This window comes from Poecile atricapillus, chromosome 5 (assembly GCF_030490865.1).
Source record: "Poecile atricapillus isolate bPoeAtr1 chromosome 5, bPoeAtr1.hap1, whole genome shotgun sequence".
NCBI classification, from domain to species: Eukaryota; Metazoa; Chordata; class Aves; order Passeriformes; family Paridae; genus Poecile; species Poecile atricapillus.
In genome coordinates, this window is record NC_081253.1 from 35,368,885 (window position 1) to 35,470,796 (window position 101,912).

General features: G+C 45.4%; 1 protein-coding gene across 1 annotated transcript; it reads right to left on the reverse strand.

The window, feature by feature from the left end:
* Positions 1 to 241: 241 nt before the first annotated feature.
* ABCA12 (ATP binding cassette subfamily A member 12) lies at positions 242 to 79,700 on the reverse strand. The gene is made up of 54 exons (XM_058840562.1): positions 79,632 to 79,700; positions 75,792 to 75,885; positions 63,787 to 63,934; positions 61,473 to 61,561; positions 60,335 to 60,444; positions 59,426 to 59,611; positions 58,427 to 58,605; positions 55,402 to 55,514; positions 54,222 to 54,318; positions 49,960 to 54,093; positions 49,223 to 49,338; positions 48,482 to 48,588; positions 46,772 to 47,025; positions 46,549 to 46,661; positions 45,971 to 46,095; positions 44,990 to 45,163; positions 43,917 to 44,081; positions 42,669 to 42,870; positions 41,944 to 42,083; positions 41,256 to 41,375; positions 40,098 to 40,188; positions 38,588 to 38,767; positions 37,347 to 37,653; positions 35,197 to 35,311; positions 33,547 to 33,876; positions 32,576 to 32,645; positions 32,340 to 32,474; positions 31,521 to 31,676; positions 30,623 to 30,800; positions 28,934 to 29,152; positions 28,101 to 28,297; positions 27,333 to 27,493; positions 26,332 to 26,556; positions 25,413 to 25,551; positions 23,864 to 24,116; positions 22,584 to 22,670; positions 21,697 to 21,790; positions 20,081 to 20,208; positions 19,123 to 19,210; positions 18,566 to 18,671; positions 15,116 to 15,170; positions 14,239 to 14,416; positions 11,984 to 12,099; positions 11,089 to 11,248; positions 9,545 to 9,813; positions 8,731 to 8,941; positions 7,122 to 7,231; positions 6,441 to 6,585; positions 6,177 to 6,311; positions 5,379 to 5,482; positions 5,027 to 5,119; positions 4,474 to 4,579; positions 3,700 to 3,837; positions 242 to 2,486 (listed from the first exon to the last, which is right to left on the reverse strand). Exons 1-54 carry the CDS (start codon positions 79,698 to 79,700, stop codon positions 2,367 to 2,369), a joined length of 11,934 nt encoding a protein of 3,977 aa, XP_058696545.1. The 3' UTR covers positions 242 to 2,366.
* Between the last annotated feature and the right edge of the window lie 22,212 nt (positions 79,701 to 101,912).

The window sequence follows — 101,912 nt, forward strand, 5'->3', positions numbered from 1 at the left end:
TTACCTGAGAGTGAGAAGGGGGAGCGTAGATCATGGCCGTGACACATTTCACATGGAGCAGATGTTTCTATTAATGCCAAAATTGGGTGGAAATTCAAAGGACGCTTTTTGCTTTTTTTTTTTCCCCCCTCAAAACTCTATTTTGCACAATTAAATTGCAACTTGCTGAAGTATTCCAATGAATCACTTCCTCTTTTTTTTTTCTTTTTTTCCTGTTTGATTAGTAGGCTCTAAAGGGACAAAAGAATAGTTTTGTATCAGTCTCCCTCAATTACATGTAAAGTACATCTGGACAGAGTCTGAAGATCCATCTTTCACTGGCAGTTGCAAAGCCATCGACATAATAAAATAATGCTCTGATTGGTATTACAAGGCTGCATTTAAATCATTGGCATTCATGCTCTGAGTCCTTTGCAGGGAGCACAAGCCCTCCATTAGAGAAAAGCTTAATTTTATACTGTGGTCTGTGTAAGATGTGCAATGAAAATGAGAAAAAAGAGCTTCTGCAGTGCTGGAGACATAATAATAGAAGCAGCTACAATGGATGTCTGGGCAGCTTTTTCAGTTACTTACAAACTGCAGGTGTCAAATGCATTCTGGAAAGAAGCTGAATCCCAGTTTTAATTACTGTCAGCAGGTTGAGGCATAATTCAAAGCTCAATAATACTTTCAATCCATTATAAAACTCCTGCTATCAGTAAGAAGTTTACACCAAGACCAAGGAGAGGACGTGGCCTCCTTGCAGCAGCTCAACCTTGAACCTCAGTATCCCACTGAATATCAAGGATGTTTGGGATTTTACAAAGTACCTACTCCTTGCACGATTATCACAGCGAACCTTGGCATCACATAGGAGCTGAACTAGTCATAGTTATGGTCAGGGTAACAAAGATGTGTCATTGCAGCTTTCATCAAAGGCTCCTTTGACTCAAATTAGCTTGGGGGAAGGCAAAAAAACCCCAAAAAACAACAAAAGACCCAAAGGAAGAAGAAACCACCTGGCTGGAACTGTGTGGGTGAACCCAGGTAAGTTGTTTGGGCCACCCCAGGTCTCAGAAGGTAAGGCTTTATCTGCAATCTGTTTTACCAGCAACAGCAAGTTTATTGAGCTCAGAGTTTAAGTTCATTTTGTGCTTGAAGGTACATCAATGCCCAAGTCTTTGGGGCCTTATGCTGATACATATAATAAAGAATCATATTAAACTATTCCATCTATTAATCATTCTGGGGGAAGAGAGCGGGATGTGTGTGGTGCTGTGCTGAACTCAGCTGCTGGGGGCTGCTCTCAGAAGTGGGCAGAGCACTCCCTTAAAGCCAGCAGGCAGAGTCTTTGAAGCAGGAGCTAATGATACCTTATTATGTGGGAAAACACAGCTCTGGGGTCATGGGGGCAACCAGCACGTGGGGCTGAGGAAGAAGGTCACTGAAGAGGACACAGAGAAGAAAAGCTGCTGGAGATGGAGGGTTTATGAGCAAGGGGGATGCTCCTTGCTTCCACTGTGCCCAGGGAAATAGAGTCTTATGAAGAAAAGAGCTTCCTCCTGCCAGAGCATTCAGCCAACAGAGCTGCCCTGTACCACTCAGCTATACCAGAGCAGCCCTGACCTCCAGCCAGAATGAGAAAGGGGCTCATGGGGGAATCATCTTCCACCAGATGTCAAGAGCCAGGAACTGCCTGGGACCAGAGGACTCACCTGAGGAGTTACAGAACTGGAATAAGCTACAGGAACAAACCAAAACCACTGGAAGCACTAACATATAAAAGAGTTATATTTGTGCTGACATAACCAGATAAGCTCTATGTCATTACCAAAGATGGCCCCTGGCAGTGGCCACAAAACACCTGCACCCTCACAACCCCCTGTGAGGAGGGGCAAGGCCATGAGCCCCATATCCCCAGGGGGAAGCCTGTCAAAACTGAGCCACTTTCACTCAGTCACCCAGGAAATCTGCTGCTGAGCAGGGAGTGGAGCGTGGGCTTTCCTCTGTGGCTGTGGGGCTGCTCTGTGGTCAAACACCCTGTGCTGCCCACAGCTCCTCTGCTCCATCACGGCCACGTCTGCTGTAAGCAAACGGCCAGAGCAGCAGGTGATGCTGTCTAAATCCTCACAGCCATTACAGTGAGAAAACAAGAACTGGGGGGAGGAAGGAACCTGTGGAAAGACCAATCTGATTTGTAACCAAGTGCCAGTCTCAAACAACTACCATAGTCCTAGTGACATTAATGAAGTGCATATCAAAAAACAAAGTACTTTAAGAAAATGGGACTGCTTATCCCCATCACCCTAAAATCACCCTGAAAACAGGGTTGGAGGGGCTGTCAGGTCTTTTCCCCAGCTTCTATGATCCTGTGTGGGTGGATCCCTTCAATAGATGGAGCTTATGGTGCTGGCTTGGCTACTTGTGTCAGAGCTGTCCAGCGTCACATCAGGACCTGCGTCTGCACCATCAGGATCTGCTTGATCTTTAGCAAAGTTGATGAAAACCTGGAAGTTTAAAGGAAAACACTCAGTATGTGGCAGCATAAATAATTTATGATATGAATGAATATAAAAAAGGCATGGCTGTTCATTTGACTGTGAGCCTGGAGAGCACACTCGGGGATGGATTCACACTGAATGTGAGAATTGCAAATTGTTGGGCTTCTATGGGCTCATGTAAATAAATGGATGTGCACTCCTGGACTGAGGAATCGACACCTGGGATCCAAAGGAAATTCCTGCACAGAACCTAATTGTCCTGCAGCTCAGGTTCCTGAAATGCCAGAGAGGCAATGCCCATGCCTCTGGCTCATTTTGATCACACTTTAATACAGTCCCATTATTACTTCATAAATCCATCTGTCTCTGTGTAATTGACATCTGTGCACGCACAACTGCAGAGCGTAGAGAGAGTTGTATAAAATCACACCTTACAGCCTTCCTTTCAACAGCAGCTAATGAATACAGAAAGGACTCCTACCAGAACACTCCCTGCAATCACATTTGCATATTCACAAATCCAAGCTGTCCTCCCACAGAATTTGAACTGGGGCTTCCTGTGCTTTGCCTGCCTGTTTCTCTCCCAGCCACTGCCCCTTAGTGGAGCAGCACTGAGGAATTCCCCTCCCAGAGTGCTGTGTCACAATCCATAGTGCTACAGGGCTGCAGCTCTGCTCCTCTCTCTGGGACAAACCTGATATTCCAGGTGCAGATGCTCAACAGGATGATTTCTTCTGGATAGTCCTTGTGGAAATCCCTTCACCTGATATGCTCCCTGTGAGATTTTGTTGCCATTGGGAATGCTCTTGCAAGGGAAAATGGAATGAACCCCAAATCTAAGTTTGGAGTAATGCTAAATGAACTTCCAACCCAAAAGTGAAATTAAGCAAATTTTCAGTACTGGTGGAAAGCCTAGCCCTGGACTTGGGGATGATTCATAGTCCTGCCCTTCACCCACACCCACGAGGCTCCTGAAATCAGCAGTGACTGAGGGAAGAACAAATCCTTTATGTTCCAGGCAGCTTTCTGTGTGTGTTTCCCTAGCACCAGCAGAGGTACCTGGAGGCAGCAGTGCTGATAAAGTACCCCCAGGAGGAATATAGATGGAAATCCCTTTCAAACTGTAGTCTATAGTGTGCAGCAGTCCATTATGTGTAACCATCAGTCTGCTCCCCTGTTAGCAGTTTTAAATGGATGGCCTCACATTTTAATTCCTTACCTCCTCCAACGTAGTCTGACTCACAGAGAAGTGCCTGATGTTGAAGGCTGCTTTGCTGCCTTCCAGGAGATCAAATATATTCGCTACCCCTCCTGCAGAGACCGGGACGTGGTACTCCACCATCTTGAAATGCCGATCCTGGGGGGACAAGGTCGGTGGGGGAAAGCCAAGGGTCAGCAGATCCAACAGCTGCACCATGGGAGGATGAAGGAGCAGGGGCTGTGGTGTTTTCTGAATGTTACTGTCTGGTAGTGACCAGTGTTTCCCCACTGGGAGCTCCTGTGGGGTTTGTGACTGGGGGAGCACAGCTAAAGCACCAGGGTGGAAGCTCCAGGGTGGCCATAGCATTTTCCAGCTCCAGATGTGCAGTTTGGATTCATGCACAGATTGGGTTACAGACAATGGAAGGGATTTGTGACTCAGTTACTCTGGTTTTACAATTACTCAGTTACTGGAAGCATCTCATTACCCACTGAACCTGAAGGGGGTTTCCATCCATTCCAGGCTTCGGTGGGAAGGGCATTCCCAGGGCAGGGGGTCACCTCACAGCTGCCTTGCAGGGTCACTGCAGCTGTTTGGCTGATGTCACTTCAGCCACCAGGAACTGGAGTGCTCCAGCCCTCAGACAACGTAGCTGAAAGCAGTGACAAGTGTGACTCTGAGAGCTCAGATCTATGTGCACAGAATGTCACAAGATGTCCACCTTGCAAGGATCTTCTTGGTGAGTTTGAAGGGATTTTGAAAGCCTCTCCTGAAAGCATTTTCCCTGCTTACCTTCAGGCATGTATTTGGGAAGTGTGACTTCATGAACTCTGTCAGCTTCTCAGTGCAAACTGTGCTGCTGTTTAAGTGCATCTTCACAGTGAATCCTCTTCCAAACCTAGGGGAAACAGAAAATCACAATTAACACTGTAGAAAAGAGAAAAACAGATGAAGAAAATACTTTGAGAGTGCTGCACAGCCTCTTTGGGGAAATGTAACCCAGGCACGGTGCAGCTTGAATGGGGTCAGGGCTGTTAACCTGGAGTGGAACTTGGTAAGAAGCTGAGCTATTGTTATAACTAATAAAACCAAAGCTCAGACTTAATATGCATTTCTCCTTTGTAGCAGTGAACAGATTACTTTAGGGGACACATTCTGGGAAGACAGGATGTGAGGGAGTACAAAGTGCATCAGTTAACACAGGATTTCGGTGGTGTATAAGGGACATGAACCAGAAAAAGTCCATGTTTTGATAACACAGGTCTCATGTTCTGAACACTCAGAGCTGTAGGTCAGTAACTCCAGAGGCTGTTGAGTGAAAATTAAATAGGTTCATTTTACTGACCTGCTCTTGATGTGCTGCAAAGAGCCAATGCACTGGAAACTCCCGTTCACCATGATAGCCAGCCTGGTACAGAGGGCTTCACACTCCTCCATGCTGCAAAACCAACCAAGAAGCTCTAGTAAGTCATTGAAAAGGTATAAAAACATGGTTAAGTAACTGGAGAACATCACTCACTCATCTTCCCTAAAGTGCTGTGAGTCTCTGTGGACACCACATTCAGCCACAACAAACCCCCAAACCTGTCACAGCTCGGTGCCCTGAAATAGGGCAAGGACCAGTGGGGAGTGGCAGGGATGGGTCTCTCCACACTTCTGCTGACCCCACAAAGGGAGGCAGAGCAGCCCAGCCCTACCTGTGGGACGTGAGTATCACCGAGCATTTGTTCTGCACTTCCTCACTGATGATTTTCCAAAGGTGCCGTTTGGCATTGGGGTCCATTCCAGAGCTCGGCTCATCCTGTTGGGAAAGACAGGCCTGAATGGAAATCTGCACTCAAAAAGCAAACAAACATGGGCTCAGGCAGCAGTTAGTACAGAGGGAATTCCTCCCTCCTGCTATTTTTATTGAGATTTTTTTATCTCACAAAAGCAGCAGGAACACTGGCAGGTGGTCAGAAGTAAAGGCAGCAGTCTCGACAGAATTTGGGACAAGGGATATTTATGTCCACTAGGTATCCAACTTAATATTGGGAATCCTGCTCACACAGCTCTGCACACATTCAGTATGCAGCAAGTGGGAAAACTGCACTAAAAGATATGTTTTAGCAATGGGGTAAGCACATGGAAGAGCTAGAAATTCACAGTGAAAGACATTTCTTTTCTTGCAATGCTGTGCAGGCAAGTTGATAGAAATAAAAAACAAGATAGAGCTGGGGACTAGGAGAGTTTAATTGGCAAATACACAATCTATTTTTGACTTCTGAAAGATGCTGCCAGAGAAACTGAAAGACTTGCCACTCTCTTATGCCCTCAAAGAAAATATGAGTGTTTGCTGGAACCTGAACTTTCCTGTAACAGTTTCTGTTGTCAGGCCAAGCGTGGGCACGTGGGGAGTGTCCCTTAAGCCTGAGGAGGTTTTGTGAGACTGTCCAAGCTCTCCTGCCAGCCCAAGGACCTGCTCCTGTTCCCTCAACAGGGCCCCCATTTCTCACCAGCAGCAGGATGGATGGATTGCCAATGAGAGCCAGAGCAGTTGACAATTTCCTGTTGGTGCCATAGCTGCACATAGAGGTGACTCTGTCCTTGTAGGCCATCAGGTTCAGCCGCTGGAGGAGCTGCAGTACAACCTAGGGAGCAAGAGTTCTGCTTCCACATCCACATCCAGGCCATGGATTATCACACATGTATCTACTGAAAGACTAATTTAAAGGCTCCAAATGACAAAAATGCTGCAAGTCAAACCCCTTGTTACTCACTCCCTTGATGTCCCCCTCCGGGATGCCGTGCAGCCGAGCGTAGTAATACATGTGCTCTTCCACGGTCAGCAGGTCATCCAAGGCATCTTCTTGAGGACAGTAGCCAAAGAGTGACCAGTGGGCCTCACTGATGTCATTCAAGGACCTGGGTAAGGAGGTTGGCACATAACTGTAAACACACTGAATTGCCAGAATCAAACAAGAGGGAGAAAACCCCTTTTTCATCCTCCCTACCCCCTTCCCCAGCCCTTGAAGGAAAATGCAGTGGCTCTGCAGAGCTCCAGCTTTCAGTTCAGCAGAGGTTGCATGTCCAGTATGCAGCTCTCCAGTTACTGCCAGCACCTCGGGTGGCACAGCTGCCACCAAGCCTCCACCTGTTAAATAAAGCTTGAGGAGCCCTACTGGTCTCCAGGTCTGGCTTAGAAGGGGGATCACACTGCTGAGGATCTGAGCCTGATCCCATTTGCAATGGACTGAAGTGGAACAAACACCTCTGAGCAGCAAAATGCAACCCCTTAGGAAGCAACCATGCCACCTTCTAAGGATGAATTCCCTGCCTTATTTATTTTTGCTCTGGTTTGAGTGTTTTATTTCAGACTTTTACATTTATTTCCTTTGCCACCCAGGCTTAAAAACTGCTCTCAGGTTGATTTGCTTCCCCAGAAATCATATCCTCCATACCCAGAATGATCCTGGACCTGCAGCCTTCCGCTGGATGCTCCGATGTCCCCCGTCAGCATCTTAAAGATTGTTGTCTTTCCAGCTCCGTTCACACCAAGCAAGCCAAAGCACTGGGAGAGAAAAGTCAAAGTGTAAACCTGCTGTATTTGTAATGCAGAAATATTGCTCTGAGATGGGTGCTCAGTGCCCCTTCTTTCTCCAGCCCCTTGAGCAAGATGAATTGCCAGAGGAACTCAAGAGCATCCCAGTGTTGTAATGGAGGTTGTTTGTTGTGCAGTATACTCCAGTTTATATTAGGACCATTTGTTTAATATGGTGAAGAATCAAGGATGTGTCTCCAGTAGAGTCATTCCTTTTACTGCAAGGTGCATTTCTGCAGGAGCTCAGGCCAAATCCCCATCATCTCATTTGTGCAAAGCCTCCCTTTGACAGGGACACAGCTGCTCATGGGAGTGGGGTGAGTGAGGCTTGGGCTGGCACTGGTTAAAACCTTGATCAACACAAGGTTTTTGTCACAAAGTGTCACCAAAGCACTATCTAAATAAGATGAAGAACTGTCTCCCTGTAGTGTAGTTCCAGTATCTGTCGGTAAAATCCATGTTTTATTGCTAAGGTTGGAGATAGGCAGTTGTGTGTTGCATCAGCCATCACCATTGTGCTGGTAATTACTGTTATTTAGCCATCTAATGATGGCATCAGCACAGACCAGCTGATGTGAAAGTCCTCCTGTGCTGGGGATGCACAGCAACCCATAGCTCTTCCCCACCTTGGTCAGTACAGGAACAGGATCTGTGCACAGTCTGCAGTGCAGGGCCACTGCTTCTGCTGACAGGTGGGGATGGTGCCCTAAATCCCACCAGCATCAGGCTGAATTCTGCTAGAAGCTAGAGATCTCAATGTCAGTTCTGGCTTAGAAAAAATCCTCTGTCATAAAGACCAGTATCCATGTGAGGATACTGTCCTTTCATCTCAGTGGGACCAAGGCAATTAAAATAAACCAGGTGCCAAGGATTAATTCCAAGTTTCCCCACAAGTCAGGTGCACAGCCTGAGGTAGAATCTGGTCTGCAGTTTCCTCTGGATCTCAGAGGTGCTCTGTGTATTCCTGTCTTCTCACTTCTCAGCGAGGCAACTGCACTGACACAACCAAAGAATGTTTTTTTCTTTGGAGTTAATTTTAGGTCCTAATTCATGAAAATGTGTGTTCAGCTGAAGTGATTTGTCTTCCCCTGATGGGAAAAGACAAGCAGATAAGCCTGACTCACCATCTCCCATGCAGTTCAGGTGAGTAATTTCAGCTGGACATGTTCAGCTGTCTTCATTTACCACCTGGTGATCCCCAGTGACACCCCCAAGACTGCACTGTACAAACAGAGCACGCAGACATTTTGCTCTGAATACAGCTCCATCAATTCCCATCCACTTTCCCTCTTTCTAGAGCCTTCAGACTATCACTTGATGTCCCAAATCTACCAGGAGCCTTTTGTCACTGCTGTAACCCCAAGAATCAATAAATGAGGCAAGGAAGGGAAGAGGCCAGAGCAGAAGAAACCATTAGAGAAGATGACAGTGACACAGGAAGGTGTCCACAGCCTTCTCCCCTCGCTCACCTCCCCAGCAGGGATCCCAAGGCTGATGTTTTTCACTGCTGTGATGCGTTTGTGAGGGAGGTGGTAGATCTTGGTGAGGTTCTGGAGCTGCACCACGTCAAAGTCAGCTTTGCCAGACTCCACCCGGCTCCTCTCTGCCTGGACATCCCCGTCCTCTACGGCTGCGGGCGGCAGCAGGGAGGCTTTGCCATGGACTCTGTCAAACAGGAACCTGGGGGAGGGCAGAGAGGGACTCCAGCAACAGCCAGCAGTTGGGATAGATCCCAGGGAGTCTCCCTGTGAGATCCCAGGGCATGCACACAATACTCAGAGAAACAGTTTCTATTCTTTCCTGGTATTTTCTCCACCCAGTGTTCTCTTCCTGCCTGTTTTACTGCCCTCTTTTTTACTCTCCAGCAAATATTCTGGGCTGGAGCAGGTCCTGCCTTGTGGACACGCTCCTAATGCAGGTGACAGGAATGTTCTCACTCCCCTCTGTGTGCACCTGGGGCAGAGGAGATGGGGAGAGCCAAACAGAGGAGGTTGTCAGTGGAATGACTGCCCTCAGCAGCAGCGGAGCATGCACCCACCAAAACCTGAGCCAGGGCTGCAGTGCCAGCCATCACCAGCTACCAGGGTACTCTGTAAACTACACCTCTGTTACTTAATACTCTAATCACTGGGTCTTCTGCCAGACAAAACTCACTCCACACTCACAAATTGTCCTGGAAATTCATGGGCTTCATAATTGACAGTGATGGTGTGGGAGCCTGGAATGAAACCACGGAGCTCTGGCTGGGGCTGTTTCCAGTGCGAGGCTCCAGATGTTACTTACTCCAGGACGTTGTTCCAGACTCTCTGAATCATCCTGTCGTGAACTGCGAGGCGAATGGCAAAGAACACGGTGCCCTGGATGAACATGGCCAGCAGCTTGGATGTGGTCTTGTCCAGCTCAAAGGTTTTGTCAGGGTAGTCCACTCCATAGGCTTTTAAGAAGCCCAGCAGTGCCTGGTCCTGCGATAGTTCAATCAAGCCGTAGCCAAAGCAAAATTGTGGGAACAGAAGGAACGCGTGCCTTAAATTTTCAGCAAGATCACGCAAGCCCTGGAAAAAAACAAAGAGCAGCACAGTCAGTCACTGCTTTTATCCATGGAATAAATTCATAGGTTTTACTGTGGGACTGAAGTGTAACAATTACATTGGGATTTGCCTGTGTCTCAGAGCAGAGATAAATTGAGAGCAAGCAAAGAGCTCTGCAGACAGCTCGTTTCACAGGCACAAGGTCATAAAAGTCAACAGGCAGCTCTGAGGTTGTGATCACCCATAGTAAACAGCAGCCAGTTCCCAGGATGGTCCCTGCTGCTGCTCCAGCACCCAGAACCCACCCATGAGCCAGAGCTGAGTCCTGCTGCTGCACCCCTGTAATCTGTCGAGCACAGCCTGCTCCCCTGGAGCACTGTCCTGTCTGTTTTCCTTGGAAAAACATCTCCATAGAACAAAAGATTTGGCTTTTCTAGACACAGAAGGGCTTTTCCAGCTAATTCACAGCCAAACATCCCAGTGCAGTCTCACAGTAAAGAACTCTGGTGCATTTCTAGCAGAAGAAAGGATTCGTGCATAAAGCAAACTGGAGAGGCTCTAAATTAGCATGGAAGGGAACTGACTCCCTGCCACTGGGGCACAGAGGGATGAAAGGTGATCATAACTGAATATCCCTAAAATCCAAGGGGTTGCTGAACAAGCTCTGTCCAGATAGAGAGAAAAATCCAACCCAGCTATTGTAATTGCCCTCCATAAAAAAGAAAAAGAAATCTAAGTGTAAGGTGTGCTTTTTATCCCAGCCATTCCCAGGGAGATCTCAGTTTAAGAGAGGGCTTTAGGGAGCCATCACTGTCTCTGGGTTGTTTTTCATCCTTTCAGGGAGAAGATGACTGCATTACAGGCTGAAATGACAGACAGCTGGTGCTGGGTTAACTGCAGCACATGTCACTCTGGGCAGTGACATTCAGCTGTCACTCCCCACAGCTCATGCTGCGAGAACTCAGCAATGGTTTGAAGTGTCCATCAACAGCTTTTTATTAAGCATCTCCACCCACATCCTGCCCTTCATCTTCCATCACCAGGGTGGTTATAAAGACAGTCCTCAGTTTTTTCCCCTCTCCTTTCATGTTCTCCCCTCTGTCACTATCATTTCCTTCTTTGCTGGGGAATGCAGATTTACAGACAAGCAAGATCCATACGTGACTCATGTCCCATCTGTAGGGAGTCCCATGAAATCCTGTGACTGTGCCCAGCTGCTATGGACCTGATCAAAGCCACCAAGCCCACAAGAAGTCTCCTGCTGTGCCACCACAGGGTCAGAACTGCTGGGGCTCCTACCTGGTCCGTGGCCTTTTCCTGGGAGAGCAGGAACACAACCGAGTGAGTGATAATGGTGTTGATGCCGAAGAACAAGTTGACACAGACATAAACAATGAAGGCCATCCCTGTTTCCTTGAAAAACCCAGCCAGCAGGTACATCCAGGAAAATGATGCATATCTATAAATACCAACAGAGCAGAGAAAACCATGGTAACTCAAAGGCTACTTTGAAAACAAACCACTGAAGACATCTGACAACACAGAATCATTGGATGGTTTGAGTTGGAAGAGAGCTTAAAGCCCATCCAGTTCTACCCCCTGCCATGGGCAGAGACACCTGCCACTACATCAGGTTGCTCCAAGCCTTTTCTAACCTGGCTTTGAACACTTCCAGGGTTGGAACATAACAGTTGTTTTGGCATGTAACAATTCCACATTATAGAGCTTAAAGAAAGAAAAAATGCCTTTGTGTCTGTTAGAATTTGGAGAAAAGGTTTTTTATACATACTTTGAACATGGAACCCCACCTGAAAACAAAGAGACTGGACCTGGAGGATTTACAGCCAGGGAGAGTTTGTCTAAGTTTTCCAGAATTGTGCTACTGCTGTTTGTTTTTCTCTGTGATATTGAAACACTCTTGAACTTTGCAAGAGGTCAGCAAGCACTGGCTTACAGCTTGGGCTGCTGCTGGGACTTTGAATATTTCTATATCCTCAGGAAGGGTTTGCTCTGAATAAAGCAGGCATAACAACAGTGCTTCACCTCCCTGCTCCTGGAAGGAGCAACTTAGTCACTGTTTGTGAAGGGCATGTTGAAGAGAAAAGCCCAGGTATTCCCCCCCTGGATCTCAGACTGCAAGATCCAGTTCTTTACCCTGTGCAGTGATATTTAAATAACTAAGCTCCACACTTACCCAAACAGTAAGAGCAGAAGAAATACTGCCACCAAGTTACTGTTGTTGCAGAAAGCTGGGATCTGGAAGGCTGAAATAACTCCTACAGAGAGTCCAATAGGGACCATAAAAAGTACCTGCAAAATGATATTAAAAAGATGTTACTAGGACAACAGTTCTGAAACACCTTCCTACAACAATACAGAAGAAACAATGCCAGGACTGAATCTGCACAAATGCAGCTTGGTTTCTCTAATGGAAACCAAACACAGGTGGGCTCTCAATTCTCCCCAGATAAATTGCACATGAATTCCCACAAAGCCTCTTTGAATAGGCAAAGCCTCAGCACTGAGAACTGTGGGCAGAAAGTACCTTAAAAAAAGGTTGTGAATGAAAAATACCCCTTTGGGTTTTCTGTTAGCCTTGCAGTCAGACCACTTCATTGTGCCCTGTAAATCTTTATAGTGTTGAGTCAAGCCAGAGACCTACCAAACGTCTGCCTGGAGAGCTCCCTCTCTTCCCCAGCTTTGGGATTTAGCAGAATTTACTGGCAGGGATTCACTGAGAAATATCAAGTTGCCGAGAGCGCTGGATTAGTTTCAGCCCGCTGAATACCGACTGTGCAAGGGCTCTGGGGATTTTTCCACAGGCTGATTTACAAATATGCAGTGTTGGAGTGAGGGCCTGGAGCAGGCAGGCAGGCAGGTCTGCTCCATCCTCCCTGCTGTGCTGCAGCTCAGGGCTGCACTGCCGTGCCAGGCTGGGGCCACGCTGCCTTGGGACCCCTTCCAGCCCTCCTGCAGGGCAGGGGATCCTTGTGCTGCTGCCTTGGGACCCCTTCCAGCCCTCCTGCAGGGCAGGGGATCCTTGTGCTGCTGCCTTGGGACCCCTTCCAGCCCTCCTGCAGGGCAGGGGATCCTTGTGCTGCTGCCTTGGGACCCCTTCCAGCCCTCCTGCAGGGCAGGGGATCCTTGTGCTGCTGCCTTGGGACCCCTTCCAGCCCTCCTGCAGGGCAGGGGATCCTTGTGCTGCTGCCTTGGGACCCCTTCCAGCCCTCCTGCAGGGCAGGGGATCCTTGTGCTGCTGCCTTGGGACCCCTTCCAGCCCTCCTGCAGGGCAGGGGATCCTTGTGCTGCTGCCTTGGGACCCCTTCCAACCCTCCTGCAGGGCAGGGGATCCTTGTGCTGCTGCCTTGGGACCCCTTCCAGCCCTCCTGCAGGGCAGGGGATCCTTGTGCTGATGTCTGCACTCATCAGCTCCTCCAGGCAGGCATTTCTGGCTCACATTCCCCATGGGATTTCAGCCCTTCGTCCTCCCTGCACCAGTCACCCAAATGCCCCTGAAGATTTCCTGTTTTCAGGAAGCTATGGAATCACTGGGATTTTAGGCACTTGCAGATCTGCATCAACAGGAATTTGTGGGATAGGTGGAGCTGGTCACTGCTGCAGCCCAGCTGGCAATGCCCAGGCTCAGGAGCTGAGTTTGGCTGCACTGCCCACTCCCTGTGTGAGGGTCTGACACCCTGCACCACAGGGAATGCAGAAGACACAAAGCACTTCAGCCTACAGACACTACAAACATTTTTCCTCTTGGCCCAGCAATGTTTTCCAACTGTGCCATGAACCTTCTGCACCAGGAGGAAACTTAACTCCAGGAGGAGCAAGGGCACTGCCTATGCCAGGGAATGCAGCACACTGCTGGGAGCTCAGCAAGGTACATCTGTGCAGCACTGTGAAAAGGAAATGCTCAGATCCTGTAAGGCTGCATTTGTAGCTTCCCTTGGCTTAAAAACTTTATAACACAGACTCTTACAGACAGCATTCAAGCCAGAGATGGGTTTTTGCCCAGCAGGGTTGTGTCAGCTGTGGGATGCCTGCTGCTGTCCCAGCCAGGGTTCCCAGACTGGCTGTAGCCTTGAGCCCCAAAGCCTCACCCCAGATTTGTGGAGCCTGGGTGACAGCAGACCCAGCCCTGCTGTCAGAGGAGCAGCTGGCTGCTGGAATGGAAATCAAGCTGCAGCCTGCTCCGTGCTGCTCCTGTATAAACGTGCTGGGTGTTTTACACACACTCCAGAGACCAGGAATGCTTTTGCTTAGCAGAACCCAGTGCTGCAGTTCACATTTAATCGTCCCCAATGCCTTGGAGAACAATTTCTACACAACACTCTTGGCAGCAATAAGAAGAAGTCTCGGCAACCAACTTTAAATAAAGACCTTTTTTTTCCCCCATGCTGTGTAATGCTCCTCCTGGTGCATTTAGGAATGTGAATTATTTACCAGATCATAAATGAAGTTGGTCACCCAGTAGGTTGTCATCCCAATGCCTGAAATGTGCTGCAGCTGCTTGGCTTTGGTTTGGTGCTCCTTGACCATGTAGAGCACAAAACTTGCTGTGGTGATGGAGTAGCCCACCAAAACAGACATGGACACTATGATGTCCAGTAAGCTGTTGAGCCTGGGAGAAAAGGGGAGAAAGATGCATTTAGTGAGTGAAAGTGGCAGATTTCCCTCACTGTGAGGGAGTGGTCAGAGCTCAGAAGCAATAAGGTCCTGGTTCTGGGACAGCATCTTTTATAATCCTGGAATGCTTTGGGGCTGGAAGGGACCTCAAAGCCTATCCCATTCCATCCCCTGCCATGGACAGGGACACCTTCCACTGTCCCAGGTTGCTCCAAGCCCCCATCCAGCCTGGCCTTGGACACTTCCAAGGATGGCCTCACCACCCTCACAGAGGAGAACTTCTTCCCTTCTTTGCTCCCTTTGCTGATGGCAATGATGCCCAGCAAAAGGGACTCACAGCACTGAGCTGTAATGCTGGACCCCAGTATGGAGTGGAAAGGCCAAAAGGAAAATTATGTCATTACTTATTACTATTATCATTATTATTATTATGCCCAAGCATACAAATGTGAGAGGCTGTAACTGTGACCTCCAGATCTCCATGAGATCCTGCAAAAAAACCCTCGTAGGAATCCCCAGCTCTGGTGGCAAGTAGGACACTATTCATGTATAGAGGGAATGAACATAAGCAAGAACAATTTCATCACTTAGAGTAAGATATCCAGTAATTTAGGCTGGTTTATGGTTTCCAATAAACTGGTTTGCTCCTTTTAAAGCTAAAAAATTCAGGCATCAGCCAAATGAATCTTCTTACATTACTTGTTCTTGACTCTGTCCTCCAGGATATGGGTGAGCTGATAAGAAAATACCTACGGGAGAAAAAAAAAGATAAATTGAAAATGTGTCCAAATTAAAGCTTCCTTCACCAGCTCCTGATATGACAGAAAACTGAGAGAGAAGAGAAGAAAAGCAGATCAAAAGTGTGTGTCTGCTCTGTCATCTCTGTGTGATCTTGGGCAGAATTTTGAGCATTCTTGTTTTTCCTAGGACTTCACTTGGCTGCAGAGCAGATCTGAAACTCAAACCCTAGGCCTTGTTCCTACATCTGTCTGGCTGCCAGCACCATTCCCTTCCCACACCTCAAATCAGGCACATGGGCCTGTGTATTCCAGCTTAGATTCCTCACCACTGACACCTTCAAAACTGATGAATATGTTCTGTTTCGAAGCTGCTGTCTGGTGATCCCACCTCATTCCATTTGTTCTCTCCCCACCAGGAACAAGTCTTTCCCTGCTGCCTTTCTCCACAGCTGCTACCTGCCTTGACTTTCTCCATATGGATGTCTTTATCCATATGGGATCTGTGGAGGTGAGAGCAGAAACCCAGGTAAGCTACAGACACTTTTGCCCTCAGTGTGGCAGTGAGTTAATTCTGAACTATTCTGTCTTAAGAAGATAGGAAAAAAAAATCAAACCAAAAAAAAAAGAGTCTTTTGCTCATAGTCACTAGCAAAAATCTAATTACCATACTGATAAGTCCCCTGCAATGTTTTCCAAAAAATTCATTAAAAATGGGTTTGTATGAGGCCCAAACTGCAACTGAGAAATTCTCTGCTGATGTGCAAGTATCCTCAGATGTGGTTTAAGTACTCCTTCTCCAAGGAGAACACCTAGTAGTGCTCACCACGGTGCTTTTGCCATGTCTGGAGGCAATTTGTGCCCCCAAAAGCAAATGGAAGAACATGGAGGGGCCAGTTCCAACCTCCAGTGCAGATCTCTGCCTTGGCCCCACCAGGATGACAGCCCAGCCTCTAAGACTCCAGAGCCTGAGAAAGGGCTCCCATGTTTATGTGCCTAAAGATGAGGCTCTCAATTTGTATTTTGACACCTAAGTAAATGCCTCAGGGAGTGCTGAGGCACCTCCAGCTGCTCTTGAATCCAGAGATTTTCTAGACTGTGCCACCTGTGGAATTTAAACTCCTCACAAGCAGGTGCCAGACCTTAGGAATGATGTGATGAAGAACTATCCTGGGTAATTTTCCCTAAGAATGGGCACTCTGACAGAGGGACCAGAAGGGAGGAGCTTGAGGGTTTAGCTGACCAAAGAGCATTCTGAGCAAATGAATTTGAAAGGGAGGATTTAATCAGAAATTAATTTTGGAGACAAAAATAACCCAACCAAACCTCAGTCTTGCCATCAGTGAGAAAATGGGATTAAAATTTTGGACTGCTGATAAAGCCATACAAACAGCCAGGAAATGTTTCCCTTCTCCAGAAGGGAGAGAGAGAGAAAGAAAGATACCGTCTGTCTAATCTGTTAATACTTCACTATAAAGCCATTTTCCTTTACTGGAGCTTAGGCTAGAAGTCAAAATTTCCATTTCAATGCTTCCTCCTTTTTTGTTAGCTGGGATTGAGAGAAGAGAAAGCACAATGTACATAAGTCAAAAGCTATTATGACTTGCTTAGTGACAGGGTAAAAAGCTTTTTATGTATTTTTTTTTTTTAAATATATACCCACTCTAAGTCAAACCTCTAAAGCAGGACTGGCACCTCTTTCTGAAGCGACAGCACACTTTTATCTGACCATTTCAGTGGTTCTTAAACCTTCATTTATTTGTCACAACAACAACAACAACTCGATGGAGCTGCCAGGAGCGTACCCCACGGAACGTGCCTTCAGTTGTATTTCAGACTGGATTTACTCTACCTCAGGGGAACCAGCCTCATCCATTCATTTCATTTCTCCCCTCCTCTGCCTTGGATGATTAGTGGCAAGCAGAGAATTGTCTGTCTGGTCATTTGCTACTAAGCATCCCTTTCCAAAAACACTCAAGCACCAGGACAGATGGAACAAAAACCTCTCCTGTTCTTTCCCCCTGAAAATTGCTATTTTGCTGGTATAAAACTTTCCCTGCAATAACTTTCTGGCTGTTCACAAGAGCTTCCTGCCTTTGCTCTTGCTACAGCATGTGTTGGGAATACAGAGACAGAGCAAGGAGCTTCACTGCTTAATAATTCAGCTGCTCTGGGATGTTCCTGCCACTGGAAGCACCCGGCTGGGGACTCCTCTCTTGGCAGCCGGGCTGCAGCTCTGTGATGTGTAAGCTGAGGGCACACTGCAAACCCCAGAGGGGATGGCCAGGGCCTGTTTGAGGGGGCTCTGGTGTCACTCTCTGAGCTGAGCTGAGTCTTGGTGCAGTGGTGTGAGCTGGGAAGCAACACTGGCGCTGCTTGTGATCAGCATCTGCTGCTGCTGGAATTCAGGGTGTCACACTCAAAGCTTCAGGCCAGATGCCTGATTCTATTATAGCTCAGTTCAGGTATGTCCTGTGAGCCAAGAGACACTGCCACCTGTTCCTGTGTCACCAGGGACAGCAGCTCTCTTAGGTGAGCAGGGCTAGGCCTGGCCAGGACATGGCTGGAAGGGCAGAGTTTGTCCAAGGAAGTCAATCAGGAGAGTATTTTCTGCACACAATTACTGCTCTTGGCAGAACAGAGCCCAGAAATATCTGTGTAAGATTTCTCAATATAAATCTCTCTCTTGTTTCTGCACCCTGGCCCTCTCTGGAGGCAGACACACCTCCAGACAGGTTTGTGCCCACACTGCACTTTGAAAGGGGCTAAACTGCAAAGGGAAAGGCAGGGTGCCCTGGTTTACCAGCAGGAATTTGGGTTGCCTGCAGTGTGTAACTGAGGGGAAGCTCTGAGGACCCCAAATGGCTCACCAGCACTCCTTGGATCTGTGTATGTCAGATGTCAGAGGAAAAACACAGTTGAAAATGATGTTTCTCATTTAATCTCACCCTCCCTGCCCTCACTCAAACACCAACACACAGATACCCACACGCCCTGGGCTGCTCTCAGCAGAAGGGTGACATATTAAAATTTCCTAATCTAACCCACCCCTGGAGATGACCTAGAGGAGCTTTTCTCTGCATAACTAACGGGCACCTGTCAAGAGACAGCCCTTCCAGTGCCACACGAGAGGCAATAAATCAAACAGCAACCACTGGCATTGCTCAGATGAAGTGTTTTATGTAAGAGCTGGGGTCCTCCCTGTCCAGCTCCCCTGAGCCTCTGACTAAGACAAATGAACTTTGTGATTTATTCATGCTTTTCAATTCTGTTTTGAAGGAATTGCAGAACAGTGAATAAAGAAATGGCCTCATTGAAGGCAAGGTAAGTGTTGTCATTGATTTCAGCAGAACCAGGATATCCCTGCAAAGGGGAGAAGTTACCTGCTCATATAAAGAGACACTTACCATATCTGGAAGTCTCATTTTTTGGCAAGTTGGCTCGAAGAATGAAGTTGTTCAAGCTGTTGAGATAGGCTGGGAGGCTGTGATAACCCTCAGGATTGTACCACACCTGATTGAGAAATTGAAACAATTTGGGAGCAGTTACTGACAACATGTTGGTTTGTCCTGCTTCACTTGTGCAAACTACCTCAAATTTTAGCCCTGGTGTTCTACAACATTTTCACTGAGCTGAACCAGAGAAATGGGCATATCAGAATGCACCAGCCAGCCCTCATTATGGTACATACAGCCCCTCATGAGATAAAGGTGCTACTAATTGAACTTTTCACCTCTGTATAATCAAATTATGACAGCAGAAAAATTGCCTCCTGCTAGCAAAAGAAGTGAGACCAATAAAGAAGAATGGGGAAAGAAAATAAAATGAACTGCAAGTCATCTTTGTCATGCCAAGCTGCAGATTTCAGGAGGTTTTGGTTTCTTTTTTGGAATGTCCATGAACTTGACATCACTTCTGAGTCCCACGCTTCCCATGCCAGGATGAGCAGGTGGAGGTTGCTTACCTTAGTCAGTGTTCTGTTGGGGGGCACTGGCCTGATGTCAAACCGCAGATCCGCTGTCAAAGGCAGCCCAAAGCTCCAGCCACCATACCTGAGTGAAAACCAGAAGGAAATGCATTGCTGCCCTCATCCCAATCCTCTGATTCCCTTGGATCGGCCACGCCAACATGCCACTGCCCCCCCCAGGCAATTCCAGCCTGACTGCAGAGAGCTTATCCCAGAGTGGGGCTATGCCACCTCTCCTGTGGGAGCTTTTCTTTGGGGGGGAAAAAAACAACAGCAGCTTGGCAACATTGTCACAAAACTGCTGGAAGCCTCCATTTGAGGAAGGTCCTGGAGCTCTGCAGACTCCTGATCTGTGCGCCTGCCACTCCGGAGCGAGACGCTGACCCAGGAGATGAGCAGCTCTGCTTATCAGTGGCAGATGGACACATTTCCTGCCAGCCTTAGTGCAGGTGACCTCTGGCCCAAGCCCTGCTGTGCAGCTGCCTGGCAGAGCCCAGACCCCCAGCTCCCAGAGCCCCACAGCACAAGGAAACGCTCAGGCTCTGCTCTCCCTGGAATGATACGCTCCTTCAAGCGAAGCGCGCACTGAGACTCTTCAGAGAATCAAACCTGAAGGAAAATCTCTCCCCAGGGTTTACTTCATGACAGGCTGTGTCAGATTTTCCTCTTTTTAAAGATTTCTGAGTCAGACAAAGGCCTGTCTGCAGATCCAGCCCCACGGTGCCAGGTGATTGACACGTTGTCCCCAGGCTACGATCTGCTGTGATCAAGCAGAGCACTTCCACGAGCACTTTATTTTTTATCCATCATTGCAGGATGCTTTAGCTCCTTTCCCCAGATTCTAAACCCCTTCTGCACTGCCACCTCTTCAGGCAGAGGGGATGTGACACGTGTGGGATGTCCTGCCCTGCTCCCAGCTCCACTCAGCAGAGAGGGAGGGCAGTTTGGGCTGTACCGTTTCTGCAGGAAGTCCTTGGTGGTTGCCAGGATGTAGGTCTCCACATTGTGCCCCGTCAGGTTGTAAAGTGTCCGCGTGGAGAAGGTCCTTCTGTGAGGAGGAGTGTAATTTGTCTGTGGACATGTCTGAGGGGAGACAAGCAAAGGAAAACTTTAGTTTTTGTGATTTAACTAAAAACCACCACGTTGGGACAAGATTGAGAGCCTGCCATAGCAGCATTCTGAGCCTCGTTCCTGCAGAGGCTGCTCCTTCCCAAGCCAGGCTGCACGGACACACGGCACACATCCCTGCACACTGGCCCCAACACACTCAGGGATGTGCTTAAAAACAACCTCTGCTTAAATCTACCCTTCAGTTCTACTGGCATCAGTGGGACCTTGAAATGTGCTTCATGCTATGTAGGAAGATTTTGGCTGAGTTTAGGCTGATCCTACTTAGCAGAGTGACTGCACAGACAACTGCAGAGGGCAAAACAACTCACAGAGCAGAAAACTCTGTGGTGGCCTCAAACTCTCATCTTCCATTTCACAGCAGCTACACTCTACATTTCTGCTTTACTGTCAGTCACTGGAAATGTTTTCCTGGGCTTCAGAGAAACCTTGAATTAGTCCTGAATATATAATTTAACATGCTGAGGGCCAAAGTCACATCGGTGTTTCATGAGGTTGAAGTGTCCTCCCAGACAGCATGTTGGCTGCTTCCTTCAGCTCATCCATAACAAAAGCCCTGGACTCCCCCATTGTGCATCTGCTCATCTGAATACACAAAATAGCTTCCTCCATGCTGAGGAACACCTGCCTGTGTCTGCTGGAGGTGAGAATCAGCTTTGAACATTATCCCAACTTGCTGGAGAAATTATGCCAACACTTTTAATGATGTGAAATTAAGTGTATGTCCAGAAAACTCTACAGAATAGCTGCATTTTAAAGAATGACTAGAAACATTCAACTAAGTACATCCTTTATGCTAAAAGGCATCACATCGTGCCATGAGTGTATTTGCTATGGAAAAAAAGCTGAGGACAGGTGAACAGCACTGGAGGGAGGAGAGCTCAGCCCCAAACTGAACTGTAAAATTGTAACACCCTTGGGGTAAAATCTGCTTTTTCCCCATGGGCATGCAAACCCCAGAAGTACCCATATCTGACTCTGTAGTTACCACTGTAATGCAAACAATTAGTATTATTAATCATTAATATTTAGAACAAGGAGCAGATCTAGACTTTGCATAAAGTTAAATTCTGAAGAGCAAGCAGCAAAAGTAGCTGTGATTTTATATCGTGACAGTGCTTGCATAAGATGAAATCCTGCTCTTAAACACATGCTCACCTCTGTCAACAGGACAATCATACAACACTCAAAAACACCATTAAACCTTTTCCCACCATGGGGAGCAAGGCAGGGATGTTAGGGTGTGAATCTTCTGAGGATGCTGTTTCCTTTCCTCTCCCCAAACTGGACAGTGGTTATCCAGTGTACAAGTTCAACAAGGCCAAAGAGAGACAGGAGGACTCGGAATGCTGAGGCTGCCTCAGCATCATGCCAGCCACTCCCAGCAAACAAGGCCCCCAATTATCCCCCAAGCCCCCTCACTTTTGGGTTTATCCAAGTTACCTGGATGCCATCTGTGCAGTTGCAGGCAGAATACTTAGTTCTCTGGTTTCCACTGGTAATCCACTGGCCAAGCATGTCCTCTGTTAAACACTGCCTGAAAAGGAACACATTTTCCTCTGAGGCTCTCTGTGCTCAGGTGTACAAATGAAGCTAATTGCTGTCATGTTTAATGACAGCAAGGCTGGCAGTTGAGCAGCTCCAGCAAAAAAGCAGAGCTTCTTGTCAGCTCTGGGTGGTTCAGGGAATCCCCAGCGCCCTGCTGCCTCCTGTGCCCCTTGGCAGAGAGCCCTCCCTGCTGTTCCCTGTGCCTGGATTTGCTCAGCTATCAGATGGAATCCAGGCACCACTTCATTCCTACAGTGGACGGGGCAAGGAATTGGCACTCAGAGGCCAAAAGCATCTGAAACCGAGCCAGAAATAAGGGCTGTTGCTGTGGCAATCCCTGGGCACCCCTGTGATTTACTCTGGACAGTCACTGCAAACACCCAGGGTAAATATTTGCCTGCACAAGCATTCAAGTCCACCCAGGATTTTACCACCCTGAGAATTTTTCTGCAAAGCCCAAAACAAACCAGCCCTCGTGGCACAGCTTCTAGACAGAGGTAACAAACGCTGTGCTGAGAACTTGCTGTGTGTGCTCACGTTATAATTGGAATTATTGGGGCGGCAAGGACCACTTCCCAGGGAGGAGAATTGCTCCTTTTCATCCTGGCATCCTGCCACCAACAAAGCTGCTTCCTTATCACTCCCAATAATGCAGGAGTCCAATGCATGAGAATTTTGCTGATGATCAAAGATGGTTATTAAGGTCTAATGGCTAATAGTGTCATGCCAATTCTCTTGCAGGTTTGGAGTTTAAGTGGGAAAAAAACCCAAGAACTACTTACGAATTGCTTTCATTCATGCACGTGTTATCCGTCCCAGGGAAAGCCAGCATCGAAGAAACTAAAGCAGCTGTGGTTTCATTAAAATTCCTAAGAATTAATGAAGAAAAACAGAAAACAGGAAAAGGTTCAAAGAACTTCCACTACCACTGTGCAGAGGAAAACTGTGTTTGAATGAAACAGGATTTAAGGTGTTGAATAATTGAGTATTTGTGGAAGCAGCACTGAAGGACACGCAGAATATGAGGACAATCACACAGGTTTAAAAGGAGCCCTCATCACTTCAGCTACTCCAGGGATTTGCTGCCTCTAGATCCAAGCAAGATACTTTTGGACAATCAAGATTCTCTTTTTGGGGAAAAAGAATTTTTCAGGCACTTTCCAATTTTCAGGCACTGCTTGCAGCCCTGTCTCAGTCAGGTCTCTCATCTGTGACACCTGCTTAGTTTTGACCATTCAAGAAGATTGTCCTTGGTTCTGCCCCAGCTCTCCAGCAATGATCCATCAGGAGAAGCAGGGAATCTTAGGAACAGAGGACTTGGACATGCAGCTCTGGCTCATACCCCATCTAGCAGGAGTGAAGTAGAAAGGTGTGAGGTATCCTGGGAAGAACACCTAGAGCAGATGGCTTTAGAGCTAATTTTTCTATTTCTGACTTAGAGCTGAGAATTACTAGAGAAAGAAAGAAGTTCACAACATGAAAACAGAATTATATCAGTTGTAGTTCTTTTGGTAACAGGATCTTTAAGGAGAATGAAATAATGCAGTGGTGACATCCTGATGACCCTGGAAAAGCACATGTTCTTCCAATTGTCTGTGTGCCTTGGACCAGCAGGGCCTGGCCAGGAAAGCAGCACATCTTGTGCTAACAGAGAGGAGGGCAATGCTCACAAGATGGATAGAATTTGTTCCTAGAATTGTAATGTTGGAGGCAGCTGATGTGGCTACCTCATTTCATATTGGGGAAAAGCATTATGTATATGTTAAGAAATGTATGTATTAAGGATATCCCTATGGCTGTTATGGGGCTGAAGGACTCCAATGGGAAACACCAAGAACATTCCTCAGACATTTCATAGTTAAATCCAACTGAGAGGTTGTTTTTTCTGAAGCTTTCTGGTCTGAGCCAAGCCATCTCCTCAGTGATCCCTTGGGAGCAGGGTATCTCTGTATTGTCTGCACAACATAACTACATGTCCTATGTGTAGGACACAGGCTGTGCTCAGAAATAACCCTGAAGGGCTCATTCTGACCCCAGGGGAGTCGGGGTGAGCAGCACTCACCCAAAGAAATCTGCCTGGTCAGCCGTGCCATACAGGGAGGGGGACAGCAGCAGCTCGGGGTACTCGGTCTCCTTGGTCCTCAGTGTCCCCAGGCCCATGGCAGCCATCACAAAGAGCACGGGGAGGATGACCTGGGCGATGAAGCCGCGCACGTCGCGCCGGGTGTGGTGGAACCTCTTGATGAACAGGGCTGAGGTTCTCTTCAGCAGCAGCGGCAAACCCCGCAGGCTCTTGGACCTGATCAGGAGCTGGTCTGGACACAAAGGTCAGCATTTGGTCATGGCTGAGCACTTGTGCAATGCAGGGAAGTGATGGTTAGAGCGCTCTGGGAGGGTGTTTCACTTCCTGCACACATTTACAGATGGCAGATCCAAGGATCAGGCATGGGGCAGGGCTCCAGGCATCAGCTCATGTAACACCAATTTCTTTTGTTAAATTTCAAATGTGCACATGTAGTGACTTTCATTGTGAGACCTTGCAAGAGGAACACAGGCTTCCAGATTAAATAAGTTATCTACATCCTACCTATCCAGCTGCAGCTTACAGAGAAAATGCATTTTTCTTTTAGATTTGTGAGCCGAAATTTTTCATAATTTAGAAAGCAGGTCCTCAGAAAAATAAACAACAAAATTAATCCTGAAATAAGAACACAAGCACAAGCCACTGGGCCTCTTGCATGGACAGGTTTTGTGGTATACTAAAAGCAGAGCCAAATCCTGTGCCAGCTAGTCTTCTTTGTGAAATATTAACCTATAAAATACACCGTGAAGCAAATCCTTTTCAGCCTTTTTTGAGGGTGGAACAAAACACTTTTCTACGAGTGACTGTTTACAGTAACATTTACAGTGCAGGTCAGCTTTGAAAGGTACAAAAATACCTCTGTGATGTCCCTTGGATGCCTCCCTAACTATAAATGGTATATTTGTAAGTACAAAACAATGTTTCTAAGCCAAGAAAACATTGCAGCCAGGTATGTCTCATCTTTGGGCCACCTTTAGGAGGTCTCAGACCCCCAGGGATAGTGGTGTAGTTTGGTTCTCTTCTGAATTTACCCCACTGTCTGCTCCCTTGGGCTCCTTTACCAAACTGCAGTGTCTGGGGCACAGCAAAAAGCAGCAAGGAGGATGCAGCTCAGAGCTGTGCTGCTTTTCAAACAGACTAAGAGATATCCACAAAGTTTCTTTCCAGTTCTACTAGTTATGGGGAAATAATCCTCTACATCTGTGATGGCAATTACTTTCGCAGGTACACATTTACTCTTTCACCCACATGCTGTATTTGATTAGATTAAGACCTGGATCAATTTAAAGGAAGGCAGATGCAAACAAAACTCCTTTAGTAATTTATCCTGTGATCCAGACTGCTCCAAAATAAGGGATCTAAAGGACTGATGACTGCTGTTTTTCCAGTAATTTATAGGGTTTGTGATTCCTGGCTGAGTGAAATGTGGTTTTCAACAAAGAAAGAAGACAGGGAGCTCAAATCAGTCTATCTGTCAGTGTTTGCATCTGCAGTAAATCTGGAATAAACCCTGTAGGTGATTGAGTACCGTCTCTTTCTGTGAAGGTGTCTGTGCTCAGAGACATTTCATCACCACCCATGTGACCACTGACTCCAGGCAGCTGATGGGGCAGTGCAGCATCTTCTTGCTGGTCCTTCACTAGCTCTTTTGTCAGATTGAGGAACACCTAGGGAGCAAGAAAATATGAAGGAAAATTTGTCCAAATGACTCCATTTACCAAAATAATTACCAGAATCCACTCTCCTGCTTTGTTGCTGTAGCTGGTGCAGCATTTATGTACTGGAATCCTCTTTCTATCCCCTTTGTGCTCCGTGAGAGAAATTAACCTTTTTTCCATATAAAATTGTTGTCCAGCTCCTTGTCACCTCCTGTCTCTGTTCTGCTGCAGTAGTGGAAACTCAAAACCTGTTTCCCTGGCATATTTACCCTCTAACTCCTGACAATGCCACTGCCTCTGTGCTGGGAGTGTGCAGTCATGGCACCTGAGCTGCACATGGGACATGATGTGCAACTTATTCTTGCTGCCTTAGGAAAATACCTTAAAAGAAAGCCAGAAATTCTGAGCAGGGGGATAACAATCTCCCTCCCTCCCTTCTGCAAGACAAGGGTCATCACTGCTCATTATTTACTTTTTATTTCTGATGCAATTAAATGTGTTTATTTGACCAGAGATTTCCCATGGGCAGAAAGGTGCCTGTGCTACTCTCCTTAGTCTAACTCCATTTTCTGGGTAAAACATCAAAAAGCTGTCAACAAGGTGAGACAATGCATTAGTGTATGTATAAATTTATAGATGCATCTACACACTCATGTACACCTAAGTGTAACCTCTTCCTCCCTGCTGAAACCCTCACATAATTCCTAACATTAGAGAGCAGAGCCACACAGTGCTGTGAAATTAATCTCCATGACATTTCAGCAAATCCAGCAGCTCCTGAGCTCGTACCTCTTCCACAGTTGTGTTGGAAATACCGTAGCAGCCCAGGTGGAGATCATTCAAGCTGGTGTCCAGGGCTCTGAGAAGGGCCTGGTAGGCCCCTGACACCGTGGACTTGAAGGGGGGAAGCACGTACACGAGCTCTCCACCAATATCCTCCTTGAGATAAGCCTCTGGGAGATAGGACTGGATCAAGGAGGTCACTGCTGTGGTGTCACATTCCTCTATCATGTTCTGAAAAAGGAGGAAAACACTCTGTGGTCACTGAACAGGTTGCAAGGTCAACCTTCCTCCTGTAAGATGTAGCCCAAATCCTGTCCCAGAGCATAACTGGTAAGTGATCTCAGTCCAGCTAGCCAGCATGTCAGGGTAAATATCAAAAGCAGATGAAAATGGGTTTCTGGCCCTTAAAAAAGGGAGTGTGACACTCTTCTGATCTTGGTCCATCCAAAGCCCCAAAGCCTCACCAGGCTGGGCCAAATCAACCACTTTGCACTGCTAGAGGTTTGTAACAACAGAGAAAAAGCTTGGCCACCAGAGAGCTTAACGTGGCTGCCAGCACAAACTCACTCTTTTTCCCATGAAAAACGGGGCTTGTTCATGAGTCTTTTTTCATTTTGTCTGTCTCCAGTGCCAGCAGGCTGGAAGAGAGGCTGGTCTCTCATGGTATCTGTGTGCTGGGGTTACCAACAGCACTGGAATAAATGCTAGCAAGAACAGAGTTCTCCACTCCCTGCAAGCAAACCACTTTGTGCCAGGCCTGACACTTTGGATGGGCTCTTTCCATCTGCTTTATTCCTCTGAACTCCAGAGCTTCATATTCTGCACCCAGCCTTGCCTTTAGCCTTCAAGAAGACCCTGTTCTTTTTCAACAAAGCAGAGCACTGACATTCTGTTTTCCCAAGGCCATAGAGATCACTTATCTCCTCCCAATACAATACCCTCAGCCAGCCCTGATGCCCTTTGGAGACAGAGCAGCCAGGAGCTCTAGGACCAGCTCAGACACAGACCTTCTTTTTGGTGAGTGTCAGGTGGTAGCCATCCCCAAAGGTTTCCTTGAGGTAGAAAGGTGAGCCACAACATTTGAGCCCTCCATGCTCCAGGAAGGCGATCCGGTCACTCAGAACTTCTGCTTCATCCAGGTGATGTGTGGAGAGAATGATGGTTCTGCCTGGAAAACACAGTCACCACTGAATGAATGCCTGGTTTTATGGCAAAACTGGATTTTAAAAGGACTTGGGTTATTTTCTTTCCTTTCTCAAAAATTTCTGTATTTCTCTACACAATGATATCATCAATATAATCTCAGGGGTTCCAGAGCTCCCCCTAGTTCGGGATCAATCTATGGCAAATAATGTCCACATTGTTAAACCAATGCAATGAATGTTTATAACCATTTTCTTGTATCACATTCTGGTCAGATCTCTCCTTATCTCAACAGTGAGAAAGGTGAAAGCCTAGCTGAATGAGGGGATACAGAGTATCAGGTGAAAATCAACTGCATTTTTTGGTAATTATTAGTGAAATTGGATGACAGGCAACAAGAGAGATGAATTTTACAGTACTGTAAGCTGTGTTCTATGGTGAAGTTAGTTTTTAAATGACACTGTGAATTTACAGCAATCAACTAGGATATACTCTCCAGAACTGCAAAATCCCAGTCTTCCAAATTTTTTTTCTCTCTGGCCTCCAAAACCCAAAATTCAAAGCCACTGGCACCATCTTTGTAAAGACAAATCACCTTTATCTGTGGGCAGCATCTCCTCTCATCACAGTACCTTTCTTATTCTTGGAGATGATTTCCCAAATACTCCTCCTGGAGCAGGGATCCACCCCCGTGGTTGGTTCATCCAGAATCACCACCCTGGATCCCCCCAGGAGAGCAATAGCTATGGATAATTTCCTCTTCATCCCCCCAGACAGAGTGCCAGCCAGCTTGTGACGATGGCTGTACAGCCCAGTCTCCTTCAAAGTCCTGGAAAACAGATGGAAAACAACCTCCAAAAGTCATCCTTGGAGCATCTTTTCCAAGCAGGGAATCTGAAAATACTTGAAAAAAACTGTAACTGCAAATGAAAACCTGCTCAAGTATGGACTGCTCTGCTGAGTGGTCACAGTGTAGAGTCACCCTGCAGCTCAGCCATCAGGATTTTAATTTTAAACATTTTTGAGGATGTTTTCAAAGTTTTCATCTGACAAGTCAAGGTTAAAGGCTCAACCCCATCAACCAAGACACCAAGATCCAAACTCCCTGGGATGTTCTGGCTGCTTCGTTTCTCCGCAGAACCAATAAAGCCAACATCATCTTTCTGACTGGTTGATTAAATCTCTTCCCAGGGAAAACTGTGAAGCAACAAGGAGTAGACCCTTAGGCCTATAAATTCATCTCCAAATAATTGCAACAGCAGCCTGTAAAACCCCTGGAGAACAGATTCTTACAGCATAAGTATCAATATATTCCTCTAGGCAGAGCCAGGCACCATTTGTACCCTAAGCTGGAGCTGCAACAAGACCTCCAACCCACGACTTTGAGCTTTGCAGGGGCACTGGCATCACCACACAACAATTTTGGCAGCCCTCTCTCCCTTCTCCCACCCTGCTACTTTTATACCTCTTCACTTCTTGGTAGAGCTCGTGTTTGCTGCAATGAGGGACTTTTATGTAGCCATAGAGCAGCAGGTGCTCCTTGGTGGTGAGGTAGTTGAAGAGCACATTGTGCTGCATGCACACCCCCATGTTCTTCCTGATCACCTCCTGGTCAGTCCTGATGTCTTTGCCATACACAAAGATCGTGCCCGATGACGTAGGGAACAAGCCGGTCAAAATAGATCTGAAGGAAAAATAAATACAAAGGGGAAGTTAGAAAAAGGAGGAAGCCATGGGTAATGTTTTTGGTGTGGCCTGTAGCTGTCACCACTTCCAAAGCTTCCTGGTATCCCACTCCTTCCAGCCTCTGTGTGTCCTGCTGCCCAGCCATGCTCTGGCAGAGCAGAGGCCAATTAACATCCAGGGACATCCTTGTTCCCCTCCATGGGATTGCAAGGGCAAGCTCCAAGCTCACCCTGGCTGCTCCTCACCTCTACTGCTTCAGCCTCCCTCTCCCTAGCTCAGACCACTGCATAACCCACACTCTCAGGAATGCCCTTGACTTCCAGTTTAATTACTGGGAATTCATACAATGCAGTTACTCTTTATTCTCTGAGGTTTGCCTGGAGTGTCCAGCCAGCCTCGCATTGTAACCACAGCTGAGAGTGAAAACCACCTCTTTGTCTGACTAGCCACAGCAGAGCATGGAAACCTGATTTCACTGCCATTATCCACGAGAAATGGGAGAGGACTTCTGGATGAGACACCTCACAGTGGGCAGCACTTTCATCTGGTTCAAGCAAATAATCACCCACCAAGCAAGAGCTGAGTCAAACTCCCTCTGCTCAGAATAACTACTTGCACATTACAGCTCATTTTTGGTGCTGTCCTGCAGGGACTAAAGAGAGAAGATGCATCTCAGACTGCCCTTCACCTTTGCAGTTTTTTTCTCTCTCCTGGGACTTTTAACGTCATTAAAAAGCAGTAACTTGTGACCTTACTCAAGATTTGGAGCCCGTGCTAAATTTCAGGAAGGTTTTATACTTTTCTGCATATCACCTTTGCTACACTTTGCAAACAGAATATGAGGTGAATTGATAATAAGCTGAGGTGAAGCACACATCTGTCTTAGTGGTTTTGGCTCTTCTGAGGCTTCTATTTATCAGCTTAATGTTGCTTTCAGAGATATGCACATATATATCAGTGGAGAAATCAAGTTCTACAGGTCTGTTTTAGTGCTGTTATCTTACAAGTCAAATAATAATTTATAAACAGCAAGGCTGAAAGGCTAGTGCATTAATCCCCTGCCATTCCAGCTCAGTCAACACATGACTCTGTACACCTGAAGTGTATATTAAGTTTTCTTGCTAATATCACTTCAGCTTTGGTGTGTGCAAGAGTTCCCTACAGCTTCCAGAACAACCTAACCCCAGGCCATGGAACAAAACAGCTGAACAGCTGCTGTGCTGTCCCAGGCATCTCACCAGATTAAAAAAGCATATTCCTAAGCAGAAAAGCACCTTTTAGAGCCTAAAGAACCCTAACAGATAAAGGAACTCCTGAGATCATTTATGAACAAGATGAAACTACACGAGGGATTTGGTCTCATGAAGCACTTTCCTCAGTTTCCTGCTGCTGCACAGCTCCACTTGCCCCCTTGCTCACCCAGCCAAACCCCACAGGATAAAAAAGAGCTGCTTGAAAGGATACATACATGGTTGTAGTTTTCCCAGCTCCATTGTGTCCCAGCAGGGAAGTGATATTCCCTTCATAAAAGTTGAGGCTAAGGTTGTCCACTGCAGCTTTGGATCCATAAACCTTTGTTATGCCGTGGAGGGAGACTCCCAAGGTGAGGTCAGTGGGCTCTGGTTCCACGTGAGGGTGGGGGGCACCTTTGACACCAAAGAGAATGGTCAGGGACAGTTACTGCAGTGCAGCAGGTGTTGTGCTGCTTTTCTCATCTCAGAGAACACCAAAATACAGCAAAGGCAGGTGCCTTTCAGCTGGGAATATTGAGAACATGTCACTGGATCTGTATAATTTTGAGCTCTCTGGGATTTTTCCTTCTTACTTCTGAAGCTTCTAATAACTCCTGACAGCAGGCATTAATCACTTCTGAAAAGGTCTCATATTTAGGTGTTTCAGAGCACCTAACTTTATTTATACTAAACAAGCACAGAAAATTAGAGGACATGAAGAAAAAACTACAGAGTTGTTTCCAATTAGGTGGAACCAGCAAGCTTTTATGTGTGATCTCGAAATTTTACAGGCTAAATATTTAAAGAGATAAGCAATGATGTGCCAAGTGGAAACCTGTATTTGCTTGTCGAAACAAAAGTGTATTTCTACACAGAGAGACAGGCATGGACTGTCCAACTGCAACACACATGAATATGTGTGTGAAAATCAGTACTGACTCTCCACAACAAATAGGAAGAACAAATAAAATTTAAGGGCCAAATCTGCATTCATAGGAATGCCAGCTTTCAATTTTTCCTGTGCTTCAAAATAACGATCAATGGTGTTTTCTGACTATGGTGCCCCTTCACAAATTTGGCTTTGTTTACCCAAAATATAAGTTATTATTGCTACCCCATCTAGTATCCACTTACATATTTTATTGGGGAGAGTGACTTCTTTCCTTAACATCAGCTTGGAGAAGAACATGCCTCTTTGTTTCTCATTCCAGAAGGGCAGGTAGCTGTTGTATTCGATCCAGTAAGATGGAAGCAGTGGGAAGTACCAGGGAGCAGCCATGCCATATCTACCTGCAGGAACAGGAGTCTCGTTCAGGTATCTGCTCCTCAGCAAGTGCCACTGTTGGGGTGCACTCAGAATAGCAAAAGTTAACTTCACAGAGATTTCTTGATGTGTTCATGCACTACCAGGACTTAGTAGAGAGTTTTTCTGATTGGCACAATAGGAAGCACTCATTAATTTGTTATTCAGAGTAACTCCATGGCTGGAGGGCAGGAGAACTTTACATTTTCCACTGGGTAGATTTCTGTATGCCAGTGGACTGCTTCATTAGGTGGGGAAGAAAAGCAAAAGACAAATGTACTGGCTCTTGCCCAAGGCAGGAATTACTTTTTGAAACCAAATGATGTAAGTGACACAGCTCAAAATCATTCAGCTGACAAATGCAGTCTAACATGCTCCACTCTCACCCATCAGACTGCAATCCCACCCTCCTGTGCCCTTGGCTTCAGCTTCTTCAGGAGACCCACCTACCCATGTGATAGGTTGAAAAACCCTAATTCTCCCTTGCTCTGCTCTCTCTCAGTGCCATTAATAGGCTCAGACATCCACAAAGTCGTGCTCCCTTTGGTCTGGGACAGAGGGTGTGCACTGTGTAACTGCCTCAGCCAGCTCTGTTCATTGTTCTCCAAAAGAGATGCTACAGCACCACCCTCAATGCTTTGCATCCCTACCTGGAAAAACATTCCTTATGTACCACCCCAGGATGAAGTAAATGAAGGAGTCTATCAGAATGAGCCAGCACATCCAGCCAAAGGAAGTGTTGTCTCCAATCATTGGGGACTTGTACATGTTGTCCCACTGCAGTCCTGCAGAGAAGAGTTGAGAAATACAATCAGAGCCCATCTCAGCCAGTGAAATATCACCCCCAGGAGAGCTTGAAGCCTGGCTTTGTCTGCCATAAACTCACCTATGCCCTGTGCCTCGTAGCGAGCAATGTATTGACTTGCATAACTGAAGGCAGTTGGAGACAACAGACTCTGGGGAATAAACAAAATTGAAAACAAGAAACATTAGAATTAGTCTCAAAGAGAAGTCAGGTCAGTCAACCAATCAAGTACCTCAGTGGGTTATTCCAACAGCCAGAAAAATGAGTGTTGGGTTTGTTTTTTTCCCAGCAGTCACAAGGAGCACTGGACTGTGATGGGAAGTGCTACCTGGTGACAGGCTGAAATGTCTCCTTAGAGCTTGACTTTCTTTTTTCTTCCACACCTAGGATGCAACTTCCTCCCTCATACAGGACTTTATTTTAGGCTTTTGAAATACAGCAGTGCTTGAGAATTACCTTATGGAGCCATGTGGTTAATTCTTTTAATTCTTTTACCACTTGCATTAATAGATGTAATTTCCTGAATTTGGTGACTCAAAGAGAACAAGTCTGGCTTCTAGCACCTAACACCTACCCTAGTCTGCCCCTTGGTAAGAAACAAGGCTTTACATCTACTCCCATGTCTAGGAATTTGAGACACAGGAAGCCAAAGAATGATCTGAGGCAGCAATGAGCAGAGGCAGCCCTGCTACCCAAACCTCTTACTGAGACAGCCTGGTTTTTCAGAGTGGGTGAAAGCAGCCCATTTTCCTTTGCAGTCCCAAAGGGGAAAGGACATAGCTCAAACTACTGGGATTCAGCTGGCAGGTGGGAACTCACTGAAATTCCACAAGTAGTGCCTTCAGTCACGGGACACAGCTAATCCCAGGTGTCCCTCAAACGGGCCATGGCCAACTCTCCTACCGTGCCTGTCAACACCCACTGATGGAACACAAAAAGACACCCAGCTCCCAACTCCCCTGTGTTTGGAACACGAGATACAGTAAGAGCTGGAGTGCACTGAGGTCCCTGCCTGCACACCATGCCTGGAAATATGGAGAAGCAGAACTAACCAGGAGGCTCTTGACAGAGAAGCTCAAGTGATTCTCGATGACGAGCAGCACGATGAAGGGGAAGAAGGTGAGGATGTACACGAGGCTGCCCACCAAGGCTGCGATGTTGGTGTTGTTGAAGAAAACACTGATGAAGTAGCTCATTGCTATGATGGACAGGCTGTAGTCCATCAGGTACAGGAACAGGAGCGCTGTGTCTGTTTTGGGAAGGATCTCACCCACTTTCAGAACAACAATGAGGAAGGTGACAGTAATCAGGAGGAAGATGGCACACTCGATGAACCAGGCGATGAAATGGCTGCTGGCATTGACACCCATCATCTTCATGTACTGCAGAGAGGAAGGTAAAAATAACAATCACAAGTGGCATTTGAGAGAAATTAAGAGATCTTTCTGTTGATATTGAATGATTTATTTTTCCAGCTTCTGGACAGAGCCTGCAACCAGACTGTGATCGTTCTGTCCAGGGACAAACCACGCACTCCCATTTCAGGAATGGCCAAGGTTTGAAAAGCAGTCTGTTGGAAAAGAACAGCCCAAACAGGACCTGCAAGGATCAAGTGTCACAGCCCACAAGCTCCAAAGCAGCTTCTGGCCTTAGGCTTGTAAGTTTTCTGAAGTCTTTTGGTTATTTTTTTTTTTAATAATGATAATTGACACAGTGGCTTAAGTTTAAAAGCTCTCAAATGTCTTTGAAACCAGACCTTTTTCTCACACAACCCCAAGACAACAAATAAAAGCTAAATTACTATAGTTACAAGGAAGAAATATTAATTTATGTTAGCTGATGATTAATTCCCCATACTTGCATAAAACTGTAAATTCATATTGATAAATCCAGGAGAAACTACAGGTGCTGGTGTCTTCTTGTGGATTATTACACAGCTAAAGAGATTAGTGATGCCCTGGTCCTTGGAGACAGTGAAAGTGGTTGCCTAAATTAGAGTAGGGGGCTGCCAGGGAGCAGCACACACTGGGGGTTCATTCATTTTCCACCTCATCACAGGTCAGAGTGTCCTTTCTTGGAAGTGTTTTTGGTGAATCAGTATTTGTTTCCATGGTGTTGGATAAAAAACAAATCTGCTCAAAGCTTTTGTTGCTTGCTGAAGCTTAGTTTGACAAAATTTTTTGCTGTTCATCTCTGTTGACAGTGATCACACTGAAAACCTGAATTAATTTAATAAATTCTCAATGTCATTTCTCTTCCAACAGGCAACCTGAATGAAGAACTTCATTTCAGAGGAGCTGATGTAATATGTAGCACCTTCTGAAATATTAAGTATAATAACTTCAAGGATAGGAAATAAGTCACTTTTCATGTCTTTGTCCCCAGTAGGTATGACTCAAAGTCAATTTTTAGAGAGCTTTAAATCTTCAGAAACCCTGTAATTTTGTGAGGTGCCCATGTTTCCTGTGTTCAGCACTGCAAAGCAATATTCCCTCCACTTGAAGGGCAAACACCTTGCATTTCCATGGCTTTGAGCTTGATTATAATGTCAGAACTCACACACTACAGGTCAAACAATAGCTATCTAGAATACTTTCCTTAATGCTTGTTTTGCTTCATTTAACACTGAACATCAGACACACTAACCACAAAAGAGGAAAATCTGTTTATAATTCTGCACACCCCAGAAAGTTTCCCCGTACCTCATAAAGCCTCAGATCTTTCTCCTGAACAAGTGTTTTAACAAAATCAGCTATAAACAGCACCCAGGCAGCCATCAGAGCAAATGGAAGAGAGTAGGTCACACTGGTTAAGAACCTGTAAAAGGCAAAAGCAGGCTTTAGCTGAATATAAAATGTTCTTGGGATTAAGGCTTTATACAAGAATATATTTTTCAGAACAATACTCTGGCACAGGAAAAGACATGCTTATATTTCAAAATGTGGAGTAAAATTAATAATTACCAAAAAAAGGACTCTTTTGCCATTGCATGGGATTTTCTATTCATCCTGACTGCTCAGAATCTTTTTATTTTTATTTTTTAAGTTGCAGAGGGATTTCCTTGCTCAGCAGCACCACTGGCAGGAGCAGGAAGCACAGTGGCATCTCCTGGCTCTCTGATGGACTGCATTCCATTTGGAAACATCACAGCAACCAGCCACAATTCCCAGTTCTGTTCACACATATAATGGCCAAATTTCATGATCAGGCCCTATTCCCTGGTGTTGGAGCCTGGACATGGGTACTTTCCTACAGATTGTCTGTCCTATCACCCCACAGGACAGGCAGACCCAGGACACATTTTGTGGCTCCTCATTTTAATTGAAACTCCTTCCAGTGCCAAATGTGTGAAGGAAAAAACCCAATGGTCAACAATAAAATTCTCCTTTTGCCATGGAAAGCAAACTTTTATAGTAGGAGATCCCCTTCATTGCATCTGGAGGGCTTATGCTTTCCTTCTTAATTTCTAAACCTGGCTTAAAATCCATAACCAGTGTTATTCCTGAAATAATGTACAATAACAGTGAGAAATGAACATTACATTTGTTTTTAATTTTTTTTTTACCTGTAAAGCTGAAAATGTCCTGTAAACCAGCATTTCAGGAAATGCTTTCACACAAATGGAGCTTTACTCAAAGAACCAAGAAAGGCTCTTAAAAATTCAGCATAGCCCAACACCTTTTGTGTACAGGTTTATATGTATCTATATATATATATAGATATATATAGATATAGATATAGATATATATATATATATATATATTCCCTCCCTTTTCTCTACAGGATGATAACTGTGAAATAACAATCAATAAGTAGGAATTTTGTGTTGACTTCTGCTGGATGCAAATCTAAAGACTTGAGGTATTTTAATAATTGAGCAAACACGTCCCTCTGAACCCAGGATGGGGAGGGAAACCCAAAGACAAGTGGTTTTCCCAGCAGCCCAAGAACAAAAAGGAGGAGACAGCACTGGAGTCAGTGCTTCCAGCAGCCAGTTAATCACTGTACAAAACTCTCTCTCAGCAATAACCCAGGAATTTGCTGCAGAACTGGGTTTGGATGATTCCTGCCTGTGTCCTGGTGGGTATCTCACATGCTGCTGCCCTGAGGAGAGGCTGTAGGTTCCCAGGTCTCTTCAGTGACAGCTCCCACAGGAGATTAACAGGTCTGCTGTGGCTCCTAAGTGGTACCTTATAGCTCCCAAAAAATATTTTGGCTCATGCAGTTGGCATGGAGTATTTTCAGTAGGAAAAGCTCCTAGGTCCAGCCTGTCCTTTTGCTCCAAGGGAGACCCTCAGTCAGGGCACAGTGACCCTCACATCTATCAATACTTCTTGCTGAACATCCTCCAGTGCTCCCCGATGAACACTGAAATCCCTTCCCTGTGTGTTTTCCACTCAGTTTGGCCACTGTAAAGCTCATAAACCCAGGCACCCTTTTTCCCCCAATAAATCCATTTTCTAAGTTCTGCTGTATTGTGTGCATGTGAACACCTGCAGAAACAAGCCAAGACTTGTATTTAACCCAAGTCCTGCCAAATCCCAACCCCACCATGTGTAGTAAAACAGGCACAGGGAGTTGTACCTGCTGTAAAACCTACAGTTACCACCACAATCCAGGTATAAAAAGAGCACTGAAAACGAAAGATTAGGCAAACCAAACAGACCATCTCAGAGCCAAAAATTCCCTCTTTTGTTCGACTCCCTGAGAAAAAAACTCCAACTGAACAGAATTAAATTATGTTTATGCTGCATGAACATGGTACTAAGGAAACCAGCACAGCTGGTGAACTCCACCAGTCAGACAAGATGAGTTGACACAAAACATGAAGGCAAAAGCCACCCAAACTTACATATCCTTGTTGTAACAGGGGTAAGGCATTGCCTGCACCTGAACAGCTATTTCCTCTGGTTTCTTGCCAGTCTGCAGCTCAATAATGGCCCTTTCAATGCTGTCCTGGATGTAAATAAAGGCCCTGCTGTAAATCTGGCTCTGGGAGGTGGAATTGTGCGGGCCCACGGTCCAGATGCGCTCCCGGATCCTGTTGGTGGTTTGAGTTATCCTGCTGCTCATTCGGATGGTGTAGTTGAGCACAGGAGGGAGGGACAGGCCCCCACGAACTGAGTGTCCAGAGCTTGAAGGCAGCTTGAAAATGATACCTGGGAAAAGAAAGGGAAAATGCTTTCCTTTGGAAAAAAGGCTTTCCCGACAGCACAGGAGCAGCTCACACAGAAATGCAGGAACTCCTCATTTTCATGAGGCTTCTTCATGGAAATTTTCTATCCAGAACATTTTTCCTGATATTATATGGAATATATATTTATATATTCCATATATAAAACATATGACAGAATGGAGGAAAAACAGGGAAGAAAACTGCTACTGTGGGGAAGGACAAATATTAGCAGGGTCTGAAGTTCCAATGGAAGCAGAAGCTTCTATCTGCCCCTCACTTATGACATATAAAACCAAACAGGTCACAGGATTTATGAGTAAATCCTGAGGGCCTTCTTTAAATATTGATACATTAATGACACAAATATAAGTTCCTATTTCCTGCTCCCTCCACCCCTCTGTGCAGTCTGATCCCACCCACAATCCAATCTCACAAATGTGAAAAATGTGAGTGAGAAGACCCAGTACACCATTATGGTGCTTGGCTGGAATATCTCAAGTGATTTATGACCTTCTAATAAATTGAATTGTCTTATATTTGGACTTGAAGACCTTAAAGGTCTTTTCCAACCTGAATGATTCTGTGATACCTTTCTTGATTATAGCACCTTTTCCTGCGGGAGCTTGAAAGAAAGTGGCTGCACAAAGATCACCTTGGGGCAGTGGGATTTTATTCAAACTGAGAATTAACCATGAGAAATCAGCAGCTGACCACAGACAGTGGAGGTGTAAGGGAAGAGAAGTATGAAAATCAGGTCCCAATGTGCAGGTCCCACACACACTTGCTCCAAATCAACTGCAGTGTGGTGGGAGCTGTGACCACAACAGTTGCTGGTGAAAAGCCAAATATTTTATGCTGCATTCCCACACTCTATCAGGCAAATTTAATTGCCAGGGGGATTCAGGACTGTCACATACTTGCAAACAGCTCATTCTTCAGGAAGAGCTCCTTAGCCACCGCTTCCATCTCATCCAGGTCCTGCACTGCCTGAATGCGGTTGAAGGAGACGCAGGAGGAGACGTTCACAGCCAGGGCAGCCAAAGTGTTCAGCTGGTCAACAATGTCAGCGTTGTTCTGCAGCTCCAGCCGGATATCATCTAGGGAAAAACCCCACAAACAAACCCTCCAGCATCACTACACCCAGAAAAACATCCACCCCATCATTCCACTGCTTCACACCAACAATGACACCAGAAAGGAGGAAAGAAAACAAACCCAAACCCATCGTACTAAATATGAAGTGTGAAATACATTTCTGCACTCAGCAATGCAATGAAGGCATGCTGTTGACCCAGTTTTTTATGTTAATAATTTGTAACACGCTCGTGAGTTTGCCTTTGGGAGGATGCCAGCAATGGGATGTGACAGCCATCCCAAATCAGAAGTCCCCACTAACCTGCTGAGGCTTTGGTGCTCACCATTCCTTCCACCCTCTGGTTGAGGATGTAATCAACTCGCCTTTTGAGCTGCTGTGTCTCAGGGGAGGATGTGCTTTATCCAAGCACATCAAGGCAGAGCTGTGAGTGCTGTGCTGATGTGTGGACTGAGCCTGATGCTGCAGTTAATAAAGATGCTGCTGTTTGCTGGCAGGTTTCAAAGGTGGCTGCATAATGCAAGGTAACTGATATGGAACAGCTGCTGCAGGCACCGTGGCTTTATGGGGAGTTAAGGCAGGAGTTGTTGCTCATGAATAACAGAGATCCTCAACAACTGGATGTAAATGACTGCAACAGACCACAGTCACTCTTGGCTGCTGCTGGCCTTTGCTGGCACAGTCCAGATTTATGGTGACATGCCTGGCCACTCACTGCAAAAGCAGGGAGGGACAGCAAGGCCAGGCAGGAAGGGACTGTGATCCCCATGCTGTGCACTCACAGGGAATGTACCCACCACCACTGGCACTGGTGATTCTCACAGTGCACAGCAGCAAATGTCACCTTGAAGGGCCTTGCAAGCCCACCAGAGAACAGCAAACTGCAGCAGAGCATCTCCTGCACTGATGCCTCTGGCTCCATCAGCCTGGGTACATGTATCTGATCCCTGGCTTTTCTGCTCTGGAGAACTTTTCATCTGAACCTCGCTGCGATGCAAGGGAGCTCCCCTCAACATTTCCCAGCTGAGTCCCAGGTAGCTCATTTGAAGTCATAATTACAGCTAAACAGTGTCCTCCAGTGGCCACACACCGCGGCAAAGCCTCCCATCCCTCCGCCCCTTAACACCCCGGAGAAACATCTCTTCACACCAGCACTTTGCTCTCTAGTTTTCCTTGGAAGATTTCTGGATCACAGCTGGGATTGCCTTGCCCTGGAGCCTCCAACATGGGCTAGAGAAGAGCAGACTAAGGGGATGGCTGCAGCTGGCTGACTCTGGAGCTCCCAGACCTGAAGCACAAGTAAGGAAGAGGGCAGCACATCCAGACACACTTACCCAGTTCATTTATCTGACTCAGGAGCTCAGCTGCATCCAAATCCACCATCAGCTTGATAAAAACCTGCACAAAGGGGTTCTGCAGGGCATTCTATCAACAAGCAGAGAAAGACAAAGTATCAGTTTGACCAGAAGCCTTCACTGAGCCTGTGTACATCCCCTCCCTCTTCACTCTGCATCTGAACGGGGAAATTCCAGCAATGAGAATGTCACAGAGAGCTCTCTGAGTCCAAGTCAGTGCTTCTTGGAGTCAAGAAAAGATGCCTGCTGAGTCTCCACCAGGCACTAGAGTCCCATCAAAAAAATCATGGATAATTTTAGTTATTCTAGAAGTAAATTTCCCTTGTGTGTGTTTTAAGTTCTGTGAACACAGCCAGTGCACAACCAAAACTTGGAGATCAGCACAGATTTTTGTTTGGCTGAATATTTCATTATTCTACCAATGACTGCAATCAGCAGAGAATATTTAATTTCACTTTTGCATATTCCACTCTGGATTTTTCTCTTGGAGCCATGGAAATTAGAATTAATTCCAGCCCCTAAAATTAACTGCTAATGCTTTTGGGTTCCAGGGATCTCATTTTTGTAAGAAAAGGAGACAATTTTTTCCTACAGAGAATGGGAAACAAGTGTGTGTAACATTACAGTCTACTGCTTTCTGTATCCAAGCAATGCTAGGCTTCTTAAGAAGGGGAAAAAGAAATTTTATTTACATTCACTGAGATACAAAACATCTTCTAGCTCTTATGTGTATACCCAGAACTACATGCTTATTATAGACACTGTTTCATTTTCTGAGAAAGTAATTTCTTGCCTGGTCTTGGCTGGCTGGATCACTCCATCAAGCAGAAAGTTAATTTACAAACTGAAGAGTGTTCCCTGCTCATCTTAACCCTCCAGCAGGCCCCAGCATGGCCAGGGTCAGGGAGAATATTACAAACAGTTCATTTGAGAAAAAGAACTTGCAGGGAAGGGTCAGTCACGAGCATTTCTGTTAAGGGAACAGGCAGGTACAGAAACTGTTAAGTCCAGGACATCCTGAGAGGGGACTCCCCAGCTGACCTAAGGTGTCCCTGGAACCCCAGTTTACTTCAGTGAACAAATCCATCCTCCCAGTTCCCTCCTGGCAAGAGACAGAGGGGAGGTAAGAAGTCATACCTTGATCATTGGAACTGTCTGGTTTAACTTGGTCAGTGAATTCATGATGACAGGAGACTGGTCCAGCCACTCCTGGGACTTCAGGGCTAACTCAGCCATCTGCTCCAGGGTTGCGTTTGACTACAAAAGAAGCCCACAACATATAAGGATTAATTGATTCATTACCTTACAGATTTTAACCAATAAATAAATCAATAAAGCACATGAGACCAAATTTGTTTTCCTTACGATTTTTCATAGCATCCTGTCATTGACTGGCAAAAAGCTCCTTAACACACTGAATTTATGCAAGTATTTAAAAATAGTATATTCAGAGCATGTCTTGAATATCTGCTTTCCTTCTACCACTGGCCTTCCTGTGAACAAGCACTGGTTACACCATTTGTCCTGGGAGACGCATCTCTCCTACTGGCTGAAAATATGGGGGTGAAACTTCATAAACTGAAGGCCTTAAACAACTGTCCTATAAATATTGTCCTATAAATATTAGACCAACAGCAGCTTCTGGAGGGAAGATTCAATCAAAGACAAAAGATGACTCATATAGCCAGCAAGGCAAGTGGGAAAAGATAATTTGATTAATACTCCAAACAGTGAGAAAGCAGCTTCCCAGGGAAACAAGGCTGTGCTAGATAAATTACAGCCCTTTGGAGTGGGTGTATCCTGATGTCCTGGAACAGAGCCATACCTTTCCCATGATTGCTCGAGTTTCTGGGGTATCTGGTGTGAAAAGGATCTTCCCAAGCACCATTGGTTTTAAGAAAGACCAAATCAAAGCTCCAGTCGGGGTCTTGACCAGGTCCAGGTAGAAGGATAAGCAAAATGGGGCTGCAAGAGGAGAAGAACAAACAAATTGCACAGAGAACAAACAGACCAGACACAAGAAACCTCCCAGTGGGTTTTTTCTCCCCTCTGCCCAGTTTGTTGCTGTAGCCAGTGAATGACTTCAGGGCTCTCTTCACTGACTGATCTAATGCATCTTGACAAAAGCAATCCACCCCCGAGATCTCCTGTTGCTGAACTTAAGACAAGAGTCTGGCTGTTCGAGCCAGCATTATCTGCTTGGAGGTTAAATGGAGTTCTGTGAACTCAGAGGAGCTAATAATGTCAGTACAGTCAGAAAAACTACTCATCAAGAAAAAGCAGTGACCTGTCGAGCCCTAGGACCAGATCATCAACAAATGGGAGACAGTGCAGTGTCAAGCACTGCTCTGCTGCACAGGCAGTTTTCCCTTTGAACATTTATGGAAATAAACCATCAATAATTAGGGCAGTGCAGATCTTCAGCTACCATAAATAATGAGCACTTACAGCCCTCAGAGACATATGGAGAATAGCTCAGCACTAGATCTGTCTGGAAATGGCAGAATTCAGCTCTGAAACGTTTGTGCCCTAGGGAAAAGCCAGACTTACTGGAATCCTGAGGAATCCCGTATTTCCTCATCAGCTTTTGGACATAGACATCCTCTGCATGAGAACTGTTGCTTATGGGGTCCCCAAAGTCTGGAAGCAAAGACTCAAAAAATAGGGGTGTGATCTCCTGGTTGCAGAGGACTTTTGACATGGATTTAAAAGTGCCATGTGTTATCCCGAAGTTGTTTGGTTTAAATAACACCTGCAGAAAAGACAAAACACAAATAAATCCTGCACAAAGAAAGCACTCCACTTGGAGAGAAACAACAGAATGAAAAGGAAAGGACTGAACATTTTTTACTGCTTTCTTATGAAAAGTTTGCCTTTATAAAAATAGGAACTTTCTATGGAAATTATGCATTATTTTTTATTATGACAGAGGTGGTACATTTATTTCCAGGCATGACAGCTAATGTAGGAAGTGCCTACAACATGTGCAGAGAAATTCCCTATCATGTGTGCCTGGTGACATCCACACACCTGGGTTACAACACAGATTTGTCACGTGGACGTGCACATCACTGTCCCCATCTAGTCCATGGCTGCACATGGCTCTGCAATGTGCAGGCAGAGTGATGACCAGGAAGGATTCCTGTCACTTGTGTTCTCCTGGACTATGGATCAGAGATGGATTGGACACCATGCTGGATGGAGGCAGTGCACCCTGGAGTTACTGCAGCTGTCAGAGCAGTAATGGGTTTGTACTGAACGTTTTGGGCAGTCTCGAGGCTTTGGGTGTGATCTAATGCACAGTAAAGCTGAGGCAGTTTTTTGCTGCTGATTTTGGTGGGTTTGCCTTTAGTGGGCAGTTCTCCAGCTGTTTGCACCAGCTGATCCTTCCAGTATTTTGCTGGAAGTTCTCCCTCCTTCAAGACATTCTTGCTCCAAGTGTTTCTCTCACAATATGTGTTCCCCACTCATGAGCACATGATGGTCCCACTGCTCCAAATCAAAACTATCCCATGAAGGCAACACAGAATCACAGAGTGGTTTGGGTTGGAAGGGACCATAAAGCTCATCTTGTTCCAACCTCCTACCATGGGCAGGGACACCTTCCAGAAGAGACACCCATCCAGTCTGGCCTTGAGCACTTCCAGAGATAAGTCTGAGAGAGCTTTTTCTCAGAACATTGTTGCTCTGAAACAGAATCTATGGTTTAATGCACCTGTGGCTTCTAGGGTAAGAAATTACTGTGGAAACCGTTTCAGTGGTTATTTTGCCTCCAAAGCAGATGCAGACTACACATACCTTAGTCAGTGGCGTTTTCCTGGACTGTCGGAGCTTCTTCAGGGAATGAATAGCTTGTAGCAATGGATCAATGCCAGATTCAACCTGGTGTCTGAAATATTTCATTTTTGTCAGAAGGCCTAACATCTTGTCCATGGGTTTCTGAAGTTCCTTGGGGAAAAACATCTGCAAGAGGCAGGAAGGAAATCAATTATGATGAGCAGGGATCTGCATGCACAGGCATGCATACGCCCATATTGTGTTAACTCGAACATGAGCACTGTGGGATTTTCAAAATGGTTAGGAGGCTTTACAGAGTGGGTGCCCCATGGGAAATGAATGGGGTTTGTATTCCTAAATCCCCAAGCACTTTTGCAAACCATTTCCCTGAACATTACATAATCTAACAGTGTGTTTCCAAACACCTACAATTGGGAAATAAGTGTCAGGTACTGGCTGGGATGTGATAAAATCTCTCATTTCACACAGCACAGGTGTCAAACACTATGAGTGACTTTTGACCTGAGCCCAAATTCATTGGCATTGTTATTTAACAACTTTTTTTTGCCCAGGATCACTCCTGTATTTTTAAATACATGCTCACTATTCACTTCTCTGTGAATATTTTCTTACATGCTGTTTCTATAGTTAGGGGGGCTGGGGGAAGGAATTGGAATAATTTAGTAACTTTGTAGTTCCAAATAGACAGAGAAAAGATATTTTACAGGACTTTTTCCAGGGCTTCCCTTTTCAGGGAATCAAAAAATTTAGCTCAGTACCTTATTTTTGGGTCAGCTGGGAGTGTTCAAGAGGTTGTGACAGCACATAAAGGATACTAGCAGATAGGGAGGCATTTAGAGTAGGTCCAGTGCCTTTAAATGAGGTTTGCTGCTTTACACCAGCTGGGATTCTCATTTATATCCACGCTGTCACAGCATGGATATGCAATAAAAATTGCTGCATGAGCAAAGCGTGATCTTTGGCTTGTGCAAATCAGTGTAGCTTCTGGCCACTGCAATGATATTTTATAACCTTTCAGCCATCACCTCGTGCAGCAAAGACTGTAGGAACCACTCTAAAAATCCAGCACTAACCTTGTATAAGAAATTGTACATGTCCAAGTGTCTCAACAGGGTGACCCCAAGGAGGTAGGTCCTGCGAGTCCTCTCTGGCAGGGGGAGGCTGCACAACTCCTGCACCACCACTTGCAGCTGTGGGTCAGCAGGATGGGCACTGCAGGACTCCAGTTGCAGCACCTGAGAGATGAGCTGGGTGCACACAAAGGGAAAAGAGAATTGTTAGGGGTGCACTGCACGCTTCACCACACGTGGATTAATCTTGCCTGGCTCTTGTTCTTCCCACAGTGCCATATTTCAAGCACCCAAGAACCAGAAAATGCCTTCCCATTACTCCTGCTCCCAGGGACAAATCCTAAGGACTGTGTTTTACTACCCAGCTTGCACAGTTGTAAAAGCTTTTGTGGCTTCAATTTCTCATTGACTGATGAATGTGAAGTTTGGAAAAGAGCACATTCTTTGGGGCCCAGTCCAGACAAGATGGCTGGGAAGGGGAAAAGCATCTGGAGCTCTGCTTGGAGGAGCAGGAGGCTGAGGAAGGGAAGCTCATCTCTCATCCTGGGAGGGTATTTTTGGACCCTGAGTGCTCTCACACACTGTGGTTACAAATGTACTTTTCCACCTGGACTGGGACAACTTCTCAGTGACCAGGACCTGACTGAAGACCCTGCTCAGCCCCCATTAGTGTGTCCCAGAGTTCTGTGCCCTGCTCTGGATCAGAGCCATCCCTCTCCAGGCAGTGCCTGGCTGCTGGACCAGCTCCTGGTGACAGCCAAAGGGACCATATGGCTCCCAGTCTCCAATGGCTGGACTGACAATGCTCCTACTGCATTCCTGGTGGCTTTTCCAATCCATGCTCTGCTGTCTATGCCTGTGGGGTCATCTGTGCTGTCACACACCCAGCAACCTGCTTAGCTGCATTCACTAACAAATTATAGTTTTAATGGTCTGAGCAGTAGACAGCAACAAGATTTCCCAAAAGGATAACAGCAAACTTACCTGACTGCTGTTTTCTGGGAAAGATGCTTCCAGAAGCACATCAATGCTGGCTGTAGACATTCCTGTTGTGTTTCTGAGGTCCTCTTTGAGCTGGTCCACATTTTTAAACACATCTCTTAACTTTTCTGGAATGAACAGTCAAAGAACAATTGATGTAACAGCTTTCTCCAGACACACAGCAAATCTCAAGCACATAGAGAAGACTTTATGCAAAGCATGGAAGTGTGGTACCTCACTGCTGGTAAGAAAAAGAAAATAAAAAATTGGGGCATACAGTCATTACTTCCTATGTTTTACAGTCTGGTTTGTGGGCTGAAGTTATCACATCTCAGGATAGCAAAATTTGCTCAGATGGAAAGATTTGAGATTTGGTGCTTTCTTTGTAAAAAACAAAACCAGGTGTGGTCTTGAACAGGCTCTAGAAGTACCCCAGATAAAGGATCCCAAGGTCATGGTGTATGGTTATTTCATTAATACCACTTCTTCCTGGCAGCTAGGCAGTTCTTGGGATTTCCAGCAGAAAGTGTGCTACCAGTGGTGATGTTTACCAACATTGTAAAGAAAATACAGAAGAGTACCTTGCTTGCTGGAGTCTGTTAAACCCTCAGTGATATTCAACATGGAATTCAAAGCAGCCATATATTGAGGAATCTCTTGAAAGAAAGCAATTTCTGGTACATTTTCTTGAAGCCTGAATTGGAAAAACAAAACAACAAACAAAACTGAGAATATAAAGAGAAGGCAAGAAGTCATTTCATAAACAGAATACTAAAACAGTCTAGCTCAGAGGGAGAGCCTCACCACTTCAGCTGTGCCTGGATGTCTGTGGCATCCCCAATGAGTACATTTTGGAGCTCCTGGGAGATCCTCCTGTGACTCAGTAGGTTGGTGACAAGTTGGCTGCTCAGCTGAGCAGCACGGAGGAGCTGCTCCTGAGACTGGCCCTGCTCACACAGCTCCCCAAAGGGAACCTCAGGGAGGTGGCAGAGCTGCTGGACTGACTTCAAACTCTCGTAGTCACACAGAAGTGCTGTCAGAGCCCGGAGGCGAGATATCTTCAAAGGACATTTTGAAAAAAGGAAGACAAATGCACAAACATCAGTTAGATGATAGAATTATAAAAGGCAAGCTTTAAAGAGTCTAGCTGTCCCTTTCTGCCTCTCCTCTAAGATTTTTAAATATATATATATATATATTTAGTTCATTCAAAAGGTCTCCAATAGAACAGCTTGTGACAATCACTGTGTGAGCTTCTGGCAGACCTGGCTGGATCTAATAAACCTTGCAAACCTTAAAATGTCATTTCCCCTGCCCAATACACTTAGACAGCAATACTCCATTGAACTTGCCTGTTTACTAATTAATCTTCTCAGAGACCAAATAAATCTACCTTGCACAACAGGTTTAGCCTTTCAGATACCACCTGGTCATCTACTGCAGTACAGGAGGGAGACTTGGCCAGCAGTCAGAGCTTCCTCATCTGCCAACCCGTGTAAAATTATAGTCCTTTGCTATTATGGGCTTCCCTCTTGTCTGACATCATTATTTACATTATCAGGCTCTTATGGGAAGAATTATCTTCAGGTTTATGCCTTTAAGTACCTGTCACACTGAGGCTCATCATATTATTGTTACAGATATATTACACAGCAACAACACTGCATACTGCTGTACTTTTTTAAAAAGGACTTTTAAATGCTATTTCTCATAGGAAGCAATAGACTAAAGTGCATGCATGCTATTAGTGCAGTCACGAATGCATGGGCTAAGAAGCATTTTATTCAAATGAGGCATTGCCAAACCCAAAGCTGGTGAGGGAACTCCATGAATCAATACTGGTGCTTAATCTCAGAAGCCATTCTGGTGTTGTGAGACTTCTGGGGCCAGAGGAGCATGTGGGGACTTGACTCCAGCCACGCTGGTGTTGGTACAGCTCCTTAGGCACAGCAGTAACCCAGTTAGTCATGCTTCTAAATGCCAATTAGGAGTGCACAATTACATGGATTTTCAGCAGGGCAGAGGTATCTAATCCCTATCTGTGCCTTTGAGAGCTCCTCCCTACCTCCTCCTCAAGTGAAGCTGAGGCATCCTAGAATGATCTCAGCTCTGCAAGGTGCTGCAGGAAGTCTCAATATGCTGAACTTTAGTGGTGCACTGAGGAATATGCTGCCACTGGCCATCTCTGCAGTGCTCATCCTTCTGGGATGGCTGGTGGAAAACAGAGCCATCCTACCCAGCACATGGGAGGACAGGAACATCTCTACCTTCCCTGAAAAATGGCTGTACACTCGTAAGGGAGAGATAAAAGAACAAGTTCCTCAACCCAGTTTACAGATGACCTTCAAATATAGGCAGCAGGCAGAACACAGAGTTTCAGTCCTAGTTTTTATCAGCTGTTCTCTAAAGAAAACTTTTTTCTGTTTTCTTAATATGCTATTTTTCAAAACCACCATTGCACATTCATGTATCTCTGTGGGATGTCCTTCAAGTCAGCATTTTAAGCAGACTCACTTTTAGCTTCAGGAGCTCTGGTATGGATGAATGTTTCTCAGAGGTATTATTTTGCATAAAAGAGTTCTTTTTAAGATGAGTTTGCTTCAAAAGCAGTGTGATGTTTTCTGTGCAGGAGAAAAAAAAACAATAGTTACTCCAGACAAAAATGCCAGAAACTTCACAGATGGGAATATCAGCACTGTTATTCTGAGGCCAACTGGGCATTGCTACTTTCCACCAAATTCCCATGGCTGAGGACCTCTGAAATCACAGAGCAAGGCCTAAATTGTAATCTGGGTTATAATGGATTGTGTTCAAGTAAGTGCTCTGTTCCTAGTGAAATTCACCCCATCCTGGTAACAGGTGCACAGGTAAAACCTCTCAGGTGTTACAGTAAGCACAAATGATGAGTATCTATGTGAAATACCATGTTAGCTCTCAGGAATAACTGCTGTCATATTACAGCTACATAAAGCTGTGAAGGGAAAGAGGTTTCTATCTGTAAAATTGCTTTGTCTGAGTGTCAGCAACCTGTCATCACACTGAGAAGAGGAGATGTGCCTTCTGGAGACACTGGGATGGAAACTTATAATCACAATGTGATATAACTCAAACAAAACCCGAGTCTGGTTTCCCCAGATCTCACAGCTCCAGTTCACTGCCAGCAGATAAAACCATGCAGCACCATTCCTTCCCACCAGTAGACAAAACACAGGCAGGACACATTCCAGCTAATGAAATTAATGAAATCATGATCACCTGTCAATTCCCCATCTTCAGCTTCCATGGCATTTATTAAACACATCAGGTAAGGGTTATAGCTGTTATTCGCTGTCACCTGCAAGATGGTGTTTGCAAATTCTAAAAACAGAAATCTGAAAAACAAGATAGGAATTTAAATCAGCTTCTCTTTCAAAAACAAGGTATATATTAGTGAGCAACCTGTCAGCTGTGGATGCTGTTCCTTGGCAGAGTAAATAAGAATTCCAGATGAAAGCCATCTCTCCTAAGTGCATAGCTTCCCAGTTTTATTCCATCAGTTCTTTTTGCTGTTATTTCCCAAAGCTGTCATTCACTCTCAAAATAAGAAAACACACTTGAAAAGTTCAAATCTGTGTGATGGATGCATTATATAGACGGAAAGGCACACCTAAGGGGGACTGAGGATCAAAAATCAGAGAGTGATCCCACAAAGGAAAGTTTTCCAAAGAGCCTGCCACTGGTGGTGAGACTCCTTCAGGAGTCTGTTCCACTGTGCATTGCTATGTGCCAACATACAAATTTTTAGTAAGTCTGACTTTGAGCTGTATATTCACCTCAAGAAGAAGTTTCTTCTTCTTCCTCAATTTAACCCACGTTATTCCTTGTGTCCTAAATTACAGTGATTGCAGGCTTAGGTTATTCCACTGGAAGAAAATTCCATACTTCTCATGCTGTCATGAGAATGGTGGTCACAACCCATCCATGGAACCACAATACCCAGAACCCAAACTCACCGTGTGATCAAGCTGGTTGGGGACAGAGTGTGGTCACTCAGAGTCCAAGGCAGGGTCTTATTGTAAAGGGTTTCTGCCACCACAGTGAAGTGATGAGCAACAATATCAATCACACTGTCAAAACTGGTTTTGTTGGAGAGAAAAGCTGAGCTGGAGCTTATATTGAATTCGTTTAGCAGGCCAGAGATGTTCAGCCCCTTGAGAATGTAGAGGGTGGCTTCTGTGATTTCTGGAGCTGACAGATCGCTGGCAGAGTTGCTTGCCACTGCTTCCAACAGCCTTGCAAGGGAAGCTCCTTCACTTGGATTCCTTTTGGTGCTGAGGAAGCTGTCAAACACATCCCAGACACTTGTGTAATAACTGCCTTTGGTAAGGTTGAAGGCACCCTGGAGCCTCTGCAGCAGGTTGTGGAGCTCATCCTGTGCCACACCAGAGGGCATGGTCAGCTTATTCCAGCCTGTTGCACTGCCAGACAAATTCAAAGAGCTCAGCACTGTTTCATCCAGCAGGGCAGGAAGGAGCACGTTCAAAAGCTGGGATGGGGACACATCACCCACATCCTGGGCTGGGATGGGGCACGAGGCATCACCCTGCACCAGCCCCTCCATGGCTGCACTCAGAGCTCTTGCCTTCTCCTGGAGCCACGCGTTTCCTGCCTCGGAAACAAGGTTTAACTTGGAAAGGAACCTCAGAGAAAAACACAGAGACCGGGTGAGACACGACAGCTCCTGGAAAAAGCGCTCCCTGCTGTTGTTGTAGGCAGCAGCAAACTCTGGAGACAGTTGCAGGTTGGTTATGGCCAGCTGGAACACCCTGGTAAAGGTGTCATTGTTCCCTGTCCCACCCTCCACGCCCCAGGAATCCAAGAGGGGCTTGCAGGGGCTCCTGGCTGAGGACTCCCTTAGAGTGGCATTTTCAAACAGCACCTCAAGGCCTAAGCTGAGCAGATCTTCAAAGGAGCAATTCTGGAGTGTCCTGTAGCCATTGCTGCTGTTCTCAAGGAAAGGACCCAAGGCTAAATGAAGAAACTCCCAAATTCCTGCCTGTAGTGAGTTATTGTGCTGTGAGGGAGACTGGCTGAACTCCTGAAGCAGCAAATGTGAGTAATTATAGACAATGTTCATTTTTTCCTTGAATGTTTTGTTTGAGTTGATGTCATGAAGAACTTTCATTTCTGCTCTCAACATTTCCATCAGTCTCTGGGCATAGTTACTGCTAGAATCAAGTAACAGGCTGATAGATTCAAGCTCACTGATGTTATACCTTTTCTGCAAACCTTTCAAAGTTAAGATTCCCCTCTGCATGGCCTGCAAGTACATGGAGATGTTGCTTCCTCCGGAGTCTTCATCATACAGCTCAAAGATGGAAGATACAAAGTTTAGCAGCTGCTTCAGTTCCTTACTGAAAGGAAGACTGGTGTCATTTTCCGTCGTATTTAGCAGATTTTGCAGCATGTCTAGAAGTGACTGGGCAGTGACAGTGGCTGTACTATTCCAGTTCAACAACTGGAGACCTTCAGCAATGTGCCAGAAAGCACCAAGTTCATCTTCCTGCCTTCCAGGAGGGAGTTTCTGCATTAGCTTACTCAAAAAAGAGATCAGCAGATAATGATCACTGGTATTCACCTTTGCCATGGCACCAAGAAGCTGCTCAAGGGACAAAAGGTGTTCTGCAAAATTTTCAGAAGTTCCAGGGGTCAACAAGAAGTCAGAAAATAATGATGACACTTTTTCATTTGTGCTGAGATAATTTTCAATGTCTTCAAGCGAGATTGCGTCGAGTGCAATCATTTTGATCACCTCCCATGCATTCTCTGTATTAAAATGAGTCCTGTTTAAAATTATCTCATTCCAAATCACTGCAGCCATAGTCAGAACATCTTGATTTTCTTTTCCATCGGGATTAGAGTAGAACAATCCTTCACCACCCCCTTCATACAAAGGAAGTATTTCTTGAAATATTTTTTTCCAGTCCAGTGTGCTGTCTGTGGCAGAAGCTGAAATGAAAGAGAGTTTTAATGAACTATACAAATCACTCAGATCTGAAGATTTAATTGCTTCGGTAGAATTCTGAAAGATCTGATGCACCAATGCTTTTCCAGGAGCTACCCCAAAGTCCACAAGGATTAGAGCTTTCTTCATAATTTGCAGGAGTTCCACATATTCACCCACTTCTGTTAGGCTCCATTTGGAGGTCAGCAGGGTGCCAGTGGCACGCCACAGCCGGGAGAAGTGTCCCCAGTCGGGCTGGCTGGAAGCAGCTCTGCCCACCTGCAGCAGCTCATAGAGACTGCTGTTCCTCATGGAAGCAGGTGGTGACAGATGGGAAAACACAGGCAGCCCATCCCAGACTGCAGAGCTGTCAGAGGAATTCAGGGAGCTCAGCACTGTTTCATCCAGCAGGGCAGGAAGGAGCACGTTCAAAAGCTGGGATGGGGACACATCACCCACATCCTGGGCTGGGATGGGGCACGAGGCATCACCCTGCACCAGCCCCTCCGTGGCTGCACTCAGAGCTCTTGCCTTCTCCTGGAGCCACGCGTTTCCTGCCTCGGAAACAAGGTTTAACTTGGAAAGGAACCTCAGAGAAAAACACAGAGACCGGGTGAGACACGACAGCTCCTGGAAAAAGCGCTCCCTGCTGTTGTTGTAGGCAGCAGCAAACTCTGGAGACAGTTGCAGGTTGGTTATGGCCAGCTGGAACACCCTGGTAAAGGTGTCATTGTTCCCTGTCCCACCCTCCACGCCCCAGGAATCCAAGAGGGGCTTGCAGGGGCTCCTGGCTGAGGACTCCCTTAGAGTGGCATTTTCAAACAGCACCTCAAGGCCTACGCTGAGCAGATCTTCAAAGGAGCAATTCTGGAGTGTCCTGTAGCCATTGCTGCTGTTCTCAAGGAAAGGACCCAAGGCTAAATGAAGAAACTCCCAAATTCCTGCCTGTAGTGAGTTATTGTGCTGTGAGAGGGACTGGCTGAACTCTTGTAGTAGATGTGTTAAATTATAGATGGGGTTAATTATGTCTTCACTGGAAGCTTCATCGGCACTTGCATAATGAAGGATTTTCATTCCTGTTCTCAGAAGTTCAGACAAGCTCTCCAAGGTTTTATTGTTAAAATTAAAGAAAAGATCTATAGATTTTAATGTACTGACATTATAATTCAGCTGTAAGTCTTTTAATATGTACAATGTCTTTTGGATGGCTTGAGTGACTTGTGAGATATTGGCTACTCCAGAGCTTTCCCCAAACTCTTTAAATACAGCTGTTATAAATTCTGACAGCTGATCCAATTCTTCACTGAAGACACCGCTTGATTTATTATTCAGCTTTTGCAAATGGCTGTTTAACACCTCCAAAAACTGCCCATAGGCAACGATGGCTGTGTTATTCCACTTCATGGATCTCAGCTTCTCCGCAGTGCGCCAGTAGATGTTCAACTCATCCCACCAGGCCTCACCCATGGACTTCTCTACTGCCCTCATCAGCTCAAACACAGGCAGCAGGAGGTACTGATAACCTACATTTGTGCCTGTCACTCTAAAAAACATCTTCTGGAGAGCTAGGAGCTGCTCTGGGAAGTTTCTGTAGGACTCAGGCTCAAGCAGATCATCAGAAAACATGGATGAGATTTCTTGCATTCCACTCAAACGGTCTCTGAGACCTTCCAGAAGTGATGGCATGCTTGTGGAGAGCAACATTTTTAGAGCATTCTTAGTTTGCAATGTACTAAAATTAGAATTATTTAGGGGAGCTTGATTCCAAAGCATTGTAGCTAATTTTAAAGCCCTCTGAATTTCTTTCCACCGGGTCATTGTATTGAAAATGGAAGTCCCATTAAAGTCACTCTGTAATTGCAGCGATGTGAAGTTATAGATTTCATCAATTATTTCCTTATTATATGGTTCTTTTAATTTATAATCATGATGTGGATTCATTCCCAGTTCAAGAAATGCATACAATTTCTGTAATGTTTCATTCTTCAAATTTCTGAATAGATTTAAGCTTTTTAATTCACTTCGATTCATTTTTTCCTCAAAGCCTTTTAAACCATGTAGATGCTTTTGTATGGCTTCTAAATCATCTGAATTAATGGACCTCTTGGAGTGCTTTCCACCAGTCTCTGGTGACTTTATTTTTCTGGAGGGGAACAAAAAGGTGTTTTAGTGAATATGAAATCAATGCAAGTGGAAATGTAAGGTGATTTAGAGCAAAGATCATAGATTTGAATTACACTGTTAGTAATATGCCTTTAGCTAATGTCTCACCTTAGAACTTCCTCCAATTCAGATACTAAAGTGTGATTGTCTTTCCAGTGAACAAAGGAATTACAAATAGATCTGGTCACCCAACTTCTTTCTTTATCTACAACAAAAATGTGAAGAGCATATTAGTAAAGATCATGTAATTCTGCAACCTGAGAAATACTATAATGGCAAATCTATCCAGGATAACATGCACACATGGGGTTAGACTCCTACCACAAACCATCCTGGTTACAAATCTGAGTGTTTTTTTGGGGTGTAACTCTCCCTAGCCTTTTGAAGGAAGTGAGGATGCTGCCTGGCATCCCAGAAATGACTTTCCATGCTGAAATCATTCAGGAACAATACAATGCTCCTGTGATCTGGATGCTAACACAGGTCTCCTCCTGCTTTTAGGAGCACTGTGCTGGCAGTAATGCAGAGAAAGGTGGCCAAGTATTTATTATGGTTTCTTTCCCCTCATTTAGGGTTGCTTTTTCACTGCTCACACATAAGCTCTGTCTGCAACATCAATTATGTCTCCCACAGCCATTTACACTCATCTTGATATCCCCATGTGTCCAGTCCTCTCACCAGCCACTTTCCATGTTTTCCCTACTTGCACACCTCACCTTTCTTCTTACCCACCTCAATTTCCACAATCTCCATGAAACAAGTACAGAAGGGACAGCAATCCTTGTCTGTCCCTTGAAGCATTTAGTTGCTGTTCCTTTCCCTTGCCTGTTCACAGATCCCTAGATAGAGGGGGCTATCCAGGACTATCTCTGCTAGAAGGGACAGGGATTGAAAGGAATGGCTCATCTCTATGTAAACAGCTCATTGTGCAGCCCAGCCTCAGTCCCTGCCTTGATACACTGAGCTGAGTTTGACAGAGTCCACAACCAGAGGCAGATTTTGACATCACCCCCCAAAAAAGCAAATCAAGGTAAAACATTATTGCTCCCCACTTCCACTGAGGCTGCAAACTCATGTAAATTCATTGTCTACTGACAAACCCAAGCCTTTTTACTTTTCCATTTGAAATGAGCCATTTTAGTCACATTTGTAAAAAGCTGAAGGAAGAATCCATTATGCTGAGCCCCGAACAGTGAGCAATCTGTATGGTTACTTATTAGCCTGCAGTTTGCTTCTCCTTAGCACCACAGGTTTTCAGCAGAGATATGACTCAGTGGAGGAGTCTTACCTTGCTCCAAGCAGTTCAGGGAATGTGGAGAATCTGTAACCCCCTTTTGAAGAGTTTCGAATCTGTCATCACTCACGAGAGATGCGGAGACATTCTGAGTTGCCAGCACAACACTGAGGGGAAAGGAAGGGAAAATAAATTGTGGTTACAGGTTTATGAGAAAGGAGAAAACAAATGTTCTAATAGGAAACAGCTGGAGCACAGCCTATCATTCTTAAAATGTCTGACAGACAAGACATCACCCCTATTTTTAATTATTTGTTTAATCATGCAGAAGATACAAACACTGGGGGCTTTGATGGGAAAGCCATGGCGGTGTATTAACAAACACAAAGACACGTGTGGCACCCATTAGGTGCACTTTTTCAGAGTTATCTAAAATCTCCAGACCACTAAAATCCAGCCAGCAGGTCTCAGAAAACACCCAGGTGACACACCAGCCATGTGATTCACTATTGCAGGGGAATTTCCTCCTAAAACACCCAAGAACCAAGGAGACAAGGCTCCAGGGAGAGCAGGGATCCCAGGGGGGAAAACATCTGTGGTAGGAAGAAGCAGTCACAAATAACTGTTGCCACTTCCAATTCTCATTCTTTCCCTTTTTTATGCTGTAATAGCCAGGCTGACAGGGAAGCAAGGAATGTTTTTCAATCTTAGGAAGGAACAAGCTGATAATCAGGCATATTGTATCACAGAGGAACTCATTTAAAGGACTGCCTGCTCAGGTGTGCAGGTTACTGAAAACTTCACTGTGATTATTAGTCCATTTTTCTTCTCCTGTACAAAGAGCAGCCTTCACTGTAGGTGCAGGGTCACTGAAATGCACCATCTCTCTCTCTCACCTGCCTAAAGTTCTGCAGGTGACACACAAAGAACCTGGCTGGGCTGATCTCAGTGGCATGAATACAAACTGATCTGTGGGAACAGGCTGCTACTGAGAGCAGAGCACTGGGGATCTCTTCTCTCCTGATTTAACATAATGTCTCTGTGCAGGCTTCGTGGGCTTGGTGCTCATCATTTTCATTCTGCAGATGTGCTTGTAAGAGTCTTAGAGGGGAAGAAACTCAGTTATAAATGACATATTTAGCTGAGCAATGGCAGAGCCAAGGAGGAGGCAGGCAGAGGCTTGCCAAAATGGATGCATATCACGCAGATCAGAAGGCAGCAAACATGAAAACAAGTGTTGTTTTGCTGCCCTTTTATTTCAGTCTTGCAGGGCTTCTGCAGACTTTGTCTGTAAAGAAAAAGCTCAGCTTACATGCTTAGCTGAGAAACTATCTTACAGCAACAAACAGGAACATTTGTGAAATCAGTCTGCAAAACAGGTTTTCATGAGGAATAAAATTTGCTGCTAAACTCTCGATAGGATTCATGACTTAGAAGTTTCACACTGGTGGTGTTTATCACTTGGTTAACACAGATGCCACAATGAGCATAAGTTCTTTTCTTCTATACCTTCATACTTCTACCACCAAAAAAAAATAACCATTATAGCACTTCTTTAGGAGTTCAGTCCTGCCTGAGTAAGAGACATGGCCAGGCTCGCTAAGATGTGCCTTTGTAAGCATCATTAAAAGTACTATTTGTGCAATCTCTTTGCAATAACTCTTTACTCATGCATTTACAGTGCCAGATGCCAGGCATAAAAGCACTGCACAGTTCTGGTGATGAAATTCTATGTGCCTCTTCGTCGTGCCTGTGATAACTTGGCCCAGCTCTGCAGCTGTAGAGCAAAGCAGAGCAGCACAGTAAATATTAATTCTCCCTGGGCACTGCAACAGGGCTGGTTCTCAGGCTGGGCTCTGCAAGCCAGTAAATGCAAACAAATGTAATAATCCTGTGACTGAAACAGCAGCATGAACAAAACGCTTCTGAATAAAATTTACAATTCTTGCCACACTGCTACTGACTCCTTTAAGGATAAGGACATTACAGCTTACACATGGGTCTCACAATGCAGCATGGAAAATTACCTTGATATTAAATGTACAGGTTTTTAAGTGCCTCAGCAACACACCAGTGATCAAAAGTGAGTCCCTCTAAGCCTGGGTGCAATAAAAGTAGCAAAGCTTCTACAACTTCCTTTTGACATCTTAACCCAAGTGCTCATGTATGCAAGACAAAAACAAAAAGCGGTCTGAAGATACTCAGTTTCTTGGTGCCCTCCATGTACTGTAACAACTGGACTATCCAGAATATTTTATAGCAGGGTCAGTCATGGATCCAGAAGATGACTTGGAACAGAACCCCTTAATCTTGAGTGACTCAAGTCTTCTGGAGACTGGGGAGAGTTTAGCCAAACTACAGCCCAGGAAAGGGATTTCAAGACTAAGCCCATTTTAGAATCTTGTATTGTCCTAGGTGAGGACTGGATCAAACATTTCAGTGCAGTTAAATAATGCAGATAAGCCAGCTCTGTTTTTCATACAACCACTGAACAAGTACATAACTGGCACTTTCTTCTTCAAGTTAGAAGTGTTAAAGCCTGTAGTGTAGAAAACTGGGCTCCCTCTCTTCTCTGCTTTCTTGGGACCATTCTTGAAAGATTAAACCAGAAGTAGATTAGGTAATCAATTTTAAAAAACATTATGGCTCCCCTACAAGTGCTTGAGGTGTTTCAAAGCAACTTGAACTTGGCTCTGTGCTTTTCTGGAAAGAAGCAGCCAGCTGCTTTCTTTATCCAGCCAGGAGGGTTTTTCTTCCACCAAAGGCAGTGGCTGTGACTCACCAGCTTTATTATCTGCACAAGGGCATGACAGTGCCTCTAAGCAGGCTGGGAGAAAACTCCAGAGTTTATATCAAATTCCCATTAAAAGAATGACACAAGAGTCACTGAAAAACAACACACTGCTCACAGTCCACAGACACCTTTAGAGATGCATTAGCATGGAGCTGCATCATTCCCCAAACAAATCATGCTTTTAAGGTAACACCCTTCTTTTCAAGAGGAGAGGTGATGTCCTTAGAGGTTAGTACACAAACCCACCAGCTTTCAGTGCTTCTCCTGCCATTTTATCTGTTTTACCTGCTTGGATTCTGAAGGAAATCAATTACATCTTGCAGTTGCATGTTGTCCTGAAACACATCTGGGGCCAGCAAAAGCAGGTGCCACAGGGAGGTGTCATTCTGCACTTGGGAGATGAGCGTCAGAAATGAGACCATTTCATTGACAAAGGTCTCCTGGTACTGTGGGTTGTGCTTCACCTTAACAAATAAAAATGTAAAAAATTATTTCTAAGAACCAGAAGAAATTATTTAATAACCAGAAGCATTTCTGCTGGGGGATCCTTTTACGTTTTTCAGCTGGCACTGCACTTGCATGCAAATCTGCAAACAATACATTCAAAGGATAGGCAATAACTGAGAGTGTGACTGTGTTTTACCTTCACATCCCAGGTTGTACAATAAATTCTCTGTTCAGACAAGCCCTACGATTCACAATGTCCTAAAGAGTCCAAAGACTAGGAATATAAGAAAATTAATATCAATCCTAACCTTGGCAAAGAAAAAAAAAAAAAAATGAAGGCTTTATCTTTAAAGGATTAATTTGCTTTAATTATATTGCTTTCCCAAAGACAAGTACTGCTTCAATCATGAACTGTTGGATCAGATGCAGGAGTCACTGGATGAAGTTATACTGCTGAGGTAATACACAATTAAATTTATTGCCTTCCCAAGGTTTAAACATTCTTATTTACACCACATCTTCACGCTGTTCTATTGACCTGCCACTGCAGCAGGGCAAATAAAGAGGAAAAGCAAGGCCCAGGAGTGTGAGAACCCTCAGTGGCCATGAGCTGATGGCTGGATGACCCTTGGCTTTCCAAGCCATGTACCCAGCTTTTGGTCTTTGGGCTAACCCCATGCACAAGACACAGCCCCACTGTGTCCTTGCCCAGTACACTTGCACTTAGGTACAGAGATGAGCAACTCCTGCCACGAGAGGCCGTGTTGTAGCTCCCAGACCCTGCCTGACGTGTGTGAACTGCCACTGCAGCTCCCAGGAAAGGTGCCAGGCACTCACCTGGGAGAGCTGGGTCCTGAACTCCTGGGCAAAGGACTCCAGAAGCGATGAGTTGGTGAAGCAGAAGGTGTGGTGGATATTGGCTGCCATGCTCCCTCCCGTGGCACCGGGATGTGCCAGGTACCGCCACAAGACCTGGCACAGCAGGGCCCTGAGGTTCCCTGCAGTGGAGTATTGGCCCTGGTTCTGAAAGAACAACAAAACATTCAGGGTAGCTGTAGAGCAACATTGTATTTGGGATGGTTCTAAAGGCAGTGATGAGACTTTTCATAAGGGATAGCAGTAACATCTGAAAAGCATTGTGGCTACAGCACTTACATATAGACAGAATTCTAACAGCTGAACAGTGTCACTAAAAACCCTCAAACTCCTCATGTGTTACAAAGAGAAATATATTTGTGTTTGTAGGCCTTGACACCATAACACAAAAGCAGTGTCCATTACATGGTAACAAATTTCTATTACAAAGGAATAGATTCTATAAATATTAAATATCTATACAATAAACACACTGCACCTCTGATGCCACTGCAGGACTATCATGGGCAAATAAATACTTGAATGTCAAAGCCTGTGACATCATATCTTTAATTTCATAAGGAAGAAAATGTACTGCAAATATCTTAACTCACACAAGTTCTGAACAAAGTATCTCAGGGTATTTATTGTGTGTGACTATATTTTGTATTTCATGCTATTATGTCTCGAGGTTTGCCTGGTTTCTGCCTAGAGGATAGAAAACTTACCACAAAAAATCCACCCACAATCACTGTGTTTCCAAAATAAAGCTCATTCACATAATAGGGGAGATCCTAAAGCAATAAAAGCTGTGTGTTGGTACTTTGAGCTTCTAATTCTTTAAATATGAGGATATGTTCACACTCAGCTACTATGCAAATACAGACTTACCTTCCCAAAACTGAGGATCTTGTTGAACATGTGGGTGCTGGAATTCAAGTGGGATGGTGATGAAATATTCTGAAGGTTTTTCTCTCCATGAGATACCAAATCCCCAAATGCTGCAATAACAGTTTGAAACACCATATTTTACTTATGTCTTTTAAAACCTCTTTGCTACATAAGACCAGGACACAGAACAGCTACCTACAGCTTTGGGTGCATTATCAATCTGTTTCCAAAGGTACAGCCAATGGCATCCTGTAAATACTTTAGGTTTTTTTCCTGATATAATTAAATTCTGGATGACACTGTAACTTATGGGGCCACAGCCTATCATTTTTATTTTTTTTTTTAAATAAAATGTATAACTGAGTTCCTCCCTGACCATCAACATGAGTCAATAGTTCCCATAACTGTTCATTGATTTACTTTTCCCCTCCTCACATCTTTGCACTTGGTCCCTTTTGCATTCTGCCTTTTTCTGTCTGTGCACCACAGAGGGTGCTGGCAGGAATGCTAATTGGAGCAGTGAATGGCTAGAGCAGAACAGGCAAATGCAAATCTGTAATCATTCATTTCATCGTGAGCTCCCTGCAGAAAGGACTATCCATCATGATGGCTTGTGGATTGTACCAGCCATTACCATCAATAAATAATAATTGTAATGATTTTATGGAAACTTTCAGACTGAAGGTTCCTTCAGGAAAGAGAATCACATCAGAGGAGAACATCACCAACAATAAATATCCACTCTGGCACAGAAGACAACTTATTTGCGGATAACTGTGGATAAAAACATATTTGAAAAAAAAAAATCTTAAGCTGTTTATGGAGAATTTGTGGGTAGTAAAAGGGCAATATTCCATAAATAGCCAGGTCTCTAATTAATGTCCAATCAATCTTGCATTGCTCCTGTGAGGCACAACCATTTAATCCTGGTTTCTTGGCCAAATTACAAAGTCTTCTCTACAGACAGTTACTTGTACTTGTTCACAAAAATTTACACTAGTGTCATGGCCACAGTCATGTGCCTCTATGAAACACATAAATCATTCCAGTAATGCTCTGAGGATTGCAGCTCTGTCCAGAGATCTTCAAAAGATCAGCCTGCAGAGAGCAGAACTTCCCAGAGCAGTGAGTAACCTACCCAGTGAAGCATTCCTGCTTTCAGGAACCTCTGCACTCCATGGTGATGGCTGCCTGTCCTTGGCTACTCTGGATGAGCTCCCGTGCTTCCTGTGGGAAAGAAGGAAAAAGGAAAAAAAGAAGGGACACCTGTAACAACTGCCAGAATTTCTTATCATTAACTTACTGCCTTAACTCAGAAGGTGTCTGTGGCTGGATTTCATGGAGGGTGGGTTGAAATCAAAGCAATGCAAAAGTCTGGTTCCTTCTGGAGGCCTGGCATGTATCTTGGGAAGCAAATCTATAAAGTGCATGGCCTTACCAAGAAACCCTTCCAGACAACAGGACCTCACTCACTTCAGGAGTACTCACTTACTCATTCCACTACAGGAGAAAAAAGTGGAAGAAGTTGTTGCTGAGCTTGGTTTATGGACTTGGTTCCCTTTTATTAAGGGAAATTTTAAGCAACCATACCATGCACACTTTGGTAAATGCCTCTAAGGAACAGAATCAAAGGTGAGAACCTTGCCCATTTTCTCTGCTGACCTCTGGTTGTACATAGTTTTAGGGCAAGTTATAAAACAGTTTAACAGGAGCTTCAGTGAGTTGCACAATGGGAGAGGAGAAAAACAGCCTAAATTAGCTGAATATTACAAAACAATATATCCAGGTTGTGAAGGGCCACAGCTCAAACACTTTGTGACAAACTCACCAACAGGGATCCTGCACCTGAGGCAGAGCTGCACCTACTCATCTGAAGCCTTCCCCTCCCCAAGGAAATATTTTCCTGAGGTTTTAGACCCTGCTGCATCCTTCTAATTTTGCTGTGGCTACTTAATAGTTGGTGTTTTCCCTTGTAGAACACACCAAGGCTGACACTGACCCTACAAGGGTAGGTATGGCCACATATCTAAAATGATACTTCCCACAGACAACCTCGAGCATCAAGAGTGGTCAAGATGCTTGTTAATGACTCATGTTCTTGATACAAAATTAGGCCAAATGCTTTGATTTTCATTTGGCAGGAAAAACCACCTATTTCCTAAACAGCTTTTCAGAAACCAAAAGCAGAAAGCAAGGAGGATTTGTAGCTATTGAAACCCATGGAAGACCTCCAGCTTTGGCACTAGAAGCTCCCATTTCTTCATTTCAATACCCCAAATGAACCATTGTTTAGCATGCCCAGGGAAAAGCAATGACACTGAGGAACAGAGCTGTGAATCCAGGCATCTGGTCTCCATGTGGCTTTGCCTTCCCTCCTCTCTTCTGCTGCATGACCTTGAATTTTATTAGGATTCACCTTGTGCAATTTCAGTTGCCCACATCCTTAGACATCCTTCCTACCCATGGAGAAATTCTGACTTGGCCTGGGAAATTATTCCCTCTGCACTAAGGAGGATCCTTAAGGAGCCACCAACCCCAGGACTGCCTGATGTGATCTCTGGTGGGGCCCATTTTAGCTCTTCAGACTCTCGAGCTCTGGCCAAGGGGGATTTTGAGACTGACTATGGAGCAGCCTCTCACCTGAAAGCAAAGATGGGCAACCAGGGACATTGTGATATGCCCAGATTTTTAGCTCTCCATGAATCAGCCAGGCTGAGCATGTCCCACAGGGGTCTGTCAGAACTGGGCAGCTAAGATGTAGAAACCACCCTGGCTGGAATGCCTCAAAGTAAATGCTACTTAACTTCAAATGGAATGTCAAGAAATTGAAATGGTCCCACTGAACATTTCCATTTTCAGCAAACTGACATTTCAACAAAACATACCAAGCCAGCTCCACACTGCAAATCTCTGTACTTTTGTGGGCAAAAATTGTTTCTGCATTCTCATGTGTTTCCCAACATGTTTGATGGCCTGCAGAGAGGACATCCATTCTGGCTGGCACCTGGAGGAACTGCTCAAAGATCCATCCAAACTTCCAGCCAAGGCATCCTGAACTGATCCCTCTCAGATCAGCATTCTGGACTGCTCTGGGGGAAAGTCTTATGACTGACCTGACCCACAGTCATGCAAAAAAAAATGTTCCTTGGCTTTGATCTGGGTGAGCTGAAGAGTTTTTCTCAGGGTGCAAAATTCCCTTCAGTAGAAGATTCAAGCCTGAATAAGTGGACACATTTCTGAGAGCTGTTCCTAATGTGATTATTTCTGAAGTGTCCAGTTGCAGTTGATATTCTCTTTTCTAAGTGTCAGACAGCTGTTAGAACAGGTAGTTGAGATATATCTGTTGTGGACAAACTTGTGCATACATACAGACATTCATGGATGCTCCCTCCCCCTCATAACAGGCTTTGTTTTACAGCTCCTAACACCTGGAAATATTCAGATTCTCTTACAGTCTGAGGGATGAGATGTCATTAAGTCTTGGCAGCAAATCTTCTGGTGTGTATGGTGTGCCCTTACACCTGGCATCGGAATCACACAGCACCGTTTGCAGGAACGGGAAGAAGCCTGCGCTGGGAAGGTTTCGGGGTGCAAGATAACCTGGAGGATGAAAGAGAGAGAAAATGCCATTATGACAATGAGGACATGCACATCTTCACCACATGTTTCTGTCAGGATGTGCTATTTTCCCTCCCTAAACAACAGGACAGATTCACAGTTTCACTGAGGCTCCTTTCACTGACTCCACCCTGGCAGTATTGTCTGCCAAACCCCACTACAAGCACCTCCTCAACACTGACAAAGCCATCACTGGCTATTTAATCATAGAATGGTTTGGCTTGGAAGAAACTTTGAAGGTTGTCCAGTTCCAATGTGCCTGCCATGGGCAGGGACACATCCCACTAGACCCAGTTGCTCAGGGTTCCAGTTAACAGAAAGAAGAGCCAAGTTATTTGTTCATAGGATACCTGTTGGCCCTGAAGCAACTGCAGATTTCCCCCCTTCACTCCAAAATCCAAGAACAGGAAAGAAATTAAAAAACCCCCCTTAGATTAAGATAGCTTAATTCTGCCTTTAAAAAACAAAATAAAATAAAAGCAGGCACATGGCCAGAGTGACCTGAAGCTCCCATGAGAACAAGTTCTCCAACAGTGTTGGATTGGTTTCTATGCAACGCCACAATCTTTATTTCCAAGCCAGGCTGTTAAAACAGGGCTTTGTCTCAGGTTTTACCACAGGAAGGGGCAACACCAGGACCAACAACACCCTTTGCCTTTTGTGCAGAGCTGCCCCAGGAAGGCAGAGGAGAAATCCATCAGCACCACACCCCCTGTGTGTCCTCCCAGCCCAGAGCAGCTCCAGCACCATCTGCCTGGAGACCTGGGATGCTGGCAGCCGGTGCTGAGGGATGAGATCTGTGTCCCTGTCTCCAAGTGGACCTGAGCAATGAGACACTCGAGTATTTTATGTGCCACTTGCCCTGTGCTGCTCACTGCCAGCCCACAGAGTTCACAGCTGCTCTTCCTCTCGGAGACAAACGCTCTCATAAATCTCCCAACTCCTTTGCTGGATCACAGCAACGTATTATTTCAAATAATCATTTGGAAAATTACCAGGGGAAGGACACTGCTATTATTTCTGCTATGGAAAGGAGCCAGATTTGCTGAAGGCCTGCAGGCAGGCTTGTGGTAACTGATTACCTTGCTCTTTAGTCTTCAAAGATGACCCAAGACTCTCACGCAGACACAGCTTTGTCTCTCACCCTTCCAACAAGGACACGGTACTACATTTGTACAACATTTACTCATTATAGCAGTGGTCAGCCACCAGATGCCCCCAGAAGGTTTGGCAGGGGTAGCTGTTGGTCCCCTTGATGGAGACTGGATTTTCCTGAGCTTTCCTCAGCACAGTTGGTCACTGCATTTTTGGGTCACAACACAAGAGCTCATGGTGTAGCATGGGAATTCTCACTGCTTTGGGCAAAACAGCAACTGGCACAGAGACTTCTGAAACCTGCAGAGGTACAGGCACCCATTTTGATGGTGGTGTGATTCTCCTGCACACCTCAGTGGAGAGTCAGGAGTACAAGAGAAAATTAAAGGACATTGGTACCTGCCAGAGGAGAAGGTTCCCTGCTGTGGGAAGCTTCCCCCAACACTCCCTGCATCCCTCAAGCGACCCCAGGAGTTACATCCCTCTCTCCCTCCTTCCCTCAGGAGTTACACAGCTGGCTGAACAAGCTCCTGGTAACCACAGGGCTCTAAGGGCAGTGAAAGAGCTCTCCTGTCCCTGCAGGCAGAACTTCTGGTGTTGGGGCCACAGGATCAAGCATCCATCAGTCTAAAGGTGTTGTAGGGTAATTAATCTGCTGCCCATGAGGGAAACTCTAGAGCAGGGCACTTTAATCTAGAAGCAGCCTTGTGTGAGCATCCCTGCCGTGTCTGTGGTGTTTTCCCTTTGGGATCACCAATTACAGCCCTGCACAGAGTTCTGCACACATGGGCATTTCCCTCTCATCTTCCTTCTGATCTCCCACACCCTCTTTCCCATGCAGGGCATTGACTTGCACAACAATCCCAAAACACACACCACAAGATCTCACTGGATCAGTATCCCTACCAAAATGAAGCTTCAAAGATGTGGGAAGCCGTGAGGGATGCCTGGGATGGAGAGCATAGCCTCAGTGAGGTGTAGGAGCTCCACCCTTCACTGCCCTCCACATCTACCAACACCCACAAGCCAGGAGCTAAGCTCATGTCTCTCAGCACACCAGGAGCAGCTAAAGCTGTGTAATTCCTCAGGGTGAGGCTGAATGGGGAACACAAGGATGGGTCTGGAAAGCAATGGTCTTCTCCAGAGACATGCAAGATGTCTACAGAGGTGATTAAGCAAGAGATCCTGATGAATCCAGATCAGAGGAAGACTCTTCCTTGAGGTACAAGGAGCAATAACAAATATCAGAATTGAACTCAAATTTGGCACACTTTGAACAAAGTGGACAATTAAACAATCAAGTTTTCACACAAGTGAAGTGTTCAGTGTCAGAACACAGCAATGGCATCAGTTCTCTCTTTTCTTTTGAAACAGCAGCCCCAAATATAAAGAGCCAGGAATTTGTGACCTGAAGTTTGGAAGTGCTGCCGCTCGAGCTGGTGGCACAATGCCTGTGAGGACACTGTTGGCCTGTGAGGCTGAGGCACACGGTGAGGCTCTGCCAACTCTCAGCAGATGCTGAGCAGTTTGCTGGCAGCTGGCTGAAGCCATGGGGCCTGATCCATCCCTGAGTCACTGCAAGCATGAACCAGTGTTACCCCACGATGCTCTTGGCACAGGAGCAGGGGCAATGCCAGGGAGGACTCTTCTGGAAGAGGCCTGGGCTCTGACAGCAGTTAGAGAATTAAGGAAGTTTTTTCAGAAAGACTGTGACACAGAAATATCCCAAATGTCTGGGCCAGATTCCCATGTGGTGTAAGTTAGACCCAGGCTGGTTCTCAGCCCTGCATCCTGCAAAGGAAGAAATTTACTGATGCCAAGGTGAGTTATGAGATTAATGCTCTCCCTGCTCCATCCTCCCATCCTCCATCCCCTTGTGGTGAAGAGATGTGACCCCAGAGAGCAACACAGGCTGTCCTGCCCACACAGATGAATTCCCTGCTTGCCCTGTAACCACTGCATGGATGGCCAGGGAGGAAGCTGCTTCAGGAGACCTCTGCAATGACCTGTCCCTGCCTTGGCTGAGGTTTATCCAGCACACCCAGGTTTATCAGTGCACAGCATGAGCACCAGCTAGGAAATGGGACAGGAGGAGAGTTGTAGCTGCTCTACAGATTTTAAAGGGCAATCTTTCCACAGTGATTAATGTCCCAGCCTGGAGTATAACACCCCCACTAATGGCCTCAGCAGTGTTTCTACTGTTGGGAATCCCTCAGTGTTCTCCTTCTCCAACTCAAACCTACAGCAAAGCCATATCCAGGCCCCAACTTCATGATCCCATATCACACACCAGAGAAGATCCACAACACATAATATTTTTTATTTATCTTTTTTTCCAATCTCCCCACTGCCTTTAGCTTTAAACCTCTTAATTTGCTAAAACTACAATTTCCCTTGAAGGGTCCCACTACCAGTGCCTATGAGTCAAGGGGGAGAGATCACTGCACCCACTGCTGCCACGTGTCTGAGCTGAGAGATCACCTTCTCATGTTTCTGGCCAAACTGACACCTCTGCAACCAAAATCCAAGCCCAGATCTGTAACCTGTTAGCAAAGACTGACTTTGGGTCTGCCAGCAGCAGAATCCCAAGCACAGAGGCTTTTACTGAGTCTTCTCAGAGTTTGGATTTCCTACCCCCACTGAGAGAAGGGCTCCAAAATGAAGGGAAGAGGCATCCCAAAGGGCAGAGGAGGCCAAAGGCTCAATGCTGCATGGGCTGGTTCTCCCTGTTCAGTAGCATCTAACCAGGCCAGCCACATCTCCAAGAGCTGGAAGGAAACAAGGCATGCAGAGCAGTAATAATAAACATAAGATACCAACTAATGCGTGCATGCCACTGGAAATTCTGGCTTTTCCCCATTTGCTATCATAAAAAAATAAAAAATTAATTAATTTCTCCCATTTTTCTGAATGTTGTAAATTCCAGCACGCTTCCCTGCAACATGAGCAAAACATTTTGTTTTCTTCAGGTAAAGGTGCTTGGTATAATAACAATGAGAAATGTCAGGATGGTTCTAAATGTCATACAAGAGGGATGAAAATTACTATTTCAGTATGGTCTATAAGATTAATTGAAATTGACCCAAATGTTTAAACCTAAATGGACTGTGTTTCACATTGCCACATTGATTTTGCTGCTTCCACTGCACTGAGGTTTGTGGCATTTTCCTGATAGATGAGTCCAGCCATTTGCTGATCCAGCCAGGAATTCAGCAGATCAGAGGCACAGCACCACAAACACAGCAGCCCCCAGCTGACTTTTCCTGGTTTCTACCCACCCCTAGTTTAGTGTCGTATCACCACCACTCCTTGGGCATGAAAAAATCCTCTTGCCTTCAGAATTCACACACTCTGACACTTCCTATGCTCCAAGTCCTTCCAAATCCCTCCCACAGTTCATAAAAAATCCATACAAACCTCAACTTTGCTGCTGGTGAATTGGAAATACTAATGATCAAATGGCTTCATTAGGAAGTATTGTGTTTCATTGAAAAATGCATTCAGTCATCGCCAAATCAAAGGAGCCAACATCATAATTGGGATTTTTCAGCTAGGGAAAAGGTGGCCAAAAAGTGGTTTGATAAGGAAAGAAATAAAGTTAGGAATCAGTGATTAAAAGGGTGAAAAAATGATCACCCCTCACAACATAGGGACAGCAAAACACAGTGAGGTCAGGACATAACCAGCAAACAGGGCCGAAAACACCTTTTTGTAACAAATACCAAAATGTTGTAGAACTTACTGCCATGGGATAAAGCAGACATTGATTTCAAAAGAATTAGACAAATTCACAAAAATAGATTTGTCAGCAGCTACTAAATATGATCACTTGAATTAAACCCCTTCAGCTTCTGGCTGAAGAAACCTTAAACTTTTCAGGATTTTTGTAGTGGAGGGAACACTCTGTGCTCTGTGTTCCTACACCTCTCTTGAAATCATCCCTGAGCAGTGGGGATCTAACCCAGAGCAGCAAAAGACCCTGAAGTGTTTATCAGCTGTGATCCATATTTATCTCAAGACTCACAGTAACTTCTAGTGAGGATATTTCCTACTCTGGTGACCTCCTCCCAACTTTCTGTTCCAAATTTTATCTGTGTTTGTGTACACTCAACCTTCTGGCTTCCCTTCTAGTCTTTAAACTTTACTCCTCTGCTTTTTTCAACAGCCAAAAAGAGAAAAGTGCCTGTTTCATGATGTGACTAAGATTCTGTTTCCCTTCAACCACGTGCAACTTCCCATTTCCAGCTTTGTTCACATCTATTTATCAGTAACAACTTAAGCTGCCTTTTTTTTTCTTTTCTTTTTTTAGCTAATGCTAGGACTTTCAATCTATCTCCAAAAACTAAACCGAATCATCAAATCTATGGGATGAGATTAATTTTTAAGCAGGGTACTTTTTACACATGAATACCCAGCTGGCTTATGCCTTACCTATTAAAAGAGAATATTTAATTGTCCTGGCACTTCTATTGCTGTGACATTTTGGTGCAATTCTTTTCTATCTAATTTGACCCTCCCCTGGCATAATTTAAGGCCATTTCCTCTCATCTTTTCACTTGAGACATGGCAGAACAGATTGATCCCCACCTCACTACAGCCTCCTTTTGCATCTCCTGATTTTTGAAATGAAAGCTCAGCAGGACCCCGGATAAATCCATTCAAGCCCCCTGGACACCCAGTGCGGCTGGGTGAGATTCAAAACCTTGCATTTTTTTATCTTTACAGCAACAGGATGGTTGTTTTCTCATGCTGTCCTCAGCTGCCTGCCTAGGACACTGCAATCAAAGCAGCAGACAACTCACAGCCAGACTCGTCCTTCCCTCTGTGGCCTCCACGGAAGAAACATTTCATTCCATTACCCAATTCTTCCCCCAAGCACTTCAGGCTCTGCAATAAGACCAGCCTAGAGCAGACACCATCTACTTCCACACTTATTAAGACTGGGCAAGCTGGTTTTGCTGGCCCACAAACCTTCCACTTCCACCTTCTTATTTAAGGAATTAAAAATCAGCGCTTGGATCTGATCGCATCGGGTTCATGGACCGATCAGGGAGAACATAAAGAGCAGAGAGCATGAAAATCACAAAGGAGCTAAAGAGCAGCAGGTGTAAAGGGTGGAGAAAGAACCTGCAAACCAAAGACAGGAACAAAGGGGAGGAGGTGGAACCTGGAACCCTTCAAAGAGGTATTGCAAGGTGGGGAAATGAGAGGTGCTGTCTGCACCACGAGGCAGAGCTGAGGAGGTTGACAGTGATAGGAAGGGATGCTCCACTGCCTGAAGCACACCAGGAGAAAGCAGGAACTGCACACAAGCCCTTTTCCTCCAGGTTTTTTTTTAAGCAATATTTAATGCAGACAAGGCTAACCTGGTCTTGTAACACAGCCAGGTTGATCTTGTATGTATGAGCAGCAGGGGACTACCCAAAAAAGACCAAGGAAGAGAGTCAGGACACTTCCCAGCAAGAAACTGGAACCTAAAAGCTTAAATCCATATCTAGACTCTTGCAAAAACAACTGCACAAAAACTGTGTTTACCCAACCAACATCTTTCAATTCTGAGCACCTCCAGAGCCCAGGTTTAGATTCTTTAAACAAAAGTGACCTCCTTTCCAGAAACACACACATCAACAACTGCTAATTTCAGTCTAAGCCAAGCTGCTCAGCACCTTTGGAAAAATACTTCTGCCCTTTTAGATCCCAGCACCTGGACTGAGATGTTTGAGGAAGTCAGTTAGAATTAAGTGACTGCCTCAAAATCCTGCTTCAATGAGGAAGGAAAAATTACAGTGGTAAGTCAGGAGTTCCTGGCTCCAACTCTAAACATCCTTCAGTCACACCCCAGAAGGTGGAAGAGTCTGTGGAATGAAAGGGAAGTGTGGAAATTTATGGCCAGGGAGGCATTATAAATATCACAGTGCTCTCTTTAAGCAATTGGTCTCCAAGCTAATGGGAAGACATTATTATATTATAATAATTATATATTTTATATATATATTATATTATAATATTATATATTATTACTGTATGGCTGGGCACTGCTTCTACATGCAATATGTATATAAATCAATGTATATGTCTATTCCAGCAAATGTGGAGTTAATTAATATGAACCATACCCACTTCAGCTCTGGTTTAATGAAAAACAGGGCTATATGGCAGTCTGCTCCCTAGCACAACAGAATGAAACAAAACATTCATACCAAAGCCAGAAACCTGATGAGGCATTTTGCTAATCACTGCAGATGAGCACAGACAAAAATCTAATGTGTAGAAAAGGGGGGCAAACTGGCACAAAAGAAAGGGAGGGAAATGAAGCAGTGTAAATGAACACAAGGAGTGAGGCTGCTCCACCACAGGCAAGTGGTGAAGGAGAACCTGATGTGTGCTTGTCTGTGTGCAGAATAGGCTGAACCCTGGAGGTGGATTATGACTTGCATAAATACCCATGACTTATCCAAATGAATGGAGTGGCCTGTGCAGCTGAGCCATCACCCCAACTCCCTGTAATTAGCATGGGAGCCTATTATTTTTTCCACATTACTGGGAAAAGAGATGAGTACAGGTGCCTCCAACTAAGAGGCTAATTCCTACAAAGCACAGTACATTTTCAGAGATTTCTCACCTCCAAGTGAGATACCTTCTAAGGCATCAGAAATCTCTGCTCAGGGGTTCACAATGATTTTTCCAGCCACTTCTGAACCTGCTCAAATCCTAGCTACCCACCACAGTAAGACTGAATTCAGCTCAGGGAGAGTGGATATCCTGGGCCTTCCTTCTCCCAGGAGCACTGAAGCCAGGAATGAGAACAGAGTATCTGTTCCAACACAGTGTTGTACCACACAGCTCTGGCTCTAAGCTAGACCCAAACAGCTGTGCTGGTACTGACCAGCAGAAAAGTGACCAATTCTGATGATATTTCCCCAGAAAATTGGCTGTAAAGAGCAGCCTCGTGGAGGACTCTGCTGCTGAGGCTCTCTCTGACAAACATCTCTGAGTGAATGCAATGCACCCTTGCAGGCATCTCCACAATTCTGGGGAAATCTGGGTGGAAATTCTGGGCAGAGGTGATGGGTAGAAAGTGCTTCACTGGGGAAAGCTCTGCCAAAGAACTCCCTGGCAGAATCTGGTGGATTTAAGAGCAGACTCAAGAGCACAGCTGCTTTTCATGATGAAGAACTGTCTGTGACAGAGGCACGGGTTCCACAGCCCAGCTGTCCCTGGGGCTGCAGAGCCGGGGTTTAACAGGAGCAAGGTTTGTCCCACATCCTCCCCACAGCCCAGCTGAGCCAAGTGGAGGGGTAACCACACCCAGGAGAGCTCCTACCGGGAATATTGACGAGGTCAGACTGCCAGCAGGGGATAGGAGGCCAGCAGGAAAGGAAGAAATCGGGCGGGGAGGGTGTGACAGGGTGTGACAGGGCTGGTTAAAGCAGGGAGTGTAATTGGGCTCCTCTGCAGACTGAGTGGGCTGAGCCCTGAGGGACAGATTGTATCTCGTACACAGTTCCCATACCTTGCTAAAACCTGTAGGATGGAAAAGGACTCCTGTCCCTGCTCTAGAAAACAGGTGATACAGGCACAGAAGTCTGGATGATACCATCAAACCCAGTAGCTTTCACCTGCAGGCTTCCAGTCCAGAGTTTCCTATTCCACACATACACATCCCCCTGCCTCCTAGCAAAGACAAAGGCTGAAATAAAAAGGTTAGAAGTCACAACTGCAATGTGAATAGTAAGTTGGATGAGGATTTTGTTTGTAAGACTCTGGGATCATCACAGAAACTGGGTATGCAGACAGTGAAATCTCTTTTTCATTTCTCCTCTGAGCAACAATCTCTGCTGACCTGGAAACACATCATCAAACCGAATCCCTGATTAAAAAAGAGAGATTGTTTTTTATACCTCCTAGATACAGGATGCTTAAGTTGTGGAGAAAATGATTTATCAGACTTCAGCTCCTTGTTTTCCTCTGTTCTTAGTTCTCCTGTGAGCATCTCTTGAATGGTGACATTTATTTGGCATGTCATTTCCCTCTGAAGCTCAGCCTGGCACAAGATCCCTTTGCATTAAGTGCTACACAATATAATTCAGCACAAGCAACTTGCTCCTGCAGGAAACCCTTGCCATTTGTTCACCCTTGACTGATATTTGCCAGGTAATTTCTCCACATAATCCTCCATCTATCCAACGTGTATTAGCTGCCCTTCAGAAGAAATTACTGTCTCGAATTTGAGCTGTTTTAATTGAAAAAAAAAAAAAACCAAACCCAAAAGATTTCATGATATTTCTGTGGCCCTGAATACACAAGATAAGCTTACAGAGTGGGATTTTCTGTGGGGTTATCTCTAAGGCTCCGTGCCGTTGATTCCGTGCTTCCTGACTTTTGTCTACCTGCAATAATCTCTTGACAGCAGAACTGGAAACTGCTTCTTGTCACTGCTTAACAACTCTGTCTTAAGGCAGGCATTGGAACTCAGCATAAGGTGAATTTTATTAATAAAATGAATAAAATTCCCTTCTGTAATAGTTTTCCTAGATGTGTCCACCCCCACCTGCTTCTCTATCAAAAATGAAAGTTCCCAAGTGAATTATCTTTTGCTTTTCAAGCAAAAAGTTTGATACATTTTTTTTCCAGTTGTCAAAAAAAAAAAAAAAAGAAAAAAAGAGTAATTGTCAAGCAACTGTTCTTATTTAACTGTTATAGCAGCAAAAACTGGCTGTTTGATGCTCTGGTTAGCATCCTTCTCTATTCCCTCGGGATTCTTAGATGGTCTCTGAACATCTGAATCACAAGAATACACCAAAACCATTATTTTCTAGCAAAAAAACCTCTCTTGCAGTAGAGAGCTCCTATCATCCACTTCTAAGAGAGACAGATGCCTACTCAAATACTTACTGAGACTTGTACTAAAATAAAAGTAATCTACAGAAGGAAAGGGATCTCATCCAAAGATACTGCCCAAGCTTCCCCTTTCCTGCAAAGCACAACTGATGGTGCTACTTGCAGTTAATAAGATTATTCCTGTTAATTCATTAAGGCAGAGATGGGATCATCCAGAGCAAAAGAGCTCTGAATAAACAAAGATTCAAACTAATAACTGTGTCAAAGAAAAGAATAAATATTTCCCCATCCAGATGGTTCTCTTGACATCCAATTTATCTGGTTTATTGGGCACAGGAAGTACAACTGATGGGGCAGCGTGGGAGGTCTGCATTTCCACACTTGGCAAAATCCAGGGTTTTCACAAAGTACAACGTGTCAGGTCTTGCCTGCTCCAACTGGTTCAAGGGAATTCGGGAGAACCTGGAATATATAACATGCCTAAAAAGGTCTTTTGCTGACAGAAGATGGGCTTGGGGTTAAAAAATGATCCCAAAACATCAAGAATGTCCTTTCCCATTAAAGAATTCCTATGATACTTTCAGGAAGAACTTGCTCTGGCTCTCCATCCCTGCCTACAGAAGGAGGTACACAATGCTTCACTGGGATTAGGCTGTAAACTCTCTGCAACAAGGACTATCCTAATTGTATGTCTGATACTTGTCACAGGCTGGTCCTGTCTCACACCTCACAGAGGAACGAGGAGTTTCTAACCAGAGAATCACACTCACCAGGGTGAACATTCCCAGTGTTCAGATGTGGATTCCTTCCAGCCACATCTCACACATGGGATAGCTACAAACATTGGGAGCCAACTGCTTGTCTCCTCTGCTGCCAGGCACTGTCTCCTTTCCTCCTGCATCAGTCTCCCTGCCCCAAATACAAAGCCCCAACCATGCCCATGCCAGGGCTTTGCTCCTGCCAGGCCCATGACAGTCCCATGTCTCTCTGCTATCAACCAGATGCTGAAAATCTTCGAGGTCCCTTCCAAGCCAAACCATTCTATGGCTCTATCATTTGATTCAACTCAAAACTGACACTGTGAAAGAACAAAAAGCTCCCAACCAGATGAACTCTTTGCTCTGTAACTTCATGAACAAATGTGCCCCGGGCTGGGACATGTTTCTGATGGTGGTAAGGACTCACTGATCAGCAGAAGTGCTTTAGAGCAGACCCAAGTGCATCTCTGCTCTGAGATGGACACTTCCTGACCCAAGGAGATAGCTTCCAAGTGAGAACCAGATTGTGCAAAGTTTCACCCATTTGACCCCCAACAGCTATTGACCCACCCAAGGAACTGCTATTTTTATTACAAGGGGCTCACATTCACCATCAGGTCCCAGGAGCCAAGCAAGTTATTACTCTTCAACTGAGCCTTAGCAGTGAGATAATTTAATGTGCACATTTTACCTGTGGCATGCAGAAGGTAAAACTTGTCACACTGACCAGTCTCATGTTTGCCACCTCACCTCTGTAATCACACTTGCAGCCTCTGCCCTCACTCATTTTACTGAGTAAGCTCTCCCCCAGCTGCCCTCTTCTCCCTCCTGGAGTTCATGCTGGAAATTTATATTGCTCTCTACCTAGCAGTATCCGAATAAATCTTGGTGAGACAGTTCTTTAAGGTTGTTTTCTAATTATAAAGCCAATTTAAAAAAAACAAAAAAAACAAAAAAACACATGAGCAAAAACAATCTCAGAGGAGCACACACATTTTATTTACAACATGATGCATCCCAGGAAATCTCCACTGGAAACTACATGGAGCCAAATTTGTAAAAGTAACAAAACACATCAAATGAACACATCAGTCATTGAAATGAGAACTAAACCCCACAGACATATAAACAAACCAGTTACTTACAGTTTTGCTGTGGTTCTGGAGGGAATTTGAGACGGATAATGGCCAAGATTATGAAAACAACCACAGGCCAGGAAATTAAAACAAACGACCATACCTATAAAACAGCAATGAAAATATATCGGTTACATTTGTAGCACTGACGTTACCCAGAGCCTGTCTGGAATGTACAAGCAGTGCCCTAAGTGAGTTATAAGGTGCATTGTAAATCACACCTGTCTTGGCATGCATACAATTAAAATCCAAGCATTATCTATTCCGGAAGAAAAACTACCGAAGATTTTAAGAGCAAATAACAAGGCTGAAAGCAGCACAAGGTTTCAGTTTGGCTGATAATTATGGGGGACAGTGTTTACCCAGCTTTGAGACACTGCTATGTCACAGTAAAGGCATGCTGGGAAACACCAGCCAAAAGATAAAGCAGCTGCAGTGTGAAAGCTTGGTTTCACTTTCAGTGAAATGATGGGTAACTAGGACTTTGACTGAACTATACCCCAAAATTCAAGTGTTTGACAAGCCCACAGCGTTTTTCCATTAAAAATTCATCTGTTTTTCACTGGATCCTCATGGCAGAGCTGGAAGGAAGGATTTTCACAGTGGTCATTCACAAGATGTGGAGTTCAAGCACGGGGTTTATGGAGTTGTGCAACCTACAGAATGCACATCTGAACACCCATCATCAAGATAAAAACCCTTTTAAGAGCTTCTGACTCCAGCAGTCAAAATCCCTGGCACCTGTCCATCTCCAGCAGTCCATACAGATGAGCTGAGATGATTCCCAGAATGGTTTTGGTTAAAGGGACCCTAAAGCTGATACAGTCCCACCCCCTGCCATGGGCAGGGACACCTCCCACTATCCCAGAGTGCCCCAAGCCCTGTCCAGCCTGGCCTTGGACACTGCCAGGGATGGAGCAGCCACAGCTTCTCTGAGAAACCTGTGCCAGGGCCTCAGCACCCTCACAGGGAAGAAGTCCTTCTTAATATCTAATTTAAGGTGGAAGAGAAATCATGTATTATTCCCCTAATGTGTTGAAAAACACATGAACACGTATAGAACTCGTGTCCCTGACATGAGGGTTGCCCCTTTCAATGGACAAGAATTAAGAAAACACTAGAATTAATCATCTAGTATAGTAAACCAATCTGGGGAGGATGCCCAAAATCTTAAAATACAAACCTTGGAGTATTGTGAGCTAGGAAATTGTAATTATTCAAATAATCCCCTGCTTTTGCACTAGCTGGTGAGCTGGCTCCCATGTTGACTAGATTAAGAGTTTTCCATCCATCAGTAGTTAAACTGAAACTACTCCGTGCTACAAAATTGCTGTTCTATCTCCATGCCAATTTTTGGAACTGCAAAGATGTCTTTTTTCAAAATAATCCAGTTTTTCATCGTTGGGTTGTTATTTTTTTCAGATCAGCACATATTACTCAAAGCTGTTTTTTCCAAAGTAATTCCAAGCCCATAACCGTGTTTTAATTTCCTGTAGCACTCGCTGGAACATAAAGCCAAACAGACAGACAAACAAATCCTGGAGAGCAATTCAGCTTAAAGATGGTTGTTCTATAGCAGCTCCATCCCCATCGTCCCTGATGAGGTGACTCAGGCTTGAAAGTAGGAGCAAATTTATGTCCCAAAATAGGTAAGTGACAGACATCAAACCACAAGGCACTCCCCCACACACCCCTTTAGAGGGTGCTCCTATAATTTCAGCATTCAGCCACATTTTAGCTTAGACAGACAGTACCTTTCCTGCTTTTTATGTATACACTGCCAACTTGTAACAAGATCCATCACTGACACTGACATATTTTAGTAATTTTTGTATATCAGATGCTTTCCCTATAATCAGTCCCCAAACACGCAGTTTAACTGTGATTAATTCTCATGCAAATGGTATTATTACTGTGTCCTCCTTGTTTAGCACCACACAGGCTAAAGTAAAATTATGGGGTAACAGCACAGAAACTGATATTAGTCAGAAGCTGCCTAAAGGAAGGGCCGGACATCTGTCACATTCCTGGGACAATAAATGAATACTGATTGTTCCTACTCAGGAAAATTGTTGTCCCTCCCCATTTTGAGCTACAATGGTGCTTATGTTCCCCACTTTCCAGACATGTTTTTTCTCAGTATCTCTGTCCTGTGACTTAACTGGATTTAATAGTAGCTGGGTACATCAGTTGCAACATCACAGCATTCCCACTGTCCCAGGGATTTCTAGTGAACAAAAACAGGACAAGCACCTTGGCCAAACTGCTTGCAGGTGGAACATGTTCACTGAAATGGAACCACAACCAATCTCAATCTGCCTCTTGGGACATTAAGAACGGTGATGTAGGTTGCATAATCCCTTAGTTGCTGGATTATTTCACTGCTAAAAATTGATTTAATCTCTCAGAATTTACTTAGGATCTCTGGGTGAGTGCATGCATTTTCTCTCCCCCTCCTGCCTCTGTTTAAATCATGAAGTGCAACACGCAAGAGGCATCAATATCTCCAGTTCCCTTTGGCCCTCAGACCCAGTTTTGCTCCCAAAAAGAACTGAGTTTACCTCCTCACACCCTCCTCAGTCTGAGCAAGCTCCCTAATTTAGTGCAAGAGAGGAAATTAAGTAGGGTTGCAAGGCATGCCTGCCATGAAACAGTCAGCAGTGGCCAGATTTTTATTTTAATTGACATTTCAGTTCTACAGAGTTGATATTTCAACTCCACAGGAAACCAGAATTGCAGCAAGTCAGTCTGTGGTCAGAAGCACAGGTAGGGCTTAGGTGGCATTTACTCTGGGTACACAAGAGCTAAAAGGGACCCAAGCCTTCTGCTTTTAACGAGGCCGTTACAATTTCTCTTGAGAAATTAGAGCTAATTTATTGTGATTCTTCTGCATCTCAGGAAAAGTGTATTTTGCAGCAGAGAAGAACGCTCCAAGGCTCACAGCACATCCACAGGAGTCAGAGGCACTCAGCACCTCTCTGAATCAGGCTCCACAAACAAGAGATAGGGCAGGGTAAGCTGCAACAGACCTTGCAGAAGCACACAGTCACACAAGGACTTTCACTTCATCCTCACATCACGCCCTCCATGGCCATTTCTCTTTGGTCAGCATTTCCTGTGCCTGCCAAGGTTTCCATTCCACTGAGACAAGTCTAAACCCCACCACGTTTGGGTTACTGGGGCACAGGTTACAGTGCAGCTCCCTGAAATTTTCTGCTGAAAATACCACACCCAGCTGTACCAAAACTGGACTGGGACAAAACTACTCTGCCTGGCTGTGCAATGCCCCCCAAAGGAACATTTGCTCCCTGATGCTGTTGCAGCTCAGATCACTCTCTGGACATTGCTGGCAATGGTTTATCTTTTGGACAGAAAGATCATTGGGGTGTTTGATTTGCAGTACACTGGACTGCACTGGAAATCTGTCCTACCTGCATCTCTCAGAGCTACTTTTTTCATTATCCATCCTTTAGAAATAGCTCTGTGTAAGGGCAGCCCCATCACCCCCAGGGGCTCCTCAGAGGCTGTACACCAGCCACAGGGTCTGCTCACATGGCAGCAGGTACAAACTGCAGCCTGAACTCAGGTCTGCATGGTTTTGTTTGCACAGACACTGTCCCAAGGGAAAAAGAGGCATTCATGGTACTCAATTTGGACTCCTGAGCCCTCATGCATGAGCTTCACACAAGACCCACCTTCACTTCCCTGCCATTCCCTTCCTTCCTTCTCCTTCTACCACCACCCTCCCATTCTAACAGCACAACCTTCCTCTCTGCAGTGCTCCCCTTGCTCCTCAGCTCCTGGCGTTCCCAGGTTCCCCCTCCTGCACTCCTCTGTTCCCACACTCACCAGCTGCCTCTTGACACTCAGCCAGTTCTTCCAGAGCAGGATCCTGAGGTGTTGGGAGAGCGCAGCCATCCTTGGCTCTCCTGACAGAAAGAGAGGGGGCTGTGTGTTCCTCCTCCCCGCGCTTAGGAGGCAAAAGTGGAGGCTCTAACCCAAAAGGGCATCCAGTGTCCAAAATCCAGGCCTCTGCCTCTTCCCCACAGCATAGCTCTGAAGCAGCTACTCCATCCACTTGTGGCTGCTGTACTCCCAGGAATTGTGGCTCTTGTCCTCACAGCAATAGCTCCTAGCAAATTCAACAGGTTCTTCCTCTCCGGGCGGGCGGGTAGATGCAGCAGCCTGCCTCCACTTGTGTTAATTACAATATCCAGCCTCTCCTGGATGCTCCCTGTCCAAGCCCTAACCGATAAAATGGATAGCATTCCAAAAAGATGCTTCTGCTTAAACAAAAGGTGATGCATGCCTCCTCCTCCCCATGATGAAACTCCCCGTCGGCCCACACAGCGCTTCTGCTGGAGAGGTGTCATCAGCTGCAGAGTTAGGCCACTTGCCAGGCCAGTCTGACTTCCCCAAGTTCACAGGGAATGGCTGGGAAGAAAGCATCCACAGCCACAGCATGCACCTTCCTGCCATTGCTGATGTGGAGTTAGGGGGGTTTGAATACTTCTGAATGTCTCAATTAGACTTACCCATCCAAGTAAATTAAATTGAAGAGGTGGAAAATATTTCTAAGTCAAAATCTCAGGGACTGGGCTGACTGCTTGGCTTCCTGCATCTTCCCTTTCCTCCAGGAAATCAGTCCTGGGGTTCTCACTGACTGATTTCCATGAAACACACCAAATCCCCTGAGAATGGATCAGATTTCACACAATTTCAGAGCACTAGTGTGGCTAGTGGTACCTAAAAAGAGCAGCCAGAGATGAGAGGAAAGAGAAAAGGCAGGTACAGAGGGAAGCAATGACAGCACAGGGAATAGCTCATTGCACAAAAGGACCAGCATAAATCTGAACCATGGATTTGTCTGATGGTCAGCTGGAAGAGCTCTGGTCCCCCTCAGGTGTCTGGTGACATCGAGACCATCCTTGATGCGCTTGGCAAGCAACAGAAGACATCACTGTTCTCAGCATATTCCACAAAACATATCCAAAAACATTCCTGTACATGGCATTTATTTCAGCCACAAACTAACTTCAGGCCTCAAAAATTAAAACCATCTTGAAGGAGTCCTTGCCAAACTCCACCCAGGGATTGGAGTGGAGGTGGCAGCAGAGGAGTTTTGATCCAAGGCTTGCTGAAAGCAATGAGAAGAAAGAAGAGAGGAAGAGAGAGATGTTGTACTTGATGAAGAGAAAACAGCTTCTCTGGATTGGTGAGGAGGCACTGCAAAGGTGAGAATGGCAACAGATCCAGAGCAGTCCCTGCCCCACATACCTTCAGTCTAAATAGATTGGACATTCCAACGGTGGGAGTGAAGCTGGAGCTAAAATTAACCTAAAAGGCTTCCCTGGTATCATTTTAACAGCAATGGGAAGAAACTGAAATGTCTAACATGCCAGCTCAACATTCCTTTTTTTTTCTCTACTAAATATCCTTAGGAGGGAGAGGGATCTCGTTTGGGTCTGGGAGTTGAGAACAAGCACTGCTCTCTGGGACACTGTTCTAATTCAGCTCCACATAGGCACAGCCAGATTCACTGCATTTGGTCCAAACATGATTTGCAAACTTCATTCACTTCCTCTCTGGGGATGAAAAAAGAAATCCAAATATAGATAATTCTGCTCTGAGGGGGTAAGAGAGAAGAAATTCATAATTTCACCATTCACTGCCTTGCCAAGGCCTTCTAAGGCAAGTGTCTGATTGCTTCTTTTTGGTATTCAGTCAAACAACTGTTTCAAAAGAGCACCATGATTTGGATAATAATTTTCCCAAGCAAATGCACATCCTTACTTCCTTTGTGAACTGAGTCAACAAACATTCCCCTTGGGAAGTACCCAAAGGATAATTTGTTCGAGATCACCACTGTAAAATCAGAATAACTCAATGTCAGTTGGCTCTCAGAGCACCTGCATTCAACTCCCCAAACACCACAGCATTCCTGTTCCAGAAGATGAGAACTTTATCAAACCATTATACTCTTCTGCTTTTTAATTCCTTTACTTAATAATTCCTGCAGATGGCACAGGAGGCTGTGGACAAAATGACCAGAGCAGGAACATGTCCCAGTGTGCCAGTGTGCAAATAGCCAAAGGGAGAAAGGAGGGAAAGGCCAATTTTTTCCCTCTCCCAATACATCCTCAGCTGGTTTATTCCTCTGGTTGAACAACTAGGGCTCTTCTGGGCTGAAGGGCAAACCCACTGAGGGGTGGTTCAGATCACTGAGAAGAAAAGCAGCATCTGTTTCTGTGCCCATGGAGCCGAGGAAGCTCTCAGGGGAGCTCTGAACTGTGATTTTATCCACTAGAAATGATTAGAGCCATGATTCATCGCCTGTACTGCAGCGGTGGCTGCGGCTCACATCACCCTGCAGGGGCTGCAGCTTCCAGGGCAGGAAGACTCGCTCCACACAGCCAGAACTCACAGACTTTCCTTGGGATGCTCTTCCAAGTAGAGGAGTTTCTATTTCAGCAGCAATGAATGCTTCCCAAGTGTGCCCAGTTACCTCTATGAGAAATGAAAACTGAGGCAAGTGATGCAAAACCATAAAATAAAGCCCATGAGTGACTGATGTGCAAGAGAGCTGAAAACATTCTTGCAGGAGGACACGTCCTTACGGTCCAGACGTGTCAGGGCTGGCAGCTGTGAGTGCCACAGGCAGCAGCAAAGCAGGGATCCATGAACAGAGAAAACCTGTGTGGAGGAACTGCTGCGCAGGGTCAGTCAGGGGTGCTGGGAGCCCTCTCCAGCCCTAACACAGCAGGGGGATGAGAAGAAATGGCCACACTTATCGTTCATCCTGGCCAAAATGACAGGTTCACACAGCAGCACCATAAAATGCAGCTGTCTGCTCGTGAACACTCCTGGCTTGGCTGTGAAACACAAGGGAGGGTTGGATCAAACCTGACAGGGCAGAATATTTACCCCCTTGAAGTCAGTCTCTGTCCCTGGAAGTTTTGAAAAATAGCTGTGGATGTGGCATTTGGGGACGTGGTGGCTGAGGTGAACGTGGTGGTGGCTGCAGAGATGTTTGGACTTTGAGGTCTTTTCCAACCTCACCAATTTCATGATTCTAACATCACATGCCCTTGCAGCACCAAGGAAGGTAAAATTTGAAAGTCTATAACCAATTTAAAGCCCTGTCTCCCTCATGGGTAGAGCAGCAGTTGCCTGAGGACTTGCCAGCATTAGGCAACACAGTGCACAGCACTGGATGATGCTGCAGTGGTGCAAGACAAATTGAACCACCACTTGAGAAAGGACAAAAAGCTTTTGTTGAGCAGCCCACAGCTTTCCACAGGAGAGGCTGCACATACTATCTGGGAATTGCTCCTAGTTCCTTCTAGTGGCATGGCAGGAGCCTGGAAATGCAAATTCTTGCACATTTCCTGGGTGCCTAAATTCAAGATACGGTTTTGAGAGAGATGCTGACTCAGCATTAAAAAAACCAAAACAAAAACAACTGAACCAAACACACACAAAAAAACCCAAACATTTAGAACACTCAGAAAAACTAAAATGTTCACCACTATTTATTTTATTTTTCACTGTGAAACTGCAGCTGATACGGCACCACCACAGTGTCACTCTGCCACCAAACACATTTCCACGATTTATCAGTGATTTTTCCTCCCCATCAAAATGCATATGCAAAGCAGCCCCTCCTGGAAGCAGTTTTTCCTCAAGTGGTCTGTCACTGTCATCAATACAAGGATTATATCACACAAATTTATTTATATATTATAAAATTATATGCCCCAAAAAAAGTCAAGAAGAACTGTGCAGCTGATCTTCGGCTCAAAGTTCTTGGACATTAACTCCTTCTTCTTGCAAAGCAGCCTTGTTTCCAGGAACAAGCCCCCAGACCAAGTAGAGATTTGGGATAATCTGATATCAGAGCAGATAAGCATGAAAGTAAATTTTATTTTAGCCCAAGTCCAAGCTTCCTGCAAATGAATTAGAGCTGAAATATCTGGGACAGGATTTGCAGAGCTCATCAATGGGGGTTTTCCTCTTATATCAACAACGCTCTGCTGGAGCAGATTTAGGAAAGGGCAGGGAAATGCAACTTTTGGTTTTGAAGCTATGGTGCCTCTGTTCAGAAGTGCCCAGCCAGTCTTTCACCCCACTCCTTCACTCCCAAGGTCACCTTCAGCCACATGTGGTCCTAGCAAACCTACAGGAGCATGAATCATTTCCCACCACACCCAGCACTGAGGGCTGGATTTGTGAGGCTCCCACACACACACCTGCCTTGCCACAGGTTTAACTCAAAGGCGTCACAATCCCCCTTTTCCAGTGGTTACAAACTCCTGGGATCCCACTGAAATCAAATGAGCCCAGCAATGCACAGTTCTTCAGAGTGTGCAGTGAAGCCACTAGCTTGGGGTCTGTTGTGCTCACACAGTTATGGGTGGGGCCTGCTTACTAAAACTCTTTCTCCAAAGCCTTATTCTTGGGGCCAGAGTCCAGCTCCCAGTCGACACAAACCCACTGAATCCCAAAGCTGGAGCAAGTGGGTGACATGGGAATTTCATTAGGATGTCCTTTAACCCTTCCTTCAGATCATTAACAATGTTAAACCCAGACCTGATGCCAACAAGAGATGGCTACCGGTGTCCAAATCCTGACATTTCTCATTTATCATTCCTTGTGCTTTCAGCTGGTTTCCAGTCTGCCAGCATCGCTCCTGTCCCACCACGTGAGCCTGGACAGCTGACAGATGGACTAATTAGGGATCACACTATTCATGGCAAGGCTGATAACAAGGTCAAAGCAAGGTCACTGTGAAAAATAGATTTGACTTTGCAAAGAACAATTGGTATTTCCAAGGCTGGGCACAACTTGTGCTTTCCAAACCAAACTGTCAGCAAAACTGCCCAAAAAGCCTCCAACAAAACAGATTCCAAGTCAAGAGGCCTAGGAACAGACTGCAAGGATAAGGAAACACAGAAGCAGGATGTGCTTGGGACAACAGCTGTATTAGGGTGGGCTGTTCTGTAGGCAATGGAAACATATTTCCTGAAAGATTAAAATTGTATCAAATTAAAAATTAACTACATTTTCACATCAAAGGAAGTTAAACTCTCAGCCATGTGGATTTAGTAAAGGCTTTTTTCTCTGTGTTCCAAAATGCAGTGGTTTGACCCAACATCCATAATCATGTAAAAAACAGGAAAAACATATTTTTTATTATATTTTGATAATGATATGATGGGATAACAAAACACCTACTTAAAGGTTTGCTCAAATTTAGCAACTGAGTTGTCAGCAATGTTTGTTCTCCCCACAGCTGGAGTGCATTCACACATGTTCTTTCTCACATGGACTTTCTAAAACAAGCACAGGACTCCCAGCCCAGGCACTCATCATCTTCATTCTCTGCTACCTGGTTGCACATTTCACTGGAGAATCTACAGATCATTTCTGTGGGATTTATCCACCAACAGGCTTGGGAGCTATTGGGGAGGGCAGACAGGCAACCTCACAAGCCCAATGTCTAGAAGCAAACAGCAATCTGAGAGCCTAGTCTAAGGACATGGAGCCACCACACTCCTGCTTAATAGGTTTCTAGGGTGACTATCCATCACCAAGTCACCTGGGTGTTATTACAAAATCAGCTAATTAAAACCACACCCTGAGATCTAAACGAGCATAGGGAGTGCTGATGAGTAATGACAAGTTACACAAGGTCTGTCAGCCTCCTGGAGCTGGGAATTGCTTGCTGTAGAGAAAAAATATGTGTTGTAATAATCCCTCACAAGCACCACAGCGATGGAGGAGCACAGACAGGAGCACAGAAGGGCTTGCTTACCTACAGAATATCTCTGAGAGCTCCTTCATTCCTAGCAAAGGTTAAAGATCTCTTTTGCCTCTTTAGGTCATTGATAAAAGGCAGCTGTCCCAAAATGGGTTTGATTACCACGGTGGAGCTGGGCAATCTTCACTGAATGGGCAAGGAAGGTGGCTCTGCAATCAGCCTGGGAGAGAGTGCTCACCCCTCCTTTCCCTAATGACTGTGGCACCAGGCACCCTTCCTGGGAGGAATCAGCCTGGTCCTTCAGGAAGTGCAGTGCACAGGAGAAGGGCTCATTATAAGGCAGTTTATGGCCTGCAGTTCAGAACCCGTGTGTGCCTGAGCACAAGGCACATGGGCTGATCCTTGGAGAGCTGGGGAGCAGCTGGAGACACGTGCTGGGAGAGGCAGCTCCTTGGGAGAGGCTGTAGGATGTGCTGGAAGATGTGCTGCCACCCACCTGGGCCTCACCTGCACACCCTGAGTTTGCAGCTCCCCTCTCCTTGCCACCTGCACGCCCTCACTGAGGCTTCCATGATGTGTCTTACCTTGGGAGGTGTCCTGTGAGATACACATCCCTGAATGTCCAAGCAGACAGACCCCACTCTAGATTTACACCTCAGACAGTTGATTTATGCTGCAGTTCCATTTTTCAAACAGAAATGACAGCAGGATAAAATCTTGAGTTGATATTGGGACTTTGCTGACACGTGGAAGTTATCTTGGGCATGGAACAGAGAAAGAGGAGAAATTAAACTCCAGTACTGCTGGACAGATTTGCACAGCAAGTCCAGCAGCTTCTGGATAGCCACAGATGGTCAATCACACCCAAACCAAGCCATGCTTGGTGGGCACAGAGTGATGCACCATGCAGGACCTCCTCAGCAGGTCAGACAGGTCCTGTTTGTGCTGGTCCCACTCCATGTGCACTATAAAGCTGAAAGGCAAGTTGTCTACAGCCACGACTCCAGGACCTCTGAATATCTGGCAGGTCTGGCAGATGCCTCTGACTATTAGCAAGGTTGTTTGGTCAATGTATTCTGGACTCCTTGGTCTGAAGTCCAAGATATCCCAATTACCTTGCTGGGTTTTGCAGCTTCTGGCCACTCACTGCCAATCTGGATGACTAAAAATCTCCAAAAAGTGACTTTGTTTGTTACTTCTTGATTTCTTTTCCTTGCCCACCAAAAATTTCTGTCCAGAAAAAGTTTTACATTATAAAAACCCCTTATAAAATATCCCTCAAACCCATCCCAAAGGATGAGTGTCCTTTTGGATGTCATCACAACTACCACAATCAGAAATGCAAGCAGCAGGACCAGTGATAAGAGAGGAGCACAGGACACTGTGCCCATGTGTGAGGATGAACACCTTTGGGCAGGAAGTTACAGTCTGTCTACAAAGGGCCCCGAAGAGCTTTATTATTTATGGATAGTATCATTATTTAGAGTCCAAAAGTCTGCCCATTTTCTCCAGCTTGCTTCAACAAAGATCAAAGGAAGATTCACCAGTGTCTTCCTCTGCATTGCCAGAAGGTATTAGTAACAACAGTAATTGGGGCTCTTTACATTCAAAATGCTTATAAAAAAAACCCTTTTCTAATTATTTAATAATGAGACACTTGATGATGCACTGGAAGCAACATTCATTGCCTCCAAGAAAACAGAAATAGCATCAGATGTCTGCTTGAGGAAAAAATGCCATGGAAGAGGGTGCCCTCTGTAGACACTAATCCCTGTAACCCCTGGGAAGGAGCTATCTGATGCCTGCCTTTCCAAAACTAATTCCAAGTCAGACTGTGATAGATATATTCCTGTATCTCACTAGAATTGGGTGAGCAAGGCTCAGTTTTGCCATCCTGACAACTGAAAAACAACATTAAAGACTACTGAGGGCAAATGGGATTGTGTATTTATCTGGGATATAACTTCTTCCTAGAAGCTAAACCACAGGATAAATGTGGATATATATCCAGCATCAGGAAGATGACATAGCAAGGCATGAGCCTCCTCACCACTTCAGGCTGTTTGACTTGTGTGAAGAGGCCTGAAGTGCACAAATAACATAACATGTAATAGCAGAAATCAGCAAATAACAGATGATTGTCTCCTTTTGGAAACATTTTTCCTCTCAGCCCACGAACAGCAAATTGGGGACTCCAGGATACCTAGACATGGTCTTCATTTGACTAATCCAGCTATTGTAGAATCACCAATTTATCTCCTGCATTTACATAAAGCAAATTAGGCACAGAATAATTTGGAACAAGGCTGGGCTAGCAATAGGACAAAGTACTGCAAGCAATTCTGTGCTGCAGGACTATTTTCAGATTGCTTTGGGCACAAAAGCTGCCCAGGAGCTCATCACTTGGAGGCAGGTAGGAGCCTCATCAATGTAAAACACTGAGTTCCTACACCACTGGTATTTATGGAATCTACCCCAGTCCCATATGTTAATGCCATTTGGATACAACTGGATATTTTGTGACAGTGAAGTTATCTTAAATGCCATGGGAAAGTTGATGAAAATTGTAATTTAAAACATCCTTATCAAGCACTGAACAGTTAAAGTCAAGGTTAAGTCAAGGTTAAACAGTGGGTTTGGGAAAGGAGACAGATTTTGGAAAAAAAACTTTCCTGCACATAAGAAAGTGGAATAACTCACATACACACAGAGTCACACACTGTGGTGTGAGAGCACTGGGAGTTTCAGCATCACCTTGCCTTGAGTCTTTAAGAGTGCCTATATTTGCTTTGATTCTTAAAGGCATAAAGAGCTGTGGCTGCAATGCTTGGAGTTCACTATGAGCTGAGCTGGAACAGTGTGTCAGCTAACCATGGACACATTTCCACATTTCCTCAGTTTTCCTTGGAGTATAAGCAGGGCAAACTCAAATCTGTCTGCAAAACCCCTGGAAAAAAAAAAAAAACTTAAAATTTATAGCCCTTACGTAACCCAAAGGTTAAATAACCCACTTCTACAATCATTTATACACATGCTTAACTCCACAGACAACTGAAAAGTGGAACAGTTCCCCACAAACGGGAAGAAAAGCCTGTGGAAAAAATCCCTGCAGGACTGGGGCACCAGCCTGTGGGAGCCAGAGGCCTCTCCTGGATGGCAGGAAGGCTCCTGGCACGCTGTGGATGCAATGCAAAGCAGCACCAAAGTCAAACCTTAATATCAACATTGGTTACAACTATTTCATTATTCAGATCTCTGGAAAGCTGGGGAGTCAAACATCTCCTTTTTGACAGGAGAAAATGTGAAAACCCCACACTGCCTTTTTTCTGGACTGGATGCTCAGAACTTCCAGACTCAGAACTTCCCTGTATTATGCTTTGTATTGGCCTCCTGTATTGGTTTTGAGACTTTTTATTTCTTCTATTTTCTGAATCACAGAATCATAGAATGGCCTGGGTTGGAAGGGATCTTAAAGATCATCTCATTCCACTTCCCCTGGATCAGGTTGTTCAGATGATACACAACAAGCGTCTCTTGCAGTTATTTTTTTTTTTTCCACAGGCAATAATCAACAGCTCTAAACCCAATTCCAAATGCAGCTTGGTTCAAGTTTCAAAAAGCTCTCACGTTCTGTGTGTCTGTGGGTGTGCACATTTTCCTTTAGTGTGGCTACAGAACTGCATTTGTAGGGCTACATTTAATTTTTTTTACTTTTTAATCTCCAAGGCAGTTATCTCTGACAGTGAGTGTGTCACAGGACAACATTTCTTGCAGGGATTGCACAAATAAGCCTCCAGCCTCTTAACAAGCTGTGCGACCCAGTGATGTTCAGCATGGCACTCCTTGTATTTTATTGCTGGCTGCAAAGATTTGTTTTGAGCCTCTTTCAGTGCCAAAGGTCTTTATTGCTAAACAGCCCTTGCTGTTGAGAAATATGTGAATTTAATGTACTCATACTGGAATGCCTGCTTGGAAGGTCGTGGAAATTCAGCTTAAAACTGCGATAATCTCTTTCTTCCCCTCTTTTTTGTTCTGCCTCTGAGTTTTCTCTTTGCTGTTTGTAAACCACTTCCTGAGCTGGTTCCCGTGCTGGAGCAGCTCTTAATGAAGCAGGCAGTCACCTCACTGCTGCTCAGGCACATGAAAGGGATGATCTGGAGGAGGCAGGGGCAGTGGCAAGTCTCATAAAAGCAGCATCCTGCTTGTGCTGCTTTGACAAGATGTGAACTAGTTCCATTCATCCCGACCATTTTATTAATAATCTAAATCCATCCACAGAAGAAAGCCATGCTAGCAACCCTTTCCTTGCCTGTTTGGCAAGATGCCTGTGGGGAAGACGTGGAAGAAACTTATGAAGATGAGCACCAAAGCCCATCCTGACTATTTCACACCTGGAAGAGGTCAAGGAAGGTTTCTGGAGGACTGGTCTTCAGAGAGGAAATAGAAATTAGGCTTTTGAACATTCTGCATCAAAGCTCTCTTGCCTGTGCCACTGTTGCCTCTGTACCTTTTGCTAGGAAACAAAAAGCTTCCACGACAGCTACCAGCAGTTACAGGAGTGGAGCTCTCTTACTATACTGGGAGAGAAGTTCTAAGTATGAAAATGTGTCTGTGAATTTTTAAACAAGTCTGGCACCTTTCACATTGCCTTTCAGCAAGCACTCGCCACTCTCAGCAGGAGTTCTGACAGTTTACTGGGAGCAAATCCTGCACTGTATTCTGAAAGTACATTTGCAGTTTTATGCTCTCAGGTATTTCATTTTTCTCCCTGACGTTTCTGGTGCTGGGATCTGGGATTTAAGTGAGAGCACTTCTTTACTTGAAACAAAAGCTTAATTTTCAGCTCTCACAACTGAAAAGCTGTAAACCATAGACTCTAAAAAGACATGATGATCAGAAAGGCCACCACAATTTTTGAGCGGTTTGGGGTAGTGAAACTTTAATTGTGGCCGTCCCTCTGATTGTTGCAGATGAGAAATCTGATTCTAAGAGTTATGCTCCCATGGTCAGTGAAGAGAAGCACACAAAGGAGTTAAGCTATCCAGTTAATGCTCCAAATCTGATCACCAAACATTGCATAAGCTGCTCTCAAACAACTTACAGATTTCGGTACTATCTGCAGAAATAATAACAACCAGCATTTGGCAGCCTCTGAGAAACCTACTATTTTCTAATGGGCTGTTCACGGTGACCCCAAATAGACAAAATTAATCTAATAAGGTGTTCATTATGTATCATTTACCAGCTTGTGCAAGTGTCAGCCCAGAACTCAGGACCACACCTGACCTTTTAATAGACACGTTTTTCCAACCACCACTTTCTAGCAGGCTGTGCTGTAAAGCAGCTTAGCTTTTATCCCGGTGACTGATCGAAATATCCCTCCTCCCCTCCAGCACTGAGCATCCCGTTCCATTAATGCTCCACAACTCTTATCACACCTCCTCACTCCTGCTCCTGTGATGAAGGGCAGGAGGTGCATTGTGTCTGCCGGGCCCTCTCACAACATCTCTATTGCAGGTACAGGCCATTAGAAAGGGAACAAAAGAAGCACCAAGCACAGAAGCAGTGGGGAGATGAAAGGAGGTGGTGTGTCTGGCAGGTCAGGGGTGCTGGGATGGCCCATCCACGTCAAAGCCCAGGGATCAACGTGAAACATCCCCCAGGTCAGGGCCCTGACTCACAAGCACTGACGCAAACAACCGCAGCTGTTAAAATGTCACCGCCTGTCCTGCCCCTGTGGCCCAGGTGACACCGAGCAGGGAACAGCAGCAGTCCCTGTGCCAGCATGACAGCACACCCGTGGCACCCACCACACAGACAGCAGCCAGCCTGAAACCAGGAGCTGGGAACACAGGGATGTGTTCCTCTCACCCTTGGGGGATGCTCTGTCAGCAGCTGGGACTCCTCAGCCCGGTCTGGGTGGCTTCCATGGTGCACTGAGTTCAGGATGCTCCAATACCATTAGAGCTAATCTCAACAGCAAAAAGGGTTTGCAGATGGACAAGTGGCACACCAGTTTTTATGAAAGAAACCATCACACTGCCTGCAACACTGACTCCTGAGCCAGGACAGCAGAGCATGAAGCCATAACCTAAGTTCACAAATACCCAGCAGCCCTGAAAATCTCAGGGCCTGTTCACAGCTACTGCATGTGATTTAAGAAGTTCCTCCTTTAAGGCTTTGAGGGGGTGCTCAAAGTATCCTCCCCACTGTGGAGGAAGAGAGAGCTGTGTGCTCCAATCTGGTGAGACCCCACCTGCAGAGCTGCCCCAGCCCTGGGGCCCAGCACAGGAAGGACCTGGAGCTGTTTGAGGCAGTCCAGAGGAAGCACCAAGATGATCAGAGGGATGGAGCAGCTCTGCTGGGGGGAAAGGCTGAGAGAATTGGGATTGCTCAGCCTGGAGAAGAGAAGGCTTTGGGATGACTTAATTGCAGCCTTCCGATGCCTGAAGGAGCTGACAACAAAAATGAAGAGACTTTACAAGGGCCTGGAGTGACTGGACAAGGGGGAATGGCTTCCCACTGACTAGAGAGTAGGTTTAGATCAGATGTTAGGAAGAAATTCTTTCCTGTGAGGGTTCTGAGGCCCTGGCACAGGTTTCCCAGAGATTCTGTGGCTTCCCATCCCTGGAAGTGTCCAAGGCCAGGCTGGACAGGACTTGGAGTAACCTGGGATAGTGGAAGGTATCCCTGCCCATGGCAGGGGCTTGGAACTGGATGATCTCTAAGATCCTTTCCAACCCACACCATTCCATGATTCTGTCTCAAACCCAGGGCAAAACTAGAGCCATTCATGTGATGTGATGCTATGAGGTGCTCTCACTATCTGCTCTGCACTCCATGGTCTCCTGCATCACCTTTCCAGGGTTCTCCCAGGCTCTGTGTGTCTGACTTTACCTTGGCTGCTCTGGGAGGTGACAGTCAACTCACTCCTAAGTGTGCTAACCAAGAGAGACACAGAATCATAACCACCTCTATCTGTGGCACATTAAAGACCAGCCCACATAGACTGGGGGATTTTTACTATGGAAGGTCCTTTCCTTTGGGGTACAGTTTCCTCTCACCTGAATCAATGATCATTTGTTACATTAATTCAGAGACAGAAATCAGCTATGTTGCATTCATGCTCTCTAATAGTCCAGCTGGAAAAATCAATGCTTTTATTGAATTAGCCAGTTGCCACAGCAAGTTTTCTTTGATTTCTATGGTTTCCCATGCATCAATAAAACCTGTCATTGCCTCTAAGTGGAGTAAAGTCAGGCCCCAAATCACATGGCTGGATGACAACAGAAATCTTTCTGCAGAGTTCTGTACATTAGGCGGATACAGGACTGCTCTGCAATTTACCAAAAATGAACCTCCAATGATTTCCTCTCCTGCTTTAGCAACTGCTCCCAGCTCCTAACTCCACCCCTGCTTATCAATTCTCGTCTCTCACACCTCCTATCCTTTGTTTTCCTGCTTCCTTACAAGGTTTTTCTGTGCTGTAGGCAGGACCTCCTGCTGCTGTTTCCTATTGTCTTAGGTGCAGGTGCCTGTGCCAGAAACACCTTTCCCTGATAAACCCAAATGCCTCCCCAGGACTCCCATCCCTGCACTGTTGGCAGTAAGTCATCTTTAATCAAACTGCTGGTCCAAATATTTCATTTGGGTTGGATTGGGGTTTTTTTTTGTTTGGTTGGGTTTTTTTTTTTTTTTAGAAAGGTAATTTTGTTGCTCTTTTCCAGCCTTCCCATAAAAGTGGCCATTTTTTATCAGCACAGCTGGCTTGGAAGCATGACTCATACATAAATTACCTTTTTTACTGCCTTCCTTCCCTTTGTCAGCCCTTCTGCTGTCAGCTACGTGGGACAGGACCATTATTCTTCAGTGTTTAGCAAACACTCTGCACATAATGGGCGATACTGTAAACAAATGAAAATCAGACCTGAAATCAAATGCAAGCTGACTGACAGGACTTTTTGTGAAACCCTGTGAGCTTTGCAGGGGTTTAATCAGCTGTGCTGCACCGTTAGCAGGCTCTCACAATGGCTCTGCCTTACTGCCAAACTTAGACAGGTTCCCAGGGGGATGGCCACGGAAATCAGGTCTTTAATTCTGTTACCCGTGGCACACCCGGGTTGATTAAGAACGATCGGTGCCTTCCAGGCTGAGAGAAGAACCGTGTGACTTGTGACTGGCATGAAATGATGGATAGCCCACCATTTATTGCCTAATCAGAATTTCTTCCAAGGAAATCGGGGGAAGTGATAGAAATGAATGTTAAGGAATGGCAGGCTGCAGGGGATGTCAAAACTGATGGGGAAAACTTCCCAAGACAAGTTGGCCCTTTTTTAGTGAGGGCAGAAGCTCATAAAAATCCTGTGCAAAGAACTTTTGGTCATGTTGTAGAGAAGAGAACACAGGGAAAGGCAAGGATTGTAAAGATGACTAAGTGCTAATCTGAGTGAAAATCTGGGGGAAACAGGAAAGCAAGTTCACAGGGCTGCAGTATTTCAGCTACCAAGTGTGAAATACAAGAAATGAGCAGCAAAACTGCTGCATGGCATGACACAGCTCAAACTGGGGCACCAAACCATCATGAATAATATTACATGGTATTATTTGTAGGAGAAACAGCAATGCTTCCACAGTTCCAACAGTGAGAAGCTTGTGAATATACAGGTGTTGGAAGTGGATATTGTTTGTGGGGTGTTGCCTACCCCAAACACTTAAAACTTTCAAGTTAGGCTCAGGAAACTGTGAAAGTGGCTTGAAAATTGATGGGTTTATAAAAACACTCCATACGTTCTAAATGTTTCTCCTCTAGTTTTTAACCTTCGTGGTTTATTTCTGTTGTACAAGGGTAGAGTCTGCCCCAAGTGTCTGCAGCAAAGCCAGAGATCAGATTTCAAACGCTGGACTTTCCACAGCCTTGTCGTTTATCCCTTCTTGGGAACACAAGGAACCCCAAGTAATTCTGCACTCAGGATATCCCCAAGATACTTGGAAGAGGATCTCTTTAGCCTAAAATATCTGTGAAGAAAAGAACCACCCTCCTTCCAGATGGGATGACACTGATAACCCAGAAAAATTATGAACAATGGGTCAGCAAGGGGAGGTTTGGCATCCTTTGGTCAGCAAAGGATGGTTTTAATCATCCTTTCCCCAAACTATAACTTTAGACCCAAATCTCTAACATTAATTCAGGAGTAAAAACCCTTTCACATGATTCAATCATGTTCTTAGTTCCTACCCTCAGTGTGCTCCTTGCCATGGCTGATAGCATCAGTAGAATCTGATGCTGCCTAACATTGGGATTTCAGTCCTTTGCAGTGGTTAATCTATAAAAGAACTTCCCATATTCTATCTGAAGGATTTTTATCTGACATACTGGATTAAGCTGCCTCTTGCCTGGAGGAATAGTTCTTCTCCCCACGTGTTTGTTATGATGCTCATGCGTTCTCAGGAGATGAGCTAAAAGGAGCCTGTTCCCAGGTCTGACAAGGGGTGTATTTATGTGGAAAACAGTGTAAATAAAACCAGCCAACCAAAAAATAAAATAAAAACCAGCTCTCCAGAAATAGCTAAATGTTGCATATTGTCAGCAGAATTTTATGTTTTGGGAATTCTGTCCCCAGCATGTTTGCTGCTTTTCATCTAGGCAATAAAACAAAGCAACACAAACTGAAGTGTGACCCTGTCCTTATTTGTCACCCAAGTCTTAACAGAGAATGAGATGAGGTCATAATTATGTGATTGATGACAGTATCATGAATTAAAAAGCAGGGTTGGAGAAGACATTAGTTAGGCAAATTGAAGAAAGTCAATTGAAAGTCTGTAGCAGTGTTTTGCAGGAAGTGCCATTAAATTCCCTCTGGCTCTGCTGCCTTGGCCTGAGTCCCAGGCTCAGTTTTTACCACCAAACTCATAAGGGGCCGAAATTGTCACCCCCATCCGTCTGCTAATTTAGCTCAGGAAAACAGCTCTACACAATTAAAGCTCCAGTGGCTCCAGAGCCACTGAGCACAGATGGGCACAGGGACACAATTTCCATGCCTGAAATGCACGGAGATAGGTGGAGGAAAAGGTGGAGGAAAGCTGCACCAAGCAGAGCCAAGGCTGATCCTGCCCTCGCCCCAAGAGAATCAGGAATCATCGGGACATGAGGCACAAGCAGCACCACTGCAGCTCCAGGTTAATTAGTACCTGCCTCAGCTCTGCCTAATGAGGGGTTGGTGTTTGTCATCCCCATCCTGAAGACTCCCTGTGGCTTCCAGGTGGATTTGTCACATGAACACAAGCAGAGGATTGATGGAACTGGGTCCTGCCCAGGGCTTTTCACCGAGAGATTTCAACTGTGAACAGGCTTTTCCTCCCTCTGTTTCATGCAGGGAAACACCAACACCCTTCACTGAATTGGCACAGGATTATCATAACTTCACATTTCCCAAATCCAGACCTGTACCAAGCTAGCTCAAAATATTAATGGAACAGAAGCTACATGATTAAATCTTACTTTCCTGAAAAGCAGTATCTGGAAAATGACAGTGTTTACTCTAGAACCTGGAAATGTTCATTTTAAGGCCTCCTGAACAACTTCAAATGCTTGGTTTTTAATGAAAAACTGAAAAACTTGGCTTTGATTGAGGTGAAAAATGAAAAGGCTTGATTTAATAGTGTTTTCTGGGGGGAGGGGAGGGGGACCCTTCTTTTTGTAGCCATAAAGCATCAGGATGAGGATTTTGAAACACCAAAATTTGTCCTGTTGTGACTCAAGACTGAGCAAAGAAGCTCAGAACAGAAAGAAGGAGCCACAACTGATTATGAATGCAGGGCATACAGGATAACAGCATTTTCAGAAAGCTCAAGAAACTCCTGGAGAATCCAAAGGCATTGGGTTTTGAACACAGAGAAGAGACAACATTTATTTTCAATTTTTTGTCCCCACAATTCTTCATTTAAATGTTATCCATGTTTCTAAGCCCAAAATACAGTTACCTAGTGCAGTTACTTGGGAGGAAAAAGGGGAACAAATGATTTATGAAGAAATGTCTCACTCTTTTCTTCTGTTATTAAAATTAGACTGTGTAAAATCAGCAAAATCTGAAAATGGATGATTTGCTGCGACTAAACCCATCTGCCAGCTAGAGACTGCTCCAAGCCTCGCTGGCTGTGGCACTGCCTGCTGTGTGATGCTGGCCATGCCTCTTCACACAACTCTGTCTCTCTTCCCATCCTCCTATTTAGCCATGATTTCTATTCAGCTCACAGGGTCTTGCGGCAAGCCCTGTTTTTATCCTGGATCTCAGCTCTCTTGGGCTGGGATCTCAGCTAGCTCTAACGTAACAGATAAATAACCACCTATGGCTGTCCTTCCAGGAGAGCCTCCTCGTGCCACCTCTGGCAAGCCGCTGTTTTTTCAGGCATTTCAGGAAAATGGCAGCTCTGCCTGTGTTTGCTGTCAGTCTCCTGTGAGCCTGACAGTGTTCCTGTGGTCCCCCAGAGCGCTGGAGCTGAATGTAGGCTCGCAGCATTTCCTTCCCTCCAAGCCAGCTCCTGGATGTCAGACAGAAAGATGAGTCCCATGGAGTGATGGGGTTTGTGCCTAAACCCTTCAGAGCCAACGTGGGCTTGTCTCCCACTGAGGGAAATCACTGTTTCCTCCCTGCCTGGAGTCTCTCTCTTCTCTAGATAAGTGTGTCGAGGGCTTTGTGAACCAGAGATGGCTGGGGCTGGATTGCTATGTAAAATCACTCTGTTCCTTCTTAATCTGCGCAGGCTCTCTCACCAGGCTTCACTGATTTCCAGATGCTTCTCAACTACCAGAGCCATGACTCTGTTCTCCTCATCCAGGATTTTTGCTTTGCTTTTCACCTTTGCTTTGCTTTTTGCTGTAGATCTGCAAGAGACGGTGCCTGGTGGACAGTAAAACTATGTCACCTATCGCTCCAGGCTCTCGCCAGGACACAGGAGCCCATTTCATCTTCTCCCAGATCCTGTTGGAGCAAATTCCAGCTATCTGGGGAACCACAATGAATTAACATGCAAATTGAAACCTAAGCCAAGATTCATGTCACTGTCATCTTTATGTATTAGACCATAGATCATGAAAGGAATTATGCTCCAGCTGGCTAATTAAGTAAACATGAAGCAAACGAGGGTAGCAGACAGGGTTCTAAGAGCCTGGGTGGAGGCAGGAAATTCTCCTGTGAAGATGGGCGAGTTTGTTAGGGGTAGTTTCAAAATGCACAAATGACAGCAGCAGACCAACAATGGGACTTTGAGGTGGACTCCTGTCCACGTCCAAGTTCTGCAAAGATTTCCACTGCACCTACAGAGCAGCAAACAAAGGGATTGTAAGATGAGACAGGGCTTGAGGATAAAGCTTCTCCCTGCCCTCTGTCCAGGCCAGGATCCTCCAACAGGTTTTTGCCAGCACTTGTCCCAGCCCAAACCTCAGTGCTCTAAGGCAGCTACAGCTGGCTTTGCTGCACACTCGTCCAGGGAAACCGTACTCAAAAGATGGGGAACTTAGCCAGAATCCCTGCTGAAAAACACAAGTGCCGTTCCTCACATAGGCATCGTTGATGGAAGCACCCTGGTGCCAGCAGAAAACCAGCTCCATTTTAACTGTCCTAGCGCGCTCTAGTGGGAGCCGGTTCTCTGCACATTTGGCAGCATCCCGGCGGGATCCCGGCAGGAAAGCTGTCCCGGCAGCAGCCCTCTCACCCAGCCACACGAACACCGGTGTCCAAAGAGCTGGGGGCAAAGGGAGACACCGATCAATCAGTGATTTCAATATCCCAGAGAAGCTGTGGATGCCCCATCCCTAGAAGTGTCCAAGGCCAGGTTGGACGGGACTTGGAACAACCTGGGATAGTGGAAGATGTCCCTGCCCATGGCAGGGGGTGGAATGAAACGGGATTTGAGGCCCCTTCCAACACAAACCATTCTGGGATTCCATGGTGCTGTGAAAAGGTAAAGCAGCCTGTTATCGGTGGATAAAAAAATAATTTATTCACACCTACAGCAAAAATACCCAAACAAAATTATTTCCTCCTCTTTTCTCTGGGAATTCTTCCTTTCACACAAATAGCCTGACAAGGCAAAGAACCTCAAAGTGGATGGAATTTGTTGTTTTTTTTTTACTGTAAACCCCGTATTTGCATTTTCAAACACCCATTCAGCCACAGCCTACATGTGGGGTTCAGATCATAGAGCAGGCACTGAGTCGCCAGCAAGAGAAACTATTTCTTACTTTTTTGGTATTATTTTTCCTTCTATGCCTGGCTAGGAACCAGCCTCTGGGAGGAAAGGAATGGGAGCATTCAGAAAATAAATCGTCCTTCAGTTCATGCACCTTTGGGTCTCATTCATAACCCAGAGCATTAGGAGAATAACTCAGGCTGAAATCTGCACTATTTATTCTATTACAAGGAAATTGGTTCTTTTGCAGGAAAAGCCTTAGACATTGATGTCACAGGTTTGGGAAAACCGACCAGTGGTGCTGGTGAGTGAAGAGGGGATGTAACCTTCACGTCCCAGGTCAAACTGAACATGCAGGGCTCTTTGGTGTCTCTGAACTTCAGCTAAAGGTTCACTGTCACCTCAGCAGCTCTGTGGGACCCTGAGCAGGGATTTACAATGACAGCCGACACACCACGGATGTGATTTAACTGGAACCTCTGAGGAACACCGTAAAACAAAGCTGCTCCAAGCTGATAAGGGCTGAAAAAGAAACTCAAAATGCATCAAGGCTCTTGAGTCTCTCTGTTATTGTGGAACACTCCTGGCCAGCCTGCTCATCAGCTCAGTGCTGAAGTTACCCCAGAGTTAACTCACAGTGAGTGGCACAGGCAGCGTGATGCAGCCCTTGAACAAGGTTCAACAGAGCAATACTTACCAGCCCTTTTTCTCCTGGAAGAAGATTTTACCCTGAAGTTCTTAGGAACCCTGAGAGCGAACAGCAGACAAACCAAAAGTCTGCCTATAGCAGTAACCCTTGAGAAGCAGCCTGGATTCAATTCCACTCTCACCTCTACTGTTGTGCAGCATCTGAGATAGGGCACTTGAGGCCTCTCCAGTAAGCAATCCCATAATACCGAGTAAGGGGCATAGATAAGTGCTTGCAAGGCTGTGGTCTCTGGGAGACTGGAGAAACTGAGGCCCAGTGCCTGGCAAACAGCATCCTCAAGGGACACAGGAGATATCAGAACAATGTACTTCCTTGCTTCCCACTTAAATAACTGCCAGGGAAGAAAACAGGAGTTTGAGTAGGACTGAGATGTGTTGGTTTTACATCATGCTGAATACCACAACCTTTGCTTAAGGGCAACACAGAGCATGGCAGAGGCAGGGGGTTGTTGAGGAAAGGCGTGGGGAGGGATGTGAGAGGGATGAAAGCAGGGCCTGGCTGAGGAAGATAAGCTTGGTATGATGGGGAATTTCAAAGCTGAGGACTGTGTTCATACAGGCAGAGATGCCCACAATAACGTGTTTTTCCAAAGCAGCCTTGTGATGATAAGACACCTTTCCTGGGGTAAGAAAGATCCACATCAGACCACTGGTATAATGCTCACCACTTGTGACACTTCATCTCTGAAGCCCCAAACCAGGCCAGGCATGGACATCCACTTTGAATGGAGTCCTACTTTTTGGCTGGGTCTTCCTTGTCCACTGGCAGGCCCAGCCCACCCTCTGCTAGCCCACAGGCAGCTGCAGGTAGCTGCAGAATCCTACCTTGTTTGCTTCCTACCCTAACAAATAACCAACAGCCAGACTGACCTGTTTTTCTATACTCTTCTTGGTCTGCTACATGAAAAAAACCCAACAACAGAAAACAGACTCACAACAGAGACTCTGAGCCAAGCTGAAAAACATCACTTTCTCCCTACAGCCTAAAGAAAAAGGGAAACTAGGATGTTGTCCTAACACCAGCAACACCATCACTTTTGTATGCCTCTATTCAGCTTCATCCTCTTTTTACTTCTCCTTATTAACACAGCAGAGCACAATGCTTATTAAGCCTGATTTTTCTTTCTTGGATGTAGGCCCTAGTATGATTTGGAAATAACCTTAATGTGGTACTTGTAATTCTTGCATTTACCTCTTCCCATTATTTTCAATATGATGTTACTGCATTCTTGGCTCAGGACAAGCTCCTGTAATGCTTTAAAACACCAGGAAAAAGCTCCAATGAGACTTCATTCCTACTGAATAAATGATGGGACATGAACAGAGCACAGGATATTTGAATATCCTTTAAACATCACCAAAACAAATTAAAATGAAGCTATATAAAGCCAAACTAAACTTCTGGGGAGGCAAACTGTCTGATCCCCCTGCAAAGCCATCCCCAAACCAGGACACATCAATCACATCCAAATCCAGACACCCCTCTAGCACACAGCCAGAACATCCCTTCTCGGATGCAGAATCACAGAATGGTTTGGGTTGGAAAGGATCTTAGAGATCATCCAGTTCCAAGCCCCTGCCATGGGCAGGGACACCTTCCAGTGTCCAAGGTTGCTCCAAGCCCTGTCCAACCTGGTCTTGGGACACTTCCAGGGATGAGGCAGCCACAGCTTCTCTGGACAACCTGTGCCACCAATCACCACCCTGACAGGGAAGAATTTTTTCCCAATATCCGATGCAACCCTGCTCTCTTTCAGTCTGCCCCCATCTCCTGTCACTCCAGGCCCTTGTGGAGAGTCTCTCTACATCTTTCTTGTCAGCTCCTTCAGGCACTGGAAGGCCACAGTCAGGTCATCCCAAAGCCTTCTCTTCTCCAGGGTGACCAACCCAATTCTCTCAGCCTTTCCTCATAGCAGAGGTGCTCCATCCCTCTGATTGTATTGGTGACCTCCTCTGAACTGTCTCACCCAGCTCCATGTCCTTCCTGTGCTGGGACAGAGATTAAGCCCAAACCACCCCCTGCCACTCCTGTGCAAACAGAAATCTCACCTCAGGTGCCAAGGGACAATGAACTGCTGGACAGGCAACAGAGCCAATGCCATTATTGACCCTGACAATGTCCCTCCCACTGTTTGTCTGAAGGCAGCAGTGTCCCTGTCCTTGTGCACTGGCTGAGAGGGCCACCAGGCACCCTGCTGGAACACACAGTCGCTCTCTGACATTGGATAAAAAATGCAGTGCTCTGTCAAATTGTTCATTTGCTCCTACATTAATCATCACCAAAGCCCACCTCAGCTGTACTCTTTGCACAACTTTTATTCTCTCCAAGGTGTGTGTATTTTCATAATGATACTGCTCATGTACCAGTTAAACAGTATATTTTCATCTGGCCCCAGCCACCCTCCTGAGCAGTAATTTATTACTGCTTGTCACTAGCTGCTGCTGAGAGTAATACACTGGGTTTATGCAGTATG

What these genes read in the sequence shown, in the direction of transcription:
- ABCA12 (XM_058840562.1), bottom strand. Translation starts at nt 79,700, where the DNA reads ATGGCTGCGCTCTCCCAACACCTCAGGATCCTGCTCTGGAAGAACTGG. An exon ending in GAATTGGAGGAAGTTCTAAG is followed by an intron (nt 54,094 to 54,221) that starts GTGAGACATTAG and finishes GTTCCCCTCCAG; the next exon opens with AAAAATAAAGTCACCAGAGA. An exon ending in GAAGAATGAGCTGTTTGCAA is followed by an intron (nt 37,654 to 38,587) that starts GTATGTGACAGT and finishes TTCTTTTCCCAG; the next exon opens with GTATCATTTTCAAGCTGCCT.